General features: G+C 43.4%; 2 protein-coding genes across 5 annotated transcripts; both read left to right on the top strand.

Moving 5' to 3' along the window:
* Window positions 1–5933: 5933 nt before the first annotated feature.
* On the top strand, window positions 5934–88722 carry COL15A1 (collagen type XV alpha 1 chain). Of its 4 annotated transcripts, XM_053360895.1 has the most exons (43): window positions 5934–6511; window positions 11214–11761; window positions 17356–17430; window positions 17986–18075; window positions 21550–21694; window positions 21999–22117; window positions 22651–22788; window positions 26711–26737; window positions 28848–28910; window positions 29927–30004; window positions 31434–31496; window positions 32591–32725; window positions 36010–36072; window positions 37533–37568; window positions 38773–38907; window positions 41431–41499; window positions 44343–44387; window positions 45330–45374; window positions 49674–49736; window positions 50799–50834; window positions 51549–51632; window positions 55481–55543; window positions 57291–57326; window positions 59674–59736; window positions 60335–60412; window positions 60587–60622; window positions 61978–62031; window positions 62122–62181; window positions 63515–63583; window positions 65684–65725; window positions 67798–67837; window positions 69459–69536; window positions 73913–73959; window positions 75593–75703; window positions 77853–77997; window positions 78517–78581; window positions 83473–83601; window positions 83782–83841; window positions 84295–84355; window positions 84677–84717; window positions 85124–85309; window positions 85812–85927; window positions 86764–88722. In XM_053360895.1, exons 1-43 carry the CDS (start codon window positions 6082–6084, stop codon window positions 86969–86971), a joined length of 4275 nt encoding a protein of 1424 aa, XP_053216870.1. In that variant the 5' UTR covers window positions 5934–6081; the 3' UTR covers window positions 86972–88722. The 4 variants fall into 4 exon arrangements, with proteins under 4 accessions (XP_053216870.1, XP_053216867.1, XP_053216868.1 ...); XM_053360892.1 differs by lacking the exons at window positions 5934–6511; window positions 11214–11761; window positions 17356–17430; ... (1 more) ...; window positions 21550–21694; window positions 84295–84355 and having other exon boundaries at window positions 22003–22117; window positions 84658–84717; XM_053360893.1 differs by lacking the exons at window positions 5934–6511; window positions 11214–11761; window positions 17356–17430; ... (1 more) ...; window positions 21550–21694; window positions 84295–84355 and having other exon boundaries at window positions 22003–22117; window positions 78520–78581; window positions 84658–84717.
* Window positions 88723–93762: 5040 nt separating this feature from the next.
* On the top strand, window positions 93763–115511 carry TGFBR1 (transforming growth factor beta receptor 1). Its single transcript, XM_053360662.1, has 10 exons — window positions 93763–93909; window positions 100895–101146; window positions 101467–101712; window positions 104417–104647; window positions 105690–105857; window positions 107634–107790; window positions 109683–109807; window positions 109893–110023; window positions 110863–114141; window positions 114476–115511. The coding sequence occupies exons 1-9, from the start codon at window positions 93777–93779 to the stop codon at window positions 110986–110988; spliced, it is 1569 nt and encodes a 522-aa protein (XP_053216637.1). The 5' UTR covers window positions 93763–93776; the 3' UTR covers window positions 110989–114141; window positions 114476–115511.
* The last annotated feature ends 3796 nt before the right edge of the window (window positions 115512–119307 follow it).

The following is a 119307-nucleotide window of genomic DNA, read 5'->3' on the forward strand; positions in this document are numbered from 1 at the left end:
TTACGGTAAGCAGCTGACCAGAAAAAGAGCAAAAGAACTGGCTTTTGGTTTGGTTTGGAGTCAGTTGCCAGAAAAGTCCTCTATGTCCAACTAATTCTTTGTAATCAGTTATCTAGGATGTCAATTGAATTTGCATTTTAAATGTGAACTTCCCAAATTCACACTTCTGAGAACCAAAGCACAGCAATATTCCCAAACTTGCACTTCTCCAAATTTAGCAGTAGAGTTCTCCCGCCAAGTATTGGGTAAAAAAAAAATCATATAACGAGGTAAAGTGTCCCATAAAATGCTTATATTAGTGCAACTAACCATCAAAAAAGCATTATTTTAGGGGGAAATGCTTTGCAAAAGAAATGTTTGGAAGGAAAATTGCATATAAAAAGTGTATATTTGAAGAAAATTGCACTACAATGCTAATAAATTTTCATGAGAACTCTTTTTAATAAGTTGCAAATTGCTGTGGAAATGTGAACTGATGTTAAGATGGGAAGAATTGAGAGAAACCAAAATTGACATATTCTCCAACCCCAGTTATATCCTTTAGGATCGTGCTGGTCTCTGCCTGCACACCTGCTACAAATCACTGGGGTCTCCCCTCTGTCTTAGCCCTCAGCCCTCAGCCCTCTATTCCCGGTTTCTGCCAGATACCAGATTTTTAGAATTAACTGCTGATATCCCTAAGCATTATCTCCTTTATTATTACACCACGTTTTCAAGGTTTGCACCTCAGCATTCAAAAGTGGTTCCAGGTACACCTGCAGCCACAAATTGTATGGTTCCTGAATTGTGACCTTACTTTTGGAAGACGTTTCTCTTGTCTTTGCAGAACTCAGTTCTTTCCTACAGGGGGTCAGTGATAGACCTTGGAGTCTAAACTTTCAGTGGCACCCTGAGCAACACCAAAATTTGGCACCCCAGGTTCTCATGCTTCATTCTAAATCACAGTTGTGGCACCCCCTGAGGTGCCCCCGAAGCTCTGTGCCCAGAGTGACTGAACTGGTTACCCTGGCCTATATCTGTCTCTGAGGAAACATCTACTTCATATCATGCTGTGCTGAAAATGTACAGAAGCCCTGAAAATTCTGGCTAGCAGCTTGGCTTTTATTATTAACCTAATGTTCCTGATTTGTACAGTTTGCTAACAGTCATTGCTTAGCAAAGTCATTCCAGAAAGCTCTGTAAATCAGCCCTTCCTCTACTTGGAACGTTTCAGGACACTTGGCGTGGAATTACTTCCACAAATTATGGGAAAACTTCACTTTTTAAAAAGTAGGTCACATCTGCAATCTGAAGGAGTGCTCTGACGAGAGCATTGAAGCCATAGATGAGGAACTTGGCAGCCTGCAGAGTAATTTGGAGAAAGAGATGTGAATGATCTTTACTTGCATTCTCCCACACCATGTTCTCGCACACTTCCTAGTAATTTTAAAGGTCTTGTGCCCTTGAAATGAACAACTCTACCAAAAGAACCATTTTTTCTTTCTCTCTTTGAGGGATGGCTCTTGCCCGATTAGGAATTCATAGCCTAGTGTCTGTGTGCCAAGGCCTCACTCAAAGTTATGACGATTGCTACCAGGTAGCCGAAAACCAAATGGCTGGTGCCAATTTGCCAAGTGGAAAAATTCCTACCCGGCCTCAACAATATGGCGGCCGACAAGTGTCCATAGCAAGGTCATATCAGAGCAAAGCATGAAAAGAGGGTAGGTGGGTTGGGAGAGTGAGAGAGAGGGTCCTGGCTGGCCACACTGCAGTTAAATCATCCATGGCCATGCCCTCTCTCAGTGCTGACTGGTCGGTGTGGCCCTGATGTGGCCAGGATGACACAGAAGGGGGTGTCAACTCTCTGCCCCCCAAGCTGGATCACTGTTGGGTCCCGGTTGCCCGGCTGCAATGCTGCCCACCAGAAAAAGTAAGCAGACTTCTGTCGTGCTGTCCTTGGGAGAGCATTATGGGTAAGAGGAGGTTTAGTGTGGGTGGGGGCAAGCCTGGTGAAGGGCCCGTAGTGCAGACAGTAGGTGGCTGTGCAGTGCACGAGCCCCTTTCCAGGCAGAAGAATTGGGGTTGCCCAAGCCAGCTTCAAGTAAGACCTCCCTCATCCATGACCTGATTGTGGATGAGGAGGTGACATGGTTTGGATTACTGAGACCTGGTAGGCAAGCAAGGTAGGGTTGGTCTGATTCAGCAGTAGTCAGTCGTCCACTGGGTGCCCTGGGTAGGCGGTCCAGCATCCGAGCAGAATTGAGGGTCAGGGTGTGTGTGTTGCTCTCTCTAGGCTTTCCCTCTCCCACACGAGGCTTCCTGTCCCCATAACTGGCATTGCGTAATCAGAGCAGGCGAGGAATTCTGCTGCTTCAGTGCCCAGGAGCCTCCCTGTCTGAGCTGGCAAGGGTGGGCTCGGAGGTGCTGTTGAAGACTCCTAGACTGCTGGTTCTGGGGGGATTTCCACCACACCTGGGGCGGCTCAAGACTTCACAGCCACCAGCATGACAGATATGGAGCTGTCCCAACCTGTCATCAGCCTGCTGCAGGTGGGAGGTGTTGGTTCAAGGGGGCGGGGGGGGGGGAAGCTATAAAATGATCCTAAATCCAGGTTGGGGGCAAGTATTCTTTGATGAAAGAACCCAAGAAGAAATTTTAAATCATAAAACATGCAGCAAAGCTGTTAGACCTTTAAAATATTACCTTGTGAGTTCTTGTTCTTATATTTGGTTCCAATGATTGTTTATTTCATTGTACGTTGTTTTGAGTCACTTTTGCAGAAAAAGCGGCATATACGTCTAATAAACAAGTAAGTAAATAAATATTTGGCAGCTCCCTTGGAAGCTGGAAAGGCAACAACTACTTGTTCTATTAACATTTCCTCCAACTGTTTCCTTGAAATTGTTTTTAATATGGTATTTTTAACTGTTGTAACCTATCCTGGGACCTTATGGTGAAGGGAAGGTAATAAAAATAAATAAACCGTGCTTTCTCTTACATCTCTTTTTCTTCAAGTCATAATCCTATAGCGGCAAGTTGCAGCCTCACCAGCCACCTAATTAAGGTGAAAGCAGCTGCCCTGATCTCCCAAGAGGGGAAGGGGTAAGTACGCAAGCGTGACATTAAGAGTTCCACTGCAGTTCATGCACTGCTTGCTGCAAGACTGGATTACTGCAATGTGCTCTCTATGTGGGGCATCCTTTGCGCTTGACCAGAAGCTGCAGATAGTGCAGAATGCGGCAGCACGATTGCAGACAGGAGGGAGGCCTTGGGCGAATCTACACTCATGGTTTTTAAAGCTAAAAAGGAGTTCTTTTTAAATGTTAATTATGCATTGATAAAATGCGACACCAGAGGGCGCTGCAGAGCTACCCCCATCCAAAACCCAGATAGACATTGTGAAAAAGGAAACCAAACACCTTGACATAATAATGTTTAAAAGGTGTGTGTAGATCCAGCCCTTGTCAGCTTATAGCACCTGTGCTCAGAGATCTGCGCCGGTTGCCGACTTGCTATTGGTTCAAGGTGTTGCTATTAGTATATAAAGCCCTTAGCGACCAGGGACCAGTTTGCCTACAAGATCGCATTGCTCCACAGGTGCCCACTTGATTGCTTCATTCGGTGGGATTGGCACTCCTACAGGTGCCACATAATGCCCGTTCTGCCTTTGTATGGACTCCATCTTTGGTGTGGCAGCGGCTACACTATGGAATTCCCTGCCTATTGAGATCAAGCAGGTGGCTTTCCTGTATGTACTCCTTTTGGCACCTGCTTAAAACATTCTTGTTTAAGACAAGCCTATCCGGATCCTTTGAAAGCGGAAGTAATTTCAACCCATTTTTAGTATTTTAACTTTCCTATGTCTTAAAGTAGGGTTGTGGTTTTCTCTTGATTTTACTGTTCTATGTTTTGTAAACTGCTTTGAGGTTTTTTACATTCAAGCAGCTTATAAATGTTATGAAACAAATAAATAAAATAAGAGCAATGTGGCAAGCTGCTGAAGAGGCCTATAGAGTCACCTTGGGGCCACCATCTCTCCCCTCACACTTTTGTCTGAGGGGAAAGTGAATTTGGGAGGATGGGGGGGTGAGAGTAAGCCACAGGTACTTCCACTATTTGCTCTTTAGGAATTCCCATATTCCCCCCCCCCCACGTTTTCAATGTGATTGGGGCAAGTCCAGGTGTTTAAACCCTCATAGTGTTTCAACTTGGGTCCACTGCTATTGTGTGCCATTGGGCTCCAAATCTTGTCCTGCACAGATTTCAAAACTGAAGCTTTCAGGACTTTGGGGGAGGGAGAGATTTTTGGGAGTGTCTTGATCTGCAACCATAAAATGAAATTTTATCGTGCTTGGTGGACATGTAAAAAGACTAAAAATAAATAAATATTGGATACAAATACATACTTTGATACAGCAGATTTTAAAGGTGGATGTCAGGGAACTGCCATCGGAGCCAGAGGCGGAGGGAAGGCTCCGGGGGGATGCCGGAGAGGGTCCCAGTAGGGAGAGAGGCAGCCCATCTGCTGGGGAAGGAAATCAGCGTAACACCAGTGCGGAAGGGGGGCAGATGGGGGAATCGGAGAGGAGGCTCCAGGACTCCTCGCCGGAGACCAGCGGGGAGAGCACGGGTACTCCGCTGCCCACACCCTCCCTTCCGCGCAGGGAGAGTAGGAGGAGACTTGGAGTCAAAGAACTTCTTTGCTGGAAGAAGTTCAAGAAACGCCCACTGACGGATTCTGCCAGCGACTGAGACAGCCACGAAGAGAGAGGCTGTCCAGACAGAAAGGGTTCAACCAGGTAACCTAGCCAGGAGTGGCGGCAACTTACGCACGAGCAACCCCTAGAACCATTACAGTTAATATTCAATTGAAGCCAGAATGCTTTCTTTTAGGGTTAATGGATACACAATTGAAAAAGGATTACGGGAGATTACCCCAATATATGATCACAGCGGTGAGACTGCTAAAGGCACAAAGATGGAAAGATACAGCTGATAAAACTATTGGACTTGACTGAGATAGCAAAGTTAACGTGTTTAATTAGAGAAAAATCATTACTCACATTTATTAAGCACTGGAAATTTCTTAAGGACTTTTTGTGTGAAAGAGAAAATGAACTTGTAGTATCTGGATTTGAAGAATGAATAAAATACTGCTTTAGAGAAGATAGAATGGTTGGATCTTAATGAGCGAACGCCTTTTATCTTCATTTATTTTTCTTCAGCTTCCCCCCCTCTTTGCTCTTTGGCTTTCACTCTCCTTAGGTCTTTCTTTTTCTTTTCTTCTTTTCTTTCTGCCCCTGTTCGTTTCTATATTAAGCAGCTGTTTTATTTCAGTATATTATAAAAAGATACTTTGTAATCGGTCTGTATTTCTGTATATCTTTGAATAAGTATCAATAAATAACTCTCTCTTGATATATTTGGGGGGGGGAATGTAACCATGAAACAAATGGCATGCTCATTTAGATGCCTTTTCCTGCTTTCCACAAAACTATGAATTATTACGGGTGGGAAGAAAGAAAAATGCATGGCAGGGTTGGAGCAGAATGTTTAGGGGCAAATCTCACTCACGCCTTAACACTGCTGTGATAGGAGTCACAAAAATAAATCCATATCCATATATTCATGTCTCACAGAAGCCCTTATCAAATGCACCTGATAAAGATTACACCCCTGGTTCCTCTGAGTTTAATGAGAACATTACTTCCTAATTCCCTGTGTGTGTCTGAAACCCACCATGGGGAGACTTAACACGTGATGGAATTCTCTGAAACTGCTTAGGAGGCAAAGATTTGGGATCAGGGAGGGAGGCAGACTGGCCCCCTTCACTGCGATTGGTAAACACAAAAGACGACTCCTAATACTGGCTGGCAAACTCTTCATTTCCATGAGAAAGGAAATTGCTAACTAACAGGCTTTGCAGAAGGATGGAGCTTGTTAGAACCATTTAAGAGGACCAGTTGGATTTTGCGGAGGGCTCGCCTCCCACCGTCCTTCCATCAAAAAGCTGATACACGGAGAATAATATGGAGATGGAGCTTTTTTAAAACAGGCAGAAGGATGAAGTTGCTTCTTTTCACTCTGACAGGCCAGTTGTAGATGTTGAAGCAGAAAGGAATTTTGACCCTTTGTGTGCCGGCTTTGAAAAGGAAGATGCTTGCTAAACTTGCCTGGCTGTTTCTCCTAATGCCATCTGGCCTGGTACAAGGACAATGGTGGTGGCAACGGCTGTGGGGCTCTCCTGGGACGGCTATTTCACCTTTGCCAGTGACTGCCAGTCCTGTTACTTCTCCCACGCCAAGGATATATTCAACCAGTGGCTGGGCATTGAGGGAGACTGGGGCCCGCTCAGCAGTTCCAGCAGCATGGGATACCCCTGGCATGGCGCCACGTGTTGCTGGTGTACCTTCCAAACCTACTTTAGCTCCTGGAAAAATAGCCGTGCATTTTCCTAGGAAAACACCTATGGAATTGGATCTGGAGTACAGAACAGCGGAGAAAATAAATATGTGGAAACAGAAGAAAGCAGGTACATTAGCTGTAAAATAAGAGATTGCCCCAGCAAAGTGGACTGCTGGTTTTCTTGTGATCAGCGGAGAGAGACCTTGATTCCAATTTCTGATCAGTTGTTGGGTGGTCTTGTGTAGGTCATTATTTCTCAGAAGTCCACACCTCTGCTTGCCCCACTGATCTCCCCCTCCCAGAGAAACACACTGCTTATTTACCACTAAATCAAAATAAACATCCATTGGTTTTTTCTGCAGGTTGACGTTTGTTCCGATTCAGCACTAAAGAGCAGTTTTGGAGAGCCAGTGTGGTGTAGTGGTTAAGAGCAGTGGAGTCGTAATCTGGTGAACTTATTTAACACTAAATCAAAATAAACATCCATTGGTTTTTCTGCGGGTTGACGTTTGTTCCAATTCAGCAGTAAAGAGCAGCTTTTCCTGGGGAAAGTGGCAGGACAAATGGAAAACCACTCAGACCCGTGCTTTCTAGGGACAGGAGAAATGGAATTATGGGCAAGCCCTCCCCCTCCGTTGCTCTTTTGTAAGACTGGAATAATAAGTTGCCTTTCTATTCAGCAGGTTTATTATGCAAATGAATTGCAATGAATGTTATTACCTACCTTAAGCCGTGGGGATAGGGTTGTATCAAAAGACACACGCACCCCACTCTGTCTCTGTTTCTCACCCCCACACACATCAAAGGGCTTTTTTGCTATTACCTGCTGTAACCTCAGTATAGTGGAAGCCATTGTAGCATCCCTTTCTCCAGTAATGCTTGGTGTTCTGAAACCACAGGCCATGTGCCCCACCCCTCACGGATGTTGCATTAGTGTTCAGCAAGGACTGCCCAGGCATGGGAAACAGCTCTGGTCATAGAAATTGTAGTCAGCCATATTGGCAGGCTGTAGGGTCCATATGCGTTTCCTTATACAAAGCATGGGTGCCATTGTGGATGAGGCGAGGCTGGCTAGGACCACTCACGGCTCAGAAAAGACTGGCACAGTAGGCCAAACTATGTATATTATGCTGAGAGGTCCACGGTTGGTTTGCCGATTCATTCCCTCCTCCCGCCACAAACGCAGCTGTGGTGGATGATGCTAATTTGATTGGGGTTTAGCTTAGCAATGAGGCAAAACGTACTTGCAATTTTGCCAGTCATTTGTAAGTGGCAAAATTTGGGGAGGTATTTTAGCAGAGCTTTTAAGAGGGTTAACGTTTCGGAGGTGGGGAGACTAATTTACCAGTGGTGGCCTTGCTCTTTGTGTCTGCCGTGTGTGCCTGGTGCAATGACATCATGTAGCACAGTTCCCAAGAGACTTCTGGAGGGGAAATGGCAATGCTTTTTTCTGGGGGTACTCATGGGTACTCCGTACTGGCACCTCCCTCCAATGTGAAAAGTGTGGCACTTACTGTAGCAACTTCATGATGAGTGCCAGCACATATCTTCCCTTGAAATAAAGCTTTGGGGGCCAAGGGAGGTAGTTTCAGATGACCTTTTCCCTACACCCAAATTCAAAAGCTCTCCTCTCAGAAGACTTACGGTAATTTTTCTACTATGGAGCAGTCAGCAGTTTTGAAGGATTGATTTAAATCAGGGGTCAGCAAACTTTTTCAGCAGAGGGCCGGTCCACTGTCCCTCAGACCTTGTGGTGGGCTGGACTATGCCCCACAAATAACCCAGAGATGCATTTTAAATAAAAGCACACATTCTACTCATGTAAAAACACACTGATTCCTGGACTGTCCGGGGGCCGGATTGAGAAGGCGATTGGGCCGGATCTGGCCCCCGGGCCTTAGTTTTGCCTACCCATTATTTAAATGATGAAAAATGGCATGATGGCACAGAGGACAAAGTGGATAACTTCTAACTTCGGGGGGGGGGCTCGCCGCTCCCACAATTAAATTTAGTATGTCTTCATGTTCCTATGGCTTCATTTCGTTTGTTTAAAAGTTGGAAGATTAATTATTGGTTTCTCTGCAAAATTTGTGTGATGGCTATAATGATCCTGTTTAGAGCATTTTGTTTGTAAACCTGTTAGAGGTTTTCTGTTGAGTGAGCAGTATATAAATTTTGATAATAATCATTTATTATATATATGCCGCCCATCTGACAGGGTTGCCACGGCTGCTCTGGGTGGCTTCCAACAAATTAAAAACATTAAGCACAGTAGAACATCAAACAGTGAAAGCTTCCCGATACAGGGCTGCCTTCTGATGTCTTCTAAAAGTCAAATAGTGGTTCATTTCCTTGACATCTGACAGGATGGCATTCCACAGGGAGGGTGCTACTACCGAGAAGGCCCTCTGCCTGGTTCCCTGTAACTTTGCCTCTCACAATGAGGGAACTGCCAAAGGACCTGGATCTCAGTGTATCAAATACTTTAAAAGAATCACCACCATCTTCTCATTCAGGAAAAATGACACACTAATGAAAAATTCCACATTATTTAATTACGGGGATTGCAGTACCACAGCAGCATGTGTCAATAATTCAGCTTGGGACCAGAATACTTGATGGAAAGTCTTTCCATATACCAACCTGCCCTAATCTTACGTTCTGCTGGGGAGGCACCATACCTTCTATGCTTATGTGCCAATGAAGGCAAGACTTCTCTTTCATTGTTATATTAATTTATTTGAGAGAAATGCTGATATTCTCCATGACCTTATCAGATTAATATTTATTAATTTATGGCATTATGATGATGTGTTATTGGTATCACTGGGAAACCTTCAAAAAACTGCAGCTAAGTTACTCCATACAGGCATTCAATTATTATTTTTAAATCAAATCACAATATAAGACATTGGGAAAGTACTACCAGCTAAATAAAACAGTTCAAAATGCATGAAATAAACCTGTCTGTCTATTAGTGGGATTTATGAAGAGAATTCCAGAAACTTAATACACTCCAAGGATGAAATCTTTCCATTTTGCCTTTTCCCTTACAGTCTATACTTGCATATTTTTTTCTTGCTTCATTTCAAACTATGTAGACAAGCTGGATTATGTGTTCCAAAGGATTAATATAAAGCTGTTCTATAATGCAGGGGATTAGACTGCACTTTCCTGTACTCTGCTGTGTGTAATTTAAACAAAAGGAAACCTTGTAAAGATTGTGCTGCCAGCCATACATTCAAACGTATTAGCAACAGATTTTGGCCAGCCCTTCCCTCACACCAGTTGAGCCGGTGTTTCATTTCTACTCTTTGAGTCATTCCAGATAACCCCAAATCTCCTGGTCGCCCTGATTTTGTACTAGATTTGTCAGTGCCAAAGAGTTCTTTGAAAACCACAAGTGCAACATGCAATCAGGTTTCCCCAATTTTTAGAAGGGACAGCCTGAGAGCATTGGCAGCCAGCGGTTCTACCACCTCTCTGTTGAATGAAGGGAAATGAGGGTGTTTCTAAGGAAGAGGGAGAGCTGCGGTCTGAGGGAAGAGATCAGTGCACCAAGCTATGTGCCAGAAATGTTGTAACTTCACAGCAGAACCACTTGCCTTGGAGCACGGTTTTCAGACCGTGTTCAATGCTTGGTTCACAGTGCAATACAGCAAGGGTGGAACTACAGTGGTACCTTGGCTCTCAAACTTAATCCATTCTGGAAGTCTGTTCCAAAACCAAAACGTTCCAAAACCAAGGCGTGCTTTCCCATAGAAAGTAATGCAAAACGGATTAATCCATTCCAGACTTTTAAAAACAACCCCTAAAACAGCAATTTAACATGAATTTTACTATCTAACGAGACCATTGATCCATAAAATGAAAGCAATAATCAAGGTACTGTACTATAAAATAAATAAAACAGTATTGTAGATGATAAAAATTAAAATTACTTTTTTTCTTACCTTCACTGATGATAGTCATTGTTTGGATGGGGGGCTTTTTTTATCCATTTCTGCAGTCACACAATCAATCAGTCAATCAATCAATCAATCAGTAGCTGAACTGGGATCCACACAGTCCCAAAAACAAATTAACTGAAAAAGCCTCAAAACAAAAAACGCAAAATAACTAACAAAAAAAAAAAGCACCAAATATAAGCTCCAAATATCACCTTAGAACACTGCAATCGGAAATGGAAGGCTTGAATTACAATGGGAGAACGCAAATTAGCAGCACAACAGGAAACACAGAGGGACTCAAAATGGAGCACTTTCGGCTTCTGAAAAGTTTGAAAACCGAAACACTTACTTCCGGGTTTGCAGCGTTCGGGTTCCAAGTGGTTCGTGAACCAAGGTGTTCAAAAACCGAGGTACCACTGTATGTGTCAGAGGGAATGTGCAGCAAAGAAATGGCAGGTGGGGGGTGCTTCTGTGACTGATCTGCTCTGTAGATCAGCTGTCCCACCATCTCTTGATGCCCAGAGAAGAGAAAGAATGGGTTAAGCACACACACTTGCTGGTTCTCTGCTACTCATTACCCCCTCCTGGTATTTTGCAAGGGGAGCTGTGGGTGCCCAGGTCCCAGGGAAGGATGAAAACCAACACAGAAACAAAAGGCAACAGAAGCTCAGTACCAATGGTCTACGTTTAAAGTTACATGACATTTAACAGTATAAAAAAAATGAAAAAATGTCTATTGCTTAACCATCTGAGTGCCTTTTCTCTCACTGGTCAGGAGAATTTGGCAAGGTTGGAACAAGCTTATGGCTCTTCCTGAAAAGTTGGATAGAATCCTGACTGCATGCTCTTACTAATAATACTTTTTGTTTTGTGTTACAGAAAGAGGGTCCAAGGAGCACCTTGATCTCACCGAACTAATAGGAGTCCCACTGCCACCTTCTGTCTCCTTCATTACCGGTTATGGAGGGTTCCCAGCATACAGTTTTGGGCCAGAGGCTAACATTGGCCGTCTGACAAGGACTCTGATACCTCAACCCTTCTACAGAGATTTTGCTATCGCCGTCACCGTCAAACCAAACAGCGACCGTGGAGGTGTCTTGTTCGCTGTAACGGATGCCTTTCAGAAGACAATTTATTTGGGAGTCAGACTATCGCCTGTGGATGACAGCACCCAGAGAATAATTATGTACTACACTGAACCAGGTTCCTACATATCCCGAGAAGCTGCTTCGTTTAAAGTCCCAGTGATGACCAACAAGTGGAATCGCTTTACAATAGCTGTCCAGGGCAATGACATTGCATTGTTTATGGACTGCGAGGAATATCACAGGGTGCAGTTTCAGAGATCAGATCAGCCCTTGCTCTTTGAATCGAGCTCAGGAATATTTGTTGGCAATGCTGGAGCGACAGGACTGGAAAGATTCACCGTAAGTACACCATGTAGTAAATGTGTGGATTATTCTGCAGCTAGTCTATCACAGCGGTTCTACAGGAAAGAGGTTTGGTCCATGGCTCTCAGGGCCAGCCCAAGACATGCCCAAGGAAAAGGGCAAGATGGCGGCACATCCCCCCCCCCATTCCACGTACAGAAGCTGACCGTACTGGCACTGGTATTGGGACAGCTTCATCCGCTGCACCAATAGGCAGCAAGCCAGCTTGGCACACAAAGCTCTGCCTGCTCCCTGACCCTCAGCATCTGCTGCCTCAGCCAGTTGTCTCATTCCGCCCAATGGTAGGGCTGGCCCTGATGGTTCTTGAGACAAGGAGAATTAATACTGGCACCTGGAAGGCAAACTATTCGTTACTAAGGGTGTTTATGTAGGGAAGAGAATCTTAGCAGGGGATGGAGGGTCTGCATTTTTAAGTGAACTGACCCAGTCTCCATATACCATTCTGATAGAGGGATCAGAAGGCAATTATCCCTTCTGTTTCACACTTCCCTGAACTTTGCTCAAAAACACACCCAAATGCATTTTAAAATGGTGTTTTTTATATATATAAAATATGTTTAGAAAGGCATATACTGAGATTTAACTATTTTATGATAAAATAGGTATTTTCAAATTTTCATATGGACATTTATATTTTAAAAAACAGTTGCACATTAGTGAAGAAATGAGATGGAACTTAATTATGACATGCACTGGAAATAGGTTATTTCTATCCATAGCAGTGCATAGCCTTCATGACTAGTAGTCACTGACAGCTTTATCCTCCACAATTGTATCTAATCCCCAAGTTGGCAGCCCTCACTACATCTTGCGGTAGCAAATTCCATTGTTTAACCATGTGCTGTGTGAAGAAATACTCCCTTTTGTCTGTCCCAAATCTTCCAGGATTCAGCTTTATTGGGTGACTCTTGAGTGTTGTGTGAGAAGAGAAAAAATTCTCTATCTATTTTCTCCACACTGTGCATAGTTTTATGGACCTCTGTCATGTTCCCCTTTACTTCCAAAAGTGTCCAAAATGTTAAGATTTGCTCCAATACCTTGACAAGGTTGCTTGTCTTTTTCTGCACCTTTCCCAGCTCTGCAATATCCTTTTTGAGGTGTGGTGACCAGAACAGAACACAAAGATGCCAACAGGATTTTCTAGGCTCAATGCATGTATGTCTGGATTGAGTCTTCTGTTCCACTCAAAAAAGAGGACATGAATCTGCATATACTCATATGCGATTTTGTGTCCTTGATGAGGGAAAAACCCAGGTGAGGACCCCAAATGCGGGCTGCTTAAATGGCCCAGGTGTGGACCTGAGGGAAACCTTATTGCTTCCTCATCTGCACCCCCTGGCCCAGCCCACATCCAAACCTGTGTTAGGATTCTTGCTCCATGTTTGCAGTCATGAGATTGTCGTCTATCACATGACGGTGTATGTTTTCATTCCACAGTGTGGGAAGTGACGGAGACAGGAAGTTTTGTGTTACTGTGTTCCGTGAAGTGGAACGATTGTCCCTTGTTCTCTTTCTCTTTGCTGTCTGATGAGAAAGAGGAAGGAGCTAAGTCAGAATGCTCCGAGTGTATTATACGTAAATAAAGTAGATTAGTCAAAATGCTGTGCTACTGAGTTCTGTTACACAAACTGCAATACTCTGCAGGTTCATAAGTGTGCCAATGCCTTTTGGTATCAGTCGCTGTGATGTTCAGGCTGAAGAAAGCTTTTGAAGCTCCCAAACAACCAACCAGGAGGGAGAGAACTGGCTAGTTGGGCGTGTGTCTCTACTAAGGTCCTACATGAGAGTAGGACAATCCTAACAACCTGCACCCCCATTTGCCAATCCTGGGTGCAGGTTTGGATCCTGCTCCTGATAGGCGGTGCAGGCCTACGCCCCTGCCACCTATCCGGACTGGGCACTGATCCTGAGCCACCTTCACTGGGGCCTTGAAGGAGTTTCTGCCATCCCTCAATGTCGCCGTAGTGAGAGGGTGAGCAGACCTGTCCTACAAGGAAATTGCAAAATAATGAGGGAAATAAGACCCACAATGTTTTCATTTCTCCCCCAGATTAAATTCTATACTTAGGAAGTATGGCGCACTAAGGACAGAAAATAAACATGAAATACTGTTCATAAGTGAAGAGAGAAGAGGTACTATAGGCAAATTCTATTATATGATTTCAGATACAGAATAGTAGCTTCATGAGAAAATGGGAAGGGAAATTGGCTCTGAAATTAGAACAGATTTGTTGAAACAGTTATGGACTTATAGACCATCTAGGATGGTATCAGCTGGTAAATTAAACTGATATACCATTAAATTAAACCGATATATTAAAACAGGACAAGGTTGGAAATGTGTGGTAAGAAGAGCAGATTTTATCCATGCAGGTTGAGAGTTCCCAATTCTTCCATACTTTTGGAATACAGAACATAATGCCATCATGGAAATAGTAGGTTATAAAAAATAAAAAAATTCCTTCCAGTAGCACCATAGAGACCAACTAAGTTTGTTATTGGTATGAGCTTTCGTGTGCATGCACACTTCTTCAGAGCATGCACGTGAACGCTCATACCAATAACAAACTTAGTTGGTCTCTAAGGGGCTACTGGAAGGATTTTTTTATTTTTTGTTTCGACTATGGCAGACCAACACGGCTACCTACCTATAACTAGAATTGTAGGTTATGTTACAGTGCTTTTTGTGTGTGACAGTACTCACAGGTACATTTCTAGAATTTTAAACTGCAGGTGAAATAATAATTATTATTATTATTATTATTATTATTATTATTATTATTATTATTATTTGTAGGGTGTATTTGTTGATTTCCCATTCACAAAATACTTCCCCGTATACTCAAAGTTGAACTAACCTTTCCCCCCACCTTTTACAAAAATGTGCAGGGGGGCATTCAACATACAGCGTAAGATGACTCATAGAGCTGTTGTGAGGATAAAATGGAAAGAGGGGATAGAGGGGGACTATATTTGCCACTCCAAGCTCCCTAAAAACGTTGGTATACAAATCAGTCGATCATTTGAATCATTTGAATACATGTGAAAAGGTACATGGAATCAGAGGCGTAGGAAGGTCAGGTGGTACCTGCTGCGGAAAATTTCTTGCCCCCCCCCCATTGATTTTTTTTTTGTCTGCAAAAATAGTTTTACATTATTCCATATTTTCTTACAAAGGAATGTGGATTATGGGCCTCTGATAACAAGGAGGCGACTGTGGACAGATACTGTACTTAAATCTACAGAATGGATTGTGTTTTGGCTCCACTGAATTGAAATTTCAGCCCTCACGACATAGAAAAACGGCCAAGTAAACAGCTATTTACGTGGAGGAGGGTCAAGATATTAACTCATATGCATGAAATTTCAGATATAGCTATATAATCCCTAGTGTAGTAAGATAAGACCTTTGGAGCTGGCATTTTTTTTTAAAAAAAAGTTTTTTATGAACCGCCCTAGAGTAGGGCAGTAATTGTTCCTTTTTGACACCCCCCTCCATGATGGAACCTGGGGCGCACCGCCCCCCGCCCCCCTTCCTACGCCCCTGCATATAAGTGCATTTTGGTGCATGTTAGTGCACTTTGTTCTCTCCTTTGCCTTCCCTACCTCCCTTTGACAGATTCTCAGTTGTAAAAGCTCCTCAGACTTGTTACTTCCAAAAGCACATGTGCACCAAAGGTGCTCTGGACTGCCATGCTATTTTAATACGCTGTCCTGCATTCCTTGAAGGAAGGGCAGCGTGGCGTTTGCCCTCCTAGGTGTGTGACATCATACCGGGTTCATACGTGTCAGCGCTGCCCAAGGTCCCAGCTCACACAAGACCAACGCTGCTTCTTCCTCAAGTAAAAAAGTCTGTATTGAAGTTCAGTTTCATTTCCAGACGCACAGCGCGCAACGCTACGTCTATGCCTTAGACCGTAGAAGTTCCATCTGAATCTCCTCCCCCCTGACACCAGCTTAAGATTCTAGCCTTACTCCACCTCTTCCTCTGTTCCTTCTTTCTCTGGGTCCTCCTGCTAGTTGGAGTCTCAGCCCTCCTAGATTCCTCTGACGCTGAGTCCCCTGACTCTTCCCCCCCCCTCCTTCGGGCTTTAGGACCTGGCTCCCAATCCGGGTTTTCTGCTGTCCCGCGCTCCTCCACATTTGAACTTGGCGCGCGCGCGCAGCCTCCCGCTCTCCTTCTGACCGTTACACTTGTGTCACTGCTCCCTCTTTCGGGGAGGCTAGCTGGACCTGGCCTTCCCTCCGTTTCCCCACTTCCTGATGGGGGCGTGGTTACCCCTGACTCATCTTCTCTCCCCGCTGGAGGAGAAGCTGGTCCTGACTCATGTGACTCTTCCCCCCCACTGCGCTCTGGTGGGGGAGCTGGTCCTGATCCTCCGCTGCTCCCTTGGGAGTCCCTTCTGGTCCCTTGTTTATGGTGCATCCCCCCTGGGACCCCCCTCGCCCTTACCATAGGCGCCCCCTTCTGGGAATCTTCTGATTCGCTGGAGAAGCTCATGGAATCTCTCGGGTCACTGTCATATTCCCCTACGCTCCCCTCTGATTCCTCTCCTCCGCTCTCTATTTGCTCTCTCCCCTGCTCTTCTGCTCCTGAGCCTCTGACAATACGGAAAGGGTTAACTAATTGTAAAATGACTAACTACAGTGGTACCTCGGGTTAAATACTTAATTCGTTCCGGAGCTTCGTTCTTAACTTGAAACTGTTCTTAACCTGAAGCACCACTTTAGCTAATGGGGCCTCCTGCCGCTGCTGCACCGCTGGAGCACGATTTCTGTTCTCATCCTGAAGTTCTTAACCCGAGGTACTATTTCTGGGTGAGCGGAGTCTGTAACCTGAAGCATATGTAACCTGAGGTACCACTGTAATGGGAACCCAAGGAGCAGAGTTAACTGTGTATAAGGTTTTAAGCACAGAGGGGTTTTTTGGAGGAGTTAGAGTTAGGGTGGTTGAGAAGACAGTCAGGAGTTAGAAGAGACAGAGAAGATAGGTCTGTGGGTTGGCTAGTCTGGTGGGAGAGAGGGAGAGAATCTGTTAAGAGGAGTCAGTCAAACAGTTGAGATAATCAGTCAGAAGGTACTAGGAAGGTATAGGCCGGTAAAGAAACTAAAGTTAAGAAACTGACCAGAATATTATTTTACAAATATTAACTTGTTAATGTTTGTAAAATAAACTTTTTTTGTTCACCTTTAACCTCTGTCTGGACTCAGTGATCCCTGCTCCTGCCCACCTAGCAGTTCGAAAGCACATCAAAGTGCAAGTAGATAAGTAGGTACCGCTCTGGTGGGAAGGTAAATGGCGTTTCCGTGCGCTGCTCTGGTTCGCCAGAAGCGGCTTAGTCCTGCTGGCCACGTGACCCGGAAGCTGTACGCCGGCTCCCTCGGCCAGTAAAGCGAGATGAGCGCCGCAACCCCAGAGTCGGTCACGACTGGACCTAACAGACCTACAAAGAACCTACATCCGTTCTTTTCAAAGACAGCAGCCACCACCCAAAGTGTCCAGTCCCATGCTCTTGGTGGGATTTGTTACACAGAATGTCACCTTGACTGGCTCTTCTGCTTCCTTTCAGGGCTCCATCCAGCAGCTCACAATCAAATCGGATCCAAGAGCTACTGAGGACCAGTGTGAGGATGATGACCCATATGTGAGTACTTCCCTGCACACGTTTTCTGCAGTTACAACAAGGATTGGAAGCTTGGTTTTGATACAGCTGTTTCCACAACAAAAGCAGGAGTCCTCGCTTTTTATTAAAAGTTGCTTACAGCTCCCAGTGTGCCCAGCTCTTCAGCTGAGGGCCACAAACCTTGATTTCCACACACACCCCCGGGTAGGAAAGCAGCTGGGGGGAGGTGCCTGTTTTGGCTTCACCAGTTATGGGTGAGATGAAATTGTGCAAGGTCTTGCACACTCATTTTTTGCTGCAACAGGCTAAATTGTTTGATGCATGTTTGGTTTAATGATTCTTTACAAGGGTTGTCTTCATTGAGTATCAACTTGGAACTACATGCAGCAACAGCTGACTGCACCAGAGATGGATAGTCTAGGATTTATTCTTCTATCTTACTTAATGAAGTAATTAATGCTTTGAACACACATGTGTCTGTGCAAATTGCTAAGGCTTGCACACACTCATTACTTATGGAATTCCTCATGTGGGCATGACCTAAATTCTTCCTTGTGGCCTGCCCGTTTCGCATAGGCTTCAGGAGAAAGCAGTGGCTACAACAGCATTCAAGAACAGGAGGGTGTCCCTGAGACGCAAGAAATCATTCGGCCCTCACAAGCCCCAGTAAGTATTATGATAGTGATTATTTATTAAATTTCTACACTGCCATTCATCCAAGGATCATAGGACAATTGACAGTGTAAAAACACAAAAATACATGGCATCATAACTTTTTGTTGTTGGCGTCTGTCTGTCTCAGGAGACAATGAGAATTGCGCCTTTGGGGGTGAAGTCAAAGCATGGGTGAGTTACAGCACTTGCTGTGGTTGTAGAGACTGATAAGGGAGAGACATGTTTTGCTGCAGCTGGGGCAGATGAAGGCATCCGGCAGTGCTGCTGCAGATGCACCATGGAGTTTCTTTTCTCTGTGCTGCCCCCAGCAGTCATTCCTCCTCCTGTGGATGACAACAACCAAAAGCAATACTGCCATTTAAAGGGCCATAGATTTTTAATTAGCCAATGGCCTGGGAGAAGAGGAATGATTTAGATCTTGTTCAGCTTTATCCACTGGAGCCAACTCCTAGGGGCCAAGGGGTCTTCGCCTGCTCTCCCAATAAAATATTTGAGGGGGCCGGGGGCGGGGCAAAGTTGATGAGCATTGCTGCTCAATTGGTGTGCATGCACCGTGTCATGTGAACGACTATGCAGGGCGGGACTTACCTGGGCTCCCCCAATATTTTATTCAAGTAGGCACCACTGGCTTTATTGTAGTGGCTTCCTATTAATGTGCAAAATAATGTTCTATGCACTGAAAGTCATAGCTGGCAAAGCCAAAATGATATGCTTATTATTATACCAATTTAACTTTAATTCAAAACATCATTTCTGTTGTTTGTGTTGTAAATATGGTTCATGACCACCCTGAGACCTTTGGGCATAGGGCAGTATATAAATTCAATAGATAAATAAGTAAATGACATTAAAAGGGTTATTTCTCATTCCCAGAAAATCCGTCCTCTGTACCTACAAGTAATAGTTTGGGATAGTTACGATGTTTCCACTTACAATGGTTTGCTACTGACCGACAGCCACCGACCCACCACCCAAATGTTCTAGTGGGTGAAATTCTCGTTCCAATCACCTTGTAATGGTATGAGAGACAGAATCACAGCAGTAGGGACACTCAAAACCTACAGCAGGAAGTTCTTCTATCAGATATTTTGGTTGCAATTTCTGTTTGGACACTATTGTTGCTAATTGGAATGATACCTGGAAGCATACCCTAATTAATGGTGGGTGATGACTTCTTTCCATGTTATACCATTGCTACAACCTGCCCCAATCACCTTGAAATTGAATAGAATACAGGTATGTGGAATCCCACCTCCACCCCACTGGCAAGTTTTACTACTCTCACCAAGCCATTTTTGCTTCCCTTAAAATTCGCCAGTTGTTTTTCGTAGAGCAGGGAGCTCCAGAATTGCATCAGAATTATTTGTTAGGCAAAAATAAAGATAGACTATGTTAGTCTAAACATTTATATATACAGAAATGCATTTTGTACACTGTGCTTTTCCTATCCAGTAATGTGAATGATTCCATAAAGATTAGGATTTTCCCTTTGTCCGCTGCCTAACTTATTTATAATAGTTATTTAAAGTAGGGAATAATATTAATATGAACTATAATGTGCTCTAATGTGCTAGCATGTAGATTCTAGGCTTCAGGTTTTTTGTATATTGCATCAGGGAATCAAGTTGAATCTTGACGGGTCTCCCTTAAGATACTTCAGAGGGATAAAATACTTTCCCAGCAGAGGCAGACACTGAACTAATGCAATACCAAGGAATGAAGCTGAGAGGAGAAGTGATTACATGGCTTAAAGACAAGTACTATCCTATATGTAGCCTCTTCACTCGCTCCTTTGGCAACTGTCTTCTGCCCCTCATTCTGCCTCCAGACAAAGAGCAGTTTGTGTGAAGCCCTCGTTACAGCTACACTAAGGCTCTTTGTGTGCAATAATCACCCCATGTTTTACATTGTGTAGATTTTGAAGCCAAACAATCATAAGCCAGAAAGCCTCGTGAAGTGATCTGTTTCTTAAAGCTGTAAGAATTTAATGGGAAAGTTTTTTTTTCTTTGAGCAGGATTCATAGCTTCATTTTTAAAAAAGTGGTATGTTAAATACCCATGGACTTAAAAGGGCATGCTAGAGAGAACTTCAGTGCGTTGAATTTCCCAAGATTTATGCTGCCGCTAACGAAACTTAAAACGTTTTTGCCAGCTGTGAAGTGTCTACATGCCAACAAGTCCCTGGATTTATATACTGGCTGCAGAGAATGCTCACTGGATCTCAGTGTGTTCATCCTTGCCAAATGCCAAAGCAGAGCTCAAGACTGTATATAATAGCCAGCAGAGTCACCCAACAGATGCTTTTGGAAACTGGATGTTCACACAGGAGCATTGCAAACAACCAAGCAAGCTGTCCAAAGCTGGAAGCCTAGAGTGAAGCAAATGAAGGCCCATACTTTTACACAACCCAGCTGCCAGGCTGCTTATTGGTGCCACTGTTGCCTAGATCACTTTGCAAATGCTCCTGTAACAAACATAATTGCACTAAGTTTTTCATACACAGGTGTTTTTAGCTCATAAAAATGTCCGCTTTTTCAGGCAAGGGAAATATCCCTCTAGAAGGAATTGTTCTGCTTGGAGATCAATGGAAGGGACCTGCTGGCCATAGCAATGTTTTGGATTGGGACTGGCTGAACAGGGCAAAGAGCTGATTGGCAGAGAACAGGAGATTGACTGAAATATGTACCTCTCTAAGTTTGAATGGAGGGCTCAGGAGTGTGCGGGAAACAGAAAAGTCTGCGGCTTTAAGAGTTTTGTGAATTTGGAGGAAACTTTTGCACTTTTTGCTTACAATTCCCACTGGTAATTGCCCTAATGAACCAGCCTCCGCTGGTATTACTTCTAACTTAGTGGGTGTGTTAGGGACGCGGGTGGCGCTGTGGGTTAAACCACAGAGCCTAGGATTTGCCGATCAGAAGGTCGGTGGTTCAAATCCCCGCAACGGGGTGAGCTCCCGTTGCTCGGTCCAGCTCCTGCCAACCTAGCAGTTCGAAAGCATGTCAAAGTGCAAGTAGATAAATAGGTACCGCTCCGGCGGGAAGGTAAACGGTGTTTCTGTGTGCTGCTCTGGTTCGCCAGAAGCGGCTTAGTCATGCTGGCCACATGACCCGGAAGCTGTATGCCGGCTCCCTCAGCCAATAAAGCGAGATGAGCGCCGCAACCCCAGAGTCGGTCATGACTGGACCTAATGGTCAGGGGTCCCTTTACCTTTACCTTTAGAGGGTGTGTTAGCTCAACAAAGTTACTTCTATGGGCCAACCACACCCTCCATTTCACACACTTTTGATTGTTTATTCGATTATTATCTACAAAGTAAGTGATGTTTAGGGGGGGGGATAGCATTGTCATGGATCCAAAAGTACCTTGAAAAAGAACGAAGCACGCAGATTTATGCTCTGCCTCTCACAACAATGTGTTTTCCCAGTAATAATATCCAGATAACATTTGCCTTGCATTCTTGTCTAGCACCTGACTGAGAATGTATCTGAAGAAACAACAGCTGGTCCTGTACGAGCCCCGCCAACCACAGCACCTCATTCTGAAGAGATGGAGTTCTCAGGCCACCATCTCTTAGAAGCAACTTTGGGACCAACTAAAGTCCAAAAACAAGGCACTGTAATTTTAAACTCTTTGCTTGTGTCAGTTTAATTGTAGCTTAGAGTGTTATGATCATTTTAGTTAAACACTACCTTTAAAAAACAACAACCCACAGTTGTTTTCAGCTTCGAATTTGTCTTTTGCTTAATTTTTTTGTATTGTCATTTACTGTCATTTTTTTCAGTGCTCCCCGCCCCCCGCCCCCCAGATGAACCAAATCAACACCATTATGTCATTCCTGACAGATGATGTTTTATTATGCAGTCTCTTGCATATTTTTATGACGCATGCAATTTCTGCCTCCCACCCCCCTTTAGGTTTAACCACTACAGAAATCAGAAAAGAGGAAAGTGAACTTACCACTATGGCTCAGGAAATATTAAAAACAACACCTGAGCCTCCTGATGGTTTTCTGCAAGTTACAGGCAGAGAAAAGGCAAGTATGGTTTCATGCAGGAGTAAGGCTGCAAACCGTCATCCACTTACTTGGGAATCAGACCTGCTGGACTCAGTGGGGCTTACCTCTGAGTAAACGTGTTTCGGATTGTGGTCTAAAGTTGTCCTTGGATTCCTTCCTTGGAGGGGCTGGTGTGGGGAATCGGCTGCCCTCCCCACAGAATGCAGCATATGCCAGGGATGTTTCACACTAACAGCTTTCTTCCACACAATTGTGCATGAATATATGTAACTCCAAATCAGGGGTGGCTTGTCCTGTTTCACTGCTTGTGGCAAATAGGGAAGTCCTGCTCTGCCCCTGCTGCACCCCCCACCCCACCCTCGCCAAAGCATCCCTTACCTAGGTTGCACAGTCTCTTTAATTTGAGTTATGCCTTAAAGTACAAAAATAAAGTTCACTGTCCAGTTCTAGCCATGTTTATTCAGAAGCAAACCCATTTGTTCCAAATGGGGATGGGTTCCAAATAAATAAGTTTAGGCTCATAGCCATAACTGTATATTTTCTACCTGAAGGGCCAAAAAGGTGAAAAAGGTGAAAGGGGAGAGGAAGGACCACCAGGACCACCAGGAAAAGCAGGCCTGGATGAAGCAGAACCCGGGACTGCTGGACAACCTGGGCTTCCTGGAAAGCCTGGACTGGATGGTAAACCTGTAAGTATTGCTCTCTCATGGAACACTAGATCTGTGCAAAACAAAAAAAATTTTTTTCCTTCCAGTAGCACCTTAAAGACCAACTAAGTTAGTTCTTGGTATGAGCTTTCGTGTGCATGCACACGAAAGCTCATACCAAGAACTAACTTAGTTGGTCTTTAAGGTGCTACTGGAAGGAAAAATTTTTGTTTTGTTTTGACTATGGCAGACCAACACGGCTACCTATCTGTAACTAGATCTGTGCAGAATGTTTTCTGGTTTTGTGAGGCAGCATAATTGGATACAGCCATAAAATGCTAACAAAAATACTCACCTTGATGTGCATTTGCACTGTTTCAAGGTTATTCAACACTCTTTTCTCTTCCCTTGGCTGAGCCAGTGTGGTGTAGTGGTTAAGAGCGGTAGTCTCGTAATCTGGGGAACTGGGTTCGTGTCTCCGCTCCTCCACATGCAGCTGCTGGGTGACCTTGGGCTAGTCACACTTCTCTGAAGTCTCTCAGCCCCACTCACCTCACAGAGTGTTTGTTGTGGGGAAAGAAGGAAAAGGAGAATGTTAGCCGCTTTGAGACTCCTTCGGGTACTGATAAAGCGGGATATCAAATCTAAACTCTTCTACTTCTTTTTAGCACATTTTTCTTTTCTTGGTCCTAATTTGCTTTGGTCTCATTTGTCCACACAATGTTGTTAAATTCCATTGGCTGCGGCAACCCATGTCCTTAAATAATAAACACATAAAAATATGTTTCGTCGTTGTGCATCTGAGATGTCACCACATCAGGCAGAAGATTGTGATGTTGTGAAGAACACTATGCAGATTGCCACAACATGTGGAATTAAAGGGCAGTGAGGGCATTGAGGGGCTGCGGGTAGTGAGGGCAGGTAAGGAGTGAAATGCTTCTAAGAGGAAGAAGAACAGTACAGTGGAACTTTGGTCGTTGGTGCTTCAGAAGTTGAATGTTTCGGCTTTCGAATGCCGACAACCCAGAAGTCGAATAGCTTCCGAGGCGCGTTTCTCCATTTTTCAATGGATTTTGCCAACCGGCAATTGCCCCTCGGTTGTCGAGCGTTTAGGAAGTCAAACAGTCTTCTGGAACAGATTATGTTCCACAACCAAGGTTCCAATGTATTAAATGAACGTGGATGTGAAAAAATTGCAGAAATGGGAAGTCTTTTGGACACTAATTAAAATGGACACAATGTGAGATAAATGATTTTAACTGAACCCTACCAAGCAATGAGGCGTTTTAATCATCATGCATTAGTTATAGCTAAACTCTTGATTCTAACTCCATTATTAATATTGTTATTATTATTTTATATCCTACCCTTCATCCCAAAGGAGCCAAGGGTGAATGGGAAAGGTTGGTGCTGAGCAGCAAATTGAGTACAGTAATTTGAAGGAAGCAGTAGAGTTATTTTTGTGACACAATGGTTAGGGAGCTGGTACTGACCTCTAGGGCTCATAGTTCGAAACCTGTAGTACCTGAAGGTTCAGTCTGAAATGTTTTTGTTTGGCATTATGCATTTTCATTTAATTGACAGCTCGGTTAAACAATCATGGAACCAGTTTCTCATGGTCATGCCTCAGGAGAAATAAAGAAACCATACTGTGATCCCCTGGTGTACAGACCCCAGAGGTCTTCTAGATGATGACCAGCCAGCCTCCCAGCACTTACTTGAAGCCCAGGATTTTAAGGGCAGGCCCCAGGCCTGTAAACTGGCTGTAAACTAGGCTGCTCCTGGCTAGCTGTCATCAGCACCATTTGTCCCAGGTGATGACTCTTCTTGGCACTGCTGCCTCAGTCTCCTTCCACTGCTGCCAGCTTCCTTTAAATATTGTTGTCTGCCCTCTCTTGGTTTTAACTCATTCAGCACACGTATGATATAAATCAGTTGTCATTTTCTGAGACTATGATTTTCAGAAGTGAGCTAAAAATGTTTCCTAAAATTCAGTGGCACTTCTCAAGCTGCAAATATCCCTGACGATGGCAGGTCCCAGCCCAGGCCTTCCTGGTCCACTACAAAGCAGGATACATGTGATTTAAAGTCCAGCATGAACCATCAGGAGGGAAAGCCAAGCCCTCCCCTTAAAGCCCCTTCTTTTAAACCTGCCATACATCCAGATTTTCCTGGACATTTCCGGGATTTCAAAGGTGAAATTGACATTTGGGGGGGAATTTCCAAAAGGCAGCACTTTGTCTTGGACCTTAGACAAGTCAGTCAAAAAATCACGGGGTTTTTGGCGTCAACAACTTTCAGTTTTTACTTTTTGAAATATGGCGGCCCTACCTTCTTTAAAACATCTTCCTGCCAACAGATGGGACAGAAACAGCTAAAATAATAGGTAGTTAAGAGTGGCACTCAAAAAGCTGAACTGGCAATCAAAGCGGTGTTGCTTAAATTGGATACTTTTTTGAGGTTTGCAGTTAGACAAGTAAGGCCATGTCCAAAGGTATGCACACAAGGGGTTGTTCTGTTCAGCCGTTTCCTCTCTTGAAGCCCTTCAACCAGCAACAACATAACACAGATTGCCTTCTTGCACACATCTGGCTTCTCTTGAGCACGTTTAGCAAATATACAATCAAAGCAGCACTTTAGACCCATTCCTGGTATGTGTAAGCAGGAAGGAAAAGTAGCTACAAAACTTACCCTGAGCTGTGCCAACAGCAGCCAAAGCCACTGCTGGGAGCAGCTTCCTAATTTGTTCTGAGGAAGTCCGAGTGGCCAGAGTCATGTTTTGACACTGGCTGCTGCCAGGGGAGTGAGTGAAGGCCACCTTTGATATTGGCTCCTGCTTCAGAATTCTTGGGGCTGGAGCAGCTCCACCTTCTGCCCACATGTCAACGCAGTCCGAGCAGACCTGATGCATTTTCTCAGGCGGCCTGAGGCAAACACAGCCCAGCCTGTTTGTTACTAGGCCTGCTGCCAGAGCCCATTTATTTCTTCAGCCGCAACACTAAGCACACCACTCTGAATGTGTGGCAAATCTGTCAGTGGATTATCTCGTTTGTCCAGGGCCGGCTCACCCACGAGGCAAGGGAAGGTGACTGCCTCAGGGGCAGGATCCAGAGGGACAGCAGATCTTGATGTACATCAGGGGTCAGCAAACTTTTTCAGTAGGGTGCCGGTCCTCTGTCCCTCAGACCTTGTGGGGAGTCAGACTATATTTTTTTTGGGGGGGGGGAATGAACGTATTCCTATACCCCACAAATAACCCAGAGATGCATTTTAAATAAAAGGACACATTCTATTCATGTAAAAACACACTGATTCCTGGACCGTCCATGGGCCGGATGTAGGAGGTGATTGGGCCGCATCCGGCCCCCGGGCCTTAGTTTGCCTACCCATGATGTAGATCTTTAATTCTCCCTTGTTCCTGTGTAGATCTTCACTCACCTCTTCTTCCCTGGTGAGGATGGAAGCGCCACTTTGTGGTTCGGTTCAGGTGCCAAAATATCTTGAATTTGCCTACTGACAGAACACAGAATTAGCTATTGGGATTTGTAATATGGAATTAGTTAATAAGCTTCTGTCTGCATTTGACTAAAATCAGATACAGTTGCTATGTCTTGCTTTGTTGAGTTGCTTGAGTAAAGGACTGAGCATGCTCCAGACTTAGAGGTTAACACATGTCAGTTCATCACATATTGCTGGGCTGCAAGCTGCAGACAAATTCTGTCAAAGCAGTAGTCCGTTTTAAGGGAGAACCAGCAATTGGTGGTAGTTATGTAGGTTTTATAGGTACCCAAAGTGGGGATTGGTGCAGAGAGCGTAGGCAGGAGACAAAGATAGAAAATTATTTTATCAGCGCAACAAGAAAGAGGTTATTGTTAATACAACATAAAATGCTAGCCAGTATTGATCGGTTGATTTTAATCTCTTCACAAAGGTTTTGTAAAGTTTGTTTCTGTTTCTGTTTCAGGGCATTTCTGGCAAAGATGGGTTACCGGTAAGTAACCTAGATATACGTATGGATGACACTATCCAAGTGCCCAGCATTTGTGTATATAAAACGTAGTGTTTCAGTTTAGTCCAGCATTTGGTTCCCAAGTCCTTCTGTCCAGATGCCCCCAGGAATCCTGTGAGCAGGACAAAGAAAACAAACCGTCCCCCTGTTCACCCCCCAGCAACAGAAAAATTCCAGAGAGAGGCTTTCCCTGAGCAGGGAGTTGCTATTGTTGATGTATAGCAGGCATCGATAAGACATATCCTCCATGAAATTCAACAAATCCCCTTTTAGAGCCATCTAAGCTACAACACATCGTGACAGCAAATTATTTGAGTGGAAGCTAGGTATTTTCTCTCTCTTTCTTGCCAACAAAGAATTCTGCTTTTCCCCATATGAGTAAAATGTCAAGCATTCAGTTACTTACTTATTTCAACAATGTATACCACTTAACACTGCAGCTTCCAAGCAGTGTACAGTAAGATGAAACAGATACAGTAAACATGAAATCACTTAAAGCTATAAGATCAGGAAATGCTCCTGGTGGAGATGTGGGCCATGCATCTGAGTCAAGGGGGGGGGCGGGCAGAAAGACCTTAGTGAGCAGGCAGAAATAAATGCACGAGGCAGCCCTGGATCCAAGCCGTTAAGGGCCTTGTAAATTTGAACGTGGAGGTGTTTAGCTTTATCTGGATCATGCCCTTCCTTCTATAAATAGCAATTGTGGATATAACTGCTCTGGAAATCCTTGCTTTTATTCTGATACTGTATTTTTCTTAATATTACAAACTTCACTGGAAATTTTTTAAAACAATACTGTAAATCAAGATTTCCGATTTCCTATATAGATTATGCAAATGACATATACTATTGGTATGGTGCTGAATGGGCAAGAGTGTATATGTTGTATCTTGTTTTTTAAACAGCAGTCTGTACCTTGGAAATCCAAATTTTGTCCTCTATAGATTATGCAAACTAAGCAAATGTGCTCATGCTTCCAGTTTTGCATAACTTACTTTGTGTCTGCTACTCATGGGCTATACAGACCACTGAAGTCCTATCCCTTACTCACTGGAAAGCCTATCTTTCCCTTGTGCAGCAGGGGGAGGGGGCCGACCAGCTTCTGGGGCCATGCTGCCGCCATGTTCAACTCCACCCTCTGACTCCTCGCAACGCTACGCACATGATGTCAGGAGTAGGGACGCCATGTTGGGCCCCCTCAGTCATTTTCGGAAGCTGGTGCCACTTCTGCTGACACACTTCGTAGTGGGGGAGAACTTAGTTCTTGCATTTATTCCTTCTGCTGGCATAATTGCCACTTGACCCATCCTCTCCCAGAAGTGAGTTGGCCGGAAGAGGAGGAGGCAATTGTAATCTTGGAAGTTACACTACAGCTGCCTTGTAGAGAGGTTTCCTCCTCCTCAAAGAAAGGAAGATAGTTATGAAAGTCAAATAAATTAATAATATATGGAGGTTCTGAATACAGGCCAATCAGCACAACCATTTTTACGTGCTGAAGTACAAGATAAAGCAGTATTACTATTAATTGATGTGGGTATATCAAACAACAGATGTTCTGAATCCTTCCACATGTTTTGGCAACTTTTCAAGCCTCCATTCAACCCATTTTTGCAAGATGTTTTTAGGAAATTTTCTGGGCATATGTTTACAAGACCACTTCAACGTGCTCAATTCTGCATAAAAAATATCATTGACCTGCAGGTTGTTGCCATGATTCAAAAAGTCAATTTCTGTACTCAGCACATTGCCTTGTATTCACCAGCATATTATTCCCAGGCATATGGGTTCCAGGAAATGTCCTCATTAGACAGAACCTCCTTCAGCTGTTCTGAACTGGGATCAGTGCTATTCATGATGGTGGTCCATGAACTGGAGCCAGTCAACGAGCTATTGGCTGCTGGTCCATATGACTCCACCACAGCCCAGGTTAGGTGGGATGCTTCAGGAACCAAATATGATTCCATTCCCTGTCACACTGGCTGGTGCAGCAGGGGGAAGGGGATTGCTGGCGCACCACACTTACTTTAATTACAGCCTTTCAGTACAGAATAATGCTAATGGAAAATAGATGTTAATATACCTTCTCTTTTAGGGGAAACCAGGACTTCAGGGCTCTCCAGGGCTAAAGGGGGAACCTGGCCTTAAAGGAGAAAAGGTAGGCACTGCTTTGATTTTTTTTTTAAGTGATGTTTCATTGCCATGAGAATCGTGCGTCATGTGAACTGGTGCATCCTGTGAATTAAGGTGGCTTCACCTATGACAGAAGCTTTTGGCAGAAGGCACTCCCATGTTTCTTCCATGTAGGGAAAGATGGTCCCACACATGACTGCACATCTCCTAGGAAGCCACATGACATGACGATGTTGTGAGTGCATTTTAAAAGGCTTGTAGCAGTGTTACAGAAGCAAATTCAGTATGTAGCAATGGGCTTAAATGTCTACATGGTCTTTAACACCAGCAAGACATATAACCAGAGTTGAGTACCCAGGCAGTCAGCTGAACTCCAAGTACCTTGTCTACATTCTGAGACCACAACTTCTGAAATGGGTCCCATTTTATTGGACTACACCCTATTCTGCATACCTTCATGGAAGCTAAGGCAACTGTGGTTTGGGGTCCAGGCAATTTTAGTCTCAGAATAAAACTGAACTTTCTGACAGTAAGAGCTCTTGGACAGTGGAATGGACTCCCTAAGCAGAGGTTGGATAGTCATCTCTCAGGAATTCTTTAGTTGGGATTCCTGAATTGCAGGGCGTTGGACTAGATGACCCTTAAGAGTTCCTTCAACTCTACTACAATTCTATGAAAACGTATCACATACTTTTCATAGTGGGCCTTCAAGAGTTTACTTTATTTGTGTATTTAAAATATTTATATACCACTATTCACCAAAGTTCCATAACTGTTGAATTAAAATAACAATAAACGTACCATAAAAATGCAGTTCAGACTAGACAAAAAAATCTAGTAGGTCTGCTAAGTCTCATCTATGTTGGTGCTGCACACAGCGTCCCCAGGTGTACAAAGCTGAGAGGGGTCAGCTCCCCTCAGCTCATCCACCCAGCTCTCAGCAAGGCTCATGAGGCGGGTGTGCATTAAACAGACCATCTCCTAGCTTAACGTGTGTGTTCCAAACCCCTCACAACTTCACCATATTTATTCTTGTTCTAGGGAGATGCTGGCATAGGACTACCAGGCCCCCCTGGGCTTCCAGGGCCTCCTGGACCGCCTGCTCCATCCATGGGATTTGTGAGTTTGAGCGCTTGTTATGTGGAACAGCTCCTCTGTTTGTTTGTCTCTCCAGCCTTATGTTGCATTGAGCTTCTGGTGGTGAAACATCACACGAAACAGCCCACGTCTCAGAGAGGAGACAAGTTGAAAGGAGTCTGGGGGGAATAGGCATGGCCAAGCTGAGTGGGCAGAGAAACCTGGCTCAAAGTAAATGTGATGGTGAAAGTTTGGTTTGGTTACTCATTTGCCTGCCTCATTCTCATGTAAAGCAGAGTGCAAGAGCATGCCTAAGTCCGACATCAAATGCCGGACGCACACAAACGCTACCCCACACCTTATCTCCCTACCCTCAGTTCAGGCACTCTTGTCCCCAGCCATCCAGGGAGGCAGAAAAGTGCCCAAAGTGAGAGAGCGGGGGGGGGGGGGATTTTCATGTCAATATAAGACATGCAGCACTTGGAATTGTATGTGAGTGGGGCAGATTCATGAATGATTCTTTCCCCTCGGCACAGACCCACACACCCCAGTCACCATGGCCCTCCATTCTTCCTCTTTGGCACACCTGTTTTTCTCTGGGAAGAAAAGTGCCTGAAGGTGAAACAAGGCAGGGAATGGCAGGGACAGCAGACAGGAATGTTAGTCCACAGATCAAGGAGCAAATGTAGTCTGGTGTCAGCTTAGCCTTCATACTCCATGCGCCTCCTACAAGGGAGGTCCTTCTCTGTGATTCACCCCCCAAGACAGACATGGAAGGTGGCCGTGAGAGAACAGGCCTTTTCAGTGGCTGCCCCTCGGCTGTGAAATGCTCTCTCCAGGGAAGTTTGCCAAGCACCTGCATTGTCAGCACAAATATATTTTTGTTTCCCCAGGCAGTTGGCACTTCAAGCGAGTTGATTTTTGGTTTGTTCTTTGTGTTTATCTAATTTGGTTTCAGTTTTCCTTTTTAATACGATTTTATTAAGTCCACACACAACCGACAACAGGCAATGACACTGCTGCAAGTTGTCACAGTGAGGCAGAGAGCAAGGTGCTCAGGTGTGGCTTACAGAGCTCCTGGTTTTAAGTTTTTGGCCCTTTATGAAGCTGGATCACAGCTCTGTGTCCATCAACAGATTTATCCATCCTTTTCTGCCAGTGTCTTCTCTCTACAGGGTAATATTAGAGTTATCATCAATGAATTTCACCCCAAATTCCTGCTTGGGCATAATCATCTGATGACTATTGAGAAAAGCCAAAAGAATTCCAGTGAGTCTGGAAAAAATTCTCTGGCATGGAGTAAGAGTTAGGCTGCCTCCTAGTTTCACCTGAAATATAATTTGAGGCAAATTAGAACATCCCCGCTCAGGGGAAATGTCTGAGGAATTTTAAGGAATGTTGAAGAGAATTACTGGGATGTGGAATTCACATCCCACCAACAATATTCTAAAATTAATGTTGTTTGTTTCAGAGAAGAGTGGAAATGGAAGCCTCTGGGTCTGGTGACTCTGACAGAGACATGGAATTTCCAAGGGTACGTAGCTTCTGATGGCTACTGCTAACTTGTAAAGGCTTTCCAAATCACAAAGTACCTTTAAAGATATAAGACACTAACATCACAATAAGAGAAAAACCTGTATGGTAGAGCCAGCGTGATGTAGTGGTTAAGAGTGGTAGACTCGTAATCTGGTGAACCGGGTTCGCGTCCCTGCTCCTCCACATGCAGCTGAGACTCCTTAGGGTAGTGATAAAGCGGGATATCAAATCCAAACTCTTCTTCTTCTTCTTCTCTGTTGGGTCAAGATAGCCATATTGATTCGTATGCTGTCGGTGGGGGTTTGTTGTTGGGCTGTTCGTGTAATAAAGGGGAGCCACACCAGAGTGAAGGTGTCCTCCTTCGAGAACCTTTTCCTGACAGCAGAGGGACACGGCAAGGAGATGGTATCCGCAGTATAAAAAACACTGCTCCAGAATCCCATAAATCCCCTCACCTCAGTCAAAAAACAATGGAAGCACGACATAGGCTATGAAATAAACCCTACCCAGTGGACTAAACCGTGGTCTAAACTAAGGTTACCAGATTTTTTTCAATGAACCGGGGACACTTTTCAACTTCCTACTAAATAGATGGATTTTGTCAGGGGACTGATTTGTAAATCCGGGGACTGTCCCTGGGAAACGGGGACGTCTGGTAACCTTAGTCTAAACCTCCCTTTAAATGACACCTGAAATGACAGAGGAGCCTGAGAACTAATTGGTTCACTGTCACACCGATATCAGTTTGTTCTGGGGTGCGTAATTTTACAAAGTCCTGTGGACTCTTAACCTGAAAATTATACTCTGGGGATTCTGGATTTTTCTGAAAGTTTAACCATATTCAATGGCCTAGATTAAGAACATCCAATGTATTCTTATAGCACTATAATTATAGCACTTATAGCACTATAATAAGGCATTTCACATCCATTGTCATTGTAGGAACTCTCTGAAGTAAACAAGTACAGTATTATTGTTCTTGTGCTGTGCTGTTCGAAGCTGAGAGACATCAGCTTCTCAGGGTGTCCCAGTGAGTCCACTGCTGAGGGAACAGGAGCAAAATCTTAATCTGAATATATCTGATTTATCTAGGGTGCCCCTGGACCTCCAGGTCCTCCAGGTCTACCAGGGGCTCCAGGACTGCCAGCACCAGATTCAAATGCAGGAATTCCTGGGTTGCCAGGAGAAAACGGGAAAGGTGGAGCTGCTGGGCATCCAGGTCCTCGTGTGAGTATTTGCTGTGCGAGAACTTTAGCTGCATATATTAGCAACGCTGCCCAAGATCAAATATTGATTAGCAGCATGGCAGCACTTAATCCACCTTTCTCTACTTGCCATGCAAAGGATGGCACAGGTGTGACCATGGCAGTGCTGTCTTTCACCAGGTAAGGAGTAGGGCTGGGTGACATTTGTTGGGATACTGCCAGGGAGACAAAGTCCATCTGAGCCCCCAAGCTGGCTGCCGGATGATCCATCGATCTCCCGTAGACACGCAGTATCAGCAATTAGCGACACGAAGCCTCAGAAATAGATTACCACATTCTTAGGCTGGTGCACACTCTATCAGCAGAATTCACACAGCAAAAGATGCACAGCAGGAGAGCATATTTACAGTTTATTCAGCGTTGGTCAGAACAAAGAAACCATGACCGCCTGCATCGGTATGCTCAGGCAACAATAAGAAAACGAAAGCAACTGAAAACATAAACATCCTGTGAACAGGAAATACGCAGACTCTGTGACTCACAAAGCCTGCTCCCTTTTAAGGTGGAACGGAAATATCCTAACAACATTTCAGTTTTAAATTAACCCAGCGTCTCTCTGCTGGCATGTGGCAGCTCCTCTTCTTAACTTTAAAGTAGCTTCCCCCCCCCCCCTTTGTCTCAAGGAAACTGCAGAGAAACATGTCCCAGTTGCTTCAAATGAAAAGAAAAGAAAACACTGCTCTGGCCCCTTCCCTCTTTTCCCCATCTGCATGTGCTTCTTACTTGGTGTGTTTGTGTGTGTGCAGTTGTCTCTGTGCTCCTCATTTTCTCCTCCAGACCCTCTGCCTCACCTAGAACTCTTCTCAGTTCTCCCCTTTCTTTCTCACACATTTGTTATTATTAATAACAAATTAATATATTAACATTAACATATTCTCCTTATATCTGTAATGTTATAGTGGAAGCATGCTACCACTGAAAACATTTTCATATAATTAAATGCATCAAGTTTTCCTTGCAAAAAAATTTATTTTCTTTAATCATTTTTTACTCTGTAAAATTTTATCCATTATTACTGGTTTCGCCTGCTTTATAAAAGAAATGCAAATTCCCCTGGCACTAAAATACAACTGGCACTAAAAATCTAAATTTTGTCAGACCCATAAGTAGTAGCAGTTGCCAGGGCATTACCACATTCACCTCTATATAGTTTCAGCCTTATCTCAAACATTGTGATATATTGAAGTATTTCGATATTTAGTTGGTGATATATTGAAAACCAGATATCATCCAGCCCAAGTGAAGAGCTTCTCCATAGTCATGCCTGCAGATGCCTTTAAGGAAAGATGAGATGGCCAGGGAAGCTGGAAGTGAGTTGAAACATCATGCCAGCTTGGTCTGGTTGGGTTGTCTCAGTGCAGATGGCCATGGCTCCTTGCCCAGACAGAGCTGGGCATCTCAGGATCAGGCCTGGTGGAGTCTCTCCATCAGGGGCTAGAGCCCCTGTTCTGACAGGGCTTTTGGGGAAATCCTACAGCTGCTTCTAAAAGCCTTGCTCCTTCCTCCGCCAGGGCTGTTCCCCAAAAGCTTTGAACCAAAGAAGGCCCATAGGATGTCACACAAGAGGGCAGGAGGGAAGAAGGCTCTGTGCCAGTGCTCTCCACAGTGCCTTTGGGCTCTTTCACATGCCCTTTGCTGCTGCTTCTTTTTATGACTGCTGTCCATTCCCATTTTTTAAATCAGCACACCATATCAGCCTTCAAAACTTTCTTTTCTGCAAACAATTTGTCTGTAAAATCAGAATTTATCACAGACGCAATCTGTGATTACTGGGGCATAGTTGGGTAATTTGAGTGAGATGAATTATTGCCTTATTGAAAAGAAGGCTTTTCAGAAGCTCCCTCTCTTCTAAACTGTGTATTTGGATTTAGTTCCAGTTATCTCAATGGTATTTAATAGAGTGCACTAAAGGGCCACAGGTTAAAGTATGTATAAGGTGGGGCTTCATCACAAAGGACTGCCAAGTGGCATTCGCTTTGCCCCCAAACCTGTCTTAAGCACTTAAGTACCGAATTAGAGTGACCTCCATCCCAACCTGCATAAGAACCCACGTTGAGGCATGAAATTGGGAAATAATTCTAAGAGCAGATTTGCCAGCATAGCCCCTGTGCTGATCTCAGCCTTGTTGACTGGACAACTTTTAATAGGAAGCGTGTCTGAAAATGCATGGGTAAAAACTGCCTTTAGCAACTGGAAATTTTCATCTTACTAAGAATTTGAAAGTTACAGGTGTTTTGTCTGATTGCAAAAGTTTGTGGGTGGAATTTGACTAGCAGGATGCGTGCTTAACATCTACAACTTCAGCCCTTTAATAATCAGTTACCTCCCATACATTGTCACAAGTACACAGTAGTGTTTGAAGTATGGCACAAGATGTTTTGTTTTTAACCACCTACTTACACTGCCAACATGCTCAAAGGAGCAGGAAGAAAGTAGCATCAGCTCTCTTCCCTCATACAAACACAACACATCTTATGACTGCTGTTTCTGAAAATTTGCGTGAAATGAGACTGTCTGCCCTGCACATTTTGTTTCCCCATTTCCAGAACATAAGTTGTTCAACAGGGTTTTCACCTGCAGTGATAAGAATCTCTTCAAGGAACTTAAGGCTGACCAATATCACACAGAAGAGGCAGCCTTTGTGTGAAGTACAGGTGTCCAGCCAGATGCTTTCAAGTGAATCTAAGATCTGAGCTATGCATTATGGGACCAACCTATATCTTGGGCCATGTGCTGCACCAAACAGCTTAAAAGCAAAACATAAAATGTCAATTTTACGTGGAGAAATTGCAGGTGGGAGAAGCGTGGTGAATACCTTCCTTTCCCCACGACTGAATTTCACTTAGCCAGGCTTCAGCATAAGCTGACTTAGTGGGAAGTGCAACTGAAAGTGAGGAGATGTAAGGGGGGAGTTGTGGGTGAGAGACACAGTCACCCCCCCTTCTGCCAGTTCGTTGCTGAAACACCTTCCTACTGTTGCTTTTACAGCTGGTTGCTGCGACCTCTATTCTAAGACATGGGTCTGCCACTGTAATTAGTTCTATCCTGAATGCATTCATCCAACTGCCAAGAAGTTGTTAATCATCTAGACATTCCAGACTCCTGTTAACTAATGAAGAGATTATAAAGATCATACTGAACATATGAGGGGTAGTCCTTTTTTTTAAAAAAAGCATTATACTGTAAGTTAAAAAGCAGCCTTATAATTTGTGTCATTACAAATATCTCACATCTGTGATTTTTCAGGGTCCCCCTGGTCGTCCCGGTCAAGATGGATTGGCTGGTTCTGCAGGAGCAAAGGGAGAAAAAGTAAGTTGCAAACTCAAGAGTTTGTTTTAGAGATGCTTACAAACACCCTGGCGAAGCAGAAGGTTTGGGAGGGAAGACCTGGGTCAGTGGTTCCCAGTTGGTGGTCCGCGGATCCCGGGGGGGACTGCACAACCCACCCAGGGGGTCCGTGGCACCTTTCACAAAAGAAAAACTAGCATGGAGATATGAACATTTTAAAAAGTAGGGGGTCCATGGCTTGGCTTTTGAAAAAATAGGGGGTCCACTATGCTTAGCTAATGGGGAACCACTGATCTAGGCCATCCTCCATTTGGGGTGGAAGCTCAGTATTTAATAATTTGCTTTGCAGACACAGATACTTGATAATATGCCTGCTGTCAGTAGCACCATTCCAGTGTGAATAATAATAATAATACTGTAGTAATAATAATAATAATAATAATAATAATAATAATAATAATAGGTTTTGATTGCTCAAAGTTTTGATTGTTGAAAATTCTTCTCACATTATATTTTGTTGTCATCCTTACAACTACCATATATAAATTATTTTGATTTTATGAGCAACTTGCTTCATCCCCCCTCGTGACTTCGTGGCGCAAGACAAGGGTGATTGTCAAATGAGGGACTTTCTGATTCACAGCTGTGTCCCATAGGAGGCAGATGCACACCATATAATTCAAGTGCATTCAACATACATTTAAAGCATATGATGTTCCCCCAAAGAATCCTGGGAACTGTAGTTCCCCCCAGACCTACAATTCCCAGTACCCTTAGCAAACTACAGTTTTCAAGATTCTTTGGGGGTGTAAAACAATGCAGCTACATACTATACTATACTATACTATACTATACTATACAAGTGTTTATTTCTTTGGTCGTCCTTGAATCTTCTGCCACACTTGCCACCCCTTTCTGCCACACCAGTGTGGCGCATCACACCCTTTGAGAGCCACTGATCTAAGTACGTGGTCCCCATGCAAGGCATGCACATCTAAACCAGAAGTATGGAGACAAAGAGTAGGTCTTTTTTACAACCCTGCCATGAACTGTATGTTTAATGAGTGGTTAAATTATAAATCAAGTGCTCAATGCAGACATATATTATAGATTAAGTACTCCACTCATACATAAAGCTGAATTATCTCCGAGTTTAAATAGTGTTCTGTTTATAGTACCCACATAAAGACTTTGAAAAGGTTATCTTAAAATGTGAATCCTTTGCTTGCTTCTCCCCAGAGTGCATGATAAGGTTTAGTTTCTAATACATGACAGTGTACATACAAGCCCATCTCTAAGGTAATGTATGTATTTAAAAGGGGAATACAAGCATTTGTTTTTCACTGAAGGCTAACACTGGCATATTTTCTGTTGGAGGAGCTGAGATGGTTACTATGACAATAATTATGGGATTTGATTCAATAACTTGCATCAATAACAAGCAACGTGAGGGTGTGTAAGTAATATGTCTTATCTTACAGGGTGATCAAGGTATTTGGGGGTCACCTGGATCAAAGGTAACTGAACAGGTCCACCTTTAATAATATTTAATAATAATGCTTATATCTCATTGGTAAAGTTTGGCTCCACTGGAATCAACAGTACCAAGATTTTGCATAGAGCTCTGCCCGTGGTCTAACACTTAAGAACTAATTCTGGATTTGTTTCCACTACACAACTACCATTCACTTTTTTTGGAGTAATTTAATGCAGCTTTAATGCCGGCAGCTCAGTTTTATCTCCAGTTCACCAGAGCCAGCAAAAGCGATGCAATATTTAGCAATGTTTCCGTGGAAAACAGAATGTAAGAAGAATATAAGTACATAAAAAAGAATATAAGAACTTAACAGGAGCCTTGCAGGATCAGGCCAAAGGGCCGGCTCTTCCAACTTCCTCTTCTCACAAGGGCAAGCAGATGCCTATGGGAAGCCTGGAAGCAGGTCCTGAGAGCAACAGGACTGTGAAGCAGGAAGGTGCCGCCTCAGACCCCCCCTCTGCACCAAAACTCCCTTTACCGGGGTCGTGTGGCAGCTTTCCTCCTCACTTCTCCAGGGGCAGCAGCAGGGTTGGGTGTGATTCTGCCACCAAAGATGGCTGCCTTAATCTGCCTCATGGGCGGGACGGCCCTGGCACTCTCCCTACTTGTGGTTTCCAGCAACTGGTTTTCAGAGACACGCTGCCTCCCGCAGTAGAGGCAGAATGCGGGCATCAGGGTTAGTAGCCGCTGATAGCCTTGCCCTGCATGAATTCACCTAATTCTTTTTAAAAGCCATTCAAGTTGGTGGACTTCCGCCTTGTGGGAGTGAATTGTTGGTGTTATGTACTGAAGTTCTCACCCTGGGCCAGCAGGGGGATACTGTAGATAGTTTTCACTCAGGTCCACATATGCAAATAAGGGATTGAAAGTGACGTTCAGTGATTGGATAGTTACAGAAATTTGTTACAGTTGCGTTGTAGTGAAGCTCTATATAAGCAGGCTGGCTGAACCCTTCAGTTCAGTTCAGTTCTGTTCTGTGAATAAACAAGAGCTGTTTGAAGAATTGCTGTGTTGTCTGGTATGTTCACCCACAACTTAACAGTTTGGTTTAACAGGATTAAGATATATGGTACTGACAAGAGATTTCCCCCACTCCCACTTCCTAAATGTTTCCTCTCCACTATCCACTTCACTCTACAGATTTGCTCCTTTACCTTACAAAATAATCTGCTCCTTTCCCTCAGGGAGACCCTGGAGATATTGGGTTACCAGGCAGCAAAGGAGCTGATGGGGAGCCTGGGAAACCAGGGACCCCAGGACTTCCAGGACCCCCAGGACCCCCAGGACCCCCTGGCTCAGGCTATGGATTTGGATTTGAGGTAATCTCTTTAGAAGGCTTGGGAGGGGCGGAGTACATAAAAGTCTTGGCCTTGAGAAAACCCCACAAAATGCCCCACCCAGCCACCCCCTTTAGTGTTAGGGCCTACTTGGCTACTTGGTTAGCTGGTCAACAGAACCGGAAATGAATTTTTCCTCTCAATCTCAGTTGGCTCTGGACTCTCAGGTTTTTAAATTTCCCTCAGTGAATACTTTATCATGTTAGGTGTTCACAATCCTCTGTCACAATTTTGTGTGGAAGTGGCAGTTGGGCAGGATCTGAATAGTAAGGGGCCTGGATAAAGGATTGTTTCAAGGCACGTTTCTGACCCAGAGATCTCTTTCCATCTAGCCACCGCAAATGACCAATGGTAATCCTTCTTGCTGATAATTTATTAGCTTTTTGCATTTCTGTAGCGATGGCTTGGTTCCCCCACAGACATTAGTTCCTCCCCCTTAACCTCTTTTAGGGCTCACCCAGACAGGTCTGAGTGGTTTTCCGTTTGTCCCGTGCTTTCTAGTCATGACTCTGAGCAGTTTTGCTTTTGTTCTGTCACTTTCCCCTAGAAAATCCACTCTTTAGTGCTAAATCGGAGCAAATGGCAATCCTCAGAAAACTCTGTTTGTTCCAATTCAGTGCAGAAGATCGGGTTTCCTTGTTGGAAAGCGGCAGGGCAAACCAAGGCGTGGAAAATATAGCTGTATTTTCTTCCTAGTATTCAGTCATGGTCTGCTTGTGTAATGGATTGATTCATTGTGTGCCAGGGACCAGGGATCAGAGTAATAGGCAGCAACATGGTGTTGTGTGATCAGCTGAGCGAAGGGGAGCCGGTAAGGTTCCTGCTTATGTGCTGTGCCTCCCACTCTGCATGGCTGTGGAAGTTACTTTGTGAAGAAATCACTCCAAATCTCTTGAAAGTTTGTGTTTTTATGTAGCTTGCTAAACCGGATGCTCTCATGAGCTGCTAATTTCAAAAGGTCCTGCATTAAACCTTCGATGCTTAGTGTGAGTTGGGATTTGCAGTGCAGTAGGATTACTTGTTTGGCTGCCAGCGTAGCCCGATGGAACTGTTCTGTTCTTTTCTGCCATTCAGAAAGCACCTGGTGGGTAGGCACTTAGCCAATTAAGTCATTGACATTTCCTATCTCCAGGGATTTATCTAAGACGAATTAATTCTAGCTTGATTTTTCTTCCAGAAAGGTTTGCTAATTGACATTCCCGCAGGAGAAGGTGTGTCAGGCCAGCTTGTGGCCTATTGCACCTCTGGAATTTGTCCACAGCCTAAATGCCAAAGTGTTTAAAGAAAATGGGATCTGGCTGGCCAGCCAAAACCTGAGTTTCCCCACCCTCCATGGGTCACTTGGGCAAGTGGGTGTGGCTTGGAGGATCAGCTCCATGAACCAAATTTGTATCCCAGCTAGGCCTCACTGTGGGCAGAAGTTTCCCCACAGATGTGTGCTGGTATCCAACAGAGGCTGCTGTGTTGTCGTTGTCGTTGTTGTTGAATTAGTCTCAATCTAATCTTGCAGGTGGCTGGATTAATGTTGTACTGTATAGGACTTTTCTCCATTCTGCAAGCATTAGGCAAGTCTCCAGCTTTGAGTTCCCCTTTTGTCTAGTTGAGTCCGAGACTGCGCTTAGCGTGTTGCATACTGCAGAATAGAGTCATTTGTTCAGTTTCTGGGGGGTGCCAAGGAATTTGCCATGCATAACAGGTCTTGTATGCCCTTAGTGCATCTGGCCTGAATTTTGCCTGTGCAAAATACTGTGTTAACGTTGCAAAGATTGCCAAACTGCTGATGGCGAGTGGCTGCTGAACTCCTGGAGCGTATCAGAGGTTTTTAATCGGCTGCTCTGTAGTTGTGGTGCTGTCCAAGATTTTCTGGTGGCTATTATAGTGTGGGGGTGTGAAAGAGAGAGATCTCAGATATTTAGACCTTAGGTCAATTTGTATAACACATTTTGGAGGGATAGTGAGGTAAAGCCCCCCTTGTTTTAAATGAATAATTGAGGAAATGCCTCCTAAATTTGTTACGTACAAAAAAGGCTGTTGTCATTTTAACTAAATATGCATGCAAATCAATGGTGTTGTGGGTGGATCTGAATGAACTTGCGGAATCTCTTCTAGTTCTGACCAGGGCCTTTGACTGTAAAAAGATCAAGGATTAGCAAGAATTTGGATGATCTTCACCATGATACCATCAGAAGGCAAGTGGCCTCCACTTTCCTCATGGTAGTGAAAAGGATGACCATCCTTCAAGAACTGCCAGTTTACCAGCCGCTCCCAGCCTTTTGTGCTTTGGGGACTGTGGTTATACTTCATTGATATTACCAGCTTCCCACATCAAAAATTCAGATTACTGAATATCTGCTGTACCCAACAGTGTGATATTGTAGACAGAAAGTTTTAAAGAAAGATATTAAATTGTGCTTTTAAATGTCTAATAGCCTACTTCGGAAAACCTTTGCCCTACAATACAGGGAAAATAACTCTAACTTTCCATTTTTAAAATAAACACATTAGGATATGGAAGGCTCAGGCTTCGTTGGTTTGTCACGTGACCCTGGAACCTCAAGACTAAGTGGGCGAAATGTAAGTAAGCCACAGTTCTAAATCCTTGTGGCCCTAATCTCTCAGGATATCTCATTTTATTTACCGTAATCAGCTATTTGTGTTTTCCCGTTACTGATTAAGATTGCTTCCAAATGTAGGCTTTCTGTCGCAGTCAAATCTGATTTTTCTACATGTGTGGCTGGCACATGAGCTCCCCCATGTTCTGCTTTCTTTGGTCATTAGTTGCTGTTCCACCATGTGCAGGAGAGGTCTGCAAATGGGTCCCTCAAATAGTGTGGCCCCCTCCGCAGGGCATGCACATGTGTATTTCTGTACCTTTGTGTGTGCAGTAAAAAAATAACCGGAAGTGCACAAGATCAAATATTACCAGCATTCAGTTGTGATGCTTCACAAGGGATGAAATAGAAGCTTGTGCTTTGGTAAGCAAATCCATTTCTGTTTGTTTGCTTTAATACTGAGGTTTTGCAAAAGAGCAATATTTAACTATATTACCATGCTGTTTGATTTGCTGAGGGTGGGTGGCAGCATCCCCTCCCTCCTTAGTAGTGCCCTATAGGCCCCCATAGCCATTAACATCGCAACCAGGCATTATCCCTCTAATGGTTATGGGGTTGCTCGTGCGTAAGTTGCCGCCACTCCTGGGTAGGTGGCCTGGTTAAACCTTTCCTGGCTGGACAGCCCCTCACTTCGTGGCTGCCGAATCCGACAGTGGGAATTTCTTCAACCTTTTCCAACATAAAAGTTGTTTGACGCCCAGTCTGCTCCTAGCCTCCCTGCGCGGAAGCCTTCTGCGCAGGGTGGGCGTGGGTAGCGGAGGACCTGTGCTCTCTCCGCTGGTGTCCAGTGAAGAGTCTCTGAGCCTGCTCTCCGCTTCCCCCATTGGCCCCCCTCCATCCCTGGTGTCGCGCTGAATTTCTTCCCCAACAGGAGACCTGCCTCTCTCCCTACTTGGCCCCTCTCCAGCATCGTCGTGGAGCCCCTCCTCCTCCTCTCGTTCTGATGGCAGTTCCCTGACAATCCCCTACCTTGAAAATACACAGCATCAATGGAAGACCCAAAATTAGGATAGCAGTCTCATGCAAGGCCTCCATATTACTATTATTTTAAAGTCCAACATATGTGCTGCAATTGTCTCCAAGGCAATCCCCCACAGCTTCAGTGTGGAGACCTTACAAAAATAACTTCTCTAAATCGGGTTGCTGGAAATTCCAGCATTTATTCAGCATGCAGCACGTGGAAGAAATATTCATCTTTTATCTTGTATTGGGGGCTGCAGGAAACAAAGTGGCTAGACTGTGCTCAGGAGAAGAGCAAATAGAAGTTGGAGTGTGGCGACAGAGACCTCCCACCTAAACATCACCACACATGTGACAAACCACCCACTGAAGGGGAAGAAGATGTGCTAACAATCATCCACATCAGTGGTGATTGGAAAGTACAATGGGTTGTTTTTGTGGCTGGGGCCGTGAACCGGCCCTGCAGATGCTGCGGTGGGACGGAGTGTGTGCGCACGCACACACAAACACTATTTCCAGCGCAGAGGATGCACATGCAGCTTCCCATTGGCTGCAGGAGCTTCCTGCAGCCAATGGGAAGCCAGCCAGCATTGCGGAAGGCGGTCTCCACTCTGCTCTGTGCCAATTTAGTGCAGCGCACGGGAGTCAACCGAGCAGTCCATGGGCCGGTTAATGGGCCTTGGCTTGCCAACCCCTTGTTTTGATTTTTCAGTAAGGGAAGAGCCAGATTAAATCTAAAATGAGTGGGGGAAAGGATTGGTTGGCACTTTAATACGAACAGCATTGTGTGGACACTGTGAAAAACTTGTGTGCCTGAGCAGTACCAGTTTCACAATACACTCCTGTCTGAAAGCACCCGAAATGTTTTACCATGTAGTCATAGCTGCATCCTGTGTTCATGTAGTTCCAAGAGAAAACCACCATGCGGTGGCTTGGGGCTTCCTTGAGCACACAGGAGAGAGTACAGTCACTGGGAAAGCAGGGTGGGGCAAAAGGAAAGGATTAGGCAAATGTTCTAGACCAGAATTAGGAATGACATCACTCTCCCCCAGACTCATGCAAATTGTTACAGTTTTTCTCATGCAAGCCCATTCAAGTGACTCAGCTCGGTATTTTCAAGTCACAGTGCTGAAAAGAAGATTGCATGTTTTGAGGAGGATTTAATTAAAACCTGCTGTTATGGGAAGAGCTGTCTTGTTGCTGTTGGTGCTACTCTGCTGCTTATTCCCTCAGCCGGAAAGGAAGCAATCCGATGAGATATTCTCGATCCAAGTTTTGGAACATGTTGTGTAAAAGGCTGCACTGTTTCTGAAGCCAGTTCTTATTCCTCCCTGCCCAACCCCACAAGTTGTTTCAGCAGGGACAGGAAGCCTTAACTTCCCTCAACCTCCCAAGGTGACCATTGAGAGAGGAATTTGAGATCATCAGTGACAGCACACCCTAGAGACATATTCTGCTCAAGAATTGCTTCTGTTGTGACAGTTTGTTCTCTGGTCCCAATACATACACTTTGTATTAGTTATGAAAGACACCTAGGAAGGTCGCCAGTTGTATGAATTTTAAGGGGGAATGCTATGGTGTGTAATGTCTAGTTTTGCCCTAAAGAGGCACAATTCAAAGTGACATTTGACGTATTAGTGCATAAGAAGGACTAGCAAGGGAGATTTGCACACAAGATGCTTATCATCGATGCTCTGCTACTTGGTCCAGTTGGGATTAATATTTGCACATTTATACACAAATAAGTTGGTTATTATTGCTTATTTTAGGCAAGCTTTTTCAAAATCTGTAGCACACAATGGTGTACAAATTTAATAAATAAAACAGTACTATATTTTGTTATAGGGTCCAGCCGGGGAGGTCGGTCTGCAAGGACCAATGGGGCCAAAGGTAATCAATGCAGCACACTATCAAAAATCTAGAGCGTTTGTGTACTTGTTATAGCAAGAATTCAGTTTGCCATGTTAGCAGTACTCCCAACTAATTTGTGATTTCATTATTTGATCAGCCACAATATTCCCCTTATTTTCAATCTTCAGATGAACAGCATTTGTGCTTAAGTAGCGAAAACCCAAGCACAACACAGGGAGGTATCAGCTGGGCTGGGGAAAACCACGGTATCCACCCACAAGTACCAGTACTTTGTGGGGAGAGGGGAGAGGTGTGTGTGGGAAAAGCCCAAAACAGAAGGAGGAAACTGTCCTTTTGATCATTTGGCCTTGCTGGCAGCATGTGGTGGAAGGAGCAAGATGCTAAAGGTATGACCAGGTGGAAGATGGGAGACTGAAGCAGAAAGGGCTGTGGCAGATGAGGGAGAGAAAAGGGGAAGAAAGGAGAAGAAAGCTGGAGGGAGGCTGGGAGGAGTTTAGGAACAGCATTTCCCTTTTAAAATCCACACAGGAAGGTCGCCAGTTGTCCTATCTTTCCTACAGACAAACAGCAAATCTGTATATTTTGATTATAGCATAACCTCTTGTTATGACTATGTTTATGTCAAATGCCAGTGAAGCTAATAATGATTATGTTTTCAAGACTAATCTCTTAGACCAAAGGTTTCCTTAAAACTAGTCTTTATGCACACAAAAAACTTTACTTGTCTGATATCTTCATGCATCCATTCTTTCTATAGAAGGGAAATGTCAGTAGAAATCAATGTATTTCTGAGATTTTGCTAATAACTGCAAATGCACTGTGATGCCACAAATAATTTTTAGGCTAAAGTAGGAAGGATCATGGATTAATTATACCTTTCAAAGTATACAAGGAAGCTTCTTGTTTAAAAAATTATTTTAGTTCTCCATTTTTAAAATGACTATTTTGTTTTTGTTTTAGGGAGAAAAAGGTGACAATGGACTACCAGGTACACCTGGCTTAAAGGTGAGACATTAACTAAACATGATTTATAAACTGACTTCATAGAAATAAAGGCAAATACTTTGTATCTAACATAAATTAAAGATTTAGCTGAAGTGACCACATACTTTAGAATTTCCAAGTATTCCAGTATAGAGCTTGCTCTTGTGTTTTAATGTCACGCGTGCTGATCTACCCTTCTGTCTGAAGATGTATATATTTTGGCAGGGAGCGGGTGGCGCTGTGGTCTAAACCACTGAGCCTCTTCAGCTTGCCGATCAGAAGGTTGGGGGTTCAAATCCCTGCAACAGGGTGAGCTCTGTCCCATCTTCTGCCAACCTAGCAGTTCGAAAGCACCCCAGTGCAAGTAGATAAATAGGTACCACTGTGGCGGGAAGGTAAACAGCTTTTCCGTGCACTCTGGCTTCTGTCATGGTGTCCCGTTGCGCTGGAAGCAGTTTAGTCCTGCTGGCCACATGAACCGGAAAGCTGTCTGTGGACAAATGCCAGTTCCCTTGGCCTGAAGCAAGATGAGCGCCACACCCCACAGTCGCCTTTGACTGGACTTAACCATCCAGGGGTCCTTTACCTTTACCTATGTATTTTGGCATGTGAGAAATGCCAAGAAAATGTCTTGCTTTCTCCCTGGTAGATACACCCGGAAGCTAATCCGTAGTCTCATTTCCAGATTTGTGCATTGGACTGAAGCAAAGACATTCTTTTCTCACATTATAAAATATGCATCTTCATGTACAACATACATTTAGGTGCATGTATGGAATTGCAATGAGATGAGGCAAAGTAAAGTAAGTAGACCAGAGATTTTCAACCGTTTTGAGTCCATAGCTCCCTTGACCAACTACATTGTTTCTGTGGCACCTCTATGGGGCTCAGGAGCCCAGTTACGTCACCCTTTGCCTGCAGAGCTGGCAGCCTCTCACCCTTTTTTGGACACCCTCCCTTGTGGAGTGTTTCCTCAGCCTCCTCTCCCCTCTCCTTGGGAGTCCTCTGGGCAGCCGCAACTGCCACCCCTGGCCTCTAAGCTGCTCCCCCCTGCCCCAAAGAGAGGTGCCTCCTCACACAGAGGCCTGGGAAGCACCCCCTGACCAACCCCAGAGGCACCATTCCTCTGGGGGGCTTGTAGCCAGGGTTGCTGCAACAAAGAGCTGTGCAAGCCTTTGGGAGGCAGAGATGCAAGAGGGAATCAGAGGAGGAAGGAAAGGAAAGAGGGTCAGAGGCCAGTGTTGCTTGCGGCACCCCTGATCATCATTCAAGGCACCCCAGGGTGCCACAGCACACTGGTTGAAAACCACTGAAGTAGGCTAATTTTGGCCAAAGAAGCAATGAAGAAGTCCCAAATGTGCCTGGCTAGTTTCTGACTAGATGGGCTGCCACACCAAGATAGCAGCAGAAGAGGCTGTTCTGCCCCACAGGCATGGAGCCATCCATTGCTCATTGGCTGTAGGGATATCATGTGGTCCAATGTGATGTTGGCTCCATGTCTTCCCCTTTCTCCTGACAAGGGCTGGCAGTTGGGGGGGGGGGTGTATCCTGGCCCTGTAGGGAGTCCTGAGGGTGGCTGGACTTATCAGGGCCATCGCTGCTACTCAGGGAGCATTTCTCTCCTGGCCTTGGCTTTTAGTACTTTAAAAATATTAATGATGATGGTGATATTCAACTCCCATGGCACCACTACCTTTTTTAGTGGTATACACAGGCATGGGGCCAGGCAAGTCTCTACGTTTCCTCTCTCTACATGTAATACCATTGAGCCCACTGGATTTCCTTGAGGTAGAAGTGAACTATATTTTTTCGTTTCCTAGAAGTATTCTCAACTGATTTACTGGAGCCATGCCAGTATAAACATGAAAATGGTGCCACAGTGAATCACTTAATTATTGAAAGGTTCTATCATGAAACAGTTTTTGCTTACTGTAATTTAGAAAACAACAGAATGTGAAGACTTGCTCAATGAATACCATCTGTTGAACATATTTTGAATCTGTGAAAAGCAATACTAGTCAACCTTTCAAAGCATTTTGCCTAGAATGTTGTCAACATAATCATGAATCAGTCTGGTATCGGCCAAGGAAAGCAGCTTTGAAAACTGCTGTTGTCCAGCTATTTGTGTTAATAATAATAATAATAATAATAACAACAACAACAACAACAACAACAACAACAACAACAACAACAACAACAACAACAAAAAATTATTTATAGCCCGCCCATCTAGCTGGGCTTCCCCAGCCACTCTGGGCAGCTTCCAACAAAATATTAAAATACAATAGTGCATCAAACATTAAAAGCTTCCCTAAACAGGGCTGCCTTCAGATGTCTTCTAAAAGTCTGGTAGTTGTTTTTCTCTTTGACATCTGGTGGGAGGGCGTTCCACAGGGCGGGTGCCACTACTGAGAAGGCCCTCTGCCTGGTTCCCTGTAACCTCACTTCTCGCAGTGAGGGAACTGCCAGAAGGCCCTCGGTGCTGGACCTCAGTGTCCGGGTGGAACGATGGGGGGTAGAGATGCTCCTTCAAGTGTACTAGACCGAGGCTGTTGAAGGCTTTAAAGGTCAGCACCAACACTTTGAATTGTGCCCAGAAACATACTGTGAGCCAATGTAGGTCTTTCAAGACCAGTGTTATGTGGTCTTGGCAGCCACTCTCAGTCACCAATCTAGCTGCCGCATTCTGAATTAGTTGTAATTTCTGGGTCACCTTCAAAGGTAGCCCCACGTGGAGCAGTCCAAGCGGGAGATAACTAGAGCATGCACCAATCTGGCGAGACAGTCTGTGGGCAGGTAGGGTCTCAGCCTACGTACCAGATGGAGCTGGTAAACATCTGCCCTGGACACAGAATTGACCTGTGCCTCCATGGACAGCTGAGAGTCCAAAATGACTCCCAGGCTGCGCACCTGGTCCTTCAGGGGCACAGTTACCTCATTCAGGACCAGGAAGTCCTCCACACCTGCCTGCCTCCTGTCCCCCCAAAACAGTACTTCTGTCTTGTCAAGATTCAACCTCAATCTGTTAGCTGCCATCCATCCTTCAACCGAAAGATGTAATACACCAGAACTGAGCAATTCTAGGCCCAGTTGCAGAGGGTAGGCAGCCCAGTTTCTACTGGGAAAATCTCTATAAATCTTCTTCAGAAACACAGGAGCAAATTTTGGTGAAGCCATTTGCAGGCCATTTGCATGGTAGGGAACCTCTATCATGGCACCACTTCTAGTCCCCCTGGGGCTTTGCCACTGTGCCCTTGTCATGGTGGCAGTTGCACTGTTGGAGCCGGCGGCAACATGGACATAATGGTCCGGAGGGGGGCCAGGATCTGTGAAGAAGTGGCATCATGCTAGTGGCATTGGGGCATTTTGCCTATATTGGCAAAACATCTCAGGCCAGCCCTGGGTTGTCATCATAAGTGATACTATGGACTCCAGCTTTAGGATGCTTCCATCTTCAAACCTGTAGGAAGCAGCTGAAATAGAGACTTCATGAATGACATTGGCCTTGCATGGGCAATAACAGATTGTTATTTCTTGCTATGTTTGCTGAAGGCTCAGACTACTTATATTTGTAGCTTAGCACACTATTATTTGTCTTGCTTTGGTTGTTTGCTATTTGTTCAATGTCCCATCTGGGGTGAATTTGACAGGGACGCAGGTGGTGCTGTAGTCTAAACCACTGAGCCTCTTCAGCTTGCCAATCGGAAGGTCGGCAATTTGAATTTCCGTGACGGGGTGAGCTCCTGTCGCTCCGTCCCAGCTTATGCCAACCTAGCAGTTCAAAAGCACACCAGTGCAAGTAGATAAATAGGTACTGCTGCGGCGGGAAGGTAAACGGCGTTTCTGTGCACTCTAGCACTCATCATAGTGTCCCGTTGTGCCAGAAGTGGTTTAGTCATGCTGGCCACATGAGTCAGAAAGCTGTCTGTGAACAAATGCCGGCTCCCTCGGCCTGAAGCGAGATGAGCGCTACAACCCATAGTTGCCTTTGACTGCACTTAACTGTCCAGGGGTCCTTTACCTTTTTACCTCAATGAAGCTTTTGAAAACCATACTATGTATAATCAGTAGACAGACCATGGCCGCTGAGATGCCAGGACTCTTTCTGGGGGGGCCTCTTTGAGATGAGTGCCCCCTTCATGTCTCTCTGGCTTTGTTACTTGGAGTGCCCAGCCCCGTGTTACTTTTTCTTTCCCTGTGATCTTTACATTTGTAGCAAGCCTTTGGGGACACTGGAATGAATTCTCTGGATCGTGGCCTCAGTTAAAAGCAGCTGATGAATCTGTGAAGTGAATGTGGGATATTTTTGTGTTCCATTAGGGAGAGCAAGGCCCAGAAGGAAGGCCAGGATTTCCGGGTGTTGCTGGAAGACCTGGAGACACAGTGAGTAGGCTATGGACTTCCTTCTCTACGCATCGCTTGAAATTGTAGCCTGAGATGTGCAGAGGCTTCATTTCAGGTTCAGGTGCGGGAGCCGGACAAATAAATTTCAACATTGAAGGCAAGATCCCAAGACCCACTGATGGGTGTTTATTAAGATTAAATTTCATATTTATATGCTCCCACATTCTACCGGCCCTTCTTAAAGGTCAAAGCACATGGTACACTGTAAAAGTTTTGTAATTTTGTATTTTTCAAGTGTTTGCAGTTATTGTGTTTTTTGTTTTATGTCTCATAATGACAACAATATTCACCCGTGCGTAGCAGGTACCTGCTTTTTTTCTCAGAGAAGGAGATTTGTGTTCTTGGCCAGAATGACTAGGCCTCCTTAACAGTTGTCACTCAACAAGAAAAGCCAGTGAGTTGGCCTGTGATATAGATGCCCCTGAAGCAGAGCCATTTGTGGTCTGAAACTCAGAAGGTTGGGGGGTGCTACTGAATTCTACCCGTGGGGAAATGGGATCAGTTTACCCACGAGATCACCCTACCCCACATGTGCCCACTCAGCCGCTTCTGTCAGCAGAACTGGCACTATTACAGGTGTCACATAATACCCTGTTTTGCATTTGTAAGTCCTTGATTGTTTAATGTGATGGCATCTGCACTTTGGAACTCTCTGCCTCTTGATAGAGGCCTTCACTGTACCCTTTTCAACACCTGCTAAAAACATTCCTGTTTAGACAGGCCTATCTAGCTGCTTAGAAAGTTGAAGTAATTTTAATTTGTTTTGGTATTTTAAGTTTTGTACGCTGGGTTGTACATTTTTCTAGATTTTACTGCTTTGTCTTTTGTAAACCGCTTTGAGTTTTGTTTTGTTTTTAAATCAAGCGGTGTATAAATTTTATTAATTAATTAAATAAAAGCAATTCTGACCTTTTGTCTATTGTTTTCTCCATTGTTTCTCTCATGGATAGCCGTGTTTCAATATGTACAATCTATATTATTAGCGAGAGTGTTACCATCTTCCTTTCATGCAATTAATCCTGACTTTTAAATTAAATACAGGGGTCAAAGGGAGATAAGGGTGACCCAGGACCCAAGGTAAGAAGTGGCATTTATTCTAATTTAATTAAATATCCACTTGGACCTCAGTGGTGCATGCATCATCTTTTTACAATGGCTGAAGCTGCTACATGCAGGTCCCCCTATCCACCCGCTTGTTATCTGCAGACACACTTCTCCAAAGGCAAAGAATTTTGCCCAAACCTTCATAATAATTAATAATAATAATAATAATAATAATAATAATAATAATAATACCCTGCCCATCTGGCTGGGTTTCCCCAGCCCACACTGGGCAGCTTCCAGCACCTATGTGTGGGTGATTCAGATATCCAGACAGCTGGAGTTTGCCCACTTCCTTATTTGTTTGTGCTGGTTGGCTGCAGCTATTTTTCAGGCAAAACCCATGCGGGGCGGGGGGGGGGTAGAGAAAAGGGATGGGCCAATCAGGGAGAAGGAGAGATTGGACACACCAGTTTTGCTTTGTCTTTCTTCTGTTGGTTGGCTCTGGGCATTTTAGGAAGAAAATATGGTGGGAGAAAGAGAATGGATTAGAAATGTTCCCATAGGAAATAATGGAAATCATCAGCTTGTTATGCGAACACTCAACTGATAAGCAATTTTCTGAGAACGCATTGAGTTCGGAAAACAGAACATGTGTGTCTATAAATCAGAAGATTAACATTGTTTGGTTTTGTCTCATTACCTAAGGTCATTCCCTATGCTCCTAACCACCATATTCTCTTGCAATAGGGTGAACCAGGACAAGATGGTGCCAGTGTTGTGGGGCCACCTGGACCACCTGGACCACCTGGTCCCATCATAGCCATTCCCAGGGTAGGTATCTTATTGCTATTTTGCTGCACCATTATAACCGCCTTTTGTGCATTTGTGTAGTGCTGCTGCTAATGTCTGCCAATTGTGGAAGTTTGGAGGTGAGGCCTTCACAAAAATCTTGAAATCATTCCAGAAATCCTGATGTTCTTTGCCACATCTGTTCCATACCAGGCAGTGGAGTATAGTGATAGGTAAAAAGAGAGAGGGAGCGGGATGTAAGAGCTAGGCTCTGCTTCACTGTCAGCACAGCTAGACTTCGTAGCAGGAGCGAACCGGGCTGTTTGACTGCCTGAGGCAAAGCAGAAAGATGCCACCCTTGCTGTCTTCACCAAACCCCATGGGTCCCATAGCTGCAGCTTCCAGATCAGCCAGATCTTGAGAGCCCTGCAAGATTGTGTAAGACCTTCAGAGATGGCCCAGCTCTGCTCCAACAGTGGGTCACCAGATGTTGTTGTTGGACTACAGCTCCCATTATCCTCAGCCATCATGGCCAGTCCAGCAGAAGTTGGGGAAGGCTGCCTTACTGGCTTGACTCAAAAAGATTCAGTTTACTTGTGAGTGAGCTAAAGAACAAGACTTACGTCACACAACAGAGGAAGCAAAAGTGGTGTCCTTTTCTTTTGCTTACCCTAATTGTTTGTGTGCTGGTCCAGGGGGGAGATTACCGTGGGGCAAGGTCCAGGACCTGAGTCGAGGGTCGGCAGACAGTCCTCCACGGGCGAAGCTGGGTCCACAGCGAGAAGCCAGGCAAGGACAGGAACTCTGGGGGAACAGGACTGGATGCTGGCCGAAACAGCTCTTCAACGACGTTGCTCCCGCAACCTGGGACCGGGCTGACTGGCCTTTATCTTCTCTGAGGCCAGGGGCGGTCCCGGCCCCCAGGAGACCCGCCTCTCCTGGCCTTAAGGCGAGCACTCCTCCTGGGAGAAACCAGTTCCCTCCGCCTCTCTGCCCTGAGCCTCTGCAGTTCAGGAGAGGCTGAAGGGTTACTGGGCCCAGGGGGAGACTCGCCTGTAGGCACTGAGTCCTCAACCACCTCCGGAGCCAGAGTGGATTCACCTGGTGCCTGCTCCTGAGGATCCGGCACAGGTGCAGGCACTTCAGAATCAAGGCCCTGCCCCAGTTCAGCCAGCCCTGGAGGCGGGGACTCCTGTGCAGGCTGGGATTCCTCCGGTTCAGCCTCTGAATCGGATTCCCAGGCCATCACAGTTTGTGAGGTTTAAGGACTCTGCATATATATGTGGATGCCTTGTTGTTGTTGTTGTTTAGTCGTTTAGTCGTGTCCGACTCTTGGTGACCCCCTGGACCAGAGCACACCAGGCACTCCTGTCTTCCACTGCCTCCCACAAACTCATGCTAGTAGCTTCGAGAACACTCTCCAACCATCTTTCCCAACATCAGGGTCTTTTCCAGGGAGTCTTCTCTTCTCCTGAGGTGGCCAAAGTATTGGAGCCCCAGCTTCACGATCTGTCCCTCCAGTGAGCACTCAGGGCTGATTTCCTTCAGAATGGATAGGTTTGATCATCTTGCAGTCCGTGGGACTCTCAATAGTCTCCTCCAGCACCATAATTCAAAAGCATCAATTCTTCGGTGATCAGCCTTCTTTATGGTACAGCTCTCACTTCCATACATCACTACTGGGAAAACCATAGCTTTAACTATACAGACCTTTGTTGGCCTTACATCACACCAGACTCGTACACCTTCTCCAAAGGCACATACCTCTATTTGGACATTCAGTAGGACATTTTGTGAAGAACAAAAACACCTTTCCAAAAAGCACCATCTCTCCCAGTTAGTTGCTGCTCATTTGTCATTGACCAGCCAGGCTTTCTAGTTTCTTGAAGAAGCTAATATCTGTGAGGGAAGGAAATGTTTTAACTGTAAAAAAAGCAGCAGCTCCAGACTCTAAGAGTAGCCCTCAGACTACCTCATAATCCTCTAAGTAAGCAAAATTGCATCCCCAAATTAGAAACAACAAGAACACTGGTTTTTAGTTACCTTCTGTTCTGCTACATAATCTAAAATACAGAACAAACTACTTCTTCAAGCTTTCCTGCCCAAGCATTCTGGAAAGCATGTTTGTTACAAATATATGCAGAAATAAAGATGTCTAACATTTGACTGAACTATGTTTCAATTCTCCGGTGAGCCCATGTGAGCTAGTTTGAAACCTGAAAGTTTTTTGAAATTTCTCATGGGAATTTGTTCTTATATGAAAAGCAAATTGCTTCAACATCTAGAGATGAAGTCAGATATTGAGAGTTTATATTCCATTGAGGCATAGAAGTAGAGGGAAGCCAAGCAGTAACGTATAATAATATGGTTTTATTGGTATGTTTTATTATTTTATAAGTAAGACACCTAGAGAAATTACTTTGAGACATCTCATAAATATTATAAATAATACAAAGCCAAATCTCTTGACTTCACCAGTGACTGTTATGCTCGATGCAGAGAATGTGGCATGTTGCCTTGGCAGCAAATACTGTATAAGCAAAACCATGTAGCTTTTTCATTGCCGTAATGGAGTTCAAGTGGGCCTTTCTCTGATGAAATTAACCAATATTGATGGGAAATTACCCTGCCATACTGCATGTTCCAGTCCCTCATCTCACACACAGATTCCCCTATTACTGTGGTTAATGCTAATGAAGCAGGTTTCAAAACACAAAATGAACAGCAAAGTGTATTTGGTAAATCCTGTAGATGTTTGCACCAGAAAGGGAAGCGGATAGGGGAAGGAACTTATGAACAATGGTTAAAGAGCTTAGGAGCATTCTCTCTGCACCAGCCCATGATGTTACTTCACTTTTCAAGCAGTGGTGTCCAAACTTTTTTCAGAGGGCCAGATTTGATGAAGTGAAGGGCTGTGAGGGTTGACCAAAGGGCCAACCAAAGTTGATGGGATTGAAAGTTGTTGAGCTTTTTTATGATGATAGGATCAGTTGAAAAGATTGAAGTTGTTGATTTTGCCCCAAAGTTGTTGAGGTTTTAAGGATTTTACCCCAGGAAATAAACTGCCACAGGGGCTGGATTAAACTGACTGGCGGGCCGGATTAGGCCCCCAAACAGACTTTGGACATGCCTGCTTTATGGTAAAGACAAATTCCATTTTGCTAAATGCAGCATTTGGAAAGGAGATGTGTGGGTGAAAAAGCACAATGAACACACCAGAGAGCCTTGGTCAAATGTGTCTCCCTGGTAGGTGCTTACTGTGTATTTTTAAATGCACCTTCGCTCCTTCCATTATGGTGGTTGCTCACAGCAGAGGCATGTAGTGGATAGCAGGAAGCAATCTTTACTCTTGTGATGGATCAGAATTCTAATGTCCAATCCCCCCCCTTTTTAATGAGGCATCCCCCATAAGGGATTATGACAGGCTGCCAGCACACAGGAGGTTTTGGGAGGTTTTGCCACACCCATGTCTGTCCAGCTGCTTGGGGAGTTTCTTCAGCCCAGCTCTAGTAAAAAAAGAGAGTGACATCATATTATAGGGGTTTAGCAATATAAGCAGAAGCAGCAGGCCTTGCAGTGGCTTCCTCTGTCTGACTATCTAGTGCAAATCTCCAAAGTCCCCCGCCCTTCCTTATTCTCCTGTGTCTGACACTTCTTGCTGGAGTGCAAGAAAATAAATAATGCTAGAAGGAGAGGGGTAGAAAAACAGTGTATACTTTTGATGACCTGCTTACCTTTCTCTATCTTAGATAAAATTAGTAGAACATTTCATTTTTCTCCAATATTTCTAGAAATTAGTGGATGTTCTAGAAAAACTATTAACGTTTGGCCTTTTGCCTGCTTCTCTCTCTCTCTCTCTCTCTCTCTCTCTCTCTCTCTCTCTCTTTCAGTCACTAAATGCTTCAGATGAAAGTTTTAACATTACGAGAATCAAAGGACTTGTTGGGCCTCCAGTGAGTATGTTCTATTCTGTTGTGCTAGATAAAACCATGCCTTGGTTTAAATAAACTCCCAAAGCATTTTTCTCTGATCCTCACATAGAAATATGCTGCTTTTACCAACCTCTTTGGACTTCACTGTGTTATATGACAACAGCCCTGAGTACAGATCTTGATCCATCCAATATAACAGAATATAATCATAGTAATCTCCAATATGTTTCTAGCTAAACATGTAGAATATAGTACTATATGATGGTGATGATGATGTTTGGGAATGGTTTAGTCTATATAATCAACTGCAAAAACAAAACATAAACCTGGAATAGGAAAACTGTGTGTGCACACACAAAACATCACTCTTTTTAGCAAGTTTATAAAGCAGGAGTGGGCACATGGGCCTGATCTGGATTACCAAACCTTCCCCAGTGGCTTGTGAAGCCTTGACCTGATGGGTGGTTTTCATCACCAAGAAGAGTTTGGATTTGATATCCTGCCTTTCACTCCCTTTAAGGAGTCTCAAGGCGGCTAACATTCTCCTTACCCTTCCTCCCCCACAACAAACACTCTGTGGGGTGAGTGGGGCTGAGAGAAGTGTGACTGGCCCAAGGTCACCCAGCAGCTGCATGTGGAGGAGCGGAGACACGAACCCGGTTCCCCAGATTACTAGACTACCGCTCTTAACCACTACACCATACTGGCTCTCACTGGACTGGACAGATAGGTTTAAAGCTCTCTGTTCAACCCAGCACCACAATGGAGATTAAAAACACCTTGTCCCACTCAGGGAGGTGGTGATCTCCCCAGATCAGCTGAGTGCACGTTATGTTTGCACGGTAGTAAAGCGATAGTTCTGGAGAGGAAAACCAACTTCCCTTTTTGGATAATGCATGCAGGAGTTAAAGGAAGCATCATCTTAAAGAGAGACATTTGTTTTTGTGTATGAGGGAAGACAAAATGTCACTTCAAAGGGTTGCCGTCCACCTGGAGTTTATGGGATGGACTTAGCTGAACTTTGGTCCCAATGAAATCAATGGGAAAAGTTAGTCATTCCTCAAGCTAAGTCCCACTGATTTCACCGGCAATGACGTGCAACCAACTTCAGAATACAAATAACTTGTATATCACTACTTAGAAGTAACTCTCACTGATTTAAATGAGGCTTTCTCCCCAGGTAAGTGTGTAATAGTACTGATGCCTCAGTCTGGATCTAACCATATATATTTACAAGTATTAAAGAATTTACTTTGTATCTGCTCTCTAATTGGAATCACTTTTTAAAATCAGGAAAAGGATTTGGATTTATTTTACACATCAACTAAGCATTGCAGGCCTTTATGATATGTTTATATCATATGGAGAAGTATTTCCACACAAATCAAAACAATGAATGCAAACTTGCTGGTTCTGGTGCAGTTTCCTGCTGAGCAAGATGACTTCCAGTTATGACAGCATGAATAGCAAAATGTAAAATATTGCAAAGTCTTTTTAGCAACTATAGTAACACCTGCAAACCAACAAATTAAATCTGCCATGTTTCCTAAAGGATGTGTGTCTCTGTAGACCAGAAATATTTTTCAAGTAATTAACAGTGACCGTAAGCTTCTGAAACTTAAGCCTTGGATTCTGCTACTCAGACAGCTGTATTTAGAAAGTTGTCCAGTGTTTTAAATGCAGTTCAAAATGAAATGGCATTCACAAACAGCAGGGATACCTAATCACAGTGAAACATCTTCACCTGCTTTGTCATTGCATTTTACAGGGTCCAGACGGTAAGCCTGGCCTGCCAGGATTTCCTGTAAGTACCATATACCCAGTTTCTGAAATAGTAAACATGTAATGTAATTACTATTAATGTTTTAGCACTTGTCATGGTGCACAAAGCGTATAATGCCCAACAGACTCTAAGGTCCTAATAATAAAATGAGAAAATAACATAAATCTGAGTAAAACCAGACATTATACTGCAGGATTCCAGTGGCGGCTTTGAGAATAAGTTTCAGTTCTGACCAAGTGATACTGCTTTGATTCTTCTATATGACGACTTCAGCAAGTTCCAGTCAGATGGTTTTTGCATTGCTTGCAGTCATCAGATAAGAGCATTTCACATAAATCATAGGGGAAATGAAACTAGGATGGTGTCTATTGCCATCATGTTCCTTTGGTAACATTTCCAGAGGCTCAGATTAAGTGTTGAGCTCTCTTCAGGCCTTCTGCTCCATAGATGTAGCAAACGTGGCTGAGGGATGGGGACCATGTTGCAATCCCCAGGCCCCAACATGGACACACCTGCTGGCCACAGGGGGATGAGCACTTGTCAACCGTGTGAAGAAGGCCTCCCCACATGAAGATGCACAGACAAGTGGAATCCTTGGCCAAGCAGGTCCACCACTCACACAGATGAACCCTCCTTGTGTACAGCTATGCACACACAGCCCTCCTTCACTCACTGAAGGTGTCCCCGGCTGCTGGCATGGCCAGTGGGTATGTTGGCTCCTGCGGGACATGTATTTGCTGCTAGGAGAAGGCCTGATCCAAGAAGGCGGGACTAGGCTAGTCCCCTAAATGTTCCCTTGGTGCCTCCTTCCCAAAACCTGGGAATCTTCTGCCTGACTTATGGAGGGAGTCAATATGCTCACACGTGCAATTTCAGGGTGTGATGTCCTCACAAACCGACACCTCTGGGCCTACCTGCTTCCGTTAACCTATTTGGTCTTTATGTAGGCTGATTCATAATTTGTGTGGGAGTTATGCAGCTGTTCCCACATCACTTTTGAATGAGTGGATCACATGCCCTGGAGGCAGGGAACACTGATGTGAAAAGCTCATGCTGCCCCCCCCCCATCACATCCCTCAAATATCCCCAAAGCAGAGTGGAATTTCCCCACTCTTGGTAGTGATGTCCCAAACACACAATGCATAAAATCAGGGATGGGAGCAGAGAGATATAGGCAAGCCCCACTTGAAACCTCTCAGGCTTTGCTCTTCAGACTTTTCTGCAATTAGCTGAATCACAGGGAGAGTTTCTGGGTATGCTCAGTCACACACATTTACACCCATTTCAGGCTTCCATGCTAATTGCAGACAGGTATGAAGAGCAGCCCACACCCCTGGGGATGCGGGGGCCAGGGCTGGAGCGAATACCTGGAGCCTTCCCCTGATTTTATGTATCATGTTCAGTGGGATGCCTGACCACAGCTAGGTAAAAGGTAAAGGGACCCCTGACTATTAGGTCCAGTCGTGGACGACTCTGGGGTTGCGGCGCTCATCTTGCTTTATTGGCCGAGGGAGCTTCCAGGTCATGTGGCCAGCATGACTAAGCCGCTTCTGGAGAACCAGAGCAGCGCACGGAAACGCCGTTTACCTTCCCACCAGAGCTGTACCTATTTATCTACTTGCACTTTGATGTGCTTTCAAACTGCTAGGTTGGCAGGAGCAGGGACCGAGCAACGGGAGCTCACCCCGTCACGGGGATTCGAACCGCCAACCTTCTGATCGGCAAGTCCTAGGCTCTGTGGTTTAACCCACAGTGCCACCCACATCCCATGACCACAGCTAGAGCTACCTGTAAAAAGGACACTGGTAGAGGAGGGAAAGGGGCTGAAATGGTATGGGCAGTGATGAGGGCAGGGGCAGCATCTGGCTCCCACCTCCCCCATTCTGCACTTTAAATCACCCCCCTCCCATGGACATCCACAGGAATTTTTCTAGGGGAAGGGCAGAGTAAATACTACAAACATACCTACTATTTCTGGTAGACCTTGTGAATGATGACGACACCTGAGTAGATGTAGCCTCTGAGAAACCTTCATTCCAGGTCTACCCCTCCTTTGGATCTCATTGGATGGGCTGGCTGACTGTCCCTCTGTGGGTGGACACAGCATCCAGACAGCACCTTTCCACCCACTGCTGAAGCCCTCAGTTACTTCTCTGGCTCCCTTCACCTCTCCCAGTCCCAGCAGATGCCCATGTCCCCTCCCCAGCCATGACCATGGCTCTGTAGAGATTTGTCAGCAGACCCAGTTTTGCATACAGGTCTGCTCTTGTCCTAAAAACAATCAGATGTTAATCATATTTGGCAACATGCGGAAGTTACCTAATCATAATAGGCCTGTTTATAGAAAGTCTACTTTGTTTTTTTCTAGGGCCCCAGGGGACCAAAAGGAGACATTGGACTTCCTGGTTCACCAGGAGAGAAAGGAAAGCAGGTAAAAAGGAAAGCAGGCAGGAGACCAGTTTAGAAATGTGAGGTGGTTACCAGCATATTTTGGAACTGTTAGGGATGATTTCCTCTTGTATATTCAAAGATGAGCTCAAGACATCTTGGCAACCAGAGACCTCAAGAATTTGGTTTGCAGGGTTTGTCATATTTCCTTTAAATGTGGTGGAGATGAAGCTTCCCTTTACAAAACGGTAATCCAATAAGCAATTTCTTCTGGGAAGTTGAAAAAAGGTGGAACCACACAATTGTAATTCGGGGCTATGTTCAAATTTAGGTGCCCATGGATCTAGCAGCACATTCCAGGATCCAAGGATAACAGTGGGGCATTGTGAATTGTTCCCTTGTTAGTTTTCAACTTTTCCAGATCTGGGACCCATATCTGTGGATTGATCCCTGTACATCAAACCATTGGTTTATTTCTCACTCGGAAGAGGCTATTTGAAGTCAGATTCATGTCAGCTCTTGGTATAAGTGAATAAAGCAGCAAATTCATCTGATAGATTTATATACGCCAGATAAACGTAAACATCAAACCTTGGAGGAAAAATGAAGTATCACGGCAATGAATAATGTGGTTTTTGTAGGGTGAAAAGGGTGAGCCAGGAGCCATCTTTGCTTCAGCTGAATCATTAACAGAAGTGATAAGAAGACCAGGAGAGAAGGTAAATTTGTTGGCTTGTTTTTTGCATGCTTCTGCTCTCTCTGTCCCATAGAAGAGAATGTGTGCTCTTTAAGGAATGCCCTGAGACCTGTGGGTATAGGGTGGTAAATAATAATAATAATAATAATAATAATAATAATAATAATAATGGCTAATAGAACCCTTTTTCTCATAGGGTGAACCTGGAGTAACAGGACCAGTTGGACCAATGGTAGGCTTATTAATTTTTAAAAATCAGTTCATGCACCTTTTGCTATTGGAGAGAGGGAGAAATATTTCAAAGTGACGGTAGAAAAGTGAAGAAAGGAACGAACTATGTGGAAGGAATTATAATGGTAAAAAGCAAAGTTCTATTAGAAACCTAGATCCATTAAAAATACATTTGTACATATGAGAATTGTTCCCTTGTTAGTTTTCTGAAACCAGCCTGTTTTTGGTCAGCACTTTAGTGCAAATTTCAACTAATAAACATATTTTTCTATGCAATCTTGCCCAATATACAAATTTTGCAAAAAAAATTCCCCGTATGTAGTGCATTCTTTCACCAAATGTCACACATTTATACACCCTTTATCCTCGCATATGCATTTTTGTACACACAAATTGGCTGGAGAACTGCATTCCAAAATTCCATTAGTAATAATAATAATTTATTATTTAAACCCCTCCCATCTGGCTGGGTTTCCCCAGCCTGTCTGGGCAGCTTCCAACAAAATATTAAAATACAAGAGATGGTTATGTCTCCATTAGTGGCGCTGATTCGGCTTCAAAGTGACAAGCAACAGCCAGTTGCACTGCTGTCAACAAAAAGAACACTAGGTCATTGGCCTCAATCCCATGGTTTGATGGATAATGGGGCTAAGGACAGGACAGGCTTCCATTTCTGGCCCATGATGGAGGAGATGGTGTCAAAAATCTTTTCCCAGAATTTTTGGGATACATCCCCAGTCTTCACGTGAGAGCTCCCTGAAAGTAGAGTAATGCATGAGACACAGGATCCCTACGATAAGATGACTCTTCACATGCATGAGCGCAGAGTGCTCACAACAGTACACTGGTGGTGCTCTTCTTGCTGTAGTTATAACTCAAATAACCTTGTGTGGTCATGTTCGTTGTTTGCAATGTTAATGGAAATAATACAAATGGTTCTTTTTTGAAAAGGACAGATTTCAAAGGATGGTTGTGTTTCAGTTCACATATTGAGTCAGAAAGTGCAAATGTGGTAGGCTGACTTTTAAAAGCAAACATATTCAAGCAACCCTACAAAAAAATGTAAGCAGAATGCCCCAGTAATACCTATAGTGTATTTGAAGAGCTTTTCCTGGATTGCCTCTGATTCTCAACTTTTTAAAAGAAACTTTAATCATCTTTAAAATAAAGATAAAATACAAACAATATTGAACATACTAGTACAAATGTATTAATGTACATTGAACATACGAATTCATTATTAGCTACAAATGTGTGGCAGAGGCACTAAAATATGGCTTTATTTCCAATAAAGCGCACTGCACGTATATAGGCATTTGTTCTGTTTTTCTTTCTAATACTTCTTTTTGTCTTTAGGGGCCACCTGGACCTTCAGGACTTAAAGGAGAACTTGGTTTCCCCGGTCGGCCAGTGTGTATATTTCTTTTTTGGGAAGAGGGGTATTTTAAAATTCTTTTTATTATGGCATAAAGCATTTATGTGTTGTTATCTGCCTTTCAGGGACGTCCTGGCCTGAATGGGAAAAAAGGCATAAAAGGTGAACGGGGTGTAACATTATATGTAAGTTCTACAGAAATGAAGTTCTTATTAATGGTTTAAGAAGATGCAAGCAAAAGGAAGCTCTATTCCATGAATTAATTAAGAGGAAATTCCTTTATATATAGGCACTGGCTTGTGTGGCTTTAAAAGGGGATTAGTCAAATTAGTCGAAAGGGATATGATAACCCATTCTCAAAAGATATGGTCGCCAATGTTCAGAGGATACTTCTGTTTACTTCTGAAACCAATTGCCAGGGGTTATACAAGAGACACAATAGAGGTGAAGGGATGATTTGTTTGGAAATGCTCTCTGACATGTATGGTGAGGCCTTATCCCTAAAGGGTGAGGTTGTCCTGTGTTTTTTGTTTTGTTTTTAGTGTGGCCTGTCTTATAGCAATCACAAGGTTGATGGGGTGTTTCAAACACTGCCAAATTAGCAGGGTCTTTAGTTATGAGTGGGGCGGCGGGTTATGAACTGTGTAGGAGCGCATGGGGTGTCCTGAGTAATGCGATTAAAGGTAAGGAGCTGGTTTGGTGTTGGAGAAAGGCGAACATCAGTTAGACAGCTGGCATATATCCCTTGCTTTGGTCCTCCCCAACCAGAGTGTTTGAGGTTGCCTTAGCAGGCAGTTCTTGGGCGTGCTGGCTCTATATCTTAGAGTCAGGTTGGGTTGCAATAAAATCTTCCTCATTTATTGCTTGTTAGTGGATGAGGAGAAAAGTCTGTGCACAACTGAGTCTTGGGTGGGAAAGCTGGGAGGAGTTGGTCTGAGTTATGTCCTCCTGGGTACTCACTTTAGCGCCAGAACAGAGCCGCTTTTAGCAGGTTATTCTGCCACCCAGATGAGTGGGATTCAACTGGTGCTGGTAGAGACACTGGCGGGGGAAGGGGGTGTGGAGGGTGCAGTTCGCCCAGGTGTCATCCCTGAGGGGAGTGACATCGCCGTCCCACCCCTCTGGGATGCTCACCCTGCCCCTGCAGATGGCTAGCCCTGCCCCCGGGTGCACAGCTACCTCCACCTCTGGGTAGAGATGGGGGAGGAATCCATATAATTCAGATTCAAAGCCACCTGGTTCAATCCAGGTGTATCATGACCCAGATCAGATCACGAGCACATATCAGAATCTGAAGCCCTACTTTTTAATGACAACATCTAAAGGGATTCCTCACAAGATTAGGACCTACTGTGAACACTTGTATGTTCAGAAACACCACCAGACAAGAAAAAGTTAGCACTAAGATCAGGAAACGTGTTGACATGCTATATTGAAATACATCACACAGTGGTGAGGCTGGCCCTAGCCATTGCTGGAAAAAAATCCCTGATGCTTTTCCTGCTTTTATCTTTCTAGGGGCCTCCTGGTGTGCGTGGATTACCTGGGCCCCCAGGACCCCCAGGTCGCGTAGTTTTCATTAAAGGAGTAAGTCCATCCACATTTGTCATCTCATTTGGCTCTATCCAAACTGAAAAAAACTAAGGGAATTTTATAGACACTTCAATGCAGCTGCCATCTTCAGAGGCTCCGCTTGTCAGATGCTAGGGGCATCGGTTATTTGTCTTTATTTTGCTCTAGTTGTGAACTTCCCAAGGGCTTGCTACTGCTGGACACAAAGAACTCCAACCTGATAAATTATTGGTGTGATAGTTTTCAGAGCTAGAACATTGTTTTGAAAATGCTGCTAGACAGCTAAGCGGGGATCTTTCCGAGGTTGTTGTGGAAAGCGGTGGCATTTGCAGTTTAAATGCATCAGCAGAAGCTTGAAATGAATCCTCTCTTGGAGGAGTACACTTTGCCCCGGACGCAATCCGAGTATGGAAAATAAGAAAGCTAAGTTTATTACAGGGAATAATACATGTTGTGTAGGAAAGATCACAGTTCCAGCTAACTAAGGTGGAGATGCAAAGAGCCATACTCGCTCCTTCACTTCTACAGGAGAGATAGAGACAAAGAATAACAGAATCATGGAATAATAGAATTATAGAATTGGAAGGGATTCCAAGGGTCATCTAGTCCAACCCCCTGCAAAGCAGGAATACCAAGTAAAACATCCATGACAGGTGGCCATCCAGTGTCTGCTTAAAAGCCTCCAATGGAGAGTCCACTATCTTCTGAGGGAGTCTGTTCCACTGTTATCAACTGGATCCTTCCTCTTAAACACAGTTGTGTCAAATAGGAGTTAATCCATAGGTATTATGCAAAGGTGGAGAGAGGAGGAGGAGGAAAAGAGCTCAGCAACCTTGAGAGTATCAGACTTGCACCTGAGGAAAGGTTAGCACAGGTGAGCTCAGAAAGACAGTATAGGAAGCTTGGGGCTCCACTATCTATTCTATCCCCACGGAGACTTGCTTGCCTTTAACACAAGCTGAGCTGCATCCTGACACTTCCAGCAGAAAGTTGCTCACTGCTGAAGTTCGGGAAGAAATTTGATTCGGTTTGCATTTGAATGTGAACCCACCTGATTCAGCTCCCCAAACAAACAAAGAATGAGACACAGCTTTCCTTCAAAATTTTCACTTCTCAAAAGAACTTTGTGATGCAGTTTTCCAACCACATAATGTGTGTATTAGCGGGAAATGCATTTTTAAACAAATAATAATACATTGGTGAAAGGAGGGGAACTACATGAAAAATGTGTATATTAAGCAAACTTGCATAGTAAAAATGTGCACTAAAATGCTGGCAGTTTTTAGCAGATTTGCCCATCTGATTACTGTAAGGTGAATGTGTGTAACTGTAGCCATCTTGAATTCCATGGAAATAAGACAGGGGATAAGTAAGTGTAATTTTAAAGGACCGGATATTTAATATTAAAAGCCACATCAGGAGGGAACAACTGATAAGCAAAGAATCAGCATCAGAAGCAGGGAGTTGGCAGTTTCTCTGCTCCAAAATACTCCCCAAGTGGATTTCTCTTGGCCTCTGATGTGTAGTTTGGTCTTTAAAAAATTACTAGAAGTACCCTAGCATATACATTTTCAACATAGACTGAAAAACCATCCCAAGAAAAACCAGCCTGGAGAAGAGGAGGCTAAGGGGTGATATGATAGCCATGTTCAAATATATAAAAGGATGTCACATAGAGGAGGGAGAAAGGTTGTTTTCTGCTGCTCCAGAGAAGCGGACACGGAGCAATGGATCCAAACTACAAGAAAGAAGATTCCACCTAAACATTAGGAAGAACTTCCTGACAGTAAGAGCTGTTCAACAGTGGAATTTGCTGCCAAGGAGTGTGGTGGAGTCTCCTTCTTTGGAGGTCTTTAAGCAGAGGCTTGACAACCATATGTCAGGAGTGCTCTGATGGTGTTTCCTGCTTGGCAGGGGGTTGGACTCGATGGCCCTTGTGGTCTCTTCCAACTCTTCTATGATTCTATGATTCCAACATGATTTAGAGAAAAATACCTTCCTCCCCCCCCAAAAAAGTGCTTTGGTGAGGAGCGTGGTCTTACACTTTTATTAATATATTGCTTTTAGAAATAATTAAATAGTTACTGTATTTATTTTCCTCCAATTTCTGAACAGACAGTTTTTCCAATTTCTCCCAGGCCTCAGTGCAAGACAACAGTGAGTTATTTACAGTATCTATCCATTTTTCCTGGATAAACATATGTGCTTTATATGCTTTTTGTTCTTGTCTGTTGCTTCATCAGCACCTGCTCTAATAACACCGCATGCTGCATGTGTGCTTTCAAGGCAGAACCAAATGGTTAAGGTCAGAGATAGCGGTGATGAAGTAATTATGTGCAGTGCTTTTCTTCTAGGGTGCCAGTACTGCGTACCCTCATCCTAAAACACATGTGGACAGCCTCCAAGCCAACCTTGGCCACTCTAGGTGTGGCCTGTGAAGCCCCCAGGAAGCCCCACCCCCTTTCCCCTATTGGTCCCCCATCAGCTGCACAGTGGGGAAAGGACTCTTGTTTCTGTGCTGTGATTTAGGCTGCAGCAGGAGCCCTTGGGGGCAGGGCAGGGGAAGAAGAGAATAGCAGCATGGCAACAAACCTTTTAAAGGTTTAAGCTGCGTTCTCAGTACAGTACTCCCCATGTAGCCCAGGCTGCTGCAGACAATGATCTTAGCTGCATCAAGGACATACAGATTACGTGTGTTCCTTCACTGGGAGTGGAGTGGGAATGTTTAAAGTGTGCGTGTGAGTGAGTGAGAGCTGGAAGAGTACATGTAGGTGCTCATGTATGTGACTGTGTAGCCACCAACCCACCACCCACTACCGTAAGCAGACCTCACAGCCAAAAAGGTTGCTTACCACTGTCTTGGCAGCACATTGTCCTTGAAAGCAGTGGAGTAAGGGACAGTGATTTGGGAGATAGTTTGTGTTTTAGTTGTCTGTTGTTAAACTTCATTTTAAAATATAATTTACTTTTACTTTTAAATACCTGTCCGTTTAAAAACACTCTGTCGAAAGCAAACATTAATGTTAACATATGCAACCCGGTACAGCAAAACAAATCCATGCACTGCCTCATCTGTCTTATGTTGCCCATCAAAGTTCTGTTGATATCATTTGCTGTAGGTGCGTGGGGCTTAGTCACATCTCAGGAAAGAGCTGTAAGAAAATGGAATGTCCTGCTTCTGTCCCTGAAATCTCCAGTTAAAGATGGATTTCAGGGAGCCATATGGTACCTGCCCTATATCTTTCCCCCTTTGGGGCCATAGCATCTTCCCAAGTGGTTCAGATTGGGAAACTAGCACCATTGGGGAAAATGTGCCAGGTGGTGTGTTTTGAAGAGAAGCATCTATCAATTTGATATAATTAGCGATAGAAGTGCAGACACAATCTCTTGTTTTAAAATCCACGTTCTGATCTCAGTTGCACTGTGATGCTAAACCAGATTAATCATAGTGGCTCAACTGGACTTCTCTAACATCATTGGGTTGCCAACAATGTCAGCCTCTACCTCCTTTGGTACCTGCAACAGATCTCAGTAAATATCCCTTCAGAAATCCACAATTCACAAGCAACTCTTTGCTCATACTGCTCAGGTGCTGTTTGCACTGCCTCAGCCTCTCCTACATTGCCCATATTTCACTGGATGTCAGGAATAGAGATTCACCCTCCCTTCCAATATGAACCAAGAAAGGGGCAACAAACTTATCTCTCTCAGCAAGTGTGGTGGTGGCTGATGTAGCTCCCTTTTTTCCATTCACATGGAGTATGTCTGCACCGTTTTGTGATCCTGTCTCTTTTCCTGCTCATTTGTTTTACCATGTCCCCACAGAAGCTCGTTTGTGACCGGCACCCACTGCACTTTCTCAGAATTCCAGAAGTGCCCACTGACTCAAAAAGGCTGGCAGGGGAAATAACATGATCACAAAAAGGCTGGCAACTCATGTTCTAACCTGGCATGTAGAATTTTCTTGGAATGGCAAGAATATATGCTACATGTCAAAGACATGTCAAAGAACATGACACTAGACAGACCCTGACCAGCTGATGTTCAGGCATTAGGGCATTAGTGCTTTGATATTCCAATACATTTTACATAAAGCAAGGCTGCTACTAACAGTGTAAGCTGTGCTTGTGTACTAGGACTAGGAGTTTCATCAAAGATGCAGCATAGAGAAATCTGCAAGGCTCTTACGTTATTTGCATTTTGAATATATTTGCTCTCTATCTGTGCAGGCAGACACCCCTCACCCTGGAAACCCAAAAGTGGCCGATGGTAAGTTTGTTGGTAATGGGGCCTAGTTGTAAGTTCTAGTGATGCAATGATAGGGTTATTTTCAAAGTCCAAAATGGAGTGGGATGGTGGTGGATGATGGATTAGAGAGGTCTCTTTCTCCTCATCCCATGAATCCATTTAAGACCAGACTCCAGACCATCCTGGCTTGAATCTAGTCGAAAATGGATTTTGATCAGGTCCCAGAGGCATGATTATTTTCAGAGAAGGATTGGAAATGAGGAAGATATCCATTCATCCATCACCAGTTCAGAAGGTTTCAGCGTTGGTTAGTGACTCCAAAGCCAACGACTTCAGCTAACAATCTGAATTACAATGAAGTTCATATGACATGGTCCCAATTCCATACTAACAACAATGTTCCAGTTTCCTAAACCTCCATGCATCTAAACTTCATGTAAATTAGGACACTGCATTATAGTGTAGTGAACAAGAAAGCCAAGGTCACAAAGTGAAGGGCTCATGAATGCAGGGATCAAGCCTGAGTTTGATTGACTGCCCTTCAAAAATGACTTCAAACAATCACTTTGTGCCCTTCTGCAATCAGTATTACTTTGGCTTTTTCCCTGAGCTTATTCTCATGGGGTTTAAGATGGCTCAGTTATCTCAGAGAAAGACCTGCTGTTCTCACAATCGTTCTTGAGCTTAGTGTGGACTAGGCGCTTGCACGTGAAACTGGCTTCAGAAGGGATGATGGAAGTGTGTGTTTGTGACAGTATGTTTTGCTCCATGCAAGGCAAAAGTGCTAATGAGTGCTTAGCCAGCAGTTGAAATAACTGGCATGGACCACTTAGACCCTGCCAGCATGTGGGGGCACTAATTTATTGTGTTTTAAATATATTGTAAGCTGCCTCAATAACTTTGGTTGGTACCTCGGGTTAAGTACTTAATTCGTTCCGGAGGTCTGTTCTTAACCTGAAACTGTTCTTAACCCGAAGCACCACTTTAGCTAATGGGGCCTCCCGCTGCTGCCGCGCTGCCGGAGCCCGATTTCTGTTCTTATCCTGAAGCAAAGTTCTTAACTTGAAGCGCTATTTCTGGGTTAGCAGAGTGTGTATAACCTGAAGCGTATGTAACCTGAAGCGTATGTAACCCGAGGTACCACTGTATTCATATATATATATTGCTTCCTATATCTGTGGAGGACACTTCTCTCCGCAGTTGGAGGAGGAAAGAGAGCAATACAATTCAAGAAAGACGGGGAGGAGTAGGGAGACGCGAGAGACATTTGCAGCAGTTATGCAGTCGTACCTCTGCTTACGTATCCCTCTGGATAGGTAAACTTTGAAGCGCAGAAACACATGCGCAGAAGGGCGCCTCCCATTATGAAGTTTTTGGGATGAACAGATCCCGTTCATAACTGGAGGTACCACTGTGCTTTGTAGCAGGCTACCCTCTTCACTGCCTTTTGATTTGGGCCAGCCTTGGAAGGGACCAGGGTGCTGCATTTTAAGGACGTCACTCTAGAAATACTGGAGAGTTAAAATCTGGATAGCAAGCAAAACTTTGTGGAAGTCTGCTTTCTGTTTCTCATACTGCGGATGCCACCTGCCGTGCATTTCTGACCTGCCACCCCCCCCCCCCGCATGTAAATATTTTCTAGAAGCAGGTTCCTGGAGTGTAAGTGGTCCACCAGTCATCAAAGGTGAAAAAGGAGACAGAGGCGCACCAGGGCCACCAGGTATTTATTATTATTATTATTTATTAAATTTGTATACCACCCTTCATCCATAGATCCCAGGATGGTTCATAACATAAAATTACAATATAAAAAAATGCAAAATACATAATAAGAACAAAAAACAAATCAATGATCCCAGGGTCAGTCGGAATCCCCAAGAAGCTGGCAAGGCAGACAAAGTAAAGTAACACATTTTGTTTTCCGTTTTTCCTTCTATGAAAACACAAACAACTGCAGTCAAACCTGAAACTTCTGGTCGCAATTTCCCTCTCCACTGAGAATAATTTTGCAGAATTTGCCCCAAGCTTTCTTTCTTTCTGGTATGGAAAAGTCACACATTCATGAGGGACAGGACAGGTTTTCAAGGATTCTTGTCACATCATAAGCAAGTCTTGGAGTGGAGAAGTAAACAGGAGGAAATAGAAAAGGGCCTGTTGAGGCTAGTTTCTATAGAGACAATTTTCACCACATCTGACTATGGTTGCCAGTTGTCTTTAACAATAAACAGTATCTTGATTTATGAAAAAGAAAACCCTCAGAACATCCGAATGATATGAAACAGGGAATTATGCTGGTTGCTTGTCAAGGTTGCTGCTGTTTAACTCTTTCCTTGAGGACTTGGGATTACTACTAGGGCTTTAGCGTTCTTCTCATAGTCTTCAGGGGGGAAGGAGTTAGATCTCAGTGTGAGAAATCAAAAGTGAGTGGAAAGGAGAAAGAGAACTATCTTATACCAGCTGCCCCTCTTCTCCCCAAGCCCTGCAGCTGCCAAGTTCCAGCAAGATCTCACTGGAACTCAGAAGCCACTGTGTGACGGACAGCTGAGCCAGACCAGAGTCTGGGGATGCAGGGCCTCCGAACTCCACCAGAAGGCTGGAGCCTCTCTCTGATTGGCTACCAAGACTGCTGGTCAAAGAGGGGTGGAGCCAGCACTTTGGAAGGGAGAATAAAAGGAGCCGTTTCTGACAGTGGGTTCAGATATTTTTAAGAGAGAGCTGGAGGGAGAGTAAGTTCTGGTCTCTGTGTGTAACATCCACTCTGCAGCTAGAGAAAGGAGACTGAGCTTAGATTGGAAGATAATGTTTAGTGTCTTGTGAGAACATTCAGACAGGAGTTAACTTAAAGGCTGAGTTTGAGCAGGAGAAGTAGGAGCTGTGAGGATACCGTCTACTTGGGTCTCATCCCAGTCAGGAGGGGAGAGATCTTCTAGAAAGAGAAGATTACCAGACCAGTTAAAAGGGGTGTGGGCAGTGGCGGAGCTTCAGGCTCCAGCACCAGGGGGTGGAGAGCAGGCAGGGGGATGGGTAGCTCGCATCCCGGGGGGGTGTTGCGCCGCCTGGCACGATGGCACCCCGCCAGGATGGCTCTTCCCCCAACCCCCTCTTCCTCCACCAGCGGGTGTGAAGATCGCCTGTGTCTGTAATGCTATTCAAAGTACCTCAGGGGTGTCTTTGATAGAAGGTTGGGTAACTGACAGAAAGTACCACCTTCTTTAAGAACCAAAGTATTAATCTGTAATACCTATGCAGCAACTAGGCTAAGGAACTGAAGTGAAATAACTGGAAATAAGCTAAACATTTACCACCTAGCCTAGAAACCAGTAACACCTAACTGAGGAGTTATAACTGAATTAAGCAACTGACATTTAAAAGAAGCTGTGTGTTTACTGCCCTGTTTAGAAGCTTGTAACATCCACTAAATTTAGTATAATTATGAATAGGTTGACTGTTTCCTGAAAGAACATTATCTCTGACACATCCTTTCTTTTATCAGCTTTGTTCTGCAAAATAAATCTTTTCTTATTTGTTCAACTTCTTTTTTTTATATATATATAAATTTTTATTAAGTTTTTCTTTTACAAATAATTCGTACAACCGTAATTACATATTTGCTATTTTTTGAACTTCCATCGGCACCTCCCTCAATCATCCATTTTCCTTATTTTCCCGCATTTTCTTTATGGTATTGCCAATTTAACATTAACCTTCCATATCTATTTCTTTTTTACAATATACCTTGTTTTTTCACAAAGCCTCCTTAAAAGCCACTAGCGTTATCTGTTCGTCACATATAGTTTTCAGATAATCCGTAAACTTTCCCCAGTCCTCGATGAATTTGTGATCTTTCTGATATCTAATTTTCCCAGTCATTTTATCCAGTTCTGCATAGTCCGTAAGTTTCATTCTCCACTCATTCAATGTCGGTAGTTCCTCTTGCTTCCATTTTTGGGCCATCAATATTCTTGCCGCTGTTACTGCATACTGAAAAAGTTTATAATCGCTTCTATTTATCTCTCTTCCTGTTATTCCTAGCAAAAAGGCTTCTGGTTTTTTAACAAATGTGTATTTAAACATCTTTTTCAATTCATTGTAAATCATTTCCCAGAAACCCTTTACCTTCTTACATTCCCACCACATATGAAAAAATGACCCTTCTTTTTCTTTACATTTCCAACACTTATTACATGTCTTATACATTTTAGCTAACTTTACAGGTGTAATGTACCATCTATATACCATTTTCATAACATTCTCCTTTAACGTCGTAGATGCAGTAAATTTCATATTTTCATTCCATACCTTTACCCAGTCATCCAATTGTATGTTATAACCAAAATCTCTGGCCCAATGTATCATAACCGACTTTATCTCCTCATCCTTTGTTTGCCATTCCAAAAGTATTTTATACATTTTTGACATTATCTTAACATCATTATCAATTATTTCTGTTTGAAATTTCGATTCTTTCTCTGTATATCCCCTCTCTTTAAGGTCCTTTTTGAACCTTTCGTTTACTTGCAGGTAGTGTAACCAATCGTAAACATGCTCTTTAACTTGTTCGTATGGCTTCATTTTCCATTTCCCCCCTTCTTTAGTTACTAACTCTCCATAAGTTATCCAGTTCTTTCTCATATTGATTTTCTTTACACTCATTACCTCTAGTGGTGACAACCAGTGCGGAACTTTGGGTTCTAATATATTTCTATACCTCTCCCATATTTCCATTATGGAGCTCCTAAAGATATGATTATCAAAACCTTTATGGCTTTTCTTCTTCTCCAACCATAAATAGGCGTGCCAACCAAATCTATTATCAAAACCTTCTAGATCTAATAATTTGTTATTTTTTAATTTTATCCACTCCCTCAGCCAACAGAGACAAGACGCTTCATAATATAGTTTCAGGTCTGGCAGGGCAAAACCGCCTCTTTCCTTAGCATCTGTTAATAGCTTAAATTGTATTCTTGGCTTTTTGCCCTGCCAGATATATCTTGAAATCATTCTTTGCCACTCTTTGAACACGCTTGTTCCCCTGATTATAGGGATCATTTGAAACAAAAATAACATCTTTGGTAGCACACACATTTTGATCGTTGATATTCTGCCCCAAAAAGAAAGTTTCAATCTGCTCCACGTTTCTAACTCTTTCTTAATTCCGTTCCACACCGGTATATAGTTGTTCTGATATAAATCAATATTTTTGGGGGTCAACCAAATTCCCAAGTATTTTACCTTTTTGGCTACTTCAATCCCTGAGTCTCTTTGCATTTCTTCTATCAGTCTCTGATCCATATTCTTAGCCATTATTTTGGTTTTTCTCTTATTTAACATAAATCCAGCCAGTCTGCCAAATTGGTCAATCTCATTTAATACCTCGTTTAAACTATTTTTTGGGTCTTCAATCGTTATTACTAGATCATCGGCAAAGGCTTTAACTTTATATTTGTTTTGACCGACTGTCACTCCCTTTATTATTTCATTATTCCTAATTGAACACAAAAGGACCTCCAGGACCGTTATAAATAACAGTGGTGATAGAGGACATCCCTGTCTGGTACCTTTTCGTATCTTAACTTCTTCTGTCAGTATATTGTTTACAGTCAATTTAGCTCTTTGTTCTGAATAAATTGCCCTTATTCCGTTGTAAAAGTCATTTCCAACTTCCATCATTTCCAAATTTTTTAACATATATTTGTTCAACTTCTGCCTGAGTTTACCTTCACACAAAAAGCATACGATAACACGTGGTGGTTATATTTAGAGTATACATAGGTGGGATCCGCCGCAATTGGTAGCCAGAGCAGTTGGATCTGCTACAAATGGTTGGGAAGAGTGGGATGCACTTTCACACGGCTACTTCTCCTTGCTTCTCGGGCAGTGGCAGGGGAGTGGGCAGCAGTGGCTTGTGGCAAGATCTCGCAGGACTCTCGTGAGATCTTCCCAGAACCTGGAAGCTACAGCCACAACCGCTTGTCTGGAAGTGGGGGCTGCCCCTTGGACTCCACCACCTGAGGCTGCCGCCTCACTCTGCTTCATAGATCTGTGTGGACTTAACAGAAACAGAAAATCCATAAAATTATTTCCTTTACTTTCCAGGTCCTCCTCTGCCATCAACTTATTTTAGCCAGTTAAACATCATGAAGGTAATTCTTTCCCATTGACAACTGAATTCTGCCTTAATAAAGTACCAGCACATTGTCTGATTTTTAGAGGCAGTTATTTGTGAATTTTCAGCATAATAGTTGCTACGTGCAGAACTGGCCGTGCTTTTCATAGAGTTTCCCCTTTCCAATCCAAAGAGGGTACCTGTTTCTCTCAGACTATGCAGTGCCGTGGCAGCCTGCACCTTCCCCTTGGCAGAAACATAGTGACCTATGAGTGGAAGGATTTGAAGAGAAGGTATAGCCTGGCTAGCACTTATTCAAATGCTATAGATGTGTGGAGCTCCATGGCGGCCTACCTTGGTACCGATAACATTATATGCACCTTGACATTGATGGTGTTTGCTGTGAGTCGTCTCTGCCAAGGTACAGAGATTGCTTCTCTAACTTTTCTTCATTTGTAGTCTTCTTCCCCAAACACACCGTTAGCCCACTGCTGCTCAGATGATTTAGCAGGCATAGATACCACATTTTTGCTTTCCTTTTCAGATGTGGTGTAGAGCAGTGGATTTGAGTAGGCAATATCTACATTCAAATCCCCACTCACTTGTAGGTTGTGGTACAGTATCGACTCTTGGGCTAACCTACCTAAACAGGGTCATTGTGAGGATTAAATAAGATGCTCCTATAAGCGTCGTCTTGAGCCTGGATCATAATCTAAATCTTCAAATGGATTCCAAAGGCCCAGACCTCTGTCATTCAAAGAATGAAAATGTGTATACCTATCCACACTTATGGGACACGGGTGGTGCTGTGGTCTAAACCACAGAGCCTAGGGCTTGCTGATCAGAAGGTCGGCAGTTCGAATCCCCGCGACGGGGTGAACTCCGGTTGCTTGGTCCCTGCTCCTGCCAACCTAGCAGTTTGAAAGCACGCCAAAGTGCAAGTAGTACTTGCTGTCCATAATACTGTTTTATATCACCAGCAGGAAATATTTGTATTTCACAATAAATACATAGTATGTATTATTACATATTACTATTCAGTAAGATATAGTAATACATAAATTTTCTCTGATGGAACTAAGCCTCTGCTCTAAATTACAGTTTATTATTATTTATTAAATTTCTATACCACCCTTCCTCCAAAGATCACAGGAAGGTTTACAATATAAAAACACAAAAATACCTACTGCAATAACAAACAAAAACAACAACCCATGACCACAATTTAAGATCTTTAAAGTACACAGTGTCTCTCCCTATACATAGTTTATATAATGATATCCCAATAAAATGTCTCTTTCTTTCTTTCTTTCTTTCTTTCTTTCCTTCCTTCCTTCCTTCCTTCCTTCCTTCCTTCCTTCCTTCCTTCCTTTTTCCTTATTTACACATACATGGTTGAACAGGTGTAATCTAAAGGAAGAAGGAAATATGCTTTAAATATATGGTGGGGATGTGACCATAATGTTTTGGTACATGAGCAAGCTTTCAGAGTTCTAGATCTACAGTACAACTGACCATTGCTTCCTTCCTCTATATCAGCCCATACAAAAATATACTGCAAAGCACACTCAAGCTTTGTATCAAGTCAATAAAGGAATCTCTTAGGTTTGTACAAATGTTAACTCACATAGTATTGCTGTGACGTTACTTTGTATGCCTTCTCTTTGTAGGGTGAGAAAGGAGTCAATGGAGAAGTTGGCCTTAAAGGAGAAAAAGGAGAACCAAATGGAGGCTTTTTTATGTCAGGACCTCCAGGACTCCCAGGAAGACCAGGACCAGTGGTACGCCTTCCTTCTGTATAATAAAGGGTCCCGTCATTTATTTATTAATGTCTTTTTTTAAAAAAAATTGGGACTATCTGAGCCATCCCGGAATTGCATGTATTTGCCTTACAGCCCACATTCCTTGTGTGGCTATTATTCAACTCAGAGTAGTCCCATTGAGATTAATAGACATGACTAACTTAGGTAAATTCATTTCAATGGGCCTATTCTGAGTAAAACCCAGTTGGAAACCACCCTATGTATGTGGAATCTTGCATGCCTGATGCTCATCACCCCCTGCCCCCCAGCAACTTTAAATTCTCAGTGATAAGGAACTTTACCAGAAAGATGTGCACAAGAATCTTATGTTTGTGCACATCATTTAGGCATTACAGCAAATGTAAATTGTACTGAGAGCAAGTAGCACATAATTCCACTGCCTCTCAGTGTAGAGTTTACCTAGTTTAACAAAACATAAGCTCTGTATCTGCCCTACTTATGAGAAGGATGGTCATGTGTCCTACTTCACAGAGGACTGTCTGCTACAGGAAGATGTCCTCTGAAGGGAATTTAAATTTGCCATTGACATTTAGCTCCTGGACAGCAGTGGGCTAATCATCTTGTCCTGCTGCTTACAGCTCTTTAGCACTCAATCGGAGCAAATGGCAATTTGGGTCAAGTTTTCCCCAGATTACTGTTTGCTCTGACTTAGAACTAAAGAGTGGGTTTTCCCTGGGAAAAGAGCAGGGCCAGGGGACAAACCCCTTGGATCTGTGCTTCCTAGGCTTGGGACAAGTGGAAGTATGGGCAGGCCCTGAGCTTGCTCACAGTCTTCCACACTATGGTGAGAGGTATCACATTAATATGTCTTTAAATTATAACAATTATTTCTAATGGAGGGGCGCGGGTGGCGCTATGGGTTAAACCACAGAGCCTAGGGCTTGCCGATCAGAAGGTTGGTGGTTCGAATCCCCGCGACGGGGTGAGCTCCCGTTGCTCACTCCCAGCTCCTGCCTAAAGCAGCCCCCCGCGACCCTCTCCCAGCTGGAGAGGTGACGCGTGACTATGGCAGCAGCCTCTCCGCTGCGCCTTTCCGCTGCTCCCTGACCTGCTCTTTGGGGCTGGTGGTGGGCTTCCCCCCGCCAGCCCCAAAGAGCAGGTCGAAAGGAACCTGAAGCCTGGAGAGTGAGAGGGGTCGGTGTGCACCGACCCCTTTCGCTCTCCAGGCTTCCAAGGTAGCCACCTGAACGCACCTTAAACGGCACCTTGTTTTAGAGCGGGAAAACAAGAGGGGGAAAATTCTCCCCCTCTCTGCGCAGCTGCCTCCTGCCACTTCGCTGAAGGGGCGCTGGGCAGAGAGCGGAAGAATTTTTTCCCCTTGTTCTCCCCCCTCTAAAACAAGGTGCATCCTATGGTGCGAAAAATAAGGTAATTATTTCTAAATCTGCATCTACCCATACAAATCAACACATGCAAATAGGCATCCTCTTCAGTGATAATGAATAAGATGCCACCCTCCATAAAATCTCATTTTTGCAACTCTGGCGTAAAAGGTAAAGGTAATGGACCCCTGACAGTTAAGTCCAGCTGCAAACGACTCTGAAGTGGCGGCGCTCATCTCACTTTACTGGCCGAGGGAGCCGATGTTTGTCCGCAGACAGTTTTTCCGGGTCATGTGGCCAGCATGACTAAGCCGCTTCTGGCGAAACCAGACCAGCGCACGGAAACGCCGTTTACCTTCCCGCCAGAGCGGTACCTATTTATCTACTTGCACTTTGATGTGCTTTCAAACTGCTAGGTTGGCAGGAGCTGGGACCGAACAATGGGAGCTCATCCCATCATGGGGATTCGAACCACTGACCTTCTCATTGGCAAGCCCAAGAGGCTCAGTGGTTTAGACCACAGCGCCACTCTGGTGTAGTTGTCATTAAAACTGTGAAACTGCATGGGCTGCACGACTCCAGACTCCAGATGGATGTGATGGAACGTACTTCTGTAATGCTATAGAATGAGGTTTGACACATAAAAGCCCCCAAAATGTTCCGACTTTTATGGACATAGGTGCCTACTGCAGGTGTCAGCGCTATTCCTCAGGCTGTTGCAGCTGCAGCATTTACTGTAATAATCCCTTGAGGAGATTGGTTTACTGAAGTGTTTTCTTTACTAGGGACCAAAAGGAGACACAGTGGTTGGGCCTAGAGGCCCCCCTGGGGTACCTGGACTACCTGGCCCTCCAGGATTTGGACCAGTTGGACCTCCTGGCCCACCAGGACCTCCTGGCCCACCAGGGCCTCCATCAATATATGGCTCAGGTAGGTCACATGGATGTCTCCTTTCTGCCTGGTGCACCTGTGTGGACATGAACATGAATTGGCATAAATATTTGCCTCCCAAATTTGCTTATGCATATTTTACCTCTGCACTTGATGGCTGAATTGTGGAGGGGGAAAAGGGCCTGGATCCAAGAATGATACAGCTAGTTCCAAGTTCTAAAACCCAAGGTGTTTCACCAAACGTCTAGTCTGGCTCCATTTGTCAGTTCATATCTGCTCTTTCCCAGAGACTGTTGATGCCAAAACACCAGTCACTAACCACCACCTGTTTTATAGCTTAATCCAAAGCAACCTGCACCAGGCCTAGAGCTAAAATCTCCTGATGAAAATATTCAAGGCAACTCAAAGGGCTTGTATGTTGTAAACCAATAACTGTTAACTTGTAGGCGGTGTTGACTTGTAGGTACTGCTGCTGCTGGCTTCTTCCAGACAGGCAGTAATATAGTCAGTGTCTTTAAAGGAGATAATAAAATATAGCATGGTTTTCTTTTATTTAAGTAGCAGCTGTTCCAGGCCCACCTGGACCTCCTGGAGAACCTGGATTACCTGGGACCAGGAACTTGGTAAGAGCATGTATCTGTCTCTTTAAGAGCTTCCTAAAACTTTCAGTGCAATAGAAATATTAATTCAGACAAAAACAAGTTAGACTAACCGTGGGTATGAGCCACTTCAGTTGCTTGGTGGTCCCAACATGATAATCTGCAAGGACACACAGGGTTGATAGTAGGCTTGCAACTCAGCAGTGATTGTTGGTGATTTGTGGAAGTCAATCTGTAGTTCACCACACCTCAACCCAGGTGATGTATCAGCAGAGGAGTCTTCAGAGATTTCCTGCTCACAGCAGAACATCTTCATTCAGAGTCCCCAATTAAGGGGAAAACTCCTCCCCTGCACGGTTCAAAGTAACAAAGTGTTTATTGTCTCCCAACACAAGACTGCTAACCACTACTACCCATAGCTGTCAACTTTTCCCTTTTCTTGCGAGGAATCCTATTCGGAATAAGGGAATTTCTCTTTAAAAAAGGGAAGCGTTGACAGCTATGCTACTACCTGCTCTATAAAGGTCTTTGAAGTAAAGATACATATTACAGAGAGATTCACTAACACGATCCCCGTGCTAGCTAATGCTGCAGTGCAAAACCCAGTCTCTACCCCTGACTCTCACAGATTCAGAGTCAGGCCCTGACAGCAAACAGGACAGGACAGAACCATAATGAAAGCAATGCCCTAGAGAGTATTATACCCATCTCTCTTTAAACAAAAGAGGTTTAAAGATGTTCTCAAGGCAAATCTTTAAAAATGTAGTATAAGGTAAAGGTAAAGGTACCCCTGTCCGTACGGGCCAGTCTTGCCAGACTCTAGGGTTGTGCGCTCATCTCACTCTATAGGCCGGGAGCCAGCGCTGTCTGGAGACACTTCCGGGTCACGTGGCCAGCGTGACAAGCTGCATCTGGCGAGCCAGCGCAGCACACGGAACGCCGTTTACCTTCCCGCTGGTAAGCGGTCCCTATTTATCTACTTGCACCCGGGGGTGCTTTCGAACTGCTAGGTTGGCAGGTGCTGGGACCGAACGACGGGAGCGCACCCCGCCGCAGGGATTCGAACCGCCGACCATGTGATCGGCAAGTCCTAGGCGCTGAGGTTTTACCCACAGCGCCACCCGCATCCCCTAAAATGTAGTATGGGCATTGATAAATGGGAAACACTGGCCTGCGAGCACTTCAGTTGGAGAACAGCCTTTACCAAAGGTGTCGTGGACTTTGAAGAAGCACAAACTCGAGGCAAAAAGGAGAAACGAGCTAAGAGGAAGGCACATTTGGCAAACCCTCACCCTGATCAACTCCCACCCGGAAACCTATGTCCCCGCTGTGGAAGGATGTGTGGATCCAGAATTGACCTCCACAGTCACTTACGGACAGACTGTTAAGACCATATTCATGGAAGACACTCTTCCTCTGCTATGAGTGATCACCAAAGGTGGGGCGGGGAGAGACCCATCTCTACATATAGGCACATTTCCTGAACCAATGGGAGAGTGAATGATTCAGCAAGTCCTACACTCGACCCTGCTGCTGTTGCTATGCTAGCCCAGTGCACCTGACACACTTACAGGCATGAGGGATATGCTCCTCAAGACACGACTCATTGTTCATATTACGCCAACAGTGATTATACAGCAACCTTGTTGTATGAAGCACTGCCAGTGAAGAGCGGCTTATACATTTCAATTGCAATCTCTGCTAATGTAATGGTTCAAGAAATACATGCTGCAATCATGCAGATTGTGGCAGTTGTGTGTACTGAGGTTCTGCCAGTTCATACAACCAGTCCTTCCATGTTGCAAGTTCACAGGCTGCCCTGTATGCTTCCTCAATCACATCGGGACTGCTAAACATCTGATCTGGAAAAACGTAATTTTCCATCTAAGAAGAATCAAAGGAACATATAATTTGGGTGACTTTTTTGTTCTTTAAAGAAGCATATGATTCAAATATCTACAAGGAGTGAAACATCCTATTTTTCAAGAAATGACAAAGTAGATGATTTAATATTTTATTCAACAGCATAAAAACCTGTCAGGTTTCAAGATGATCTTCAAAGGTCCTGCTCTTTGGTCCACCATTGTGATCTGTTAGATTAGGAGGTACCAGAAACCAGGTGTTTTTGGTGGTGATCCACATCTTTGAAATTCCTCCACAGTCAGATATTATTTGCCTCCGTTAATGACCTTGAACACCTTGATTGATGTGCTGGTTCTTGAGTTTATCTGCTGCTGCACATATAATTCGGATGCTTGCTCAGTAAACTGTTTCTGTGATTTTGCAGAAGTTTTTGTCCACCTTCAGAGAATTATGAAAAGATAGATAGAAAATTATTATATTAATCAATTAATATTGAGTCTGGGGTTTCATAATAATAATAATAATAATAATAATAATAATAATAATAATAATAATTTATTTATACCCCACCCATCTGGCTGAGTTTCCCCAGCCACTCTGGGCGGCTTCCAATCAAGTGTTAAAAACAATACAGCATTAAACATTAAAAATTTCCCTAAACAGGGCTGCCTTCAGATGTCCTAAGGAAACTGTCGATCTGAATTGCTCTAAACTGGGTTGGTATTTTCAGGGGAGGCTGAGCTCTATAACATAAATGAGCATAATTGTTCTCCTTCAGGTATAAAAGGCTCAGACATTCATACCACTCTCCAATGAGAATAGATGCATAATGTAGGCAGTTTTGAAGTACCATTAGCCCTTTAAAAAACATCTTTTAGATATGTGCTTGTAAGAGCAAATATTCCCTGACTCATTTGGTAAATAATAATTTTTCTGTTCTATTAAACTGCAGTATCTTGTGATAATTAATGTTGCATTTCCTTCGTGATGATCACAGATTTCAGTTTCTGAGAAATATACGCAGATACAATAAAATATGCTAGTTGTTCGTTCAAAAGAAATCTGCATGAATTGTGTAAATATTAATTCTTAGACTTCATAATAAACAGATCATGGTTTTTTTCATGAACTATTAAATATCTTATATTTTAATTAACCTCCTATTTTGCTGCTTGTGTGATTTTATGAACTGGATTTAGAACTTTTCTTTAAAATAGCCTCAAGCCTAAGGCTGTTCATGCACAGAGTTATGCCATTTTCCTACAGTTATATATGTTGTTTCCTCTTGTGAGACATATTTACATTATTGGGTATGTATGTGTCATGAGGGATGCGAGGTACTTGCGTTCCACTCTGAAAAGATACCATCTATTATTGTTAGGTGGAAAACGCTTTTGTCCATGGCCGATATCGTAGCAACGAGGGTTTTTGCAGATAGCAAGATCAAACCCCTTCTAAACAGGTGCCCTGGCGGTGAGGATATTAGGACAAGAGACTCTGCCTTACTTCAAAATACTGTCAGGCCCCACTGCGATGATTCTGCGGCGTGCCATTCTCGACCAATCTCAATACCCTCTCAAACTGCCATACATGAGGATGGAAACCTGCAGACTGCCCTTGATGAAAGGGAACTTATTGATTCATTCAGAGCCCTCTCTCCGAAAGAACAGTCGGTGATGATGCAAAGATTTGAGGGATGCGAGGGGCGCTGTGGGTTAAACCACAGAGCCTAGGACTTGCTGATCAGAAGGTCGGCGGTTCGAATCCCCGTGATGGGGTGAGCTCCCGTTGCTCGGTCCCTGCTCCTGCCCTCCTAGCAGTTCAAAAGCACGTCAAAGTGCAAGTAGATAAATAGGTACTGCTCCGGCGGGAAGCTAAACGGCATTTCCGTGCGCTGCTCTGGTTTGCCAGAAGCGGCTTAGTCCTGCTGGCCACATGACCCAGAAGCTGTACGCCAGTTCACTCGGCCAGTAAAGCAAGATGAGTGCCGCAACCCCAGAGTCGGCCACAACTGGACCTAATGGTCAGAGGTCCCTTTACCTTTACCTTTATGTGTCATGAACTAAACAGTAAAAAGAAACATATTTCTGTTGGTTAACCTTACAACAGTAAAGTTAAAGTATTTTGATCTTTAAAATCCAGGGTAGCTACTCTTTAGTCTTCTTGCCAAACATTCATCTCTTCATCTGGAAAGGTTGGGAACTTCCAGCATTACAGATAAAATAAAAACTAAACTAAGCTGAAGGACAGCATTATTCTTGTTGTCAGTTCAGTCCCATCACTTGCAATCTTTACGGGTCACCTTTGATTTTAGTGTAGCTGTAACACATCCACAGCCTTGTGGTTTAATATATCCTCTAACCTTGTTTCAAAAGTTAGGAAGAGGACAAAGGAGACATATCATTGTATATGAATATATGATGCTGCCATATTCCTGGGGCAAACCGTTGATTCTCCCAATATTGCCAGCAGTTCTCAAGCAGGCATACATATTTCCTTTTAACTAGAGCTTGAACCTAGTAGCTTACGCATGCAAAGGAGGCGCTATTGCCCCTATTCTTCCTTCCCTTTGTCTTCCAGTAGCATGGTGTGTACGTAAGCACACACAAACACATGCACAGCTCATGTCATTCAACAGCAGCAGGCTGGGTCTAGGAGACCGAGAAAGATTATTGTTTCCCATAGATAGATAGATAGATAGATAGGACAGGACAGTACGGCTTTATAGTGAGGCAGTGCTGCTTCTTCTGACTTGCAGTGACTCTCCAGGGATTTCCACAGTGCTGGTCCCTGACACCATTTACAGAAACTGGAGGTATGGTTGACCCTGCAACCTTATACACCAAGAGCAAGCACTTCTTCACTGAGCTACTGCTTCTGCTGTTACAAATAGCCTCTGTGACTAATTATTCATAACCCTTAGGTTCTGCTTTCTTTCTTTTTTTTAAAAAAATGCTTTCATGAACTCTTGGTCATTTCTTGTCCAGATAAAAAGTACATTATCATAGGCTAATTGTTTTTATTTGAGCAATTAATGTTTTTATCTTGACAGGTCACAAGGTTTAGAAATGTAGACACTATGCTACAAAAGGTCCACTTGGTGTCCGAAGGCACATTGATCTATCTTAGTGAAACCAGTGAGGTGTTTATTCGTACTCAAGGAGGATGGAAAAAATTGCAGGTAACAGTTGGTTTGGGGATAGGCAACTCATCTTCTGTTCCAAGATTTGTCACCTGCTTTGTTTTTTGAAAGGAATGTTTCAGAACTGAGATTACCCTTCAGTGGGAAAAATATTTCTTTCATTTAAAGTTCATCACTGCTTCTGTCCTTCTTTCGATTTCATTTTATGTTTTACTCCAGCTTGGTGAACTGATTCCTATTCCGGCTGACAGCCCCCCACCTCCAGCAATTTCAAGTCCAGTAAGTATTAAAACACCTTTCTGGTTGAGAAGTGCTGTATCAGATGCTGACAGAAACCACATGTAATGGGACATGAGTATGGGACCTCTAAGAGCTCCAGTCTCTCCTTGTTCGTGGTAATATGTAATATGATAGTCAGCTGAATGAGGAGTTTATGAAACATTTCACTTACCTTCTATCCCCTGTGAAGAATTAATGATGGTAGTTGTTGGGCAAATCATGTGTCCATATATCTTTGTATTTGTCCATAATTTGCAGTTACACTAGTTTTGATGGTTGTTGACAACTGCTGGATAGAAGTATCATTAGGAGTGAAGACAGGTGTAACATTCTAAGAGCATATAGAGCAGTCTGATAGCAGCTCCGCTGCTCCATAAACAAATATTTTTCTGGAGGGAAATTAGTTCTTCAGGTTTATTATTCCTATTTATTAAATTTATATTTCATCCAAAGGTCACAGAGCAGTTTACAGGTTCTAGAACATTTCAGTTTGAATATGAAAAACCCAGTTATGGTGAGCATATTTTGGCTGGCATATCTACCAACAGTTTTGTGTTTCATTTTTAAACGTTAGTGGTTTCTTTAAATAATAAATAAATAAAATCAACAAGACACCTTCCCATTACACAAGAGGAAGAACAAGCCTGAGAGTTGGGATTTACTTAACTAAAATATATGTCTGTCATAAGAGCTGCGAAGCCAAGCTCAGGTTATGGCTCATTAACTCACACTGAGTGCTCTTAAAACCTTACGTCTGTCTCTACCCTTGTTTTCTCTCGTTTTAATGCTTTATTTTGTTGTGTGTTAAACTAATAGGGATTTCAACCCCTTCCAGCACCAATCCCAGCTTCAAATACTGACGGCCGAAGGCCAAGTGTAAGTAGGAGGCTTGTTTTGTGCTGTTATGGGTGGTTTAGCTGCTCTGTTTGTAGATAAAAGGGTGTGTTTGCCCCATTTCTCTTCCCATTGGTACATCCTAGGAAACGTTGCTGTGGCGCATGGGTGCAGTCTCTAGTTGGCCTGTGGCTTTCTGGCTTGGCTGCAGGAAAGTCAATTCCTCTTAAAAGTTCACTTCCGCATGATTTTAATTTTAATTTGTATACCTTTTAACTATAAGTAAAGCCTCAAAGAGGTTGGCAAAGAATATAAAAACATACAGGGAAATGGTCAGTACAATCCACCTGACGTGCCCTGCTGTGACATTAATGCAGCACAGCCATAATCACTGCTAGAGGCTTAGTTACCACTACGACCCCAAGCTCCTCCATCCTTTATTCCACAGCTTCATCTGGTGGCCTTGAACACCCCGTTTTCTGGTGACATGCGAGCTGACTACCAGTGCTTTCAACAAGCTCGGGCTGCTGGTTTGCTCTCAACATACAGAGCTTTCTTATCTTCCCATCTGCAAGATCTCTTGACGGTGGTCAGGAAAGCTGACCGGTATCATGTGCCCATAGTTAATCTTAAGGTAAGATTTTTATTTTGTCTGCTTTGCTTTATAAAACTCGTCCCTATGAGAATGTGCCATGCACTGGAAATACACTGATAGATCTGGTGTAAGCAGAAAAAACCATCCTGCTGATCCTAGACTTGTAGCCCACGTTTCCTTTAACTATGCCCATTTAGCACCACTTTCCTCCACCTTTGGTTGTGCCCATTCATTCATTAATGAAGGAAGAATATCTGCTTGTACAGAGCATTTTCACAGCTGAGCCACTGTCACCACACACCAAGGGAACTGAATACTTGGTTTTTCCTCCATAGCTGTGGGCTGTTAAGGAAACAGGAGTGTTTTTCAGGTGGTGATCTGGCAAGTCTTTGGTCTCACTGTACCCTGCATGGTGGTAGAATTTCAAAGAGTGAAAAAACAGAGGCAGGCAAGACGGATGTGAAACAACTGAGGGGAAAACAACTTGGTCAGGGCAGGGGCAATTTCACTTCTAAAAGCTGGCTTCCTTTCTTTCCTGTAGGGAGAAACATTGTTCAGTAACTGGGAGTCAATATTCTCTGGCAATGGGGGGCAGTTTGACCTCCGGATTCCAATATACTCCTTTGATGGTAGGGATGTCATGACAGATCCAGCTTGGTAAGTTCACATTCATTTACACAGTTTCTGGTGTTACCATGGGTTATGTGAAATATTAGCCCAATGTTTTAACAAGATCACTCTGCAAGTATGCTTCTGGACATATTTAAAATTCCCCTGGACTCTAGCAGCAGCCAGGGGAGAATTTAATAACTTCCTTCTTCAGGGCCAAAACTATGCATCTGAGCAAGGTGCAAAAACTAGGCCTAAATTGAACAGTTAAAACAGAAGGGAAAGTTGAAGTGATGGACATGAGGCAGGAGTTGATAATGCAGGTGAGCTGCGCACAGGTGAGCTGTATGCAAGCTGCCGGCCAGCCCTGTGGAGCCTCCTTTTATTGAGACAAATATGCAAACCAGGCAGATACATTTTGGGCTGTGACCTTTACTCTGGTCCCGAGATCGTGGGGTGGTACAAAGTTATTTTGGCACCTGTTTCCACCGCGTCATTTCTCCCTTGCACAGTGTATGACAAAGGAGACAAAAAGTCTCAGAGACAAAGGTTACAGACAGGACACTGCAGACTACTGAGACTGCAAAAGGTTAGACAGAGGCAACGATGTTCAAGCAGCCGTGGCATTGTCTGTGAGGGGTGTGTGTGCTCCGCACCCCAAGGTCACGCATGTAGGCAGGCTGAGGCTGCCTGCGGGTAGGAAAGTGTGCTCCCTCCAGACCCCACTCCCCACTCCGCAATCATCCCTACAGAAAGTGAACTATTTTAAAGTCCCCTGCACTTTACTGAATAAAATTAAGTGAATTTATGTCAAACTTGGAACTAGCCATACACATGGAATTGTTTTTCCAAGGAATATTACTAAACCATTCCTCTAACTTCAGGCCTCAGAAAGTTGTCTGGCATGGTTCAAGTTCAAATGGAATACGACTCATTAGCAACTACTGTGAAGCCTGGAGGACAGCGGATCTGGCCGTCATGGGGCAAGCCTCACCCTTGAAGTCTGGGAAGTTATTGGATCAAAAGGCATATAGCTGTAGCAACAGGTTCATCACTCTTTGCATTGAAAACAGTTATGTCTCAGACATATGAAGGAAACAAGTCCCCTTCCCACTCCCAATATAAATTTAAAGTTTATTAAAGAAATGTTGCCACTGACATATAATTTTTAAATTATGTAAATATTGTACTGTAATTGCATACTTTTTTTTAAAAAAAGAAAAACATAACCAAAGAAAGCATACCTCAGTGCAGAATCATATTCCAAGATGGTGAAATTCATTCTTCTGAAACATTTCAACCCATGCAGAAACTGTGTAGATCAGCTGGGCTGAACAACCACACAGAAGTGCCTGGGCAATATGGGACTGGTCCCTATTATAAGCCTCCTTGGGGCAGTTGCTGAAAAGTTTGGTTGGAGATACCAGGTATAGTATGCAAACAAGAGGGACCATTGTATGTTGTTCCAGTGGGGCTAGAACAATTGTCTCTAGTACGGAAGGGGCAGAATTACTATTGCAGATGTAAGGTTCCATGAACCTTTCTGCTGGGTAAAAAGCCATTGAACATCACTGTCTCATTAGCTTCACGTTCCATCTGCCCTAGGCTGCCGACCACAATACTAGGCTGAAAACTGATTCTCAAACATCCCTCTCAGTTTCAAAAGTAGGTTGCTACACATCTTAGGAAACAGCTGTTTGAGAAGCACGTGTTCACACCCCTCTTTTATGGAACAAACTGCATAGTTCTAAGAAACTTGGCACACAGAAGGCCATGGTTTGGAAGACTGGAACCCTACAAAGCAGTTTGCCTAACATCTTCCTTTGGGTAGGAAACAAGTTTGAATGTAACTGACCTTGGATTAAGCCATCTCTCCCTCCCCATCGTTGCATGAGGGCAGCACAAGGAATATGAATTTCACCCCTATGGAAATGTAATTTGATGCATATTTTGGTGCTACTGTGGTCTTGAAAAAACCCCTGAACTGTGCTGAAAGGTCATTATAATAGTGCTAAATAGCTGATTCCCCAAAGGGCACGTAGAAAGCTTCTGTTTGGAACCCTGCACCATTCAAAGCGCCTCTCCCAAAGCCTGGAAGAACTTCAGGAGAGGCATCCAATGGAATACAAAGAACTAGAGTTTGGAAAGAGAAAACAGAAAAACATGAAGTGTCTGTGGAATCACGTGGGATCCCAACCGTTACTGTGTATAGTACTGGCAAAACTGTCCGTAGCTAATTTGATTGAAAGGCAGCATAATGTGTTTACATCTCTCATTTCAGTTTGGAGAAAGTTGCCTTCTTATTGCTACAGGAATTGCCAAAACCAACGACAGGCAGGTGTCATGTTTTCTTACAGATAGATATTGGATCATTATTCCATGTTAAGTGAAATGCAGACTTGCTGCTTTTCCTCTCCTCACCTCTTCCCCTTCATTTGTTCAGTTTTCCGTTGGAACTAAATTGTAGCTTTTAGGAATTGTTAATGAACTACAGGATGACCCTCACCAAAAACAGTATTCCAATCATGCTGTAAACATGTTGGTCCTATATGGTCTCACAGTATATTGTAGAAGAAGCTATGCACTTAAAATTGTCATAATGTAACACTATAACGGCAGGCAATAATTACTGTTTTGAAACATAAGCTAGTAGCTCTACTCTTTAGTGATCTCTATGACTCGTTTGCCATCAAATCAGTTATTTAATAGCTAGCTGTAAGTCAAAAGCTGTTTTCTTCCAGAGTCCTTATCATTGTAACCAATGTTGTTTTTATATGATGTAAAAATGTGAAATCCAGTTCTATTTTTCCATTTTAATTAATATAAAAGCATATTTCCCACTGTCTGGGCTGAGTACTTGTGTTTCCCTGTATAAATATCTTCATCATATTGGTTAAGGAATATTTGAGAAAGAAAAGCGGACAAAAATAATACCAAATTATTCCACAATCGTGTTTAATACCAGATAATTTCACAGTCTTGTATATAATGAGAAAAGATTTTAGACCTCTTCAAATGTGAATTGAATGTAGTGTGTATCTCCTAGTGTTGGTCACACTGCTAACTGGCTCCACCACTCAGTGATGTAGACTGTCTGCATCAAGAGTCTATGAGTTGAGGAGCTGCTGCCAGCTATGGTTTGTTGATATGGAAGAAGTCCAGGAAGCAGGGCCAGTGCCTCATATGGGTTTGAGCACAGAAGCATAGAATTGTTGACTTGGAAAGGACCCCAGGGGTCATTTAGTCCAACCCCCTGAATAACAGAGTTACTACATGTCCTAACAAAACTTGTAGAGCATATTAATATGTACATGTTGATGCATAAAACAATAATGTATGGGGGCAGTTAATGTGTAGAAGCAGTGGTACAGCTGCTCCTAAAGAAACCTGCTCTAGACCTCTTAGACTACAACTATTGACCAGTCGCAAATACCCCCTTTGAGGGGCAGGTGGTGAAGAGGGGGCAGCAGCAAACATTGTTGTTTATTATTTATTATTATTATTATTATTATTATTATTATTATTATTATTATTATTATATTTTCTATATCACCCTTCATCTGAAGATTACAGGGTGGTTTACAATGTAAAATGCATACCATAAAAACAAACAGAAACAATACCCCCCAATACACACATACAATTTTGATTCATAACAGTCTGGGTTCAGGCCTGGCCATGGGACTAAGCCAGCCTTGGCTGCCCTAATGGATAACCTTTACAGAGAGAGGGGCGGAGGGAATGTGAGCTTTCTTTTGCATCTTGATTTCTCTTCAGCTTTTTTGTACCATTTACCATGTTATTCTCCCCTACCAGCTCTGGAAATTGGGAGCACTGTAATACAGTAGTTCTGATCCTACCTTTGGGACAGTGTCCAGAAAGTAGCATTGGGGGAATGCTTTTCAGCCCCCTGGTAGCTATGTTATGGGGTGGTGCAGTTCACTATCTTATCTCCAGAGCTATAAACTTAAAAACTATGTCAAATAAGTTTTGGAGTGTTTCAACAACAACAACAGTAATTTATTTACCAGTTATATTTTAAAGAAAAAATATCAAAGCAGTTTGCAACACATCAAAATATAAAGTATACATTCAAAGCAACATAATTAACAGGAAACTAAAATATTATATTTAACATTTCAGAAGACATTACTAAAGAAAGTCAAATATAAAATGCACATTTAAAACAGTATAATGAATAAGAGAATAAAATATTATCCCTTCCAATCAGGACTGAAACTGCCTTGATTGCGCTGGTCAAGGATCTCTGATGGGCTCGGGAGATTTCAGTCCAGCCCCGTACAATGCAGGAATCTAAGTTAAAGGATACATGACAGAGGGCCATCCAACCTCTGCTTAAAAACCTTCAAGGAAGGAGAGTCTGCCAGCGGAGACGACAGTGGCCTTCACCACTTCCCAAACCCAGCTTGTTACCGGTACTCCTTCTTGGTTAGATACTAGTAGCCAAAATGGGCAACACATGGACAAATAGATGGTAGAATACACTCCCCAACCACCCTGTCAACATCTGCAAGATGCAATAACAGGGACTCATCCAAGCATCTGAATTGCTCTCTAATATGGAAACAGACATATTTTAAACATTTCCAGTGAAACAAGCAGCAGTGGAATCTCCTTGGCAGGCCTTCTCAATCCCACAGTTGCCGGGAATGGTATGGTTACTTCATGGGGGAAAAACAATCCTCTCCTTCATGTTATGTGCCGGGACTGACATCCGACATTGAAAACAGATTCCTGGATTAATTTGGGTGTTGACTCAAATGAAACTGAGAAACATTTTCAAAGAAGAGACAAAAATGGCGTTGAAAATTTTACAGACTAAAAGCATACTGCTACTATTTCCTATAGTAACTTGTTTATATGACACACCATGACCAACAAGTAGAGTCAGGGAAGTATATTGTCCAATCTCATCCTCCCCAGCAGGAGTTCATTTGAGTTCAAGGCTCATATGGAACTGGAACTCCTATTCTTAAGAACTACACAGCAGACAAGTTGGTCAGACACATCTCCAGCACTGTGACGGGAAAGTCTGAACTTCCGAAATCTCTGCCTGTCAGGGCCAGACAGTTATTAAAAGCACAGATCAGAGGGTTGCAGTGCAGAAAAGGTCATGGGTGGGGGAAGAATTCAGAAGCATAATCTTAATGCTGCAATCATAACCCCATTTAGGATTTCATTAGGACTTATTTCTGAGCAGATATGGGCTATGTACACACCATTTGTAGAACACTGATGCAGTTTTTTTTCAATCTGGAGTCATTCATGCTCCCCTTCAACATGCTGCTTTTAATCCAGATTAGACTCTGCTGTCTGCAAGGATAGATGCAAGGATACTTGAGACCCTTGGTTAGGTTACCTTTGAATAGGTAAAAGGTAAAGGACCCTTGGACAGTCAAGTCCAGTCAAAGGTGACTGGGGTTGCGGCGCTCATCTCGCTTTCAGGCCGAGGGAGCTGCCGTTTGTCCACAGACAGCTTTCCAGGTCATGTGGCCAGCATGACTAAACTGCTTCTGGCACAACGGGGCACTGTGATGAGTGCCAGGGTACATGGAAACACCATTTACCTTTCAGCCGCAGTGGTACTTATTTATCTACTCGCGCTGGTGTGCTTTCGAACTGCTAGGTTAGCAGGAAGCTGGGACATAGCAACGGGAGCTCACTCCGTCGTGGGGATTTGAACTGCCGGCCTTCTGATCAGCAAGCCCAAGAGGCTCAGTGGTTTAGACCACAGCCCCACCAACATCCCTTGAATAAGGTAGTGGTGACACTTCATAGGGCAGGTATGGATACACCTCCTATTCCTGGGGCTACTTACATCTGTTTCCATATGGACACACTGCAGGGTAATGCAGAATCAATCTGCAATCATCTTTTATTTTGGGGGAAAAACCAGCTTCTCAATGAAACCAGTCTTTCCAGGGGCAAAAAAACATGCAATAGATCTAGACTGTGTATGCACTGCATAGAATAAACAAATATTCCATCTCCATTGATTTTAGAATAAAATGTGTATATGCAGCTATGGTTAGAATTGTAGCTCTCATTTAACTCAAAAGAATTTACATCTTGGTAAATGTGTTTCAGCTCAGACTGTATGACAATAGGGCAGCTAGTGAGAACCTAGTAAGAATGGAATGCTCTGCATTTCCTGTGTACCCTGAAGAAACTCCATGTAGGAAATTACTGTATTTTTTCTGTGTATAAGACGCCCCCATTATAAAAACAACCCCTATTTTTTGAACCCCAATTTAAGAAACAAGTATTTTGGGGTTGTTAAGCTTTCTGGGGGTGATCTCAAAAGAACATTGTCTTATACAGAGAAAAATAAGGCCGTTTCTGAGTTCATCAAGAGATGGTTTCGTGTAGGGTATGAAAGTGTAAGCAATTAACTGGGAAGGCTCTGGTTCAAATCTCCCTTTATTCACTGAGATGTATTAAGCAAGCTACTGCTGTCCACTCTTCTGTCTGAAGTATAATAGACTTAATCTACCTGGCAGAGTAACTTGGGGGGATCACTGAGATAATGTATGTGTAGCTCTTTGAACACCCTAAAATGCTCTATGGATGCACAGACTTGAATTCATTATAAAATTTAGCTGATTCAGACAGGCTGAATCACTGATGATAATCTAGTACGTGGAAGTTCCAGGGCACATGTCACCAGCGGAGACGCCGCTTGGGCTCTGCCGCCTGAGGCAGCTGCCTCCGTCTGCCTCGTGGGCAGGAATGGCTCTGTCTATGGGGACAGAAGGACACTTGGGGCAGGAACCTCAACCTTCAAAAAATTAACTATGCTATCAACCTAGAAACAAAACTAAAATACCATAAGGAAAAGGAAGACTGTGTGTCAGGGGCAGAAAAAGCCCCTTTCCTGCTCACTTGCTTCCTCGGGGCACCCGGATGATGTGCTGAGCAGGCTCACCAAGGGGGTGCTGAGCAGGCACCTGGGTCCCAGCAGAATTTAAGCAAGGAGCAGCAGCAGCAGCAGCATCGCTTCCAGTGTCGTCCAGAAACGGACTGGCAGACAGAGCAGCCGCTGTTCCTAACCTGGGGTCCCCAGCTGCTGTTGGACTACAACTCCCATCATTCCTAAGCAGCACGGTCGGCGGCCACGGATGATGGGAGTTGTAGGGCAGCAACACCTGAGGGCCCAAGGCGGAGAATGGCTGCGCTGGGCCCTCTTCACGCGCACTCCGTCCCTCGTCTGAGGCGAGGCAAGAGTCCGAAAAGGGAATTTCGCTCCGGGAGAGGAGCCCGGGCGAGGCCAGCCGGGTCTGCCGGAGACCCAGCGGGAAAGGGGGCGCTGCCTCGCCCGCCCCCGCCCCCCCGGCACGAGCAACAACGGGGCTCCGCGTGCCCTCGCCTCGCTTCAGACCCCGGCCGAGAGCATTTATTTGGGCTGGCGGTCCTTGGGGCAAAGCTAAGAAACGGGAAGAGGGGGGAGAAGCTTCGAAAGCGCCGCCAAGTTCCCGCCGCGGGTGCCGCCTTGTCGCTTATTTATCTCCTCGCGCGCGACGGCGCTACCCGCTCCCTCAGTCTAGTCCGGGGGTCGCGGAGGCCAGGCGCCCCCTCCGCCCCTCCCTCCGCTTGTTGTTCGGGCTGCGTCTGCAGCAGCAGCAGCAGCAGCAGCAGGGGGAGGCGGGGCCGAAAGCCGACCCCGGCCAATCAGGAGCTCCCCTCTCCCGATTGACTGGAGGCAGCCTTTTTCACCCTGCGCGCCCGTCTCGTCTGGCGGCTGAGGCGGCGGAGGCGCGAGCGGGCCTGGGGGCGGGGCGTGCGGGCCGCGACTCGGCGAGAGGCGTCTCTCGCTGGCTGGCTCCCTGCGAGGGGGCGCGAGAGGGGCTGAGGCGGCGGCGGGGCCGGGACGGGGACAATGGCGGCGGCGGCGGCGTCTCCTCCGAGCCCGCGGCGGGGCCCCTGCGCTGCTACTCTGCTCCGCTGGGCGACTTCGGCGGCGGCGGCCGGGCAGCTGCTGCTCCTGCTGCTCCTCCCTGAGGCGACGACGGGTGAGTTGCTCGCCGCCCACCGGCCTCCGGCTCTCCCCTCGGCAACATGGCGCCGCTCCCCGAGGCGTCCCAGAAGGGGAAGAAAGCGCCCGGGGGTGGAGGAGGGCATTCTCCGGGGGGGGGGGAGAGCGAGAGGACGCGGGCCGAGTCGCCCTCACAAAGGCCGGTGCCCCCCCTTCCATTCGCCTCCCTGGGAAAATAAAGAAAGAAAGCGGGCGCCTGTAGAGTCCCGTCTGCGCGTGTTTCTTGGGGGAGTGCGCCTTGTTTTTGTGTAGTATTGCACTCTAGGGCGCGCCCCAGAAGCCGAGGGAGCCGCGCGCTGTTCTCCTCCCGCCTCCCTCGCCAGCCCCACCGGCCCCCGAGGGCAGATGCTGCTTGGCGCGGGGAGGGGGGCGTCTCTTGGGCTTTGTGGGGGCCTCGCTGCGGCGAGGAAGGGGCGGGACGCAGTTTGGCTGCCCCCTCGAGCAGAGGGGCTCTTGCACCGACCGTGGGGCTGGCGCTGTGGCACCGATCCGGCCGTGTGTGTTCGAGGTGCAGCAGGAAGGTGAGGGTGGTGCCCCTTGGGATGATTCACGTTATCTCAGCACTTGGCTGAAACTTTGTGATCGAAACAACGGAGGAAACCCGGCATTGTTCCCGCACCGTGACGGTGAGGTGCTGCGGAAAGCTTGCAGGGTGCAACTACCGGTATCCTCGTGCTGCTCGCAGAGAAAGGAATGCCTGTGTTTTGAAGCAGTTTTTAAGCCTTGAGATTTAACTGATGTCCGCATTCATCCCAACTCGGTGTGCTTGCGGCTGAGGCCAAAACTGCACCGATGCCAAGGACCGCATTGAATCGTAAAAAGGATGGCAAAAATCATGGGAACTCAAAAGCCGTTGTGCCTGTTGCTTTAATGGGTGTGTGGGTGGTTGTAGAAGTTGCATCTACAGCTACTGATGTTACACTATTTTTGTAAGCAGTCCACAAAGCACTTCTAACCTACTATGATCACAGCTGATCTGTATGCAAAGGCTGTACATACTGAAGACGCAGCACTTCAGTGTAACATCTTAGTGCAAAAACCTGAGTTTGGGGCATTGCATCCACCACTTGAAATTTCAGTGCAAGCAGCAATGATACAAAATACATGATCTCAGGCATGACTTTCATGGACAGACATGACCCAATTTTGCAGTGCATATTTGTGTGGTCAGAAAATGCAGAGTAAAAAACAGATCTGACATCACTGAGAATTTTAACTGAAGAGTAGCATAGAAACATAGATAAATACAGTGGTACCTCGGGTTACATACGCTTCAGGTTACAGACTCTGCTAACCCAGAAATAATACCTCGGGTTAAGAACTTTGCTTCAGGATGAGACCAGAAATCAGGCAGCAGCAGCACGGCGGCAGCAGGAGGCCCCATTAGCTAGTGGTGCTTCAGGTTAACAACAGTTTCATGTTAAGAACGGACCTCTGGAACGAATTAAGTACTTAACCCGAGGTACCACCGTAAATACATTTAAATGCATTGTGGCACCCCTGGTTCAAAAAATTAATTTCAGTTGCAGACATTCTTGGATTCATATTTTATCAGTAGATTCCATACATCAGCCATAAAAATGCAGTTTACATTTGTGCCCATAGATCAGGCATCCCCAACCTTTGGCCCTCCAGATGTTTTTGACTATAATTTCCATCATCCCTGACCACTGGTCCTGTTAGCTAGGGATCATGGGAGTTGTAGGCCAAAACATATGGAGGGCCACAGGTTGGGGGTGCCTGCCATAGATAATACTGTACAAATGGTTCATCCAGTACCTCACTGCATTGCTGTGGCCACCTGTGGCACATTGGTGAAGGGTTGCATGGAGACACCCAAAACTACAGTTGTTGCTCCTTTGTGAGTGGCCTGCTTCTCTTGAGTGCAAGGACAGCCAGTTGCAAAGGAGTAGTGACTGGTACTCTATGGCAGTGGTTTTCAACCAGTGTGCCATGGGGTGCCCTGAATGATGGTCATGGTTACCATGAGCAACACTAGCCTATGTCCTTTTCTTTCCTCTCTCCTCTGATGCCTTTTCACGTGTCTGCCTCCCAAAGGCTTGCGTGCTGTTGGTTGCAGCAGCCCTGGCTACAAGTTCCCCAGGTGAATGGTGCCTATGAGGCTGGTCAGGGGGTGCTGGTTACCAGGAGCTGAGGTAACCTCAGGCTAAGCAAGCAAGCAAGCAAGCGGGTGAGAAAGCCCAGCCAGCCTTTGCTGTTGGGAATGGACAGACAAGTCCCAGACCCCTGTGGGGCAGGCGGGAGGGCAGCTCAGAGACCAGGGGCGGCAGCAGTGGCTGCCCGAAGGATTCTCAAGGAGAGGAGGCTGAGGAAACACTCCACAAGGGAGGCTATTCGAAAAAGGGTGAGGGGCTGACTGCTCTACAAGCAAGGGGTGACATACCTGGGCTCCTGAGCCCCACAGGGGAGCCACAGAAAGAATGTAGTTGGTCAAGGGAGCCGTGGACACAAAAAGGTTGAAAAACACTGCTGTACAGGATTGAATCCTCCTGTTTAACAGCTGATCAGCAGGGGGATTCAATCCTATGCTGTCTTGGTGTGCCTGCCCTTTAACCTTAATAAAAAAAATTTTTTTTTTAAACTGCATATTAAAACAGGAGTATAAACCCCTTTAAAAAGACATTGGCCCCACTGCAAGACTGAATCTGGGGTGAGCTGGATGGCCACTGGGGCAGCACAGGCTGAATTGGCCTGATTTGGGAGCAGCAGATCAAGGTCATAGGGCAGATTGGGCGTCCATGCACAGTCCTAATGAGAAGAGAGGCAAGATAGGTAACAGACCTATCTGTTTAGGTAGAAGTTTAGGGTTAAAATGTAACAAGAAGGCAGTGATTCAGAAAGGCACCACTAAGTGACAGAAAGAAAGAAAGAGATGAAAGTACTGTAATAGAAAATGAGAGAAGAGACGGATGAGCTAGATGTGAATCTTTTTTGGATATCATGGATGCTGTTTTGGTAAATTGTAAAATTTGCCTAGCAAGAAAATTCTCCTGTGTCACAGCCTTGCAGGGAGTGGAGTGAGGATGATGTGGTGTCCCTATTCCTTCTAACCCTGTGGGTGTCATTGTTAATGTTTGTTACTATGGTATGTATTTTTGAGTTTTTATATTGTAAACTGCCTGAAGGGTGGTATAGAAATTTAGGGTTGGTATATTTCAAGAGGTAAAAATCTGGACACAAGAAGTTGAGCTTTTTTAGGGCAGTCGCCTGATGTTCCCTCTGCCGCCACCCACACCAGAGCCTGAACCAGAGCAGCACGCACACAACTTGTTTTTTCCAAAAAAAGAAAATACAGGACATTTGATTTAAAATGTAAAATTCCCCCTGGGTGGGCATGTAGGACCCCCAAAAGAGGACATGTCCGGGAATTCCCGGACGTATGGCAACACTATGAAATTCAATAAATAATAATTACAGCTCTCACTTCCTGCAGCCAGACTACAGCTGTTACTTCCTGGGGCCCCATGATGACAACCCCTGGCCAACTAAGTTGCCCACTGCAGTGTTCTTTGTTTTCTCACCACAGTAGACACTTCTTTGTTTTACTCACCACAGTAGACACATCTGCATTTTAGTTCCCAGCACACTTCCCTTCTGGGAGAAGTCTAGAAAGCCATAGAAACAAAATAGAAAGTGAACAGTGTTGTTATTCCATGACTCCCTTACTGCAGGCATGTCTATGGGGCACTACAGGCGTAGGTGAAACCTAGACCTATGGTCTAGGTGTTCATTGGAAGTCTCTGATACATCTGCCAAGTTATTGGAAAGCTGCTTTATAGAAGTCTCAAGCAGTTTTAATGCTTTATCTCAAAAAGTCTTCCCTGGACTCAGAGACATTAAGACAACTGCTGCATTGTTGCAAATATCCCCTTCTTGGGCAAGGTGATTGAGAAGGTGATGGCTGGTGATGGTCTGCTGTAGGAGTGCCTGGATGAAGCGGATTATCTAGCCCTGTTTCAGTCTAGCTTCACCTTGACTGATGGTTTTGTGTTCTGTTTTTTGTTTGTTTGGAAGAGAGACAGGGAGAGTGCTACCCTAATTATTTTCATATATTGTGGCTTTTGATGCCATTGACCATGGTATGTTGCTGGCACTGCTCAATAGATAGAGAGTTGGGAACATGTGTGGTGTGGTGGCTTTGCTGCTATCTCCAGAACCACCACCACTCCACTGGAGAGTAGCACTGGAGAACTTTGGCTGGGCCCCTTGGTGCTTGTGCTGTAGAGTCCTGCAGAGTTCTGTTCAATATCTATATGACTTTACTGGGACAAGTCAACCAGGGGTTTGGAGTGTTGATGATACCCAGTTCTCCATTCCATCTGAATCAGGAGAGGCAGTTAAGGTGCTGGACCAGTGTCTGTAGGCAATGGCTGGCTAGATGTGGGGCAGTGAGCTGAATTGAATCCTGATAAGTTGGAAGTGCTGTAGAAAGGTGGGATTTGTGGGCATACCTTTTCCAGTACCAACCAGCTCAAACTTTAAGATCTGCTGCAGTCTTGCCAATGAACACAGCCTGTTTGGCTTGGCAGTCACGTAAGCTAAGGTTTTCTCTGTGGTGGCACACCAATTGTGGAACTCTTTCCCCGCAGAATTGTGTGTGTTCCCTGTATTGCTGCTATCCCACTGACAGCTAAAAATGTTTGTTCAAGCCTTCAGGTGATTTTCCAGTGAGCAGTTTTTATGTTTTCCCAAGTTTTACATAACGGTTTAAAAATTATTTCTGATGGTAAATTTGATTATAGCTGCTCTGGGCTCCATTAGAAGGAAGTTTAGGGTTAAAATGTAACAAGTGAGTAAATCTGATATGTTGCAACAACAGGCCAGGTAACAGACCCAGTCCCCAAAGCTGTCCTCATGTCTGCTCTGGCAACACTGGTACTGGACCTAATCTACAGCCTCAGTGGTTCATTTACCTGTTCATCTTCCAATATGATATATTCTGTTAAAGGTCAGCAATGCCCTTCTGTATTCTACATAGGACAAACCCAGCTCTATGGCTGGCATAGTTAATGGGTTTTGTTTTTTGTTTTGCTTGGAGACCATATTGAGGGTTTTACTACCTGTCCAAGGGCTGCATGCCAATGTGCACACACACTAGGGAGTGTGGTTACACAGAAAGAGCCTGTACATGTACACACTTACACACACAGCAGAGCAGCTTACACGTAGCTGTACACACACAGATAGCTTGGCAGAGGAACAGACTCAGCAGCAGATAGACATATATTCAGCAGCACTTCTGCTTTCCAGGGCACTGCTGTTGTAGGAGGGTTCCAATGCTCCATTAATAAATGAACTTCCCCTCTACCCCCCAATTACTTTAATTGCCTTGAAACTTAACCAATCAATTTATTCTGCATTAATATATTATTAACCCCCTCTTTCCTCAGTATTGATTTCCTGTGAACATTGGCTTCATTTCATTGTGCCCCATTAAGACCTCCCAATTTTTTCCTCTTCATTGATTGATTTCAGTTTCCTAAGTTAAATTGGTTTCACCACAACATTAATTGCATTGCTTTCCATCTATACCCCCTTTCTTCCACATTGATTCCCTCTCCATTTCAGATTGCTCACTGGTAAGTTTTTAAGAAATTGCTGCAGGCACAGTCAGCTACTTCAGTGCTTCAGTTTGTCCCGCTGCTGGCTATCAGGACTGATCATGCACGATTATCTCTCTTGGACAGTGTAAACATCATCGCCAGCTACTCAAAGCACTACTCATGGTTCTAGAAGAAAACGCTGAAGACAAGCAAGCAAGTGTTCTCTAAGCTTTGGAAGATTGGAAGAGAAGTTGAGGACCAAAACATTTGACTGTACCTGCAGGGCAGTCAACACTGAGAGCACCATGGCAATTCAAAAGGGGGGAGGGTGTCAAAGAAAAAAAAAAGACCCCCTAAAAGGGGCCACTGCTCCTGACAGATCTGGGTGGCATGCTTTTCACATGGTACGGGGCGGTATATGGGCCACAGCTAAGCCATCTCTGCTCTATAAAAAATAATAAATGACCACAAATGTGACCACAGAAATTGTAATCTTCAAAAGCCAGTGAGGAAATATTTCAACCTACTCATAAATTCAGGAAATCTCAAAGAGACTGTAGTGTGGAACCATGAATTACAGTCAAGAGGCTCAGTGCTATCACTTGTGAGATGAAGGATCCTTAACACATACGTGTTAATTGGCTTACCAATGTCAGAAAACCTGCTTTCAAAATCTGCATTGTAAATTACCACTGTTCAGTACATAATTATCAGTGGTTTTTTTATGCATTTTATTTCCCTTTGACTTCGAAATCCCTGCCCTAGCCAAAATATATACCTGCAACTCAGGATAGCACTACATGCATCTGATGAAGTGAACGCTGGTCCATGAAAGATTTTACCATAATAAATTTGTTGTTCTTTAGAGTGCCACACAACCCTTTGTTCTTTTTGATGTGTTGTATTAGTACCATCACATGTTAGTTGTTCTGTCAAAAAACATACTATCAGTGCGCCCCAGGCCTGGCATGCACTCAGTGAAGTTTTACAAAATATTCACTATGAACAGTTGACTGCTAGGCTATATCACACATTGTTTTTGAAATTTCACAGTTCTTTGGGTTATTGTGAACCTATTTCATGTTAAGGTTACAAAAAACAACCATCTGAAAATATGTCTGGAATGCTATTCTTTTTCCCAGATGTTGGCTGTCAACTTACCCAAACTGATAGAAGGAATTCATGTAGAAACTTGTCTTATTGTTACATACGCTAGCTGCTTTATCCCTGGATTTACTTGAAAGCTGTTTGGCAGCTATTGCACCAAATATGCATTAAGAAATTTATGCTGTTATAAATTAGCAATTAGGAGTGGAAGCATATTTTGGGAGCCCTTGGATTTTGTAACTCCACCAGTGTTTAACATAACTAATATGAACATCTCTCTTTTCCCCCCAGCTCTAGAGTGTTACTGTCTTGTTTGTACAAAAGAGAACTTTACATGCACAACAGATGGACTTTGCTTTACTTCTGTAACACGGAACGGAGAGAAAATAACACGCAATAGCATGTGTGTGGCACAAGTTGATCTGATTCCCAGAGACAGGCCATTTATTTGTGCCACCTCAACAAGTGAAGGAGTTATTACTGTGCCACATTGCTGTGATAGAGACCTCTGCAATAAAATAGAGCTACCGATTCCAACCCCAGGTAATTTTCCCCACTCCCAATTTTGAAAGCGTAATATGAGAAACAATATAAAATAATTTAGTTAAAATCAGAACAGATAGTGGAACAATCTAAGCATCCAATGACTTATTCAGATGGTAGCATCTCCTACTCCTGTGTTGCACTTTTGATGTACCAAGTAAGTTTACCTGAAAACTGGGGGAAGGGGGAATCTTGTGTAGATATATGTCCATAGAGAGATATTTCTGTTTTATTCAAGTGCACAAACCTATACAGGCATTGAATATATAACTGATAGGTTATTTTTATTTGTCTTCTGTGTCTCCCCATTCCACTTCCAGGTCCCCTCCCAAGGAAGCTGCCTTCTAATTTAGGACCAGTGGAATTGGCTGCTGTCATTGCTGGACCTGTTTGTTTTGTTTGCATTTCACTTATGTTGATTTTGTATATCTGCCATAATCGTGCCGTCATACACCATCGTGTTCCAAGTGAAGAAGATCCTTCTATGGATCGTCCTCCATTTATATCTGAGGGAACAACTTTAAAAGATTTAATTTATGACATGACGACTTCAGGCTCAGGTTCAGGTAATAAGAGTCTCTTCCCTCTTCCTGCTGCCCTCTTCTCCCCCCCCCCCCACATACTAGTACATAATCTTTTAAAGCGGCTAGTATTGTTAATAGTGCAACGCAAGCATAGTTACTTGCTAAATGTTACGGGAATAATCATTTTGCGATTGTATTTTACTGGGGTTGTGAGGATATAGCTAGGCAGAAATCATAATTAGTTTATCATGTTGCCAGCAACTTGCGAGAAATTCAGATTTTAATCAGATTTCAAACCAAAAGTAAAGCTTGTTTGAAGTTTCGTTTCAGTGCCATGCTCAAATGCTTTCTTCTGTTGCAGACAAACCCTACCTAAAAAGTATAGATCTTGAGATTAAGGCAAAATGTTGTTGAAATATGCAACATTTATTATTTCTAATATCTGCACAATCTCACCAAAATGCTTGCAATACACACTGGGGGATAAACAGTATGGCAGGATCTGTGTGTGTATGTATTACCATCTTTTTTGATCTAGCAAGGAAGATTAGACCTCATTGATTAATGCTATGGATACCAGCCTAGTCCCATAGTCATTACAACAATTGGAGGCACATGGTATTAAAACCTGTAGAAAGATTTCTTAATATCAATAGGAAATAGTTTGAGCTGTAGGCAAAAAGAAAAGGTCTCAATGCCACAGGAAAATGTCTTATCTGTAATCTCACTACTGCTTCCTTCGCAGGAGAGCTAAAGTGGCAGATTATTTTCCAGTGCTCCAAGGCAGATACAGGCAGGTTGGGTAATACAAGTGCCTATGCATTTTGCCTCCTATTGCTAGTTCTATGAAGGCTAGAACTTGCATGTCCCATCCCCCCATGTTAAATGAAAGTTGGGGCTGCAGGCTAGCAAGACTAGAATCTGGATAAAACCTGGCCAGGCAGTGAGTGACAGTGGCATTTTTCATTGCAGCAGCTATTTATTTTATTTCTGGAGTTCTGCTTCTACAGTCTCATGAAAAGATTTCATTACCTTTAATGGGGGGATGGGTGGAAGGTGAATCTACTCTGCAAGTTTTGAGGCGGGTGAAACAGTAACCAACTGCCCCTTGTTATTTTGGGCCAGCCCTATTTGAAACAAGCTACCTTCATAAATGGTGCTCTGACATTTCCTTTTTCCAAAATCCATAGTTAAGATTAACCAAAGTTTGCCTGGGTTTGGAGATCACAACAAACTGCACAACAAGCTACATGCACCCAAGTAGAACATGGGTGGAGAACTTACTGCCTTCCTGCAATTTGTTGGAATAACATCTTGCAGCCTTGCTAGAGGAAAAGGGAGAGAGTGGGACCCATGTGTTGCTGTGACTCATCAACCATGGGTGACTGACACATGGTTTTCCAGATGTTGCTGGACTACAGACAATGATCATTCTTAACCACTGGCCCTGCTGACTGAGGCTGATGGGGGTTAGAGTCAAACAGTACCTGAAGGACCACAGATTAGCCAGCTCTGCTCTAAACCACGGTTTGGTGTTTTTTACAAATGAGGTGAAACCGTGCACAGAGTAACCTTTTGGCATGTTGTGTAGTAACTGTTTGCTCAATAATATTCTGCTGAATAGAGAAGTTAGAGATACCAGTTACTGACTAGAAAAACCACATCAATATTTAATTGAACAACAGCTGAGAAGGTGTAGTTTCATGGCTTTAGTTTCCAAAGGATTCACTTAACTGTTTCAGCCACCAAAGACAGTCTTGTCTCACTTTCCACAGTCCATTACTTAAAATAGAGAATTCCTGTATTTGAAACCAAGAAAGAACTAGAGAAGATAGTTGCAAAGTATTTCTTCCTTCTCAGTTTTAAAAAGTAAAAAAGCTCTTCCTATAGCAAAGAAGGAGAAAAGACTACTTCCATATGGTCCTTTTTGTTCCTACCATGAACTTTGCTCCTTCCATGTCCCACTGTTGCTACCATCTGAAGCCCAGATCAAAACCTGGGTCCTTAACCCAGCATTTCAGAGTGGGGAGCTCAACCCTACATACATATTTTGCCATGTTTACTAAAAATGTATTTGGGAGCTATCTGAGGAAATTTGTGGAACTGTGGAACAACTTGAGGAGTGAGTGATTGGAATCTGTTCCCAGAAACTATGCCCTGTAATTTGTACGTTTGCCTCTTAGTCACATTTAACTTGCATGATTTTAACTGTATACAGTTGAAGACCTTTGGTTGAAATCCTGCAAGTTAAATGCAGGCAAGACCCTCACTGCGCACTGACTTCAGAAGCCTCAAGATGCTCCCACAAGATTCAAAGAATTACAGGAAATTGGACAGCCCTGTAAGACCTTGCAAAAGCATCCCAGGGCCCCTGGAGCCAGCAGGCTGAGCTCACATGAGAGTGGCTCCAATGGTTTGAGTATATGCATTTTTATGTATATACGGAACCCTTGGAGCTCAACCCCTGCAGAAAATGCAACTGTACTGAATACCAAGCAACATCTTCTTGGTCTCCTTATTCAGGAACTAACTGAAACGTTGACACATCTCAAAAGCAATAGATCCATATATCAGGAAAAGGTTGTGGTGCTCTATTGTGTTATTTATAATGTTGAAGAAAGACGGGAAGAAATTAGTTATCTTGGATCTCAGCCATGAATAGTGATTTTTTATCCAGTCAGGTAGCTTTAAAAGTAACAAACTTGGTCAGTGTTTTCAAAATAAACTATTTTTTTTTTTTTTTTAGGTTTACCTTTACTTGTTCAAAGAACAATTGCAAGAACAATTGTACTTCAGGAAAGTATTGGAAAGGGTCGATTTGGAGAAGTCTGGCGTGGAAAATGGAGAGGAGAAGAAGTTGCAGTGAAAATTTTCTCCTCAAGAGAAGAACGTTCATGGTTTCGTGAAGCAGAAATCTACCAAACCGTTATGTTACGTCATGAAAATATTCTTGGGTTCATAGCTGCAGACAATAAAGGTTAAGTTTTTTAAAAATTGCTTCTGGTCCCTTTTTGCTTGTTGAAATCTCATAATGCTATCTATTGCACTTTGTCAGTTTGAAGTAATTTCTACATTGGCTTCACATTAGTGTGTTTGTTTCTTGTATATGCCCCATATTAATTTCTATTCTGTGAATCATAGAGTTGTAAAGTTCAAAGATGATGGATAAATTGCCACCATTCTTCATCTCCTGGAAATACCCAGAAACTTGCAGTGAGGAAAAAATGTCTTCCCTCTTTTGAATGAAATGCTGCTCATATAATTGATTTAGAATTGCAGCACACAATTATGAATCTGCATGGGCACTAAGATCAGTTATAGTTTGTAAGCCTGCCAGTAAGGTCAAGTAAGCTGGCAGGCACAAAACAGCCTTCACCCTGGTATTCCCATGTTGTAGAATTTCCTCAAGGGAAGCATAGTTGGTTCCTTCCATGTTAGCTTTCAGGTGGCTAGTTAAATGCCAAGTCATTACCCTGTTTTTAATGACAAAATTGTTTTAATTTGTTTCATAGGATTACTAATCTGAATAAGAATCTGCTAGTAACTATTTTGTGTTAGTTAAATTTTTTAGGTATTGATTGTACAGTACTTTCAAAAAACTGTTAAGATTGTGAGTTTCTAGGAATAGTCTTGGAAAAGGGCATATAATTTATTTTAATGAGTGAAGAAGAAATAAATCACCAGATTTCAAATGTTCTGGTGATCTTTGTATTTTCAAAAACAAAAAAATCATTATTCAGTTGTTTGCAATTACACAAACTGCTTAAATATCATTGACTAGATGATCCTTGGAGTCCCTTTCATCTCTATGATTCAATGACTTCATTGGGATTGAAACAGATGGTGTATGCAGGATTACAGCTTTCACCATTTCTTATGTTTTAGCATCAGTAGATGCTAAAGAACTTAGTAGAAAGAGACCATGGTTAAATGAAATGCTTACCACATACAAGATAATAATTTTTATTTTTTGCTTTTGGAAATGCTTATTTTATTTCTTCTGGGGTTGTTTTTTTCAGATAATGGTACATGGACACAGCTGTGGCTGGTGTCAGATTATCATGAGCATGGCTCTCTCTTCGATTACCTAAACAGGTATACCGTTACTGTGGAAGGAATGATAAAACTAGCTTTGTCTACTGCCAGTGGACTTGCACATCTTCACATGGAGATTGTTGGCACTCAAGGTAATTTACTAAATTAAGTATGTAGCATTATTAATATGGACCTAATAGGAGAAAAAATCACATGGTTATGCTTGTGTTCTTAAGATTTCTTATATATTAAACATATATAATCTCCCTGTAAAGCACATTAGACAACACATAGCAGCCTTTTTGAGCAATTTATAACAGCATTTACTTACATTTGAGATGCCTCATAAACTCTCATGGCAGTTTAGTTTCAGACAAAATATGTCTTTATATATCCCTATTTCTCTTCTAGTCTTAATTCTATATAAAACAAACTTCGGTTAGTTTCCTGCTAATTTTGGGTTCAGATTTTAAAAATATGTTTTTTTTATTAGTTTGCATTTTTAATAGCAATAGTAGAAAACACATCCACATGTTCTGTCAGTGTAGTATTTCCCTCCACCCCAAGCAGAGGAATTAGTCATTTAATAAATTCCTCTCTATCATCTTATATGGGCAAATGTGAAACACTGAGATGCAACTTAGCACATTAAAAAGTGTATGTTGATTTAATTGAAATTTGGATTGTCATGCCAAGAGCAGTGGAATAATGGGGGCTGTTATTGGGTGGTTGTTACTTTCATTTTGATTATGTATTTTGTGGTTTTACGTTTTGATTTTATTCTGTGAACCACCCTGAGACCTGCGGGTATAGGGTGGTATATAAATTGCAATAAATAAATAAATAATAACAAAGTATGCAATACAAACTACTTTTCCCAGTGCTCAGTAGTCAGTTCATCAGTCCTCCTCTCATATGTTGCAACTAAAATCCTGCTTGCCCAAGCGAGACTCAAAGGCAAAGGTGGACTAAAAGAATGCCAGTACTGTGTACTTTATGCATCTGGAAGCTTTTAAAACATTTTATTAATGAGGTGTATTTCAATATGGGATTCTATATTACTTTAGAAAAATCTGTATTTTAATTATATTTTTAATTTTATTTTAATTGCTATTATTATTTCATCAAATTAAAATATTTTATTTTGTGAGATGCCCGGAGCACTTATGTTATGGAGCAGCTATATAACTTCAGTTAAATAAATAAAGCTTCTTTTCTACCGAGTCAGGCCATAGGTCCAGCTTGCTCATTATTCCCTATGCCGAGGTTGCCAACCTTTGTGGGCCAGCTGAATTTTGAGAAAGTGCAATGGGCTGGTGTGAGAACATAGTATAACACAAAATAGCTGCCACATCCAAAGGGGCAGGGGGAAATGCCACAAAATTATATTAGCACGCTCCTCTTCTTAGCCACACCATTGGGGAGAGGGTCCTTATCAGCCACTGCTGCACTCACAGACAAAAGGTTTTTTTGCACCATGCCTTTGTTCAGAACAGATGGAAAGGTGGTTGTCTCATCCTGGTATCCAGGGAAATGTTGAGTTATGGTCTGAATGACTAGTACCCAAATTTATTTAAGGTACTCAAATTAATAGGATAAGTAATTATTACAGCAGCAGCAGCATTATTTTCATTGCACCTTTCCTAGGCACTTCACGTTGTATCAGTAACGTTCATATTTGTCAAGTGCTTAACAAAATTAACAATTCTCTTGGGAAAGCTACAAGAACAAAATTTATGTCCACCCGCCTTTACCTCTACAAACTCTTATACTTTGGTACCGTGTATGAAAGTTGCTTTATTTGACTTGAACAATTGCCAAAGATCAGCTTTGAATTTCAATTTAAATGCATAATTAAGAAATTTCTAGGCAGATGCACTAGTTGATTAATAATTTTCTCTCTGTGTTTTTTTTTTTTTTTAATGCAGGAAAACCAGCTATAGCTCATAGAGACCTGAAATCAAAGAACATATTAGTAAAGAAAAATGGTACCTGTTGTATTGCAGATTTAGGCCTGGCAGTAAGACATGATTCAGCTACAGACACAATAGATATTGCACCAAACCACAGGGTGGGAACAAAAAGGTAAAATTAACACTCTTTAAAAACAGAATATATTATATTAAAGAGACTGATAAACATAGCCCTAAACTTAAATGTACGGTTCCCCCAGGGTCTCTTGGAGAGCAGGCATTCTAATAATGGAAACCAGCATAGTGCAGTATTGTGCTGTTTGGGGGTTAAGGATCAGTTTCCCACACAACTGTGAAGCTACATAGATAATTGCTGTTTGTTACCATAACTCACCTGACAGTGTAACTGGTGGTGTTGAAATATTGCTGGTGGTTGCAGTAGTGCTCCTTCTCCTCACTCCCAGCCTCCATGCCTCCTTATTGGTGAATGATCTAGAACTTCTGGGTAGTGCCTTCTCTTAAATAGGTGATCGGAAGGTGCTTTGTTCCTTTCCCCCATAGTCATCTTGTTGATATAATAAAAACAAAATTACTGCGAAGGAGAAGAGTGTGCCCAATTTCTCAGAACATTTATTTTTCAGTCACCCAAACCTACCTGCCTTTTGCAGAGTAATTAGTGTTTTGAAAATCATTGTAAATTATAATATAGATTTGTATTTTTAAACATAGTTGCTACTTAAGTGCAGCTAAGGGGCTAGGCTGCTTTAACCTGCCATGAGCCTTGTTCTTGCAGCAGCTGGTAAAGAGATAAACATCTATATGGACCATTTTATGTAGCCTATGTACTCGAACCTGTATCTCACATGTGTCTTCACTGAACTATTACTGTGGGATCATTCCGGAACAAAATTACACACTGCAGATATTATTACAGTGGACCTGATTACCCTTTAAATAGTAGTATTGCTTTGCTTATTTTTGAGAGATTACCAAACTTGAATAAAAGCCTGCTCAAATTGATCTAAAGGTTTAGTTGCCAAAATGGCATGATAGTATGTAAAATGGCTTTGTAGTTTGACACACAGGTGCAGGGATTAAAAAACAAACCAGTGCAATGGTTACTTGTTACAAGTTTCACCTTGCTTGGTTTATAATCTTGAATAGATCCTATTGTAGAAGTAGAACTAGGCAGGGAAATGGCCTTTTTTGGTGTAAAACCCAGAGGAACTGCAAGGAAATTTAAATAGACCAAGAAAAGTTCAGATCTTGAGATCTGTAGGTGAGCAAGATCCATGAAATAAGAGAAGCAGAGGGGGTAACATGCAATGGCTCCCTTTCTTGGAGCTTCCTTTACCCTGATATGACTTAGACTAGCCACATCTGCTTCCACTCTGGATTTCTAAATACTCTTCTAATAAAAAGTTTGAAAATATACAAAGCTTCCTTTTGGGATGACAGAAGGCTTGTGCAAACACTACTGAGAAGCAGGGAGATGAGGAGAGGTGTTAGAGTCCTTCTCAGTAAAACTGGGAGGGGGAAAACTTTCATTTACCACACAACCTCCAGCAGATATAGCACTGTTCTGTATGTATACGCCACTTTTCCTTTTCTGCCTATGGTGGGGTGTTCAGAACGTCCTGCTTTCTTCTCTCTGCACACAATCTGCACCATGGCATTTTGAATCCTGTCAGGTTCAGTTGTAGAAAAACAAGTGTCTGTGCTCTCTTTGCGTAAGTCCAGTTTAGAGAGCAAAGAAATGGACATGGAGCAGGAAGAGTCACACGTTCATAGCCCACATATTCAGTCACATAACAGGGTGTCCCTGTCCTGAAATGATTGGAACTTCTGCATGCCTCTCAGTTATGCAGAAGTTCCTACTTTTTAAAAGTCTTGGTTGAAACGTAGAGCCAGGTCAATAGTAAGCATCTTGAGAATGTCATTATTGTGTAATGCCTAATTGGCAGAGTGGCTCAACTGTTTCTAGTGCCTAATTAAAGAGAAATGATAACTATGTTTAGAGACCACTGCTTGATCAATAAAACATACTGGTTTTCATTTTGATAGGTACATGGCTCCTGAAGTACTTGATGATTCCATAAACATGAAGCATTTTGAGTCTTTCAAAAGAGCAGATATTTATGCAATGGGATTAGTGTTCTGGGAAATAGCTCGGCGATGTTCAATTGGTGGTAGGTACAAATAGAAATGAAACAGAATTGACTTAAGATTCTGTCATGACAACAGTTAACATACAGCTTGGTTTACACATTTTAGGAATTCATGAAGATTACCAACTACCATATTATGACCTGGTTCCTTCTGATCCTTCAGTTGAAGAAATGAGGAAAGTTGTTTGTGAACAGAAACTTCGACCCAATATTCCTAACCGATGGCAGAGCTGTGAGGTAAGGTTTTTCAAGCTGTATCAAAATGAGAATATTTAAAAATGTATAAAGCAGCTTAGTTTGAATTTTTTAAAATAAAAACATTGAGTTACATACTCAAAAATGAAACTTGATTGTGCCTTGAAGGATATCCGTTCACCTTATGCCTTTAACTATGGGACATACCTAATCACACAAATATGCAATATATTAACAAGAATAGCAGTGTGGGGTGCAGAAAATTTCCCAGTGAAATGCTTTTCTATAGGAAATTTTCAATTTTTAGAAATGCATGATTTTATAAAATTACGGTAATTAGTAAGAGAATTGATAATACAAATTATATTGCACAGCTAGAAGGAAATTAAATTGGATTGAAAATATGTAACTTTTCATGTCGTTATCCTTAGGAACTGTACACACACAAGCATGTTAATATAGTTTTTCAGTGTTCTTTCTTAAAATTTAACCTGTGGAATAATAATTATGTCAATGAATTTTTACATCTTAAAATAATGGCTAGTACTCCAATTCAAATTATCTTTTAGATTCTAAAACTTCACAGTGTTTGAAATTTTTTCCAAGTAAAGCTTAGAGTTTGTTTGAAAATAACATTTCAATCACACTAAGTGTACTTTATGGAATCTTCCACAGTCAGATATTTCAGTTCAACTGGCTAATGAAAAAAAGTTAATGCCACATGTTAAAACATTAATGCCACAGCTCTGCTTACTAATATGCCAATCAAATATGCTAAATTAAATACCAATTTTATGTCAGTGGAAAATTCATAGCACTGAGATACAAAAAGATGAGAAGTTACGGTATGAAGACTAAACTTCTGTTTCACTTCTTTACAGGCCTTGCGAGTAATGGCCAAAATTATGCGGGAATGTTGGTATGCCAATGGTGCAGCAAGGCTAACAGCTTTACGCATAAAGAAAACACTGTCACAGCTCAGTCAGCAAGAAGGCATAAAAATGTAATCGTGGAGGTGTTACTGAAGGAGACTTTTAAAGGACCATATCTGCACCTAATTTGTGCATTAAGAAGGCTAATTGTTCTACCTCACTGGGGGAACAGAAGGATATTCCTGCCTTTTGTACAAAATAGGAAGATCAGTTATTAGCCCAGGATTTCTATAGATGCAGTAAAACTTTGTACAGCTCCCTACCTTGCACTACGGACTCCTCTTTCCCAGGACACTTCCGCTTCAGTAAAACATAAATTGGTTTTCCAAGGATTAACGCTGGTCCCTGTTTCGTTGAGAACATGAAGACGATGCTCGTGCACACTATCGCACTGAAGGATATCTTGAAAGTTTTTAAAGCTATTTGCTTTGTTCATGATGGCACACTATATTCTGAACCACTCTTGGCTTATTCTTATCAGATTGTGTAGTTTTTTGGCTACTAGGACACTTACTGTTGGACGTATTTATCAGGATTTGAAGACATTACCTCATCCACTCTGGAAGAACATATACAACATATGCAGTTATATTTTGTATTTCTGTTGTTTTGCTTCAGAACATTACATGCCTTCAAAATAGATTGTACTGTACCAGGAAGTGCCACTTTTCAATTTTTGTAATGCACTTCAGTAGGTATATGCAAAGCCTTTGGTGCTTGTAGAATGATAAAATATATCTTAACTAAAAGGGAATTTTATACTACATTTGGAATTCTTTTTACCAAAACCTCTTAATTCTGAAGACTAGGAATTTTAAGTATATAAATTAATTCTGTGCTGTTATTAAAGTTGTGCATCACAATGAATTGTGGTGTCAAAAGTGGCACTTAACTTTTAATGACCCGTAAAGAGTACTTCAAGATTCTTTTAAAATTTGATATGAGGGCTTAATCCAAGAAAATAAATTTTAGCACTCTAATATTATCTGGGGCGGGGGGATTTTTTTTCTGCACAGACCCTTACCCATTCAAAGAACAGCGCTCTTTACTAAAGTGTCACCTGTTTCCCTGCTTCTTGAAGGGTAATCCATGTGTAAAAACATTGCATTTGGGTAGCCTTATTGTATGCAGTCCTTGTGTGCAAAGCAGTAGACTTTCCCTAGCATCTGTAGCTGTTGTGTGATCTTGCTGGTCAGGTCAGTATGTGCTTTCTTAACAGATGGTTGGCACTATTGGCTCTGACCTCACCAATTGTATATATCTGGAGATGTGTAAGGACTGAATCTAGGTCCCCACGCTCCTAAAATGTGGTGCCATTGGACTTCTCCATGCAGGCCAACTCCTGTTTGGTGACAAGAGCTTCACATGTGGAAGTATTTGCACAGCTTGTGGCTCGCCTTGAAAGTCACTGCTTTGAAACCTCCATCTATTATTATTACTAAATCACAGTTGGATAGTAATATACCATTTGTTTTCCGGTGCATACAGGTAGCTGTAAAATTTGCTGCTGGATGTAAAATACTGTTACATCTACAATACTGAAAAACTGTGCTTGCGTTTTAAGGTGTATTTTGGGTTTCATTTATGTAAATCTTATATCTGGTGCACAAATCAAATTTCTATTAATGCATCTTCAAGCTAGTTACATTTATGAAGAACCATGAAAAACTAAAATCTTTTTTAAAAAATACTTTTGATTTCCATAAAAGTTAAAATAAGCTAGCAAGCAAAAACTACCTATTTAAGTTTGTCTTTCTTCAATGCAGACATAATTGAAAAGGTGAAGACTTTGCCCACCTGCAATTTTTTACAGTGATGTAGAATGAAAATAATATTGGTTAGCTGTACTGGCAGCCCCCCGTTTTGTGCACATTTGTGAAATTGCGTATAATTGAAACCCATTGAGAAAGCCTGCAGCCGCCCCATTCCTCCCCCACCCACCCCATTCCGCCCTTTAGTGATATTTCAGTGATGTCTTTACAGTATTACATTTCCAAGTCACTTTCAGGTTCAGTGTGGTGCATGTCTACACAGTCGCACAAATACTGAATGTGCATAAATGGGGCGCTGCCTGCATACCAGTTATCAATCCTTAACTTCCCATGATTCACTCATGCCAAAATGATTTTTCTATTTTAGTCTAGAGAAAATTATGAGGTTAATTTTTTAGCAGTTCTTAAAATAGACGTTGCAGCAGGAAAATTGTATATCATGAAAATTGTACTTTGTTATTTGTGGCTTCAGCTGTGATGATATAATTTTAGTCATGTTTTCCATTGATAATTTGTCAATATCTTTCGAATGAGTGCCTGTATATATTACATAGAACTTTTTTAATCTGTTGCTTGTAAAGTCACATGTAGATTAGGGATGGGCATATCCTCTAAGGCTTCCCTCAGATTGGTTCTGGATTTCCCCAATTCTGCCCCTAACAGAAAAACTTGTACAGAGCCAGTCTGAGTGGCTCAGACGGTTCACCTGTTCCCTTCCTTTTACTCTGCTATCCTATTGCCATCCCCCTCCCCTCCCCACTGCCACTACCATCCCTTCCAACTTGCAAAGCACTTTCTTTTCTTTACCTTCAGGTATGGAATGGGAATGGCACTTTTCTATCCTCCTGATTCACTTAACCTCGTTTAGGACTGAAAGCAGTGTCCCTTGGTAATTAAGGTCCTAAAGGGCTAGAGGTTGCCAGTTCTTAACAGCCACCACTTTCGGTCCTTATGCCCTGCAAAGCACATCAGAGTGCATCTGTTAAGAGATGTACAAACCATCACCTTCATTTCCCATTTTAAGGTAAAGCAAAATGATAGGTGGGGAATGTGCTTTGGGGGCTAGAGGAACAGTGGGGAAGGAAGCTGGGAGCCATTTGCTAACCTGGATAATAATCTTAGAAATCAGGGATGGAAGTCTTAAAAGCTTGCTTCTCTTTGGAGGTAATTTTTTAAGAATTTAAAAAATGGTTTCCAATTTAGACTCAGATTCACCATCACAACAGCTCTGATATGCATCTTTAAGCAGCTAGACAAGTATTCATATTTTTTTTCAGTTTTTGTTTTGCTCTTGAGAGTCCATGGGGACCAAAATATTTTGGCACTCAAAACATTTGAATGTTATACCTTTAAAAATTTGGTAAAATTTTGATGAAAGCTGTTGTGTAATGTGTACTGCACAGTACACATTTGTTTAATAAGGGTTTTTATAAAGTTTTTTAAAAATAGCATTACAGTGGTGCCTCGCTAGACTAAAAGAATCCGTTCCGCGATTCTCTTTGTCTAGCGGTTTTTTCGTCTTGCGAAGCAAGCCCATTGACAGCTTAGCGGATTAGCGCTACAGCTGTCAAGCGGCTCATCAGCGGAACAGCTGATAAGCGGCTTAGCGGCTTAGGAAAAGGGCAAAAAAAGCGGGAAAAAACCGCGGGGGGACGCAAGATTTTTTCGTCTTGCGAAGCAACCCCATAGGGAAATTCGTTTTGCGAAGCGCCTCCAAAACGGAAAACCCTTTCGTCTAGCGGGTTTTCCGTCTTGCGAGGCGTTCGTCTTGCGGGGGCACCACTGTACAGTTGCTGTTCAGATCTTGGACATATGATCCAATTGCTTACAAGACACATCAAAGGAACAGTAGCAAACCTTGTTACTCAGATGTCTTGAGTGCTGTAACTTTAGGTACTCTTAATCCTTAAGAGTTGGAGTTTTATCATAACATTTTTATTTGCCTTTTCAGATTTTTGTAGCCTTTCACACCTTCATGTCTTGTAAACCTAAAAATATCTGTATATATGAGTGGCATAGTTTTGCAGATTCATACCTAGTAAGAGGCTATTCTAGCAAAATAACCACCTGTCAACTGAGTGCCATGGATCCACTTTTTAAGCTAGCTCCTTGTTCATACTGTGCCATTAAAATGGTTTGAATGGTACTTGATTTTTTTTAACATGTAAAAACTTGCTTTAAACTTAAATTACCTCTTAAAAAGACCAAGGTACATTTACCTCATTCTGTATATAAGGTTTAATATTTTTTCAGAACATTCTCAAGGTTGGCAATTACATGTCTCTTTAAAATATGAGTATTATATGCATAAACCTAAAACCTTGCTGGTTCTGATACAAAGCTCTGTGTGTGCTCTTGAAGATCTGCTAATGTGAGCTTTCCTGTTGGCTTCAGAGATGGATGTACACTCAAGGCTCTGATGCTGGTTTTGTAGGAGCTACATGTGCATACTGGAGCATCTGCATGTTTAAACCAGCCCTGGATCAAGCTGATTGTATATTTTGTCAGATTGCGCATTTCTTTTTTCTTTTTCTTTTTTTTGCAAATATGTTCTCTGTTTTGTTGAAATAGCACCAGCTCTTTCAGAGTTATATGGGTAATGACACATACATTTTTACATTTTGGATGATAAATTTTGAGCATCTGTACAAATGTGTTACTTTTAAGCCTTACAGAATTGTTCATTGCCCCATTTATGCTTGATAATGTATGTGCAGTAGAGTCTACGACAGAGGATTGTAAATAGTCTAAGAATGAGTATTGTTGTTAAGTGCTAACACTACAGTAGAAAATAATAAAAGCAATTATAGATTTTCTTTCTTCTTAGTAGATGACATGCTTGTGCTTTCTTTTTGGGAAATGAAGCTGCTTGCTGTTCCTGAACATTGATTTGTTTTGATGCCTGTTCTCTCCCTGCCCCCACTTTTTTAAGGCATAGTAATCCTGTGAAAATTAAACAGAACTGCTGAGGCTCACACCAGGCCCCTTTGAACAGCAGTCCCCAGCATGTAGTATCACAAACATCTATTTAAATTCCCCTACAGTTTAAAAAACAGATTGTCCTGGAGGGTGGGGGTTCTGCTCAAGGAGAAAATATCAACGACCATTATTTGAATTCTGAGCTTAGATCTGTTGACTTTTATAAGCACTTTGATTTGACAAAAATGGAGGTGCTGGTTGGGAATAGAATTTAGTTGTTCATGGTGTCTTGAACTAATTAACATCTGTCCAAACAGGTATATTTCGTAAAATATCCTGAGTCTAAAAATAGATAACCTGCTAGAGCTGACAGAAAAGTTTTGAAATAATTGCATTACCTGGGGGACATCAAAATTTTAATATTATTACCGCTTCAGTATATTCATTTTTAGGGAGCTATACAGTTGCCACTTCCCACAGCAATCCTAAATTATGCTAAACAGAATGATTTACATTGTTGCATCCTATCCATTGTGCATTCTAGCCAATCTTGGATATGCTGTATCCTCTCATTATTTCCTGCATCACATTGACCACATGTCTTGGGTATAAGACTGATAGGCTGAACTTCAAGCATTGCTCTACCCCATGTAGCTTAATGGCACATGCCTTATTTTCCTAGATAAGGCTCTTCTCTTATTTCTACGCAGCCTTGATTGCTGTTCTAATTGGTTCAGAAGCAAACATAACTGCACAGCTTTCAGAAACTTAATAGTGGAAGAGGTTTTATGGGTTGGGACTTAAACACAAGAAGGGACCTTAGGAAATGAATTGTAATGTACTAGTCTTTAATATCTCATAGAAATCTCAAGCAAAGAGCATACATCCATGGCTTAATCATGGATGCACTGCGATGTGCCAGAGTGGTGGTGAAACTCAGCTCTGTCTCATCTGAGGTGAGAAAAGCTGCCCAGGTTCTTGACAGCAGTGGGCTAGATAAGGGCCACTAAGCTGAGATTGAATCCTATGGACTTGGCTACCTCTGCCAGCCCTACAGGAAACATAACCATTGTAGTGTCCACTGGAAAAGGTTTCCTGAATAAAGGATTTGCTAGTAACTTCCTGATAACATGCATATTGCATAATTGTATGGTAGAAAGAGATCCAGAACAATGCTGAATTTTTCTAGGTTTAAGGCATAATGCTGCGCCTGGTTCTGGAGAGGAGGGGTTTGATTTCCACTCCCATCAAAGTACGCCTGGTTCCTATCTCTTGTTGTGTAGGTATACCCTGTGCTTTTTCCAGGGGGGGTGTGTGTGCAAGGGAACACATACCCTTAAACATATTGTGAATCTTTGTACTTTTGTCCATTTACTGTATTTTTCCTGATCTGAACTATAAAATGGTGATTTTCTTGAGTCAAAATGAGATTTTTAAAAAAAAAAATTTAAAAGAAAAAAGCACTGGGCATACATGCTTAGTTATTGTTGGCATCTGTCTATCTTGAGAGACAAAGTCAAACCGCTGTGTTAGCGGCACTGAAGTGGCCTTCCATGGTGTGCAAGCCTGGGCTGCTCAGACTGCAAGATGTGGTCGGAAGGAAAGCCAAGCAATATGTTTGGCACCAGCTTGGCGGCAGGAGTTGCTGGAAGTAGGCGTACAAGGCTCCATCCAACAGTCTTAGGGGCTCCACTCCAGCTTCCTGTAGGGTTTACTCCTTAGCCTTTTCTTCTACCGAAGATATCCTGCAAAGCAGAGGAGTTTTTCTCCTCCTAGATGGGCTACCTTCTCAGGTTGACAGGCCCCATCTGCCCTCACTTAGTCTGCTCCATCTTCTAGAGCCCGTCTTTGCATGCAGGGGAAGTCTCTAACTCACTGAGGGTTTGAGGCCCATCGGCTACCCTCACCTGGTTTAGCTGGCTAGTCGAAATAATGATGATGATGATGATGATGATGATGATGATGATGATGATATATTATTTATACCCCACCCATTTGGCTGGGTTTCCCCAGCAACTCTGGGCAGCTTCCAACAAAATATTAAAATACAATATTCTATCAAACATTAAAAGCTTTCTTAAACAGGGCTGCCTTCAGGTGTCTTCTAAAAGTCTGGTAGTTGTTTTTCTCTTCGACATCTGGTGGGAGGACGTTCCACAGGGCGGGTGCCACTACCGAGAAGGCCCTCTGCCTGGTTCCCTGTAACTTGGCTTCTCGCAGTGAGGGAACCGCCAGAAGGTCCTCGGCGCTGGACCTCAGTGTCCGAGCAGAACGATGGGGGTGGAGACGCTCCTTCAGGTATACTGGACCGAGGCCGTTTTTGTTCCTAGGGTGTGGGGACACAATGTGGAGCAGCAGCAGGCTTCACCATTGCTGCTAATGGGCCACAACTACTGCAAGCAAGAGTCTGTCTTAGCCTAAAGGCAATGCTTACTGGAACAATGGGAATGCACACCTGAATTTACCTGCTCCATTCTTTTATTTATGCTAGCCCCATCCCTGATATGCATATCTAGCATTTAAAGAGCATTGAAACTGCCCTACATATCAGTGCAGTGAAAGAGGTGGTGCCAGCAGGTCTAGTCATGCGGACCTTGGTTGGCACCATTGCCAACGTGCCTGCATGTAGTAGCAGCAGTCCCAGTAGTGGTGGGAGCACTACTCCTGCATGCATGGCGCTGCTAGGGGAACCATTTTAATTCTGCTCCCCATCATAACAATGGCTATTTGTAAGCAACAGTTGTGTTGACAATTGGTGACTTTGGTTGGTTTTACTAGTTTGGAAGGTGGCATTCATTGGAAATCTGTTCAGAAGCTGATGTTCTGGGCCAACCCGTTCTGTTCCACATGGGTCCTGATTAGAAAGGGGTTTAAAAAGTACAATACAGTAGTATCTCAGGTTACATACGCTTTAGGTTACATACGCTTCAGGTTACATACACTTCAGGTTACAGACTTCGCTAACCCAGAAATAGTACCTCGGGTTAAGAACTTTGCTTCCGGATGAGAACAGAAATCGTGCTCCGGCGGTGCAGCAGCAGCAGGCGGCTCCATTAGCTAAAGTGGTGCTTCAGGTTAAGAACAGTTTCAGGTTAAGAATGGACCTCCGGAACGAATTAAGTACTTAACCTGAGATACCACTGTATATTGGAATGGTTTCTGGTCGAAAATACTGTTTCCAAGTACTGTTTCTGAGGCATCCCGCCATTTTGGCATCAGTTTTATTTATAAATAAATTTATCTGCCTTTTTTACACCATACTGGTAAGAATGCAGCATTGCAATAGGAGTAAGGGGGGGAATCATCTGGAGAAATTGGACTGGCTCTTTCATATGCTCAGTGTTGCTCTCTCCGTCTGGGTTACAAATCCTTGTGCAGAGGCACACATTCATCCATTTTAAAAGAACATATGCAAACAGCTGAATGTTACCATCAACCCAAGAAGCCTCTGAAGGAACACAGGGCCTGGCAGAGGCAGCAACAACCCAGTGATGAACTCTCTTGGCAGGAGGCAAACCATATTTATGCCCAAGCACCCAGGCGGCGTAACTGATTTTTCATTGTGAAGAAAGACCTTCTTGTTCCAGGCGGCTTTGGGGAACGGACTGCTTTTAATGAGGAGCTGCTGTTTTGGTTGCCATTGTCTGCAAGCTTTTAATAGATTCCATAGATAGATAGATAGATAGATAGATAGATAGATAGA

This window comes from Podarcis raffonei, chromosome 13 (genome assembly GCF_027172205.1).
Source record: "Podarcis raffonei isolate rPodRaf1 chromosome 13, rPodRaf1.pri, whole genome shotgun sequence".
Taxonomy (NCBI): domain Eukaryota; kingdom Metazoa; phylum Chordata; class Lepidosauria; order Squamata; family Lacertidae; genus Podarcis; species Podarcis raffonei.

Bases quoted from the DNA above. Each gene is read 5' to 3' on its own strand.
- COL15A1 (XM_053360895.1), top strand. From the start codon at position 6,082: ATGTTGAAGCAGAAAGGAATTTTGACCCTTTGTGTGCCGGCTTTGAAA. The intron at 31,497-32,590 runs GTACGTAGCTTC...TGATTTATCTAG, and splicing joins GAGACATGGAATTTCCAAGG to GGTGCCCCTGGACCTCCAGG. The intron at 44,388-45,329 runs GTAATCAATGCA...TTTTTGTTTTAG, and splicing joins AAGGACCAATGGGGCCAAAG to GGAGAAAAAGGTGACAATGG.
- TGFBR1 (XM_053360662.1), top strand. From the start codon at position 93,777: ATGGCGGCGGCGGCGGCGTCTCCTCCGAGCCCGCGGCGGGGCCCCTGC. The intron at 101,713-104,416 runs GTAATAAGAGTC...TTTTTTTTTTAG, and splicing joins GACTTCAGGCTCAGGTTCAG to GTTTACCTTTACTTGTTCAA. The intron at 110,024-110,862 runs GTAAGGTTTTTC...ACTTCTTTACAG, and splicing joins ACCGATGGCAGAGCTGTGAG to GCCTTGCGAGTAATGGCCAA.